The 142,668-nt window shown below is 45.6% G+C and overlaps 4 protein-coding genes across 9 annotated transcripts; 1 reads left to right on the forward strand and 3 right to left on the reverse strand.

The window, feature by feature from the left end:
* The first annotated feature begins 4,134 nt into the window (after positions 1–4,134).
* Positions 4,135–10,192, forward strand: GPR83 (G protein-coupled receptor 83). The gene is made up of 4 exons (XM_026703193.2): positions 4,135–4,560; positions 6,421–6,546; positions 8,078–8,211; positions 9,529–10,192. Exons 1-4 carry the CDS (start codon positions 4,189–4,191, stop codon positions 10,190–10,192), a joined length of 1,296 nt encoding a protein of 431 aa, XP_026558978.1. The 5' UTR covers positions 4,135–4,188.
* An 11,224-nt stretch (positions 10,193–21,416) lies between these two features.
* Positions 21,417–96,334, reverse strand: STARD8 (StAR related lipid transfer domain containing 8). 5 transcript variants are annotated; one of them, XM_087940863.1, is made up of 14 exons: positions 96,127–96,326; positions 63,214–63,284; positions 53,358–53,412; positions 51,670–52,126; positions 50,802–51,624; positions 42,250–42,423; positions 40,737–40,896; positions 37,805–38,003; positions 36,189–36,399; positions 34,262–34,376; positions 31,762–31,986; positions 28,042–28,259; positions 27,198–27,374; positions 21,417–26,135 (listed from the first exon to the last, which is right to left on the reverse strand). In XM_087940863.1, the coding sequence occupies exons 3-14, from the start codon at positions 53,403–53,405 to the stop codon at positions 26,018–26,020; spliced, it is 2,925 nt and encodes a 974-aa protein (XP_087796989.1). In that variant the 5' UTR covers positions 53,406–53,412; positions 63,214–63,284; positions 96,127–96,326; the 3' UTR covers positions 21,417–26,017. The 5 variants fall into 5 exon arrangements, with proteins under 5 accessions (XP_087796989.1, XP_026558910.1, XP_026558911.1 ...); XM_026703125.2 differs by having other exon boundaries at positions 50,802–52,126; positions 96,127–96,334; XM_026703126.2 differs by lacking the exon at positions 63,214–63,284 and having other exon boundaries at positions 50,802–52,126; positions 96,127–96,322.
* Positions 96,335–109,497: 13,163 nt separating this feature from the next.
* Positions 109,498–119,330, reverse strand: YIPF6 (Yip1 domain family member 6). 2 transcript variants are annotated; one of them, XR_015745029.1, is made up of 7 exons: positions 119,258–119,330; positions 116,612–116,740; positions 115,895–115,973; positions 115,681–115,723; positions 114,881–115,006; positions 111,811–113,853; positions 109,498–111,758 (listed from the first exon to the last, which is right to left on the reverse strand). XR_015745029.1 is itself a non-coding variant. In XM_026703124.2 (7 exons), exons 1-7 carry the CDS (start codon positions 119,312–119,314, stop codon positions 111,215–111,217), a joined length of 708 nt encoding a protein of 235 aa, XP_026558909.1. In that variant the 5' UTR covers positions 119,315–119,330; the 3' UTR covers positions 109,498–111,214. The 2 variants fall into 2 exon arrangements, 1 of the variants encoding a protein (XP_026558909.1); XM_026703124.2 differs by having other exon boundaries at positions 109,498–111,330; positions 113,696–113,853.
* Positions 119,331–119,920: 590 nt separating this feature from the next.
* Positions 119,921–138,054, reverse strand: EDA2R (ectodysplasin A2 receptor). The gene is made up of 8 exons (XM_026703192.2): positions 137,941–138,054; positions 134,694–134,778; positions 132,598–132,714; positions 131,723–131,901; positions 130,062–130,147; positions 128,482–128,640; positions 126,744–126,884; positions 119,921–124,796 (listed from the first exon to the last, which is right to left on the reverse strand). Exons 2-8 carry the CDS (start codon positions 134,739–134,741, stop codon positions 124,249–124,251), a joined length of 1,278 nt encoding a protein of 425 aa, XP_026558977.2. The 5' UTR covers positions 134,742–134,778; positions 137,941–138,054; the 3' UTR covers positions 119,921–124,248.
* Positions 138,055–142,668: the final 4,614 nt, after the last annotated feature.

A 142,668-nucleotide genomic window follows, 5' to 3' on the forward strand; every position in this document is an offset into this window, starting at 1 on the left:
TCCTGTAATGAGACCCAAGACGATAGCATGTAACATCTGCAAACTTAATGATGACAGTGGATGGATCATAACATATGAATGTTAGGAATCCATATAATCTCTTTCCTGGTTGAACAGCGTAGGAAGATTCAGTTGAGGGGAAATCTCTGGCAGAGAAAGAGGCAAGGGCCACCTCCTTCCTACCTCTCTTCTCCTTTGTGGCCTTCAAGGATTCTTCCCCACCAGTAAGGAAGAACCCGAAGAACCCAAGGTCCCATCGCAGAGCCATGACTCACCGCCTTGTGATGTTCCAGGATTTATCTATTTATATCTAGCAGTTGTTCAGCAACCTCCTAGTACTCTGTGGTGATTATTCCAAGCAACTTGATAATGGCCATCCTTGACTGCGGAGAGCAGAACAAATCTGGCAATCACCACATATGGACAACATTTTTCTAGCCCTCCTGCTTACCTAACCTTGCAAGGCAACCCATCTTCTCATTTAACAGTTGGAGAGTTATGCTGAATCTCTGCACACTTTTATTTTTGCACCATGTTTTGTACCCCTCGATAAGGAAACATGATTCACCGAACAAGGTTCAAGCGAAAGACATTTCTGGCAAAGAGGTGTTGAAAAGGAAGAACAGGACATTACCTGCCTGGCTTTTCCCACTTCTACTTTATGGTTGACATTTGAGGGTTTGTTCCGGGGTTGTTCTGACACAAAAGACCAGTGGGTGAGGACTGCAGATGTGGCACTGACTGTTCTGCTTCAGGTCTTAAACTCACACACAGTTGCTAGGTGAAGAAAGCCATTTACTCAAGGCTGAGTAAAGAACTGCAGGCAAAGGAAAGAACGTAACTCAAAACAGAGCCTATGAGAAAGCAACTTGCCTGGGTAGCTTCATTGTGAGCAGGAGTGCAGAGAAGAGAAGTCGAATCCAATCTGAACAAAGGCCAGACTAACAAAGCTTCAGTCCAGAATTCATGAGAACTACATGCCAGCACTGGAGATCAGATGGTTGTTTCCAACAGAGACGTGGATCACGGCTGCCTCTTAAAACAGGCTGCAGGCAGCCAACTTGAATTAGGATTTCCCTTCTTGGAAAAGTGCCTCTTGCCTGTCTTTGTCCTAGTACCAATTTATAAAACCTTAGGAAAACCACACCTAGAATGCTGCATCCAGTTTTGGTTACCATATTATAAAAAAGATGCAGAGACTCCAAAAAGAGTGCAGAGAAGAGCAACAAAGATGATTAGTGGGTTGGAGGCTAAAACATACGAAGAACAGTTGCAGGAACTGGGATTGTCTAGTCTAGTGAAAAGAAGGACTGGGGGTGACATGATAGCAGCATTCCAGTATTTGAGGGTCTGTCACAAAGAAGAGGGGAGGGTCAACCTATTTTCCAAAGCAACAGAAGGCAAGATAAGAAGCAATGGATGGAAACTAATCAAGGAGAAAAGCAACCTAGAACTAAGGAGACATTTCCTAATTGTGAAAACAATAAACCAGCGGAACTGCTTGCCACCAGAAATTGTGGGTGTTTCATCACTGGAGCCTTTTAAGAAGAGACTGGACAGCCACTTGTCTGGAACGGTATAGGTTCTCCTGCTGGATCAGAGGATTGGACTATAAAGCCTCTAAAGTCCCTTCCGCCTCTGTTCTTCTGCTGTCATCACCAAACCTGAGGATCTGGGGACTTCGTCATCTGTCACTCACTTAAAGCTACAAAGGACAGCATGGATCAGGAAAGTTGTTGGGACTATAACTACCAAAATTCCCAGCTATCTTAGGAATTTGGGCAATGCAGTCCCAGCACCTCTGGAATACGTCGGGCTGGGGAAGGTTTAGAGGACAGACAATGAGAGTCTACCTGAGAGGAAGATGCAGCCTCCCGATGAAAGTTTCTTCAAGAAAGATCTTCAACTCATTCCCGGTGTGGAAAAAAGTAATACTTCTTTTGTACTCATCTGATAAATAAGGCTCCAATTTTCTCCAGCAGCTTTCTGTCCTGGTTCCATACAACACCAGTAAGCTATTTCAGGAAACTAACCTTTATGCTGGAGATCAAAGGTGGCATTCAGCCAATTCTGACCAGTTCTGGAGAACCAGGAGCGGAAATTTTGTGTAGTTTGGAGAACCAGCCAATCCCGCCTCTGACTGGCCCTGCCAACCCCAACTATTCTCTGCCTCCCATTGAGTCCCAGCTGATTGGCTGGGTCTTCTTTGGTTGCCCTGCACAGGAGAACGGAGCTGGAAAGCAGGTTAGTGGGTGGGGAGGGAAGGGGGATTTTGCAGTATCCTTCCCCTGCCACGCCCACCAAGCCACACCCCACCCACTAAGCCATGGCCACAGAACCGGTAGTAAAATCATGTTGAACACCACCGCTGGAGATGCGAATGAGAGGTGGAATTGCTTTTCTTTTACACTGAATTTCTATTTGAAGGCAAAGAACTCTTTCAATACTTCAAAAGCAGATTAAAACATCTAGAAATGACTATGAGAGGATAGCTGAGGAACCTGCAATATTTCATTTTTATTTTTCATTTTGTAAATTGATCTGAGATTTGCTGGTTCTGAATTATTGATGATCTCCCTCCCTCTCCCCTCCCTCTCTCCTTCTCTCTCTCTCCCTCCCTCTCCCCCTTCCTCCTTCTGTCTCTCTCTCTCTCCCTCTCCCCTCCCTCTCTCCTTCTGTCTCTCTCTCTCCCCCTCTCCCCCTCGTTCTGTCTCTCTCCCTCTCCCCTCCCTCTCTCCTTCTCTCTCTCTCTCCCACTCCCCTCCCTCTCTCCTTCTCTCTCTCTCTCCCTCTCCCCCTACCTCCTTCTCTCTCTCTCCCCTCTCCCCTCCCTCTCTCCTTCTCTCTCTCTCCCTCTCCCACCTCCATCCTTCTGTCTCTCTCTCTCCCTCCCTCCCTCTCCCCACCCCCTCTCCTTCTGTCTCTCTCTCTCTCCCTCTCCCCTCCCTCCTTCTTTCTCTCTCCCTCTCCCTCCCTCTCTCCTCTCTCTCTCTCTCCCTCGCTCTCTCCTTCTGTCTCTCTCTCTCTCCCTCCCTCTCCCCCTCTCCCCCTCCCTCCTTGTCTCTCTCTCTCCCCTCCCTCTCTCCTTCTGTCTTTCTCTCTCCCTCCCTATCCCCCCTCCCTCCTTCTGTCTCTCTCTCTCCCCCCCCCCCTCCTTCTCTCTCTCTCTCTCTCTCTCTCTCTCTCTCTCTCCCTAGGGGTAGATTCTGGCTTTTGAAAAATCTGGACCAAAGCTATGACCCAGCAGTAGACTGTTGGGATTTATGGTGGTCTTGGATTAAGTTCTTCCTGATTCCCAAATTGTTTGTAGGAAGGGAGGGGGGCCCTTTCTGGTGGACCACAAGGGGACCTGCAAGATCTTTGCCAACGGAAGGCTTAGGAGCAGCAGCCCCCCCCGGCTCCCCCCTTAGATCCAACATTCTTTCTCAGGCATCTCTGTTGACCTCACCTGTTTCTGAGCCGAGCGTTCGTGCTGGTGTGACTTGCTGCATGTTGTGCACAAAGACCGCAAACAATTCCTCACCAGGGCTTGCATGCAAATGCTGGAAAGAGAGGAGGGGAAGCCAAGCCCTGAAGGAACTTTGCCTGCCAGATTGATGGAGAAGCAGCTCCCAGCAATAGCTCTGGAACGGCTTCCTTGCAACTAACTCTCGCTTCCTCTCTCTCTCTCTCTCTCTCTCCCTCTCCCTCCCCTTTGTATGCTGGGATTGGAAAGAAGTAGCAAATTATCCTGCTCCTGTTGCTCAGCGTCACATCCACACAGCTTCAAGTACACCTAAGGCAGAGTAGCCGTCCATCGTCCGGAGCAGCCTGGGGTCCCAGCTTGGGGACGTGGAAGGAGAAAACCAAGGACTTGCTTGCCTCTGAAGCCTCTTCTTCTTTCGTGGCTTTGATTGCTGGGAAAACTGACCAGACTGGAGAAACTGAAAGCAAACTCCACACTTTTGAAGACCTCTGGGGAGACAAGCAGCAGGCAAACCCAGTGGAAATAAAAAAACAGACAGTAACTCTAGGAACTTAAGAGGAAGGAAACAATCACCATTTCAGGATCTGAAAAATCTGGAGGAACGTTCAGATCAGGAGAGACACTAAAGGGAGGAGTTGGAAGACGGGGGCATCCCTCCAGGTGCCCTCGATTCTGGCGAGAAGAAAACTTCTCCTTTTCTGCTGCCTTCTCTTCTCCCAGCCATGAACAGGCACATGTGGTTCACTCCTCCCCACGTCTCCAAAGCTCTCCGTTGGGTGGGGAGATCCAACCGCACCAAGTCCACCCTCTTTCCCTTCCACAATCAATCCTCCTTCCACGAGGACCTGGAGGTGAAGCCCACAGGAGAGTTTGAGAGGGACACCAGTTACGAAGAGGAATCGCTGAGCCAAATGATGAAAGCTCTCCTGATTGTGGCTTATTCGGCCATTATTTGCATCTCGCTTTTTGGCAATGTTGCGGTGTGCCATGTGTTGATTAAGAACAAGAGGATGCACTCGGCCACCAGTCTTTTTATTATCAACGTGGCTGCAGCCGACATCCTGATCACCCTCCTGAACGTGCCTTTCACCCTGGTAAGCAACCCTGGTCCCATCGCTTTCTTAAAGAGGGCCCCCCCCATGCAGATTCCTCCCTTGTAAGGCTGGTCGATTGGGCCAGTTTGCTGGGGCTCAGTTCTAGAGAAAAGTTCTAGAGAAGTCCAATGGGTTTGGGGGTCCGTCCTTCCTTTTTGTCCAAGGATTTAAAGCCTGGGAAAAGTACACCAGCTCTGAAAAAATGTTTCGCTTGCCAAACTTCTTGCTAGAACAGGAGATTGTGAGAGCTGAAAAGATGTAACCTTGAGAAATTATTGAAGGGCCACCTTTTGGATTTGTCTTGTTTGGCTTTTTTCAATTCCGTGATTCAGCCCATCTTATTATACTCCCAAGCATACCGTTCAAAGAACAGAGGGGAGGAGAGTTTTTGAAGGTAAGTGTTCCTTCAAAGTTGAAGCTGTGATGCGGTTTCTTGAGGAGAATGATGGGGCTTAAGGTCCTTAAGGCGCTTGGAAGTCATTAGGCTGTGTGAGGCTGCTCCAGACATGTTCTTTGCAGACATTGTGCTATGCTGAAGCCATTCCAGAAACATTCCCCCCACCCCCCATGGAATTATCCTTCCAAACCCCACCATTAGAAACTCCCCATCAGCTTTGGATGCCAACTTGCTCCTTCCTTTGAGGGGTTTCTAGGGGTGGGATTCAACTGGTGTAATAGCCAGTACAGTGAGCGCACATTTTTGGTGAGCGCACACGTTTGGTGAGTGCACCCGAGCACTGCAAGTTGATGTGGCATCCTAAAGATGTGATGAGCCTTTTCTTCTAGATGTTTGAGTTTATTACTTGAATAGCTGTAACAACAGCCTTTGAAGTCTGGGTGGTTGAGTTCGCACCCAGCACCCAGGTGCACAAAACAACTTGCTCTGCTCACAGGCAATGCATTCTTCCCCAAGGTCTGAGCCACGCCACCTGTGATCAATCAGTGTTCAATAGTTCAATCAATTGATGAGTGGGTGGGTTTCTTTGAATCTGTTGCATTACAAGCTACCCATTTTAACAGAGTCCAGTTAATTCAGTGAGCAGTTGAGTTGAGATGTTCAGCTGCTCTCTCCCAGAGAGAGACCTCGGGGAGGCCAAACGGCTGACAGGGAGTGGGATTGTGGCTCTGTTGGCTGTGGAGGAAACTGGGGAAGGGCAAAGTCCGGCTGGGCTGAGCAGGGAGAGATAGAGCAAGAGAGAAGGAATTCAGAGGAAGACCCAGGCCCACCCCCTCTTCATCCTAGGGCATGCAGGGAGGAAAGGAGAAGGGAGCAATGTGAGTTGCATGGCTTACAGGGGAGGAAAGGGCCCTGAATCCCTTCATTAGCTGCAGCTGGGAACACAGTGTATAAAAACAGGCAAGCTGCATGCAGCGAGCTGTTGGGAGTAAATCGTGAATTTATTTGGTATCATCGAGGCTTATCTGTGTTCCTGGTTTTGTGTGGATTTTTATTTACAGTTTATATGTACTTTGTTTTCGGGCTGAATTTCCTCCACTTAAAGACTGTTCTTGGGAGAGTTTTTTCTCCAGCCGAAGGTAACCTGGACATTGGGGGCAAAGTTGGAAATATTAAAGGGGCTCTTCTTGCTTATCTGTGTTGTCTTTGTGCCACGCCCCTTTGGGTCATCACACTGCCACTTGCACAAATGGAGCTTCATCCGCGTCTGCTGCTTGCGCAGAACCATCCCCTCTCCTCCCCCCTACCACCGCCGTGCGCAAAACCGGGAAGGTTCTAGGGAATGGTGCTGTACCGTCAAGGGGAAGTGTGTTCACAGCCTGGCTTCTGCTGGAGGAGAGACATGGAACAAGCCCGAGTGGAGCCTGCCTTAGGCCTGATTCTAGCCCAACTTTCTCTTCCAGGTGCGATTTGTCAGCAGCACCTGGGTTTTTGGGAAACCGATGTGCCACATAAGTCACTTTGTCCAGCATTGCTCCATCCAGGCGTCTGCGCTGACCTTTGCCGCCATTGCTCTGCACCGCCGCCAGGTAAGGGCCTCTCTAGATTCTCTTCTGGGCACTATTTCAAAAACCTCTATTCTGTTTGATTCAATTCTCAAAATGCCTCACAATACAGGTAATCCTTGACTTACAACCATTCGTTCAGTGACCTTTCAAAGTTACAACAGCACTGAAAAAAAGTAACTGATGATCATTTGTCATACTTATGACCATGGCAGCCACCCTCTGGTCACGAGATCAAAGTTTGGACACTTGGCCATTGGCTCGTATTTATGACTATTGCCGTGTCCACGGGATCGATCCCCCTTTGCAACCTTCTGACAAGCAAAGTCAACGGAGAAGCCAGATTCATTTAACAAGCCTGCTACTAACTGAACAACTGCAGTGACTCACTTAACAACGGTGGCAAGAAAGGTCATAAAATGGGGCAAAATCCACTTAACACTTGCCTCATTTAGCAAAAGAAATCTGGGGCTCAATTATGATCATTAAGTTGAGGACTATCCTTTAAAAAAAATTTAAAGGGAAAATTTTTACTTCTCTGACTCATTGTAAGAAAAGAGGAGTGGTCTTGTACATTAAAGAAACCGTTCCAGCAAAACTGATTTATACTGATGAAGAGTATTAATGGTTGAAATAGTGGATAACAATACAAAAACACTTCTGGTTTCAATTTATGCCCCGAATGATAAACAAGAAGAATTTTATAAAAAGTTACATATGAAAACAATGGGACTGGACTATATTAACATGGTTATGATGGGAGACTTTAATGGAATTGTAGATAATAAACTGGACTATACAGCGACAGCATTAAGACAAAATAGAAAGACTCTCCCTAAAAAATATCTATAATGTAAAAACTAAGCAGTGGTGTAATACTGTACCTATATTACTATTGTATAATTAAAAATGTAATTTAGAGTAGGTGCACACTGCCTCTATTTTTCACATGTGTGTGTATTTATATATGAGAAAAAAAAAAAAGAAATGACTCAGACTACCTATGAAAAGAACCAGAATGGAAATTAAAAACAAAAACAAAACCCTCTCGCAAATGTTAAAAAAATGTTCTATGCTAGAACTAAAAATTAAAACATTTGAATTTCAAAGCCATCATGATATATAAATATAAAAGGAGGGAGGGAGGGAGGGAGGGAGGAGAGATCTTGAATGACTGTCTTCATGTTTTTGGTGATCCACTTTTAAACTCTTTTTGAAGCGAGGCCAAGCAGAATCTCATTTGCTGATCTTGCCTGGTCCCAAACTCAGACTCAGTTTTGCGCTAAGAGAATATCTCCTCCTGCAGCTGGAATGAATGACACAGCTGGGGAAAGGGAGGCATCCCACGTGAGATACCAGGAGATGCTGATTATTAGTGGAAGTGGATCCACCAAGATTGAAATGAACTTGCCCTGGAGTGTTGACCTTCACGGTTCACAGGGGCATCCCAAAAGCCACCCAAAAGGTCAAGCTCATACACACAACTGTGAACCGTAGACACCCTGGTGGGGTGCTTGAGGAGGTTTCAGCCTGCTTAATTCTGACCCTTTTTCAGGTTATAATGCATCCCTTCAAACCCCGAATGTCCCTCGTGAAAGGAGGGCTGTGCATCGTGGTGATTTGGCTGATTGCCAGTTGCTTCTCTGTGCCCTACGCCTTCTACCAGAAGCTCGAGAGGCTGCGTTACGGGTAAGATTGATCAAGATCACCAGAGAGAAAAAAGGAAGGCCTCTCATCCTCCATCCCTCAGAAACCGTGAACCAGAAACGCCACAGGGACTGCGGAGGGATCGAAACCTCATTCATGATCGAAACCCTCTCCCTTCTGGATGCACCTGGACACTCCATGGGGGCATCCATGGGGGAGAGGCTTGTGCTGGGACACCGTATTGGCCCTTGTGCAGATTTTGATACACACCCTTCTGACATGCCTGCCATGCACATGATTCTGGGTTGGGTTTGGCATTTCCAAGAATGCATGTACCATGTGTGTAGACAAGAACCGTTTTGGTATAAAACACCAGGCTAGAAACCAGGAGACCTTTGAGTTTCTGGTCCTGCTTTAGGCACAGATGCCAGCTGGATGACCCTGGGCCGGTCACTTTCTCTCAGTCCCAAGAAGAACGCATGGGCAAACCGCTTGTGAAAATCTTGCGAAGGAAACTTCAGAGTCAAGACTGACCCAAAGGCGCATGCACACACAGAGAGAGAGAGAGAGAGAGAGAGAGAGAGTATGTGTATTTAAATTTCCATAAAATATCTTGAATGGTTTAATAGTCAAAATTAGCCAATAATGTTTTAAAAATTAACATATGAATGGATGGAAAAATACAAGTAAAGCCTGCATTTCTATCGCGGCTTCATTTTTCGTAAGTGCCTATTTCAAAATAATTTGGAAGTGAACACAAATGCCTCTCCTTTGCTTCTAATGAGGTAACACAATGTCCTCTCTCCTTTTTTTTCAAGCTTGTGCATAAACCTGAAAGAAAGATGATCCTGCTTTAAGGAATTCAGTCATAAAAGATACTTTCAGAGTAGCTTTTTCTCCCACGCTTCTGCTGTGTTCATGCAAGATCAAAAATCATTTCTTCCAAATAAACTGCAAAGCATGGACGGCTCTCCTTTATCCTGTTCCAAGCTGAGATCCAATCAGTAAAAAATGATAACACTCAATACAATTAACTGTTTGACTCATTAACTGTAACAAGGTATTAGTGACAATTTAAAAATAATTTCCCTAAGTACTAATATTTTTGTTGCTGTTGTTTAATTGTTCGTGTCTCTATTAACTTCATCCACCAATTAATTTTGGCCAAAATCCTTATCAAACAATACCTTTTCAGTGTCGCCAGTTGCATCTGAAGTTACTCTCATTGTCTGATTAGTCTGAACTGGTGAGCTGACGAGATAGAAAGGAGGTTTGATCTGCTCCACTTTGTGCAGAGATGAACCTTTCAAAACACAACACGTTCCACTAAAAATGGTTTTCTCTTCTTCTGTGTTCTAGAAATAAGACCATCCGAATAGCGTGCCTTTCCAGCTTCCCTCCTCCGACAGATCTCTACTGGAAGTACCTGGACTTGTCCACTTTTGTGCTTCTGTATCTCCTGCCTTTTTCAGTGATCTCCATCACTTACATATCAGTGGCCAAGAAACTCTGGATGAGGAATGCCATTGGGGATGTGACCATGAACCAATACTACGCCCAGCAGCGGAAAAAGAAAACGACCTTGAAGATGCTGATGGTGGTCGTGATGGTATTTGGGGTCTGCTGGTTCCCCCTGAATTGCTACTTGATCCTCATGTCCACCCAAGCCATCGATCGCAACAATGGCCTTTACTTCGCTTTCCACTGGTTTGCCATGAGTAGCGCCTGCTACAACCCCTTCGTTTACTGCTGGCTCAATGAAGGTTTCCGCACAGAACTCAGGGCCCTGCTGGGAATGTGCTCTAAGAAGCAGCCCCTGCGGTCTGTCTCTGCTGATTTTAGGTTCAGCTGGGGCGGCAATTATTGCTGCAAACAAGGGGCCACCACTCAGCAGGCAAGGGAGTCATCTCACAAGAACTCTGTACAAACGGGCATCTCTATTGTCGAGCTGATCACAACAGCTGGGAGGAGGCTTGAATGTGGAATGAAGCAGCCTCACTCGGGTTTAGTAACAGCTCTGTAGTTGGGTCATCTATTGACCAGCCCTTTGCAACATCCACATCTCGTGCTTTCTGACAAGAACTTATATCACATCAGCATTACACGAGGGGACATCCCTTTAGGTTGCTGCTTTCCATGAGCGATGGGGAAAATTGCAGCCCCAAAGCCTTGATACCTTCATTGTTTGAAGCTAGAGCCCAGCCCGAGTGTTTGATCCAGGATTTCTGGAGCTTGGACTTCAACTCCCAGAATTTCTCCAGCCAGCATGGAGAAGTCCACGTATTTTAAAGTGGCCAAAATTGAGAAACACTGGTTTGATCAAGTCATTATTTGGAAAGAAAATAATTTGCAGAACAAAACAGTGTAGAAGAAGAGGCGGGCTTTCTCTATGCTTTGCTTAAAAGAAAGGTACAGATTTGAACACTGAAATAAATCAGGCTGAGGAGCTTCAGAGGCTTTCAGCAGGGACAGAATTCGCTTTCAGGTGAGAAGGTCTGGAAATTCACGTAATTATTTTTAGAAAACTCTCAGTGGCAGGAGCAGGAGGTAAAAGAAGCAGCACCCAGGGGTGGGATTCAAATTTTTTAACAACCGGTTCTGTGGGCGTGGCTTAGTTGGTGGGTGTGGCTTGGTCATGTTATTGGCTGGGTGTGGCCAACTCAACATCACTCACACCGAGGCACGCATCTCCTCTCCTAGCCTCTGGTGACTGTGGGGATGCTGCAACAGTCGTAAGTGTGAAAAATGGTCATAAGTCACTTTTTCCAGTGCCATTGTAACTTTGAATGGTCACTCCATTCAAAGGGGAAAAAAAAAACTCCAGAGAAGTTCCAGAGACAGGAAGTCTAGTCCTGCCAAGAATGGAATAAGGGTTAACGGAGAGGCAGTTTCTGTGAGCAACACCAGAATGTTTCCTTCCTGCCTTCCTGACAGGATTAGGCCAGTAATTTCTTCTAACAACCGGTTCTCCGAACTGCTTAGAAGGTTAACAGCCGGTTCTAGAGAATAGGTGTGAACTGGAAGAATCCCACCCCTGACTGCACCTCATAGTTCCTGGGACAAGTCTGGAATTTTCACCCACTTGGGTTTTGTTTTGAGCAGTGATTTCAGCCTTGAAATGAAAACAATTATGATGTGATACTTAAATTCGGTGGTGCCTTTGGAAAAGAAAAGGAGCCACAGGAAAGGGGTCTTGTGGAATCAAATGCAGGCCCCCACAACCAATAATCCAGGCTCACTGCAGATTTTTTTTGCTCAAGGAACCCTGAAGGAATTCCCTGGGAAAAACCATGGGAAGGACTGCCGCAGACAAAAAGACGCACTCACATTTATACATTTCAGGAACAGAGGAGAAAATGATGCGGTCATACATATGCATAGGCAATAGGTAATGTAAGCATCACTATTCATAATTAGCTTTAACAACACTCATGTTACTTCTCCAACCTTTTACTATTACAATCCTCAAGAAAGAGTGATTATCTCAATAAAAAGAAACATAGCTGTTATGTCCTGAGGACTCAAGGAGTTCTCACTCAGGTCCACTCACTTGTGTGGGCGTTATTTCCCCCATTCCCATTGGTCAGTTCTCCCCAGCAGCCAGCTATAAAAGCAGGCTGCGGGGTCCAACTGGCTGCTGATTGCTGCGAGCCAGTTCCAGGCTTGGCAAGCACGGTCAGCCCTTTATTTGTAAATAAAGTACTGTTGCACTCATACTCTGGTTCAGCCTCTCATTGCTCAAACTTAACACTGGCGACGAAGGTGGGATGGCTACCAGAAGCACCTTGCAACCGCTGAGTCACTAGCCACCGATCTACAGCCCAGAGAGAGCGATCGGTTGGCAACAGGGGAAACGCTGATCCGCAGCCAGAGAGAGCGGTCAGCTAGCGAAACGAGCGATCAAAAAGAGCAAACGCAGATCCGCAGCCAGAGAAAGCGGTCTGAGTCAAATAGTTAGAAGCGTCTGTAGCCGCTTGTTAGCCTCGCCACGGGAAAGTGAAGCGCTGCGAGCCGCAGCCGCTCTGCATTTGGCGCGAAATTCAAACGGGTGTCATTTGAATTTCGGGCCAGTAGGAATCACAGCACAGCGCTGTAGAGAGTCACTAACGCCCACTTTTTTTTGGCGCGAATCAAGACACCTCCAACGGCTAGCAGCCAACGTGGTAACCCAGAGAGAGAGAAAGAGAGGGTAGCAAAAAACCTCTCCAGAGCTGATATCACTTGTAACTCACGAGCGTTCGTAGTCCCAGAGAGATTTCTCCGCAGGTAGCCCAGCCGTTCCAGCACCATGAGTTCCAATCCAGTATTCCCGCGTTTAAACCAGACGAAGAGAAGTGGGAATCGTATAAGAACCGTTTCAATCATTACATCGATGCGGTCGGCCTGTCGGATGCGGGAGAGCATCGGAAAAATCCTATTTCCTAATCTACGCGGAGCCACCGTTTACGATACCGCTGCAGCACTCGTGGCGCCGAGAGAATTAAAAACGTTCCGTGGTCCGAGTTGCTTGAGATCCTCACAAACCACTACGCTCCCAGACCTTCAAAAATCGCCAGGAGGTTCATGTTCCGAATGAGGAAGCAATCAAGTAAGGAGACCATCAACCAATATATGGCCGCCCTCAGAACAGCAGCCCTGCACTGCGGGTTTGGAACATACCTAGAGGACATGCTCCTCGATCAATTGGTTTGTGGGGCCAAGGATCTCAACCTACAGAGGCGACTGCTAGCTAAGAAAGACCTCAACCTCGCGCAAGCGGTAGAGGAGGCCCTAGCAGCCGAGCTAGCTACGAACTCAGCCACCGAAATTCAGGGCCCAAGCGCCAAGCTAGCAGCGTTCCCAGTCCATTCCGAAGAGGTGGAAGCGGAGGAAGGCCACAACGATGAGAACGATGTCCATCGCCTCACCAATGACAGACGGTCGCAGGTAGGGGCCAAACAAAAATACACCGGTCCACCCAAGCACATCACCCTGTGCCTAGCCTGTGGGGGATCACATCAAAGAGCCACCTGCAAGTTTAAAGGAGCCGCTTGCAACAACTGCCATAAGAGGGGCACATTGCGCAGAGTCTGCCAAGCCCCGCAGCACTGCACAAAGACCCCCGTCCTCGCACTCGGGACCACAGAGGCAAGTATTAAACTGTCGCACGCACCGCCTTGCCAGGCGTACTTGCCACTCTGTTAGTAAAATTTCTCTCTCCGTTTCCCTAGAAGGTAAACCGTGCCACATGGAGGTTGACACAGGGTCAGCGCTCTCAATAATCTCGTGGAACACCCTCAAGAGACTCCACCCCAGCCTATCTACTACCCGGCTTCAGAGATGCCAGTTCGGTCTGAAGGACTACCAGGGGAAGGCCATTCCCGTGATCGGCAGAGGCAAGTTCTTTGTCAGTTTTAGAGCTTTTAAAGGCCACCTACCTCTAGTGGTAGTTAACGGCAACCTACCCACCTTATTGGGGCTCGATTGGTTTCCCCACCTCGGCCTAGGGTTAACAGGAGTCCATGCTGTCTCAACCTCAGACACTGACTCCTTATTCGCTGACTACGCAGACGTGTTCAGTGAGGAGCTGGGGTGTTATAATGGAACCCCCATCTCGCTCACCGTTGACCCCAGGCAGTCCCAATCAGATTAAAACCACGTAGAGTTCCATTTGCTATTCGACCAAAACTAGACGCTGAATTGGATAAACTACTAAAACAAGGGGTCATTGAGCCAACAGATTTCGCCAAGTGGGAGACGCCCATTGTCACACCCCTAAAAAGATGGTAGCCTGAGAATTTGCTCGGACTACAAGACAACAATCAATAAATATTTACAAGTTAGCGCCTATCCCGTGCCCGCCATTCAGCATTTATTGCATACATTCGAACCGGGCAGTATTTTTGCTAAATTGGACATGTCTCAAGCATATCAACAGTTCCCTGTTGATAACCAAACAGCGGAACTTCAGACCATCGTCACTCACAGGGGTGCCTTCCGATGCAAGCGTCTCCAATTTGGCGTAAGTGTTGCCCTCGGCATTTTTCAATCCCTCATGGAGCGGATTTTACAGGGCCTCCCTGGTGTAGTACCCTACTTCGATGACATCTTGGTCTCGGCCAGGGACAGACCCCAACTCTTCCAGAGAGTGCGAGCAGTGTTAGAGAGGTTCAGACAGCATGGCCTCAAGAAAAAAAAGAAAAATGCGCCATTGCCACTAGACAGGTGGACTTTCTGGGTTATAAAATTGACGCTCTGGCATTCACCCCTGGAGTCCAAGGTCAGGGCGATCCACGAAGCTCCCACACCAACCTCCAAAACGGAGCTACAAGCTTTCTTGGGACTCCTAAACTTTTATGCATCCTTCTTGCCCCATAAAGCCTCAGTAGCCGAACCCCTACACAGATTACTAGACAAAAAGTCACCGTGGCACTGGGGGCACAAAGAAGACCAGGTGTTTAACGCCGTCAAATCACTACTTACGTCAGAGACAGTGCTCATCCAATTCGACCCCAACCTTCCTTTAGTACTGGCAGCAGACGCATCCCCTTTTGGAATTGGGGCGGTCCTTAGTCACCGACTCGCCAATGGCGCCGAGGCCCCCATCGCCTTTTCTCCAGGACGCTCTCGGCCACGGAGCGAAATTACAGCCAAATAGACAAGGAAGCCCTAGCAGCTGTTGCAGCCGTGAAAAAGTTTCACGAATTCCTTTTTGGCCACTTCTTCGAACTGGTCACCGACCATAAACCCCTCCTGGGCCTACTGGCCGGCGACAAACAGACACCTCAAGTCCTCTCCCCTCGGATGACACGGTGGACGCTTTTTCTAGCGGCCTACTCATACAAACTTATCCACCGCCCGGGCAAAACTCTATCCCACGCTGACGCACTCAGTCGCTGCCCCTTACCCGCTCCGGCTGAAGACCCAGCTCCTGTCAATGCCATTTTTGAAATCACCCAGTTGGACCTGCCCATCACCGCCCTTGACATCGCCGCCAAAACCAAGGCAGACCAAACGCTTGCCCAGGTGCTCGACTGGGTGAGGAGGGGTGGCCGGGAGGCAATGTTGATAACAAATTCGCACCCTTTAAGACTCGCATGCAGGAGCTGTCCAGTTTGCAGGGTTGTCTACTGTGGGGCACTCGAGTGATCATTCCGACCTCGCTGCGCACTCCGAGTCCTGGAGGCGCTGCACGAGGGACACCCCGGCATTGTGAGAATGAAGGCGTTGGCACGCAGCTACGTATGGTGGCCGGGTCTAGACGAGGACATTGTCAATTGGGTAAGTTCCTGCAGCATTTGCCAGGAATCCCGTCCTGCTCCCCCCATCGCCACCCCTACCAGATGGGAGCGCCAGCGCCCCTTGGTCTAGAATCCATATCGATCTGGCCGGCCCCGTGCATGGAAAGATGTTCCTAGTGGTCGTGGACGCTTATTCCAAGTGGATAGACGTGGCGCAGCTATCCACGACAACCACACTAGCAATCACCAACGTGTTAACGCGCCTGTTCGTTACCCATGGACTACCCGACTCCTTGGTCTCCGATAATGGCCCACAGTTCGCATCAGTAGAATTCAGCCGTTTTGCAGCCAACCTAGGCATTCGCCACATTTTAACAGCCCCATTCCACCCTGCGAGTAATGGGTTGGCTGAAAGGGCCGTCAGGACCACCAAAGAGGCCCTCGCTAGGTTTGGCAGAGATGACTGGCACCACAAACTCTCACGGTTCCTGATGAGCCAGCACTCAACCCCCTGTGCAGTCACCAATAAGTCCCCAGCGGAACTTCTGATGGGCCGACGCCTGAGGACTGTATTGGATAGACTGCACCCACAATACTGCCCTGACTCTCCCCTCGCTTCCACTTCGGGGGTTAGACATTTTATGTTACAGGAGCCGATATTCGCCAGGAATTTCGCTGGGGACCCACTTTGGATTCCGGGCGAAGTCATCGCCGTCACCGGGCCGAGATCATATAGAGTCAGGCTGGAGGACGGTCGCGTCTGGAGGAGACACATAGACCAACTCAGAAGGCGCCTCAGCAACCTCGCAAACAAGGATCCAGAGTCTCCAGTCGAAGGGGAACCGTCCCATCCGCCACCCAGCCACATCGCACCCAGTGACCAGTCTGCGCCAGCGGTCGTTCCGGTCAGCCCAAACCCGGACAACAGCGCCCAGAGAGTTGATCAACCGGATCCAACCCACAAGAGTTTGACTCCAGAAACCAACCCGGTTTTTTCCGAGGATGCCCAGTCCAGAGAGAGTGTTGGTGACACTATGCCAGCTCAACCGTCACAGACTGATGCCGAACAGTCAGACAATGTTCCCGAGTTGCGCCGCTCCGGGCGCCAACACAACCCCCCCATCTACCTCAAGGACTATGCGTGTTCGCATCTGGGGGGAAGGGGTGTTATGTCCTGAGGACTCAAGGAGTTCTCACTCAGGTCCACTCACTTGTGTGGGCGTTATTTCCCCCATTCCCATTGGTCAGTTCTCCCCAGCAGCCAGCTATAAAAGCAGGCTGCGGGGTCCAACTGGCTGCTGATTGCTGCGAGCCAGTTCCAGGCTTGGCAAGCACGGTCAGCCCTTTATTTGTAAATAAAGTACTGTTGCACTCATGCTCTGGTTCAGCCTCTCATTGCTCAAACTTAACAATAGCCATTAAGTTGCCGTAGCAATTTTGATAATGCATCCTGAGAACCAAGCACTACTTCAACGTTGCCTCAATCAGCACACATTCCTTGTGTGTTTTCCTCTTAGTAACATGTTCTGACTCCTCCAAAAACCATTTTTTGTTCAGTGTCAGGGGGTGGAGTGGTTTAGTCAAAAATTCAAGATGGTAACTACAATGGTACAATCAAAACTCCACCTGGTTTTTAAGTGCAACACCCATAAAAACATGGGTAGAGCATTGATCTCACCATCATGGTCGCCATCTTGAATATTTTTACCCTCCCCAGCGGATGGACTTAGTTCAGAGGATCTTGTTCTGGAGTGGGTCCCCATGCTCGCCAATCATAATTTTAGCTGTAGCAAAGGAAACCCCCACGCTTTGCCTTCTGCCGTTTCTTGCATGGCTGAAGACACGAGTTCCCCAAATCCTCGGAGCTGAGACTTAATCAGAGCAAAAGATTGCAGAAGAAGTTGGCACTGCGGAATTCCGAGAGCTAAAATCCAGATGTGTTAAGGTTGCCAAGGTCAAGCAGCACTTCCCTGTGGGATTGCTTTCTTGGGCCAGCCTGTCCTGAGTGGCCAAGAAGAAGTCACCAGTTGCTTGGAGTTGCAATCCAGAACCAAACCTTCTCCAGCCATGTTCACATCTTGTATGCTGTTTAGCAGGAGCCTTACAGGAAAGAAGGCCAAACATCCATTGGCTCCTGCTGGCCAACCTATTTCTAAGAAGAACGTAGAGTTAGTTCCGTACTGTTTACAATTCCCTGGTTTGAAGTCACCTGGAGATTCAGAAGTATGCCAGGAAGCATACCAGGGGTGGGATACAAATTTTTCTACAACCGGTTCTGGGCATGGCTAGGTGGGCGTGGCCATGTGATTGGGTGGGCATGGCTTTTTTGCAACACCACCCCCACCCTCCTGGCCTCAGTGGAGCCTCGGGGGGGGGGGGGTAGGTGTTGTTGCTCCTAGAAGGGTCCCCGGGGCTCAGGAAGAAAAAAAACGGAGCACAGGAGGGGCGCACAGCACCCCTCCATGCTACATGCTGCGCTTTGGGGCCTTCTAGGCGTCAGGGGAGCCTCGGGGGGGGGTTGTTTTTGCTCCCAGAAAGCTTCCCTGGAGCCCAGGAAGGCAAAAAGTAGAGGGGGTGCTGTGCCCCCTCCCTCCATGTTTTTTGCCCTCCTGGGCCTCAGGGAAGCCTCCTGGGTGAAGCAATAAGAAGCGAGGGGAATCCCGGCACAGCTGTTCACAGGAAGTGACTGGGCGGGCGAGCATCGGGCGGACGGATGAGCAAGCGCGTGGTAACCGGGCGACCAGGTTGGGGGCGTGGCCAGGCAGAAGTCACTACCGGTTCAGTGACCCACGCCAAATCCTTGCTACCAGTTTGGCTGAAGTGGTGCGAACCGGCTGAATATCACCACTGATGCATACGCTTCAAACTCCTGCCTCTGGCTGCAGACCTGAGAGAGAAATGCAAGCATATTGCAATGAGAAGCAGGTTTAATGACCACAATGTTTTCTAGGAAATGGATGCTGAAGAAAGAGACACGGAAAGATTAGCCCAGAGCCAAATGTCCTTGATATAAATGCACTCTAGACTGGATTCATAATGTAGGGCGAGACACACTTTCTACGAACTAATTAATGATGGGCAGAAAAACAGGCTGCTTTGTGGCTGAAGGTGCACAATACGTTTAACTTGTTTACTAACCAAACCAATTCTCTGGGTTTCCACAGTGCCATGAATCACAAACCAATTAAATACCTTGCCTTCATATCACTAAAACTAACCAGCGAAAACTGCTCTTGAAGTGACCTGGCTTACCCTGCATTATGGGCGCCGTCACTGCCAAACGTGGAATTTTCATCATGCTGCCCCTCTTAAGCTGTTTAAGCAGACCTGAGGACACCCTGGCTGCTGCCTTTCCTAAATACAAGCTTTCTCCATATTGACTGGCCCCCTTTAAAGAGCCCTGCCAGCATTCCAGCTGCTTGGACACTTGAGTGCCAGAGAGCTACATACATAACAATAGACAAATTAGGAATAATTTAAGAATAGTATTAAATGTTTTGGAATACTACAAAGCCCATCCAGAAAAACAAATAGCCCTTGTGTTCTTAGATGCACAGAAGGCCTTTGACAACATAAATTGGCAATTCCTAATCCAACAAATTTACCATATGAATTTAGACACTAAATTTGAAAACATCGTGACTACAATTTATGATTCACAAAAGGCAAATATTATAATTAATGGAGAGTACACGCGCTCAATAAAAATAGAAAGGAGTCAGGCAGGGATGTCCATTGTCTCTCCTGCTCTTCTGTGGAAACATTGCTTACATGAATTAGACAGAACCCAGGAATAAAAGGACTAAAAATTAAAAAAGAAGAATATAAACTCCAGTCATTTGCGGATGATATGGTATTTTTCATAGAGGAACCAATTGAAACAGGTCAAGAACTATTGAAAGAGTTAGATCAATTTGGGGAAGTTGCAGGACTTAATAGGGAAAAAACAAAATTAATAACTAATAATTTAACAGAAAAACAAAAACTAAAATTGGAAAGGATGATGGGGTTACAAATAGTAAAAAAAAGTTAAAAACTTAGGAACTTGGTTGACGGCTCAATGCAAAACTCTAATGGAAAGTAATTGTAATAAATTATTACAGCAAGTCAAAAAAGATTTAGAGATATGGGTTAAATTGCAAATCTCCTTATTAGGGAGGATTGCCACTATAAAAATAAACATTCTGCCCAAATTTATTTATTTATTCCAAACAATACCAATAAAAATACATAAAAATTACTTCGTGGCTGCATCATCAGATAGTGTCAGTCCTGCAGACTCTTGACTCCAATTGACTAAAGTGAAAAGAACTTTTACTAAAGCTGTTGGTTGCAGGAAGGTGAGACGGGATCTGAAGTTCCCACTTACCAATACAAAGAGTTCCCCATCCCTCCCCACAATATCCAGTCTGTTGCTACCCAATCCAGGATCACCATGATGTTGTGGGAACCTCTTGGTTGTTTAGGCTGCTAGAATTTCACTCCCAGGGTAAGGGGCCTTGAAGATGCCAGGTGTAACCACTACAAAGAGCTCTGGTCTTATTCACACATCAACTCCCCATCCCAATTCCCACCATTAGTATCCATACAGTATGTGGATTGCCACAAATGCCTCTCCTGTCCCTTCCCCGTCGATGGCAGGATACCAGCAAGGTGCCAGGCCGACGATGGAGATCCTGACTGATAGCATCAAGATCACATGAAGTCACAATGCCACTGCATTGGGGAGACCACATATGAAATACTGCATCCAGTTCCGGTCACCATGATACGAAAAAGATATTGAGATTCTAGAAAGTATGCAGAAGAGCAACAAAGTTGATTAGGAGACAGGAGGCTAAAATAATGAATGGTGGCTGGAACTAGGTATGTCTATAACGAAGAGTAGGATGAGGGGTGACCTTATAGTAGTCTTCCAATATTTGAGGCCTATCATAGAGAAGAGAGGTTTACAGTATTCTTCAAAGTACATCTGGACAGGTCAAGAAATAATGGGTGGAAGCGATCCATCCTAGAATTAAGGAGAAATTTCCTGACAATGAAAACAATTGATCAATGGAACGCCTTGCCTCCAGAAATTGTGGGTGCTCCATGGCTGGAGGTTTTCAAGAAGAGATTAAACAGTCATTTGTCTGGAATGGTGTAAGTCTCCTGCTTGAGGAGGACGTTGGGCCAAAAGGCTTCCGAGGCTCTGTTACTCTGAAATTCTACTCAGCCCTGGTCGTTTTGTTGCTCTATTTAGATAAGGAAATATCTCTGAAATGATGAGCCAATGGGACACAGGTTGTCTGTTGTTGTATAAAGGTAAAAAAGGAGTCCCTGCAAATTTTACTGCACTAGTCATTGCCAATTCTAGGGGTGATCCTCCATCTTGTTCCAAGGCCACTGAGCCGGTGCTGTCCAAAGACATTTCTACGGTCATATGGCCAGCATGATGTCATGGAGCACTGTTACCTTCCCACTGAAGTGGTACCTATTTACCTACTGGCGTTTGCCTGCTTTCGATTTGTTAGGTGGGCAGGAGCTGGGGTAAGGATGGGAGCCCACCCCATCACGCATGGAGCTCAAGTCTCGAACCTGGGCTTCTGGCTTTCCACCCGGCAAGCCCATTCCCTTACCTGCCCCTATTATCATATAAAAACTATTTTAAAATTGAAGTGCTATGTGCAATCACCCCAAGACATTTAACTGATAAATCCAGTTCAAATTGGTCTTTCAAATACAGGCATTTCTTTAGGCACAGAAAGAGATCTAAGATCTCTGTACCTTAAGAGTAACTTTAATAGACTCAAAAGCATTTTGGTCTGCACTTTGGTCAATTTTGTTGACTCTGCTGTCATGACCTTCAAGAATTATTCTGAATTTGTCTTGATGAATTTAATAATAATTAGCAAATTTTGAAAAAAAATGAACTTTTTGGTTTTCATTGTTTGGATGCGGAAGAACTCAACCCCAAATATAATTAAAATCCAAAGTGTCCCTCTATTGTCAGATGAAAAACAAAATCACAGGCGTCACACTTCAGGATTTGTTAGATGGTCTCTGAACCAATTGTTGGGAATTGTTAGTCTTTATTTGTCATACAAACAGAGGAGGAACTTGTCTCCAGTCAACAGTCTGCAGAATTGTACAAAATGTTCATTAAATAGAAAACAGCTTTTACTGAGAGTACATTCATTTCACATGCTCTCACACTCTTTATATATTAAATTAATATTTCAACTATACAATATTTACAGTTAGTTAGGAAAATATCATTTATGATTAAAAAATAATAGTCCCGTAAATAATCAACCATATAAACCATAAGGAAACTGGCAAGAATAACTGAATCAGCTGTAAAATACCCGTCTACATTTCTAACAGGTTAGGTTTTCTTGCTTCCAGTTGGAAGGCCGTCTGATCAACTGGCTCCCTGGTTAAAGAACAAACCGGCATGCTTACAGACCAGTATTAACCAAGGTCAAAATGTACATTTGGAACGATTGAAGGATCAAAATGGCGATGGAGAATTCTGGATCTCAAATCAGCCCTCTATGTAACTGAGGACAGCTTGGAGATAGGAGATACAAGGGGAGGTTCCTGGCTCTCTGTGGCCTTTCTGGTATGGTGTGCTGACTTTGAGAGATCTTAGCCATCCGCTTCTATCTTCTCGTGTAGCTTTTAGAGGTTGAAGGCTCTTCCTTCCTCTTCCATACCACCTAACGGCAGCTTCTGAGTGTTTTGGGATTCATCCTCCCGACTTCAAGATTGGCAGCTTCATCCAATTCTAAGGATGACCTTGGATGGATTAAGAAGGCCAGATGGTTGTCAGCCTTTTATTTGACTGGTTTGCTTCTGAGAATTGGGACCCCAAGCTGCCATTTCACTCAGGTGACCAGAGGGGATCTAAGATGGATTAATTGGTGTGGTCAGTGTTCTCTGCTGAATTCTTTGCAGATTACTGTTAAAAGTAATAGTATTTCATCGCTTTGTGTGTGTCCCCTCCAATGGGCCTTGGCAGCATCTAAGAGGAAGTATGGAAAAGGAGGTCCTAGCAGGTCAGAAGAATGGCTAAGTGGAGAAAGAGGGGACAAATGATATGGTGCTCTTCTTCAAGAGGACACCCCTCCCCACCAAATACAGAGCAACCTCCTCTCTTCAACAGAGCGATAGCATCAAGTTCACACAAGAAGGGTCAGTGCGCTTTGTACTGCCTTGGTAAGGCCACATCCTGCCTCTAGTTCAGGTTAGCATGCTATAAAAAGGGTACTGAATGCAGAGAAGAGCTACGAAGATAATAAGGAGTCTGAACGCTAAATCATACAATGAACAGCTAAGGGAACTAGGCGTGTTTAGCCTAATGAAGAGAAAGCACAGGCGAGGCATGATACCTGTCTTCCAATACTTAAAGGGCTTTGACAGGGAAGAGGGTGTCAATATATTCTCCATCACACCTTGAGGTCAAGGCAAAAAGCAACGGATGGAGGCCTGACAGAGGGAGATTCAACCTGGAAATTAGGAGGAATTTCCCGACGGTGAGACTGATTAATCAATGGAACAACTTCTCACTCAGAGTTGTGGGTTCTCCGTTGCTGGGGGTGTTCAAGAAAAGATTGGACAACCATTTTTCAGGGATGGTATCAGGATCCTGCCTTGGGCAGGGAGTTGGACTAGAAGATCTTTAAGCTCCCTTCCAGCCCTATGATTCTATGAATCCAGAGCAAAATCTGAGAAGTGAGCTAGCAACTTCCCTCCAGAGAAGTGAGCAAATGCTTATTTGTCAGGATCCAAATCAGAGTCAATGTCAGAGGAGGGGATTGCACCACTGAATCAAGGGCTGGACTGGAGTGTCCTTTCTGGAAGGGAAAACACTATTTTGGCCAGAGTTTCTGCCACCCTAAAGGTTAATACACCTAGTGAAAGATAAGACATGATTTGTTTAAGCCTTAGTGAAGTAGGCCTGATGCCTATGTTTGGGATGACTGGTTGGAAGCTTGCTTAGCAGCTTTATGACTGCTTCCCAGTGTGTCAGATTCCAAGCACCCTGGGTAGTGAAAGGGATGGAGGCAAGGCCTGGCTCTTTTGAAGCTGGAGCCTCAGCTTGATTTTCACCAGAGGACCATGCATCTCGAGATGTTGTGGCCTGGCAACCACCAGCACCAGGTTTGTTGAAGCTTGAATCAGCTTATCGGGTTTAGAACGGAGGTTGTTTAGGGATACAAAAATGGCCACAACTGTGGAAGCTACAAGTAGACAAAGCTCTCTGAGAGCCTTTGGGAGGGTCTCCAGTGGGCGATGATCCTTTCTATTCCCTCCAATATTTTGTGGCAATTAGGACTAGAACAAATGTTGTGGGCTAATATAGAAGGGGCAAGTGTTGTCTTTCTTCAACCTCCTTTGGACAGAAGTCGACTCTTCCTTTCTTCAGGTGGCAAGTTCGGTCTTATGTAAAGGAATACTTTTCTACTTTTCTAGGAATACTACAAGAATCAGGCTGTGACAGGAAGGGGAGGATGCTGTTTTGCTGTTTCCCTGCCTTGGCTTCTTGTTTCCACACCTTTTCCACCTTTTCCAGAGAGCTACAGAATGCTCTCTGGCTACAGTATTTCTCAGGGACTTCCTTCTTGGGGGGTCAATTCCAAAATAATTGCTTTAATACTTGGCTTTCAATCCCTTCATGGTCAGATTCTCCAAGTTCAGGCTTGTATCTGTGCTCCTACTTGTGGGGAGTTTAACATGACACCCATGCTGAGTCTGGAAGCCGAGCCTGAAGGAAGCTCCCCATCTCCCCGTTGCCTCAGCAGCCCGGAGAATCCTGCGGTTCCTGTGCCATCCTTTTCCTTTCTCCTACTTCCCGGAGGTCCTAAAACACTCAAGATGAACAAGATCGTAGACCGACCGGTTAATCTTGCCTAATCCTTCTCTTTGCCAATCGCAGCATGAAAGGCTGACTTCCATCTCTCCCAAATAGTTAGCATCAAATGAACTGTGAGCCACAAAACAAGTAGAGATTTCCCTCAATTCCCTGGGACGATTTTAAGACTCAAAGATTTCACGTGGTTTAACAACCCGCAAGCCTCGATTCAGGTACCTGGACGGAACCTTAAATTATGCTGAAGGAAAAAGAAACGGGAAGTCTGAATATTCCAAACTTTTCCTCCATTCTCTTGATTTTCAGCCCTTATAATTACTGGAGAATACTTACTGGCTGGCAGAATAGACTCCTGGACAAAAAGGGGGTCCCCTCCACTTGAACAAAAGAGGACAAAGGTCTGGAATAATTGCAATCCCTTTTGGCCTTAAACCGCTGGAGAGACGGAAGTCAGGCTGAAAAGAGAGCAGCACCATGACCAAGACGAAACCTCTGGCTCTATCCCTGTTTCTATGTCAAGTGCAGCATTAAAAACCTCCCACCCCCGAAGTCCCCTCTGATACACACAGCTCTCTTTTCCTTTCCCCTTTGTGCTTAAACGTGAAAAACACCTTGCCACATTCGACTTCCTTCCGCCTCCACCCTCTGCCACTCCCCTGGTTCTTCCCAGGCGTTGCACTGCACAGGTGCATCTACCTGCTAAGGAAACAGGGACTGCAATTCACAACCCGCCAGGAGGTACAGGTAGTCCTCAACTTACGACCACAAGGGAGCCCCCAAGATTTTTGTTGCCAAGTGAGAAATGTGTTAGGTGAGTTTTGCCCCAGTTCGGGACTTTTCTCGCCACATTTGTTCAGCAAATCAACGCAGTTCTTAAATTAGTCCCACGGCTGTTAGTGGAATACGGTTTTTCCGCTCGACTTTGCTTGTCAGATGCAGAAAGGGGGGAATCATGTGACCCTGAGACACAGCAGCCGTCATAACTGGGAGTCAGTTGCCAGGCCTCCAAAAGTAAATCACGTGACCATGGGGATGCTGCCATGGTCATAGGTGAGAATAAAATGGTCATCATACATCACTTTTTTCAGTGCCATTGTAACTTTGGACAGTCACCAAATGAAGTGCTGCAAGTTGAGGACTAAGCTGTATTTTGTGCTGAAATGGGCCCTAAGGCTGATTCCCCAATTCCCAACCCTCTCAAACCAGAGTGGGATATTTTTCAAAGGTTGCAGGGAAATCCAGTCCTTAGTCTTGATTTGGGGCGGCAGTTCCTGAGCCCCCAATCTGGCTCAATAAACAAACACCATGCCTGCTCCTGAACAAAGCAGGCGAACCCTTGAAAGGGGTTTCAGAGTTGGCTGTCCCTGACTTAGGTGGATTGGTAGATTTCCCAGAAGACCACGGTGAATTTTGCAGGATCAGACCAGATTATCTGACGTCTTGTCCTCCCGATAACCAGAGGCAAATGGAGAGCCCCAGGGAAGGCAGGAGCTCGGGAGCCTCTTCACAAGTGTGTCCTTTGGTAAATGGTGCTGGAAGGATTCTTCTAACCCTGGAGGTCATTTATGGAGAAGCAACCCCCAGCACAAAGCTTCCCAACCTCTGGATCATGTCGCTGAATCATTACACAGGAACATGCTTGTTAGGAGGAACCGGATCTCGTGTTCCTTAAAACAAAGAAGCACAAAGGGAAATTAAAAGGTGGAAGGTGCATCCCATGAAGCAAAGGCTCAATTCCAACATTCTGCTCCAACTTCAAGTCTCGTGGCATCCTTCAGATCTTGGTTTCTGGTCCACACAGATTGAACACGGGGAAAGAATCGCGAATCCTGACCAGCTCCATAGCACAGAGATGACCAAAGACCTTGTTGTACCAGTCTGGAGACCTCCCTCTAGAAGTGCAAAAAGCAGGGGATTAGCAACAGAATCAGAGAGGTGGAAAGGACCTTGGAGACCTTCTCGTCCAATCCCACGCTCAAGCAGGAGACACTGACTATCCCATTTCAGACACATGCCTGTCCAATCTCTTCTTAAAAGCCTCCAGTGATGGAGTAGCCACAACTTCTGAAAGCAAGCCATTCCACCCATTAATATTTTTTTTGTCAGGAAATTTCTCCTTATTTCTAGGTTGCTTCCCTCTTTGATTAGCTTCCTTCCATTGCTTCTTTTTCTGCCTTCTGGTGCTTTGGAGAATAGCTTGTCGCCTCCTCTTTGTGGCAGCCCCTTAAATATTGGAAGACTGCTACCCCATCTCTCCTCGTCATTTTTTTCGCTAAACTAGACATATCCAAATCCCTGCATCCATTCTTCATGTTTTAGCCTCTAGCCCTCTAATCTTTTTTGTTGATTTTCCCTGCACGCTTTCTAGAGTCTCAACACTCAAGCCAAAACCTCCCTTTGTGCAAACATAAATGGAACCCAGCACCCAAACAGACACAATCTGGGGCAGGGGGCAGGGAGACTGGGTTTTATCCTTTACTGCACAAGCAGAAACCAAATACTGAAAGAGGAAATCCAAGTTTACCACAATTAAATCAAGATGCAAAATTCTGGTCTTGCTTTGAATTGGTTATCTTGGGGAAATATTTGTGCACAGCAAGATTTTCACAGGTTTCCAGATTTGACTGAAAAGCAATAGGTTAAGCTGAAGGTATTTTCTGTCTCTCTGGTGGAAACAATATTCCCCAGTCTGTGGCTCTCCACGTTCAACTTCAATAATAGCTAGCCAGTGTAGGAATTGTGGCACTGAAACCAGCATGTCTGGATAGCAGCAACTTGGAGAACTCCCGTTAGACCTACAAGGATATTGCCACTCTATGGACTGAGAAATTCTCTTGTCATGGCTAAGCAAATTGGATCGGGCTTGGCTTGCTGAAGGCCAAACCCTTTTACGGGGATAGAGGTCAAAGGGATACCCATCTCCCTGCCAATAAACAGCTGGCTTGAATTCTTACCGGAAATCAGTTTGACAGATGTGTGTCACTCTGGAGTGTCCCGTTCCGCAAGGCTCCATCAGGTACTGGGAGGTGAGCACCGTGGCCCTGACTCCAGCTTCCAGTGGCAACTTCGGATGCTCCAATGAGAAGGCGACCAGGAGACAACTCCCATGGGGTAGGCCTGTCCGCCACGACCTAGAAAAGGTGATCTTGGCTCAGGTATGACTAAAACTGCCTGCTCCCTCCAGTCTCATGAGGCTACCCAATGAAGCAACTGATGGGAGAGCTACTGGGATCCTCAGGCAAGAACAGATCTCAGGTAGAAGCCAGGCGGCTTGCTTTGGGCTCAGAGGACAAATGGAACCCAAGAAAGGCCAGAATTATTGCCAGCACAAAATTTGTTCAAAAGTCAAGTACAATGTTAGGAGGCTTTGCTCCAGTTGGGATTTTAAAGAGTCGTCTTTTCAACTAATACCAAAGACCCGATTTTAACTTTTAATGAACCTAGGCTGACTATCCGTCTGACTAGAAGCCATCACTTATCACTGGGCACAGAAGCTCTGAAAAACGAGGTGGCAACTCTGAACTGATGGGAAAAAAAGAGAGAAACGGGCTTAAGTAGCAAGTTAAAAAACTAAGCAGGCAGATGGGAGCTGGGACGCTATGTGATGGGCCCAAACGATGTGGAGAGCCTGGAAGTGTTGCAGACAAGACGAAGCCCAGGAATTCTCAGCTGCTCCCCAAAGGCCGTGGGCTTCCTCAACTCCAGCTCAAAAGATCTAGGCAAAGGATTAGTGCGGGAAGCAATGGGATCAGAGACCTGGAGATGGGAGACGGTGCCTGTTTACGGAGATTTCCTCACCTGAGAACCACAAAGTCCCGCCGTGGGTGTGGAGCCATGCTGTCGGTCACATAATGGTAGACTTCGGTGTTCTTGTCCAGGGCCTCCACCACGTGGCCCTGCAGGAGGTCCTCATCCCAAAAGTGCCGCTCCCTGAGAATCCGCTTGAGCACCACCTGAGGCGGGGCTGCCACTTCGGTGGAGACCATCCAGAGCCGCAGGGGATGCCCGTCCTCCACCTGGATATCACGAAGACGTGGTTATTGCTCAGGGCCAGGAGGTGCCCCTAACCTAATCCTTGAATGCTGCCTAGACATCCCTTCGAAGGAGGGCCCTCCCTCCCGTTGCCCCTCCCTTTGCAACATCTGGCCCCAGAGGTGAGGCAGCCCCCACCTTCTGCCTCCTGGGAGTGGGTTTATATGGCTCTGCCAACTAGCAGGGGGACAGCTGGGGGCTTGAAGGGGCTCCTCGGCCTTGTCACCCCTTCAGCATTCTAAACTCTGAATTTCAGTTTTACCTTGTACGTGTTAACTTTTTGTCTTAATTTCATTTTGTATTTTTATGATGTTGTTGTAAACCATTGAGAGTCACTTAGATGAAGTGGGCAAAATAAACAAATAAATGTATGTCCCCGCAAAGGTTTCGAGAATCAAAACTATGTTCACTCCTGATTAGAAAGAGGGAACTTTCTTTTTCTTTTTTTCTATATTTCTCTACCATTCCAGAAACAAGCTATCTTTTGGTCCATCTTTTCCTGTTACTGTTGTGGTTGCCGGCGGCAGGGGATGGTGGAGGAGAGCGAGGATTCGGAGGAGGGGCCGGGACCGTCAGGGGGTGGACTGCTGCCTTCAGAGATGGCGGGGGCTGGCAGCACTGATGAGGAGGTTCCCGAGGAGCCTGTGCCAAGGGCACGTGATCGGAGGATGCTTCGTAGGAGGGAACAGCTGAAGCTGCATAGACGACTCGGGAGTAAGGAGGCAATGGAAGGACCCCTCCCTCTAGGGGATACAAGCCTGGTTGCAAACGGTTTTTGCCTTTGCAGAAGTCAAAAAGCGTTCGAAGGGTTAAGTGTGATGATAACAGACTTTGATTTATTTGAAGGTTTTTCTAATTGGATTACTTGGCTGCAAGCCATCTGGTAAGTACAAAGAGGTATTTGTGGAATAAAGCCTAGAACGTTTCAGTTTTTGAGTTTATCTTTGTTTTTGCTCTCGGGGACTTCGCCTGGGTTGGAACAGTTACACATTGAGGGTCTGTTAGATAGGATATCAAGTTTGGAAATAAATGATAAAAGATAATAGATAATCAGAGTTGGAAGGGACCTTCTAGGTCATCTAGTCCAACCCCCGCCCAAGCAGGAGACCCTACGCCATTTCTGACAAATGGCAGTCCAATCTCTTCTTGAAAGTCTCAAGTTATGACACTCCCACAACTTCCGAGGGCAACTTCTGTTCCATTGGTTGATTGTTCTCACTGTCAGAAGGTTGAATCTCTCCTTGTTCAGTTTCCATCCATTGTTCCTTATCTGGTCTACAGGCACTTTAGAAAATAGCTTGACCCCCTCCTCCTCTCTATGGCGGCCCCTCAAATATTAGAAGACTGCTTTCCTGTCTCCCCTGGTCCTTCTCTTCACTAGACTAGCCATGCACAGTTCCTGCAACCATTTTTCACGTGTTTTACTCTCCAGTCCCCTAATCATCCTGGTTGCTTTTCTCTGTACTTTTTCTAGAGTCTCAACATCTTTTTTACAGTATGGTGACCAAAACTGGGATGCCGTACTTTAGGTGTGGTCTTACTAAGGCTTTACAGGGTGGTATGAAAACCTCACTTGAACTCGACTGTATCCCTCTGTATCCCAATTTAGGATTGCGTTAGCTTTTTTGGCTGCTGCTGCACACGGCTGGCTCCTATTTAGCTGGTTTGTCCACTAAGACTCCAAGATCCCTCTCATGAAGTGAACACACACACATACACAAATGGTCCCTCAGGCACCCACCCAGCCAACCTCTGCATTTACGTCCTCCAAGAATTGGATTCCTCTTAATTTGGAACTAGAAACACAATGCCCCTGCCTATTGGCTTCACAAAGCCCCCACCGTCCCACCGAGGGCCTGCATGTGCCCCAGGAGTCATTCCTACAGGTTCTAGGCAGCTGGAGCCCAGAGGGCCTCCCGGCTCACGTTATTTCACCCTCTTGACTCCACCTGGACTGGGACGGAGCACCTGTGGGTGAAGGTGGAGCATCTTGATTTACTGTGCCTCCACCATACAGCCATTCAAATCCACCAGGTTGAGCTCAGCTGGTGGATGGAGGCATCTGGCTCCAGAGTTAGTTTAGTTTAGTTTACTTTATTGTCATTGCACTTCATACAACGAAATCAAACACCATCTTCAGTGCACATCATGACCATGAAAATAAACACAAACACGCATCCTTCACACTCCACTAACTCTGCACAAACACTGCACTATACGGTTACTGGATGAATCATCACCTGAGGTCAGTTGGGGCCTGTCATAGAAATAGCAATAGCCTTTAGACTTATATACTGCTTTACAGTGCTTTACAACCTTGTCTAAGTGGTTTACAGAGTCAGCCTCTCGCCCCCAACAATCTGGGTCCTCATTTTACCCATCTCGGAAGGACGGAAGGCTGAGTCAACCTGGAGCTTGGTAGGATCTGAATTGCCAAATTGCAGTCAGCCGGCAGTCAGCAGAAGTAGCCTGCAGTACTGCACTCTAACCACTGTGCCACCACAGCTCATACATGGTGGTGCATGTGTCACCCAGAGGAAGAGCTGCCGTCGGCCTCAGGAGATGAGAAGTCCAAGCTGCCGCTTCCCTCGGCACAAGGGCACAGAGGAGAGAGTAAAGCCAAGGACTCTGCCAGGTTCCTCGTGAGAAAGGAGCCCTCCTCTCCTTAAGGAGAGTGGCCAACCTAAGCTTCCCTGCTGGAAACAGCCATGCGCTAACCCAGACTTTGCCTGCCTCGAATCTTCACCTCCAAGTCCTCCGCTTTCAAGCCCAGAAGCTTCTGGGGTGTGTTGACCCTCAGACCTCACCCGGGTCCCTCTTTGCTTGCTGCTTTGGACTTGGAGATCTTGCTTGACTTTGAGTACCTGCTTCCCACTTGGGTATCTTGTAGGTTGTGCTGATGCTCTCTGAGAACTTGCTTCCAAAAGACCAGCAGTGAAGGTTTCATTCACCTCTTGTGTGTGTTGAAGGGTATTTGCTCTGAGACAGGACAAAGGTGGGTTCAGCCTAACTATGGGAATACTCAAGAGAAAACCTATCAAGAGAAGGCCCTGGACAGACTGTTCGATGGTGCCACTTCCTGCAATGTGAAGATTGGCATTTTTAGAAGGATTTGGAAGGAGAGGCAGCACTGGCACCCATAAGCTTTGGCACCCCAGGCCAGCTGCTGCTGAGAGCACCTTCCCTTTTAGTCAGGCTTGCTCTTTTGGCCGTCCCCCAGCCCCACTTCAGTTGGGGTGCAGAGAAACCCACCTTTTCTTCTCTTTTGCAATGGCAGTGAGGAAGGGGTGGGGAAAAAGGAATTACTAAAAGGTGCATTTTTGCCAACCAACCGATGATGAAAGAACAGGAAAATCACCTTAAGACAGATGCACAACTACCATGGATGGCTACCTAGAAAAACAGTCTAATGGTTGCCGGGGGTGGCGGTGGGGGTTACATCAATAGCTCGAAAAGACTTCCTTTGCCCCCCCCCTCCCCCCTTACCTTCTTGCACGAGAGCTCTGTGTTTTTGGGGCCAAGTGTGCCGATCCAGCCTTTGAAGCGTTCGGATGACTCCTTCAGCAAGCTTTGGATGCTGGCTTCCAAGGCTGGGTGGGAATCCTGGATCTCTCCTTGCAGGTTTGGCTCCATCAGCTCAGGTAAAGAGAGCGGTTGAGCCTCAGCCAACAGGTAGGAGCTGCTGAGCTGCAGTATCATATCGTGGGGGATCTGGAGAAAAGAAGAGGATCCTTGGAGTGACTCTACAAGTGAGGAGAAACACCTGCTTACACCAGATGGCAAAGCTCTCCCTGTCCCGACAGATTCTTCTGGTCCTTGCTAGATTTGGCTAGAGCAGGGGTCGCCAACCTTTTGGACCTCAGGGACCACCCAACTCATAATTTTAAATTCCATGGACCAGAGACCCTGGGAAAAGAAAAAAAGAAAAATTCCCGACCCCGTTTTCCTACTGATCAATCATTCTAATTTTGGGATCGCTGGATACCGTCTCCAGCTCCGTTCTCAGGGGGAGAGAGAGAGAGAGAGAGACTTTTGGCTGCATGCAAGGAAAGCAGCAGAAGCCGCAGAAGTCTTTCTTTCTCTCCCCCAAACTCTGCCAGAAATGAGTCTTTGTGAGCCTCTTGGAGCAGGAGGCCTTGCAGGGTCCCAAAGACTCATTTGTGGCAGAGTTTGGGGGAGAGAAAGAAAGACTTTGGCTGCTTTCCTTGCGTGCAGTCAAAAGCAGAAGAAGAAAGAAGCGGAAAGAAGCAGCCCGGTGGCCAGGCCAGGCACGTGGGGTGCATGGGGCAAGTTCCCCCACCGCCCTTTCCCCCCCTCCCCTCACTACCTCATGTTGTTCACAATGCATGTGACACAAACCTTGTGTTCCTGCAGGCCATGTGGGCGGTGCAGCCTTATGTTCCCACGCAGCCTGGATTAATTGCTTTGGGGGGGGGGCATTTCTCTGCAGACCACCAAAACATTCTTGCGGACCACCAGTGGTCCCCAGCCCATCGGTTAGCAACCACTAGGCTAGAGGATGGGGATGGTCGATGGGAGTGGTGCAGAGGCCGAGAGGTGGAGCGCTCGCCTCATGATTAGGAGACTGTGAGTTCGATCCTAGGTAGCACCAGATATTTCTTTCCCTGGGCACAATGAGTAATTATCTGCTGCGAAATCTGCACTGGTGACAGGAAGGGCATCCGGCAAGTAAACACTCTGTTTCATTCAGTTGCCCTGACTCCACCCCAATGTAAGGGATTATGGGGTCATTAAAAGACACAAAAAAATGGAGACGGTCGGTGCTGGGAAAAGTGAAAGGAAAGAGAAGAGGGGGGTAGCAGCAAGAAGGAAGGATTCTGTTACATTGGCACCAGGGCACTATTGGAAGAATAGAATGAATGAGCTGGAAGGGACCTTGGATGTCTTCTAGTCCAGCCCCTGCTCAAGCAGGAGAACCTATACGATTTCAGATGACTGTCCAATCTCTTCTTGAAAGCCTCCAGTGATGGAGCTCCCATGATTTCTGGAGGCCAGCTGTTCCACTGGCTACGTGTCTAACTGACAGGAAGTTTCTCTTCCACCCCAGGCGGCTCCTCTCTTTGATGAGTTTCCAACCATTGTTTCCTGTCCTGCCCTCAGATGCTTTGGAGAATAATTTGCTCCCTTTTCTTTGGGGCAGCCCCTCAAATATTGGAAGACTGCTGTGTCACCCCTAATTCTTCTTTTCTTTAGGCTTGAAAGATCAGACTAGGGATAGATCATGTTGGAGAAAATATTTGCGATTGCTAAAAGTATTGGCAACAACTTGATAGAATGTGTTTGATTACATGAAGCTTTTCATGTTGATTTGCTATCCTAAGTATACTCTTATTTTGCATGGTTTTGGTTGTTGTTGCTTTATTTTACTGTAAACCATTCTACAGGCTGAAGTTGGAAGCAGTAGAAAAAGCATATTTAAAATAATAATAATTTAACGATCATCTGAGTCAGTCTGAACCCCTCTAGGTTTGCAACACCCAGAACTCCTCTTGTCGGCCCTTTTAAGGTGGATCAGACATCTATATGATCAATATTACCTTTATTGCATAGCAATAGCAAAAGCCCTTAGACTTATATACCGCTTCACAGGGTTTTATAGCCCTAAGCGGTTTACAGAGTCAGCCTCTTGCCCCCAACAATCTGGGTCCTCATTTTATCAACCTCGGGAGGAGGGAAGGCTGAGTCAACCTGGAGCTTGGTGGGATTTGAACTGCCAAATTGCAGGCAGCCAGAAAGAGCCACCTCTTTAATATTGTATAGCTTGAATAATAGAATTTTTCAGGTGTGAAAGGACTCAACCCCTCCCTCCCTCCCTCCCTCCCTCTTTGTGAGAACTTGGGGCAAGCTCAGCCTTCTTTATCCGCCAACTCGCTCCTTCCGCCCCTCAAGGTCATGCCCTCCGACTACAATTCTGAGAGCTCCAGGCCTCCTGAGCTAAAGAACAAGGCGAGAAAGCAAGTGGCACCTGGAACAGCTTCTTGCAGTTGGCAATCATGTGGGAGAGGCCTTGGGTGGCAGCCATGTTTTCATTCAGGTCTTTCTGGGCTGGTTTCCCCACAGTGCCCCTCCGGTGAATCAACCTGCCATGAGTGGACAAAGAGAAGTCAGCATCATCTGTGCTTCTGGTCGAGCCTTTCCAGCCACGGTCAACAATGAGGGGGGCTCAGGGGAAGTTATCTTCTTCCAGGTTTGGCCCCGAGGCCGGACAAGCCAACGATGAAACCTCCACCAGTGTCACAAGCAGACGGCACCTGCGTCAATGCCTACTGCCACTTTTTTACATTTATTTTTCCAGGATTCTAAGCGTTTTGCCTAAGAAAAACTCTGATAACCCCCATTAACTTATAACCATGATCAATGTCAGTTTGGCCTCATTAAGGTTGTACCACTATGGATTTCTGATTTTAATTCGTTGTCAAAAATTATTAATACACATTCAGGGAGCCTTTCAACATAAGACTCTGAAATGATATACCTTTTCTTTGTCTCTCTCTTTTAGAAAAACATAACAGAAACTGTACAAATGGAGCATGAAAACTCTGGTAGTCAGCATAAAATCACACTTGTTTCCAAACAGAAAGGGGCTCTGCAACAGTGGAGAATGGGGGTCCAGGACAACTCACCACAGCCATCTTGCTGCGGCCATCTTGGCGTGGTCAACGCACCTCAGGATAATTTGCTGTGGGAAATCCACATGGGATAACTCAACATGATAATGTTATCCACCACTGTTCCTTCAATGTTATTGTTGTGATTCGCCAGCAGCAGGTGCAGAGGGCAGGGGTCTCGGACAGTGAGGACAAAAGGGAACCAGTCAGGGAGTCTGGCAAGGACTTGGACAAGGGGCCTGCGTGTGATGCAGGGATGGGCCCAGGCCTATCAGAGAGTGGGGTGCTGCCTTCGGAGCTTGTGGGGGCTGGCAGCAGTGATGCAGAGGACCCCGAGGAGCTTGTACCCAGTGTGCATGTGCGCAAAACTGCTCGAAGGAGAGAGCAGCTGAAGCAGCAAGGGCAACTTGGGAGTAAGGCTTGGAGGGTGATGGCCCCTCCCATATGGGATAAAACCAACCTTCGCGGGTGTGCTCTTTGCAGGAAGCAAAGAAGTTCTTTAGACTCTGAGTCCTTGTTGAAGCCCTGCAAACTCCAGTTTGTTTTTGAAACTTCTGTCGGTTGATATTCATCAGTAATTAGACTTCTGTTCTTGGCAGCCTTTTACAACCTTGAAAAGGCTTGCTTTTATCTCGGACAATTAGGTTTAAATAACTCTTGGCTGGGAATGCAAAGAATTCCCAGCACAGCATTAAAAAAAGTTTGTTTTTATACACTGTGTTTGTTTAATTTGAACAAGGCTTGGGTCAGAACAATTATTTCCATTTTTGTCAATGGGAATAACATAGAAGAAACAGTGGTGTACAATATTTATCACACCGATTTATCCTGCATGGAATTGTCCCATGGTGAGTTGGCTGTGACAATATGGCTGTGCCAGGTTGGCCACAGCAAGATGGCCCTGGTGAGTTGGCCACATTATGATGAGTTATTCCATTCTTTGGAAAATGGTATGCATGAATTTTAGTCTTATTCACTTTATAAACTGTTTCTTCTGATCGCACAGCCTCCAAAGACTGGCGCTGGGTGGGTAATAGTAGACAGCGAGGTTGTTTTTTTAAGTCATAGAGTAAGAAAAAATATGAGTCATATTTGCTGCAAAGGAAATGGAAAGTTTCCTTCCTTCCTTCCTTCCTTCCTGTTTATGTAAAACTTGGATAAAAAATCTGTTGCAGTTCTGAAGTAGTGACTCTGCACTCTCTAAAGCACCATCAACCTGAGCTTTGAGCATCAGGCAACAAAGAGCAAAGTGACCTGAGCTGCAGCTGGGAGAGATCACCTGACCTTGGAGAAGTGCTCTCTTTCTTGGAGACATTGAGGTGAAAAATGGAGGGGGCTAAGCACACGGCCAGGTTTCCCACTGTCATCTGGTTCTCCTCGGAAGAGGCAACATCGCTGAGAAAATAGAGGAGCGTCTGCAAAACCTCCCGGTTCTCATCCGGCATCAACATGATGGCGGCCTGGACAGCTTGCAGCCTCTGATCTTTGGGCACGACTGGAAAGTTCAAGAAACAAACATCAGTATCTGTGCCGTGGAAGACCAAATACTAACAGCAGCAGGAACCCACTAGCATCATACTGGACTCTGCTCTTTGAGTAAGCTCTGCAGGGGAAAGGGACAGGCCTCGCCCTGCTCAATCCTGCTCTGCTCTGCAGATCAGGACAGAGGACTTCCCATCTCCCACCCCACCCCAGGAGAAGAAGTTCCATTTCTGCTTCTGTCTCTGGTTTCTGACATTGTGCCCAGTTTATTGGCAGATCTTTCACCCGACTGAGTATATCCTGAAAATTAAAAATAAAAAAGCCGTTTCCAATTCTTAATACATTTGGATATTCAACCAACAGGGGGGTTCTAGTGAGATGGGAAAAACTCACCCACTGAAGCCACCTGTGGGATGACCTGCTTTCCCCAGGTGCTGGTGCAGAAAACGAGCAGCACCAGAGCTGCAAAACGGGGCTCTCTGGAGGAAAGAGGTGAGATACAAGCCAGAGCCCAGCCTGCCTTCTGGCTCTATGATCAACGACAGGGGTCCAGTTGCCTATATCTAGATGTAAGGTATGTGTGTCCATAGAAGTATGCCCACTCCCCCTTCATAATATGAAACACACATATTGAAGTCCCAAACACACATAGGAAGTTCCTGCAAATGGAATGAGCTTGCAGTGATAAAAAGCCAAAGCAACGTCAATGGGGCTGAGTCTGATTGACAAAGGTGGAAGAAACCACCAGTTATCTAGAACAGGGGTCTCCAACCCTACTGCCTTAACTGGTGCTGGTCAACAGCCTATTGGGAACTGGGCTGCACAAGCAGCAGGCAAGTGCACAAAACTTCATTTGCACATGCATGGGTTTTAGGTTGTGCGCTCAAAACCATCCCCCGCCAGCCACCACTGTCCTCGCCTCCCATGGCTGCCAGTGGTCCATGGAGCCAGAAAGGTGGGGGACCACTGATCTAGAAGCTTCCTAGAAAGTGGAGACATCCTTGTCTGTGTAGGAGAAGAGCTGGGGTGGCGGAGTTAAATCATCATCAGTTCAAAGTCCTTGTGTTCCCACTCCAAGTCCAACTCCCTCCTGAATTCCATTGATCCTTATCTAGCATTGAACTTTAGTTGAATTAGTTGTATGTAGGCTTGAAGAAATCTTTTGCAACCTTACAAATGGTCCCGATTCTTTGCGCCAGACAGCCTGCTCCCACCCAACCACTAAAATACATAGGACAAGCCATTGCAGTGGTCAGTCCCTACAAGGTATGGAATAACCTTTTAGCCAAGCTTATTTGTTCATAGACAATACTACCTCCAGCCCAATAGGTGGTCAGCTAAAGTTCCAAATCATGGGTCTCCTCCTCCTCCTCCTCCTCCTCCTCCCCCTAACTTCCCCTCCCCATCACACTACTCACACTGGTATATCTGCAGAAATGTGTCTGTTAGCTTGCAGGTGAAGATTGGCTCTGGAAGATCACGGAAGTACTGCTTCAACAGGTCAGCCACATCATAGGCTGATTGCCCTTCATAATTCACATATTCAGGAGAGGCTTCACTCATCTGCCTGAGGTTCTGGATCCGGGACTTTACACCAGATTTGCGAAAAATGCCAACCTGTGCAGGAAAGAGATATCAGGTAGGTGTAGAACTCTGGACTTAACAGCTTCTTTGCACAGGATGCTACCACAGACTGGAACCACAGAATATGTGCAACTCAACCAATGTGCTCCAAGTCAGAAGCCTCAGCTGATTAAATGGCACCTTCACATCAGAAGGGAACTCGGGTGAGTCGAAAGCTCTGCCAACTAGTGGCAGGAGTAGCCAAAACCCCAGAAGAGAGGCTCAAGATCCAGAAGGATCTCAAAAGAGTTGAACACTCAGTCCTATGGAATAAAATGAAATTCAATGGGAGGGAAAATGGAAAGGACCCCCTCCTCAAAGCAGGAGACCCATTTCAGACAAGGGGCTGTCCAATCTCCTCTCAAAAGCCTGCAGGGATGGAGTTCCTGCCACACACTGTTGGCTCATGTTTAAGGGATGGTCCACAAAAAAACAAATGTACAGGTACAGAATAGCTGAACCAGGCTCAATAGCCAGAACTGCTAGGGGGAGTCAATCACTAGCCGTGTGCTTCAATTGCAAAAAAGGCCAATGCAATCCTAGTTGCATTAACAGAGGGATAGAATCAAGATCACGTGAAGTGTTAATACCACTTTAGAATGCCTTGGTAAGGCCACACTTGGAACATGTGTCCAGTTTTCGTCACAATATGAAAAAGATGTTGAGATTCTGGAAAGAGTGCAGTGAAGACCAAGATAGATGATTAGTGGGCTGGAGGCTAAAACAAATGACGAACAGTTGCAGGAATTGGGTCTGTTTCTAAGTGAAGAGAACAAGTAGGGTGACATGATAGCCCTGTTCCAATATTTGAGGAGCTGTCACAAAGAAGAGGTGATCAACCATTTTCCAAGCCTTAGAAGGCCAGACAAGAAGCAATGGAAGAAAATTAATCAAGGAGAGAAGCAACCTAAAACAAGTCATTCCACTGATTAATTGTTCTAACTGTCAGAAAATGTATCCTTAGTTCTAAGTTGGGTCTCTCCTATCAGCCTTGAATCTATTTCCTTGTAATTTTAACGCAGGGATTCTAGTCCTAAACCCAGGTTAGAGAATCCAGCATTGGTATGAAGAGAACCAATTTTCATAGCGGGGAAGCGCCAATACATTTACATCAGCAGCGTGTTACAGATAATCCTTGACTTACAACAGTTTGTTTAGTGAGTGTTCCAAGCCACAATGACACCAAAAAAAGTGACTCATGACCAGTTCTCATGCCCACAACCACCGCAGCATCCCTGTGGTCAAGCAATCCAAACCTGGATGCCTGGCAACTGGTTCACATCCATGACAATTGCAGTGTCCCAGGGTCACACAATCCTCCCTGGTGACCCTCTGACAAGTCAAAGGTGAGATTCACTCAACCACCACATCACCAATCCACCACCGGCAGCAACCCAGGCAACACCTGTGGCAAGAAAGGTTGCAAAATGGGGCAAAAGCCACCTTACAACTGTCTCACTTTGCAACAAAAATCTCGGGCTCAGCTGTGGCCATAGGTCAAGGACTATTTAGCACTGTCTGCAGGCCTCCAGAAAGAAGAAAGGCCAAGGAAATTAGAAGGAAGTGGGGGAGGAAATTGCATGTATATCCACCACTTCAGAGAGCCGTATGTTTTCAGCCTCCAGCTCTCTTTCCATCTTCCCATTTAATAAAGCTTCAGCCTTTTCTGCACAAAATTAGCTTTCAGGCAGGATCATCAATACGTCTCACTTGATCCAGACGATGCGTGAGCAAGTCTCGGCTGTTCTCCCATCCACCTCTGCTCCTCTAAGGTATGGGACCCTGTGCCCCATTATCACAGGATAGGCCTTCCTCTGTCTCCTTGTTAGGTTGTTGGTTTGAGTTCTGAGCTTGGCAATCTGATTGTAAATGTTTCATCACCATTCGAGGAGACATTGTCCGTGCTCCTTGAATTGTGTTCAGACATGACCCACTATCCCTCATGTCCATCCACAAAGATTCAGAAGGACACAAGTTCAACCTAATTGGGATGACAGTTGTAACCCAGGGAAAGTCAAGGAGAGAAAAGAATTCCTTGAAACCTGGTTTTCCACCAACAAGTCAATAAACAGAGATATTGACATCGATCTCATCTACCAATCACTGAGAATGAAAGAATTGCACCAACTGCAAAGCTGATGACAGCATTTAAACAAAAAAAGGAATCCACTACTCAGGCCATAACTCAAAAGTAGCTGAACAAACAACAACAAACAACAACAATGTACACCACACAGACGGTACTTAAAACCAAAGACCATGCCCCGGCAACAACAGCCAGCCAATCAAACGCTCTGAAGTCAGACTATGACTCAGAAGCAGTCAAACAAACAACATCCACACCAATTTTGCATCACGCACACAAAAAAAAGGTATTTAAAGATCTGTATTCTGACAGACGAGCACAATTCAAAGCACACTGACAACGTCTCCTTGAATGGTGACAAATTATTTGCAATCAAATCGCCAAGCTCGGAGCTCAAACCAGCAACCAACCTGAGCTAATAATATTCAAATACATTTCATCTCTCTCCTCGTGTCTTCTGTCCCACCTGGGTTGTCTTGGGCCAGTGGTGGGATTCAATTTTTTTTACTACCAGTTTTGTGGGCGTGGCTCCGATCTACTCAAAATTTCCGCTACTGGTTCTCCAGAACTGGTCAGAACCTGCTGAATTCATCACCTCTGATTAGGCCCAGCAAGAAATGAGAGGGCGTGTGTGAACTTACCTGGTCCAGGCACTGGCTTCGGATGTAGCGCATGGCCTGTTGGATGCTCTGGGGCAAAGGCTGTCCCGTCCTTTGGACACTGACAATCAAGGGGACTCCAAAGACCATCTTGCCCCTGTAGTTTGGGAGCTTGCTCCTCCTCATGAACTTGGGAACAGTCCTGTCAGAGAAGAGGGTGCGACTTAGGAGGCAAGATCTGGCTGGGGAATTCTGAGAGTTGAAGTTCAGGTTGCCACGGTTGGACACCTCAGCTGTAGTCCTTAAAACATTTTCAGTGTTATTTTTTTTAAAAAATTATTGCCCACCCAACTTCAGTGGAGCCCCATTTCTGCATAAATATGACCTCCAAATGGGATCTGTTTTTCACATAACCCTTAAAATGAAATATATACAACCCAATTAAATAAATTGGTCAAAAATAAAATGCGTTCATTTCTTTATTGAACAGTATCCAAAGCTACGTATAGTATTTGTGTGTGGCAAAAGTGTGTGAACCTTTGCTTTCAGTAACTAAACATTTCTGATAAATGTTAATCAGTCCTGCACGTTGGCTTGGAGAAATTTTAGCTCATTCCTCCTTTATTTATTTTATTTATTTATCAAACTTCTACACCACCCATCTCACTTAAGGAAATGAGCCCTGGGGAGGTCTTATTCTGACAGGGCCACACAAGGTTCTCCGTGTCCAGCTGGTGGAATAGAAAAATGATTGTCTCTAACCAAAAGAGTGCAATTAGCCCTCAAACAATTCTTGTGTGTGTGTGTGTGTGTGTGTGTGTGTGTGTGCGCCCTTTGTTGTTAGAGTTTTCTTGCCCGTGTGACAGACTAGCCCCTCCATTTGGTGCATCATGAGATGAGAGTTTAGTAATTCTCTGGGTCAAGATCTGAAAGAGTCAAATGACTTCTGTTGCAACAACTGGACTATTGTGTGCTCTGCTCTAAAAAGGACCCTGGCCAACTGGAGCCAGTTCAGAGAAGGGCTGCCAAAGGGGAAACCGCATTTTACAAGGAGTTGTTAAAAGATCTGGGTCTGTTTAGTCTACAAAAAGATAACTGAAAGGAGAGTTTGTAGCAAATCTTTAGAATAAGGAATGGATTTAGTATATTGGCCCAGAGAATCAATAGCTGACATTATGGAGAAGTAGATTTACATATTATGAAGAATATGGTGACAATAAAAATCGATGGAATAGGTTGTCTTGTGAGATGGAGGGCTTCAAACCAAAGCTGGATCTGTGTAAAATTGTTCAGCTAATCCTGTTTCAAGGAAGGAGTCAGACCAGGAGACCTCTGAGGTGCCTTCTAACCTGGCAATTCTATGAGCTGCCTTGAACCTCATACAAAAAAGTGAGGCCAAAATGTATGGAACAGAAGTACCCCTAGAAGGAGGACATGTAATTGCCACCGAGGTCCTGTTTTTCTTCAACCCCCTACCCTTCTGTTGCCCCCTCAGGCAACTGGTTGCTGACCCATCCACTGTGATCTGAAGACCCTCCTGTCCTCATTGACTTACCAGGCCCAGGACTGCTTGTGGGGAACGGAGAACTTCTCCATGATGGCTGTGAGGCGGAGAAGGGAGCACTTCTGGAGAAGGCTGAGCTGAGCTGCTGACTGACGGTTGATCTCCAAGGAGGCCGAATTTAAGCTGGGCCTGTGGGAGTTCTGGAAACTATGCCAGCGGAGTTTCCTGAGGTGGGACAAGGGGGAGGAAAGCAGTTGTTTGTTTATTTAATGAGCAGATATATTTGCTTTGCAATTGCACTTAGTCTTATATACCAATTTACAGTGCTTTACAGCCCTCTCTAAGCAATTTACAGAATCAGCCTCTTGCCCCCAACAATTTGGGTCCTCATTTTACCGACTTTGGAAGGATGACTCAACCTTGAGCCTGGTGGGATTTGAACTGCTGAACTGCTGGCAGCCGGCAGTCAGTAGAATTAGCCTGCAATACTGCATTCTGGGTGATACAATAGAGGAAAAAATAAAGGTGGTACAATAAAGGAAATTGAAAAGCGTGTTGAATGTAGTTGGAAGGAATTCGACTAGCTAAGCATAATTTTCAAGGACAACATGAAGAAAAAAGTTTTCGATCAGTGTGTGTACTACCTGCTCATTTGCCAGTGAAACATGGAAACTAACCTCACAATCACTACAAAAGCTACGCATGGCGCAAATAGCTATGGAAAGATACACGCTCAAGACAGGATAGAAAGACCCGCACATGGATTAGAGAACAAACCAAAGTATACAATGCCATCAAGAGAATCAAAGGTTTGAAATGGAAATGGGCTGGTCCCATAGCAAGAAGAACTGACGGCAGATGGACCAAGGCAATCATAGAATGGATCCCACTTGATCAAAAGCATCCACGAAAGAGATCTAAAACAAGATGGAGTGATGACATCAGCAAGTATGGCGGGCCCAAAAGAAAATTCAGGACCGTATTGATTGGAAACATGAGGAAGGACCCTAACCCTAACCTTACATCTACATGGAAGGAAGCATGCAGTGAGGTACCCCGAAGCTCTGTACTCTTCAACGTCTTTATATAGGACAGTGGTGGCTAACCTTTTGGGGCTCCTGTGGACCTTTGCAGACTTGAGCATTGGGCCCTATCCAACAATATGGAGGTCAGTAGTGAGAAAAGTAAGGCCCTACACATAGGCAGGAAAAACCAAATGCACAGATATAAAATAGATGGTACCTGACCCAACAGATGTAACAGTGAGAGGAATCTATGAGTTCTAGTGGACAACCCCTTAAATATGAGCCAGCAGCCTTGCTTTTGCTTCAGCAAGGCGTTGGACTAGAAGACCTCTAAGGTCCCTGTTATTCTATGAGATTCTATGAGAGAAAAACATAATAAAGGAGCTTGAACGCCGGTTACTAGAAGCAACCAGAAATCATTAAAGTTTAGAATAGAATAGAATAGAATAGAATAGAATAGAATAGAATAGAATAGAATTCTTTTATTGGACAAATGTGATTGGACAAACAAGGAATTTGTCTTGGTGCAAATATTTTAATTCTGGAAGAATTCAAGGGTCTCCAGAACCTACTCTTTAGATTTTCTGATGCAATAAAACGGGGCTTCCAAGAAGAGGTAGAAGGGGATATTATTAGATGTGTGGATTAAATGTTTGTGTTTGTCTTAATGAAGGAAGAAGTTGTTTGTTTCTGTATTTCTTTCCTTTCCTTTGGTTTTTTTTTCCTTTTTTTCATTTCTTTTTCCCCCTCTCCCAACCTATCACCCACCAACATGGAGGTGTCTCCTTCCTTGGACCAGGAAACCTTTGTGTGGAGCGGAATGGGAGGGCTGGACTTGACCTCCAAACGGCTCTTCCCACCCTCTGATTCAAGGAAGGCCCAGATGGACGCCCCCTTTCGTCACTATTGTAATGCTCTTTCCTATGGTAATTGCAACTCACTAGAGGGCACCAAATACCGGACCTGAATTTTAATACTTCACCTGAAGGACGCATTTCTCCTTAGGATTCTTCCTCATACAGAGATCACTTTCAAGAACCCACAAGGGCACTAAATAAATCAAGAAGCCTATAATTGGTGTGTGATACTGGAGTAGTTATCACTGAAAAAAGAGTGTGTTGCTCCAGGACGGGAAAAAGAATAGAATACAGAATAACAGAGTTGGAAGGGACCTTGGAGGTCTTCTAGTCCAACCCCCTGCTCAAGAAGGAGACCCTATCTCTTCTTGAAAACCTCCAGTGACGGAGCACCCACAACTTCTGAAGGCAAGCCCTTCCACGGATTAATTGTTCTCACTGTCAGGAAATTTCTCCTTAGTTCCAGGTTGAAGCTTCCATCGGTCAGTTCTTGTCCTGCCCTCAGGAGCTTTGGGGAATAAACTGACCCTCCCCTCTTCTCTGTGACAGCCCCTCAAGTACTGTCACCCCTAAACCTTCTCTTCATTAGGCTAGACACCCCTAGTTCCCCTACCTATCCATCACACGGGTTAGCCATCACCTTATCATCCTTGTTGCTCTTTTCTGCACACTTTCTACAGTTTCAGTATCTTTTTTGTGTATCATGGTGACCAGAACTGGACTCAGTGTTCCAAGTGTAGTCTTACTACGGAAGTATAAAACACTGCTAGTATTATCACTTCCTGTGATCTTGATGCAATCTAGGACTTTATTGCCTTTTTCGTAGCTGCAATACGCTGCTGGCTCAAATGGTGGTCTACTAGGACACCTAGATCCTTCTCAGTTACTGCTCTTGAGCCAGGTACCACCTATTCTGTACCTGTCTATTTGGCTTTTCTTACCTAAGTATCAATCCTCTCTTTTCTCAGCACTGAACTGCATTTTGTTGGATAGGATCCAATGCTCAAGTCTCTCAAGATCCTTCTGGATCTTCTTCTAAAGTGTTGGCTATTCTCCACTAGCTTGATGTCATCTGCAAGTTTGATGAGTATTCCTTCTATCATCATGATCTTTTAGCGATCCCATAATCCCTTGCAGGCTGGAGTCTGGGCAGCTGAATGGAGCTAGCAGAGTGTTTAATGGCCAGATGTCCTTCCTGTCACCATGAGTCTTCCTTCTATCTCCCACTTAAATCATGGATGAAGGCGTTGAGGACTGTTGAGGACCTCAGAGAGAACCTTGAGGAACCCACTCCCCGCTTCCCTCCATGCAAATGCAGCTCCATGTCGTTCAGATCATGTCTTTCTGTGGAGCCAGAGCCAGAGTGGATATAAGAGCAGAAGGTCTTCCGTGAGAACTCTGTGTAATTTGTGGCTAGCCATAAGGAAGTGCTTGCCCAATACCACATGCGAGGCTGGGTGGGGCTGGGAACTCATGTTCTCTTGTCCACGGGGAGAGCGACATCACAAGTCAATTCGGTAATTCACAGATCGGTGGGATGACTTGTCATTGTCAGCTGGAATGGAAGCAAGTGATTCTGCCCTTGAGGAAGAATTTCCATCCTATAATGTCCTGGAGCAGAAGCCAGGAGAGAGAGATGGAGGGCGCCTTACCTGTCTTGCTCAGGAAAGCAGCCTCTGATTCACTGCTCTCTGGGATCTCTGATTCGAGAGTCTAACTTCCTGTCCCAGGCAGGAAGCAGGGCCTAAGGTCTCTTCCTGCACATCTGGTCCTGCCTGAGTACAATTTTAAGACCAGAACTTTTTGTTTTAAAATTAAATGCGGTTAAAAATTAACCAGAATGGAATAAAGGTGATGTGGCCAAGATTTCAAATCAGAAAGCCTGTGGCTCCAGTCTGGCTTCCTTGTGGGCTAGGGGTGCAAGAGGCAAGAACCCTCCTAGATGTCTTCTGCTGTCATTCAACTTGAATGATACGTCACAAGAAAAAAATAATACTACAAATAAGGATGCACATGGTCTCATAACATGTACCTTTGCTATGAACTATAGATTAATTAAGCATTTGTTAAATTGCCAGATTTTTCCAGCTTGGTTTAGAAAACAAGTTAGGAAAATATTATTTTTATAGTTGGAAAACAGTTGTGAAATGCTTTAAATATTCTTCTTGGTTTTTTTTGTCAAACTCAAATGAAAGATGAATTATTTTGCCTCTAAGAGACTGGTAAGTGTTCATTGTCCATTGCTCAACAGGTCCATTCCTGAGAAGAATCAGAGGGAGAATTCCTGGGTTATATGACAGACTGACCCTCTCTGAAAGCATTGAAAGCCACTGCAGCTGAGAATACACAACCTCCCTTGATCCAAGGGAGATCACGAGATCAACCACGTGCACTCTGGGTGGCAGTTCCTTGTGAGTAAACTGCAGGAATGGAGTGCCTTAGTTGTAGGTGAAGAGGAGATAAATCAGGATCCAGTGGCGAGTACAAATCAGCCATGGTTCTTGATTCCCTCCTCCTTCAACAACTGTAATGTGACTTCTGCATTTCAAAAGAAGAAACCTGGGCCACCGCCTTCTTCTTTACTTCTGAATGCCTGGGTGTCTCTTGCATATGAAAAGGTTCGCAGAAATTGCAGTCCCCAACACAACCTGATGTCTGGAGCCGCAAGCTTCCTCACCCCTAAGTGGCAAAGCCTCCACAGCCAGCCCAAAGCTGATTTTGAGCTGTATTTTTAAAGTGAAAAAAGAGTAAGTTTTAAGTCAATATTTGAGGAATAGTCATATCCCTATTTTCATTTGGTTTTAATTGAATTAAAATGGGATCATACCCAGGGGTCTTTTCTCCTTGGGCCAGCCTTCGGCAGTCCATCCAAAGTCCATCCAAAGTCCACTCCCAGTCTTGGATCCAGAAATGCCTCATTTTTCCTAGTCTTAGGTCTCCACAAGTATCCCAACTCCAGCCTGAAATGCTGCGAGGCCAGGCATTGTACAGTGGGTGAAGGTTGACCTTAGGCTGGGAAGTGCCTTTGCTGCCCATGGCAGCGATCCCTCTCTCTCAGCACAGCCTACCTCACAGAGATGTTTCTGGGATAAAACTAGAAGGGGAATTTACTCAAGCTGCCTTCAGATTGGGACCAAACTCCAATCCATCAATAAACAATTAAAGCACCATTGTAAATAAGTTTTGTAAAATGATCTAAATCTCACAAAATTCTTAAAGTCTAATTATTGATCTTCCTTGACACTGAACTGTAGATAGTAGTTTTCTTTTTATTTATTTTATTTTATTTTTATTTATTTGATTTGTCAATCACTTACAAGATAATAGGTATAAGTATAAACATAGTTATGAATACATGAAATGGATACATATAAGAGAAATAAAAAGGAACAATAGGGCAGGGACGATGGGCACGTTGGTGCACTTATGCACGCCCCCTACAGACACCTCTTAGGAAAGGGGTGAGGTCAATAGTAGACAGTCTAAAGTTTTTGGGGTTTGGGGAAGAAACCACAGAGTCAGGTAGAGTATTCCAGACATTGACCACTCTGTTGCTGAAGTCGTATTTCCTGCAATCAAGTTTGGTGCGATTAACCTTGAGTTTGTATCTATTCTGTGCTCTTGTGTTGTTATGGTTGAAGCTGAAGTATTCATTGACAGGTAGGACATTGCCTTTTACAACTTCTTTTCCTTGCCTTCTTCCCCGTCTTCTTCTCCCTCCCCTTTTTACCCCCTTGTCTCTCTACTTCTAACTCTCTCATCTGTAATCCCCTCTGCTGTTGCTTTCTAATATTATACTTATCTTTCAAATTGTTCTTCTTTTTGGTTGTTTTTTCTAATCTTAAACCTTTCACTCTCTTTCCCCCCTTTTCTTCCCGCCCCCACTTAAAATTATTTGATCATTAAAGATGGCTTCTTCTTTGTCCCAATCTTCTTGTTCTGCAAGCGTTTCTTGTTGCTTCTCATAGTTCCAGATCTCCGTTTCTAAGAATTTAAACACAAAGCCAAAAGAACTTCTCCCTTCTTGTGCGTCTTCTTTCCATTTTTAAAGTTCCGTTTTCAGTTCTTCTAAGAGTGATACCATTTTAAAAAAATTTAAACAACCACCCTTAGTTAATTTTAGTCATCTAGATGCAAAAACCAAAAATCACCAAGTAATCCAAATAATCCAAGGCTGTTTCTACTTGCTTCTTTTTTCCACTTTCTCTTCCTGGGGTTCTATTATTTTGTTACCAAGTTTCCATTAAAATGTATCTTTGAGGAATCTTGTTAAAATTTCACTGTAAGTTCCTTTTAGTTACAGTTCCATTCCTTAGTTCCAGGCAGCCTCCTCCGTTTTTCCAGACCCTGCCCTTCTATTCTTTACTTTTCCTCCTTTCCAGCTTTTAAAAACTTTTAAATGTCCAGAAATCTTTATTTATCCCTTTGACTTTTATTTTCAGCTTAGTTGCCTATTAATGTCAAAGTGGATTTTTTTTCAGTTTCTTGCTTAAGTCTCTTAGCTGTCAGTATAAAGAAGGGAAGAAAAAAAACCTAATCCTTTCCCTTCTCTCTCTCCTTCGCAACTTCAAAATCTTTGGGAACAATGTTGTTAAGTTTAAATTTCAGGGTACCTAATTTGTTGCTTTTACTGTTTGACCTGGTCAACCAAAACTTTCTCTTCTTATCTTCCTCCTGCACATTCTTTTCCGGTCGAGTTCTTCTTTGTGGTGGCCATTTCTGACCACCTCTACAACCCCCTTCGGGAAAGGGAGTAATGGCCAGCTGGGGAGGAGAGATGCGGCTCTCCTCAACCCTGCAGGCAGTCTGCCCCCTCTTCACCAACTCTACGGGGTGGCTTAGCCCCGAAACCAGCCGGCTCAGGGTGCTCTAGTGGCGAGCACAGATCGAAGCCTCGGAGAGATGAGGTTTCAGTCTGTCGCCGAAGAAACTCAAACCGGAAGTCAAAACTCAAGAAAAACAACAAAATGGAGAAACACGGAAAAGATATAAGGATTGTAACCATAAGTTTGTTTAGAGATAATGAGTGAAAATTTAATTGTAAAAGGGATTCTGCAAAGTTACATAAGATAGCTTTGTTATATTACAAATAGAAATAACTTTAGAAAATATGATGATGGATAAAATATTTATTGTAATGCAGTGGGATGTTTGTTAATAAATAAATGAATTAAAATGATTGAGAGAACTAAAAGGGAACAGTTTTAATTATTAGTAATGATTTATAAAAATATAAGTGAGAAATATGGGAAAAAAAGAATTAACTATGGAAAGTTTATAAGTGTTCCCAAGGAAGTATGATATTCAATTGAAAAGAAATGTTAAAGATGTTAAGATTTTAATGCATATTAATGATAGAATTGAATTGGAATGGAATGTGTTTTGTTTACATATATATATATAATTTTTTCTTTTTAAGAATATAGTGTCTACTTTAAGAATGTACCAAGCAGAATTCGATTGGAAGTTATGTATTATATTGAAAGCTATAATCTTAAAGCTATACATTGAACCTTAAATAAGAGCTTGAATGGATAAAATTAAAGGATATAAAGGTGTCATACTCTAATTGGTAACTACAGGGAAAAATTTGTTTAATAAGAAAAGATAATGTGAAATTGTAACAGGACAGACAAAAGTATAAATATAATGATTTGAATTGAGATAATCAAAACAAAGTTGAGAAAATTAGAAGAGGGGAAAAACTACGTAGAAAATATAAAATGGTAATAAGATATGGAATAGAATATAAAAATGAGCATGAAATTGAGTTTTGTGTCTGTATGAAGAAGTGATAACCTGGGACCATGCTATTTTCAAAAAGAATGTTTTATTTGTATTTTGTTTTTGTGAAAACCCAAATAAAATTTTCAAAACAACAACAACAACAGGTAGGATATTGCAATATATAATTTTATGTACTATACTTAGATCGGACTGAAGGCGGCACAGTTCTAGGTTTTCTAGGTCTAGAATTTCAAGTCTGGTGACATAAGGTATTCTGCTACAAGTAGAGGAGTGGAGAACTCTTCTTGTGAAATATTTCTGGACTTTCTCAACTGTGTTAATGTCAGATACGTAATGTGGGTTCCAGACTGATGAGCTGTATTCAAGTATTGGTCTAGCAAATGTTTTTTATGCTCTAGTTAGTAGCGTGATATTACCTGAGAAAAAGCTATGCAGGATTAGGTTAACAACTCTTAATGCCTTTTTGGCTATATAGTTACAATGGGCTCTTGCACTTAGATCATTAGAGATGAGTACTCCAAGGTCCTTGACAGAGTTTGGGTCATCAACATAGCATTACATGCAATGCTAAACATATTGCCAAATTTCAACTTCACCCTGAAGAAATATGTGGGATTTCTTATAGTATCCAAAACCCCAATTTCTGTCCTGAGAACAAACAGTGTAACCTGTGAGTATCTGCAGAACAAACCGGAGAGAAGAATCCCCAAAAAGATAGCACTGGAGCATCATCATCAATGGCCACTGAACAAGACTGAGGGGCTTTGATCCCAGTTCTGAACAGGGACCAGGTAGACTTATCTTTTGGTGGGGGGCCTGGAAGCGCAAAAATCTGAAATTATTATTGCTCTTTATTAAACGCATAGGCTACTACAACTCTATCAGAACCCTGAGCAGCATTCAGACAGATTTTCCTAGGGAGAGAAGAGGATCAGGAGATTCCTAATTACCCTGAAAAAGTTGCCAGACTTACCTGCACGGTCTTGTAAGCGATGCCCCCACGCCAGAGTCTCTGCGCTCCCTCATTTCGGGCTCCTCCGTCTCATTCAGAGAGTTGGCAGTGCTCTCAAAGTCGCTGGTGGAAATACCAACGTCAGACATGGAATGGTTCTCCAAGTTGAGATGGGTGGGCTCCTCTCCAGAATCTGTTTCCTCCACCCCAACAGTTTCATCCTCCATGTCCAACTTAACCGCCTTTGACCAGAGCTCTATTTTTTGCTGGAGACCCCAAACGTGCTGCAGGATGTCATCTAGGTTTTCATAGATCATTTCCTGGTCCAGGTCAAAGAGATCATCTCCACTGCCAAAGTCAGGGACATTGTCGTAGAGGCTGGTGCGGCTACCCGTGGAAGTGCTTGAAGGCCTCCTTGGTCGGTGCTCCAGGGCATGAGAAGAGTTGCCCGCATGGACACCACTGCTGATGCCAGTGTCCCCTGCCAAAGTACTTGAGGCTTTGGGGGTCGATCTCCAGTCTGCCAAACAGCCGCTCTCCAAAGGACACAAGCTTTCGATGGAGAGAGATTTAGGGAAAGTGCCTGGCTTGTAATCCCCTGGGACATGGAATAAATAATCTCTTTTAAATGCAATTTGGTGATCCCACATTCTGGCATCCTGTTTCTTGTTCAGACTTGTTTCATAATCCTCTAAATAAATACTACCATATTTGGACTCACATAGCAGCTTGCTTTTAACTGAGGCCAGAGCCTGGTTACTCTGACCACCTGTTGGAAGGGTCTTAGTGCTGTAGAAAGGACGTGGCTTTTCATTTCCTACTACAACCTGCGTCCCAGAGACAGGTTCCTTGGCATCCTTTGAGGACTTCCAACCAGACATGAGGCGAGTTCTATCCTCACCTGGAGCTTTAGCGGAGTCCAATTTCTCCTTGTCTTTTCTTCTCAGAGATTCGATTCTTTTGCGGAAACTCCGTGTCTGACGTTTCTTGGGTTTTTCCTTGCTGTTTTCATTTGAAGACTGGGCTGCTGGAGAATGGTTACTCAAGCTGTCAGTAGGGTTGGTTAAGGTCGGGGAGTTCTGAGTGGACGACGAATGGGGTGCCACGGCCACAGGAGCCAAGGTCCCACCAGAGCTGCTTGTGCTGTGGAGTGAAATGGCCTCCAAGTCAGCACTGAGGTCTGTGAGGACACTTTCCTGGCTGGAAAACTTCCTCATCGTGGAGTCTCTCTGCAAGCTCTTTCCAAGATGTTCCTTTGAGTCAGTTTGGGACCATCTTCTGCAGGGTCTTTGGGAGGTCCATCGTGCACCAAGAGTACAGAAGCCTTCATCATCCAAGTCTTCATTCTAGATCAAGCACAGAAATCAGAGTCATTGGACAGCTGGGTGGGAAGAAGCTGGCTCTAAAGGAACTGCAGTCTTTTTGCATTGTCAGAAGCATCGTTTTATGACCTCCACTAGATGAGTGACAATTGATTCAAAGAACTAATCCAGAAAAATTGTACCTTGGATAACCCAGTCCATCACTTACCATTGAGTCAAAACCTAAGTGTGAAAGAATCTTCAGAGTAATTACTAAAAGTTTAACTAAATTGATGATGCTTTTGAAAAGGCAAAACATATATATTTCAATTATTTATATCCATTTTAGTTTTCTTTCCATAAAAGTGATCTTCTTGATCATGATTTAGAACAAAAACAGATGTTGGCTGTTTATGTACTTTTCTGACAACATGGAAGATTAAATTTTAAAAACTATAAATTAATAATACAGGAATTTTGTGAGAATTTGCCAATCCTTGAATTGGGAGAGGTGTCTAGAAAGATGGCTGATCTCCAAATTATGCTTCAAACCCACGAGGTTCCTTCTAATCCTGTTATTCTGCACTCTATTCCCTTCTGTCTCTGGCTTTCATGTTTTTGTCCCCGCTGGTTGCTCCTTTTTCTAAATAAATTTTAGGCTGACTGAACTGGCTTCTTTTGAGAATTTTATGAATTGTTTGCCACACTTGCTGTATTTACATATCGGTAACTTGCTTAACCTGGATAGTTAAAGACTAGCTAAATCATTCAGTAGAATATTAAACTTGGTTAGCACTAACCATAATTAGAGGGGATTCGAGTCATGGTCCCCAGCATGTTTGTTTCAATGTCCTGTAGTATGCAATCTCAGGAAATGGATTGATTCAGGTGAAATTAGGTACAAAATGTGCACAGGGAACTATATTGGTTAGTGCAAAGGCATGATGTAAGTTATCTAAGTAACAACAGGTTTGATTTCTGCGTCGGAGGCCCATCGCTCCCCCCAGGGCCTCTCCCAGCCTCCACTCCAGGACTTCTCTTGCCGGGCTCTCGGCCCAGGACTCTCCAGCTCAGCCCCGCAGGGGTTGCTCTAGGAAAGCATTCGTGTCAGCTCCAAGGGCATCTGGACAGCACCCGGGAAGGGGGCAGCCAAGAGGTGGTGGCAAGAGTCACCCAACGTGCTCCCCTCTGGACTAAACCTGTGCCCAACTCTTCCCAGGATGTGGGCTGCGTTCTCTGCCCCGTCCCAACCCTTGCACCCCATGCTGCCACTTACCTGTTTCTGCTGAAAGTGGACTTCCAGCTTCATCGAGTTCAGAGTCATGAGCCTCCTGCAAGCAAAACAGAGATCCGTTTCACTCGGCTGTTCAGCCCCGGCGGCATTTGTGAGGTTGGTCATGCTATTTAAAAACAAGCAGCTCTTGTTTTAGGCCATTGTCACTTGACACGCAAACAGCTGGTGATCAAGGAAGCACGCAAGGCTCTACACACACAAACACACAATAACACAGACACACACACACTCGAGGAAAGCAGGCTCGTCCCCATGGGGTGGGCTGGATTCCTGTCTCCCCTCCCTCCCCCAAGGAGATGCCAGCTCATGGGGCCTCTCACCCTCCAGAGCCAGAAGCTTCAAGCCACTCCTTCGCGTCACTGCCAGTCTTTTCATCTGGTGCCAGCAAAGGCTTTCTCAGGCCCAGATGCAGAGAGGCTGCTGTCCTTCTCAGCCACTCGACTCAGCTGAAAGGATCCCCTTTGGACAGCAGTCCACCTGTTTTCATGAGCAAAAGCCCAAGGACTTGGTAAAACCCTCTGCATCCAGGTCCACTGACCTGACTTTTATCATTTATATTTTAAGTTATGGCCTTGCTTTTTGTTCTAATCAAATCCAATCAAAGTCAATATTTATCTAGAATAAGGAAAAAAGGACAACAAAGGAGCATAACAGGCAGAAAACAAACACCAGGAAAAGCAACCACCATTACAAATAATTTCCTCAACACTGTCCAACTATTTACAAAGTCTGCATTACTATTACTATTAATCTTCTCATTACTCCTTATCACCCATCCCCTTCCACTTGTGACTGTATGACTGTAACCTTTGTCGCTTGTATCCTTACGATTTATATTGACTGTTTCCTAGTATGATTTGATTGCTTATTTGTACTCTATGACTATCATTAAGTGTTGTACCTTATGATTCTTGACTCTTGACAAATGTATCTATTCTTTTTATGTACACTGAGAACTTTTGTATCAAGACCAATTCCTGGTGTGTCCAATCACACTTGGCCTATAAAAAAGAATTCTATTCTATTCTATTATCATCATTTTCCTCAAGGGTCAAAACTGATCCAAACTTTTCTGGCCAGCTTGCAAAAGGAAGGAGAGGCTCAACAGTGGAGAGAGCACTAAGGCTGGGCCAGAATTCAGATACTTCGCTCTAACTACCTTGGGAGGACAAAGCCATTTTTGAAGTGAGCAGATTTTAGGCATGTCAATTCAAAATTTGTGGCGATATAATATACCGCTTGGGCTAACTTGAGAGTATAAACAAACAGATAAACCTAATGAAAGTTTTAGTAGCACATAAATGAAACCATTTATTCTACAAAATCAATAGTATTTTTGTGAACTTGCCACGAGAATCTCCACAACTCTGGAAAAATAGAGCAATGACATGAGCCCTCTGGTACCAAAATGTCTGGCGCATGGCCAGAGCTGAGAATCTGACCTCACTGCATTCTGGTCAAGGAAAAGTTAAAGCCTTCTCAGATTTACGATCTGAGTTTGTATCTAACACCACCCAGGGGAACTATAATTGTTTTATGCCAGAATTAATACATTAATGTGAGGAAAGAATACACGTCCATTCATTGGTGTTGTCTTCGTTCTTAAATAGCTTGCTGTACTATTCATGGTTACTGTATTTTTATTTAGAATTTTTCTTTAAAGAAACCATCAGCAAATCTGCAACGTATCACCACTGAACCCCACCCTATGAATAATGAAATCCAGCAGACACCAATCTTTATCACCAGAAATTTGATAACATATTCCAAAGGGAGTCCCACCCAAGAGTATAATTTGGTGTGGCACCAATTTATAGAGAAGATGAGAGAAGGCCGACTCCACTGGTATGGACATAACCAGGGAGCAGCACCTTCCACCGTTGCCAAGACTGCCTCCCAACCGAAAGTCATTGGCCGGCGACCTTGCGGGCGTCCAAAACAGAGATGGCAAGACACCATCAACAAAGATATGCAAGCCTTGGGCCTGCACCCTGGAGACGCAGCTGACTGTGCAAAGTAGCGCTCAATGATCCAAAAAGCGGATCCGACACTTGTGGGAATACGCTAGGAAAAAGGAGGAGGGGGAGAAGGAGACGTAGTCCCACCCAGAGTGCGATTGGAAAGGATGGGACCAAGCCATCTTTTCCCAGGAAAAAGGAGCAGGTGGTCTGATCTTCACACAGGGCACTCTTTTTCATCAGATGGATGCTAAGTGGCTGAGGAATCTCTCAGTCCTGAGCATATCCACCCAGGAACGTATTTCTACGTTTCAGGGAAAGCCAGGAGCCCCATGGGTGACTTCCCCATTCCTTTTTCTTTGCAAATCTTTCAACAGGGCTTCCACCGACCTCTGCTCAGTGCACGAGTCCAAATTAAATTACCCCAGATAAATTGATGCCCTGCTCCCACACCCCCACAAGGGAATCCCACCACTCTTTCTGAAGTCATTATGCTGCCTGCACTTTGGAAGATGGAGAACCGGAGCTGGCCTTAATCTCTGGAGAGCTTCCCCAAGTATTGAAAGAGGACTCTCACAGCCTCAAGGTGCACATATACACAGGTCCCTCAATCTTTCGTTGCAAGACTTCGTTACTAGTTTGCTCACCACCCTTGCAAACTTTTGTTGCACCCGTTCCAGTTTCTGAATCTTGTTAGTCTGGTGCCCCTAATAGGCCTCAGCCCTTGAAAGGGAGCCTAGCTAGACCAGAATAAAGGGGAACAATTACATCCTGTATCGGGGGCAGCCTTCAACTGCCGTGGTCTCGTCTGCAGCCCCACGGATCAACTACAATTACGGATCCTTTCCGGAAATAGGCGTGCCAGAGAGGGAATCCAGGATTCTACACCTGTGTACATTTGACCATTCACATTTGTCTTTGACAAACTTCATTGCTACTTTCACTCAAATGCTCTGCACTCTCAAAAGCACTTTGAACTTTTTGATTCAATCTTTGAAACAAACTTTATTACTTTATTGAAGTTTTTATTTTATTTATTTTTTTACTTTTAAAACCACCCCAACATCCCCCAGAAAACAAGTCTGCCTATGCACAAACCTTTTGCCAAATGATCAGCGAAAGAAAGGTTTTCCTCGCCTGTCCCTAAATAGCCGAGACTATAACTATTAGCGTATCTTGGCAAAGTAGAGCGTTGTTCATTTGTCTTTCAAAGCAACAATCCAGAGAAAGCAAAAGCAACATGCCAAAGCAGCGGGAACAGAAGAGGGAAACTCAAGAAGAGAGATATTAGTTGTGTCCCTAGAACAGGATCTACCTTCGAAGTGGTAAAATTCTGTGATCAGACGGTGTGGTTTCTTTGTGTTGAAATTTGCTCCTTGGCTGTGGGACTGTCTGGCTCAGAGCAAGGAGTGAAGTTCCTCCAACATCAGCCAAGGCCTTCTTCGCTTTCTCTCTTGGCTGCAATGTGGGGCAGGGTGATAGAATTTCTTGGGGAAGACAATAATCCAAATGGAAGCAGGAGAAAAACAAGAGGGTAGCAGGAAGTCTTGCTGTGGATGCTATGCGACAGTGAAGCTAACGGAACACAGAACATAGAATACAGAACGTAGAATAATAGGGTTGGAAGGGACCTTGGAGATCTTCTAGTCCAACCCCCTGCCCAGGCCGGGAGTTCCTATACCATTCCAGACTTTCTTTGGGTTTGATGGGATGGATACACACGATCAGAAATAGAAAGAAGAACGGAATAGCAGAGCAGAATAACAGAGTTGGAAGGAACCCCTGAGGTTCTCTAATGCAACCTCCCACCCAAGCAGGAGATTCTATACCATTTTAGACAACGGGAGGTCCAGACGCTTTCAATGGGCCACTAGTGGAGTCACTTTGTCAAAGAAGGAAATAAGATTTGTTTGACATAATTTGCTTTTGACAAACCCATGTTGGCTTTTGGTTATGACTTTGTTGGCTTGTAGGTGTTCGCAGATCTGTTGCTTGATCATTTTTTCCAGGATTCTCCAGGTATTGATGTAAGGTTGATTGCCTGTAGTTTCCTGAATCGATTTTACTTATTTTATTTATTTATTTATTGAATTTATATTGCTGCCTATTTGCCCGTGGGGACTCGAGGTGGCTTACAGAATATAAAACCTCATTTAAAACAATAAAACTAATAAAAAGAATCAAATAAATTAATATAATAAAACCACCCCTCACCCACCGCCCCAGCGACAGCAGATCACACGAGCCATTTCATGGGCTCCATCCCACTCCAGGGTCCCCAGGCCTGCTGGCAGAACCAGGTCTTCTTCGGGGCCTTCCAGAACAGTGGCAAAGTGGGGTCTGTTCTAATCTCATGGGGCGGGGGGCGGGTGATGTTCCAGAGAGAGGGAGCCACCACAGAGAAGGTCCTTCTTCTGGGTCCCACCAGGTGAATCTTCTTTGGGGATGGGACCCACCATATTCCCTGCCTCCCCGATCTGATGGGTCAGGTAGATGTGACCGGCAAGAGACGGTCCCTCAGATCACCTGGTCCCAAGCCATGAAGGGCTTCAAAGGGGACAGCCAGCACCTTGAATTGCGTCCTGAAGCAAATTGGCAACCAATGCAGCTCCCACAGGAGTGGCGATACATGTGCACATTGGGGTCTGCACAAAACCATGCAGGCGGCTGCATTTTGCCCCAACTGGAGCTTCCAGATGCTCTTCAAGGGCAGTCCCATGTAAGAGTGCATTGCAATAGTCAAGATGGGAAGTGACGAAGGCATGAGTGACTGTGAGTAGGTACTGTTGGTCCAGGAAAGGGTGTAACTGGTGCACAACCCGCAGTTGCACAAAGGCCCTCCTGGCCATGCCCGCCACCTGCTCTTTGAACAGGAGTCATAAGTCCAGGAAAACTCCCAGATTACGCACAGGGTCTGTTTAGGGTAGTGCCACCCCATCCAAGACCAAAGGTATCATCTAGAAGACATCTAATTGAAGTGCCCCCTGAATGCTATGATAAATGATTGAATTTACAAAGTTGAGTTAAAGAGGCTTTGGGTAACTCCCTGGATTTTTTAAAATGGAACTGATTGATTAATTATGGCACACAAAGAATTGTGATCAGTGTACTTTCTAAGGAGCAACTTTAAGCTTGAATATAGCATTCTTGGACTATTGGATAAGAATTGGATTTACTAACACAGGACAAGGTGCTCCATAAGAGGGAAATGAGTGGAACTTTGAAAGGGATGGCATTGATGTTTCAAAGCATAAAGGACAAAGCATTATGGAAACGAGCCACAAGGAGATTATGGAACTAATGTAGGGCATAGAGGGGAAAAATGAAAATATTACACAAGGGACAATGAGCAAAGATCAAGATGCCCAGGAAAGGGAGGAGCTAACAGGATGAATGGAGGGAAAAATAGAAGTGAGGATCAGCAATCAAAAGAAGAAAATAAGGCCACAACAATAAAAATAACAATGACTGATGAATTAAACCAGGGGGAAATACTCTAAGAGAGTTAAAAAGAGAACTGGAGATGCAGGAAGATACTTTAGAAAGAGAGATGGGGGCTTGGGCAGATATTATGAGACCTAGGCAGTGGATGAGAGTAGAGATGGGAGAAGTACCTAGATTGAATAGTCAGGATACAGACACAGATAGAGGTAAAGATCTGACAGAGGAATATGGGAGGCAAGTTAAAAAAAGAATAAGAATCGAAGTACTGAAGCGAAAAAGAGACAATGGATAGAAAGGGAAGGGTTTTTTTTAAAAAAAGTATAAAGGTGGCATGATTAAAAACTAGAATAGAGGTAGAAATAAGAGAATAGGAGGATATTAATATATACATTTTTATATAATAAAATAAAAGCAATAATAAAAGGGAAAAACTAGAGATTGAATGATGGTATTATTAGGTATGTTCAAATAAGTGTTCATATAGGCTTGATAAATGTACAAATACAATTAGTATTAGTTTACTTTACTTTATTGTCATTGCACTTCATACATATTATCTCTGTTTAAAGAATATTATGACTGGCATTAGAATTGTATATTGAAACACTGAATAATTAAATAATGAAGAATTGCATCTCAATACAAATAAATGTAAGAGAGAAATATGGGAGGTAAGTTAAAAAGCGAACAAGAATTAAAGTATTAAAATGGATAAGAGACAGTGGATAGAAAGGAAATGTCTTTTCATATAATGCTGGCATGAATAAAAATCAGAAGAGAGACAGAAAAAAGAGAAAAGGGGGAATATTAGTATAAACATTTCTATGTAACAAGATAAAAGTAACAACAAGACGGAAGCTTAGAAATTAAATGATGGTATTAATAGCTATGTTTAAATAACATTGTGATTGGCATGAGAATAATATACTGAAATATGGAATAATTAAACAGTGTAACACTATAGCTTAATATAAACTTGTGTATTACCATTAGTACCATATAAGCTTGACGAATGTAACAAATATGATTAATATTACTATTTCTATTTGTACTAAAATGTATGATACCCAGGTGCCACACTGTTGACACACTGATATGCATATGTAAGATAAAAAAATTGAAAAAGAAAAAAGACTGCAGCTTCTTTCTCTGAACGGAGACGTACTGGGAGCAGAAGCTGAATTGGAACCAGCCTTGAAAACATCAGTCTTGGAGTTCCAGTTTGCAAGGCTTCGGCGGCGGCAGGAATCTGCGACTGTGCGCGGTTCCTGCTGCACTTGCTGCTGGAGTGCTCCCGATCCAGTTGGATTTGGAGGCTATAGTTACCCCGTAAACTGAAGATAAGGGAGATCCAGGCAGGGGTCCGGAGGTATCGCAACCCCCCTCCTCAGACGGCTTAACTCCGTTTTCCAAAGGCGGTGGAGCGGCGGTCAGCAATGGCCGCCACAAAGAAGCTTTCAGCCAGACAAGAATGTGCAGGAGGAAGTTGAGAAAGTGAAAGTTTTTGGCTGAACCGGGACAACAAGTAACATCTAAATACCCTGGAAATTCAGCTTTTTAAATGATACATTGTTTCCTAAGAAGATCGTAAAAAGCGGCGGATGAAAGTGAAAAGGGAAAGTTTTTTCTCACTCTCCATTCCCATGGAGATAGCAGATGTAAATCAGAAAAACCCACTTTGGCAACAGAAGGTAACTAAATTTGAAAATTAAAGCCAAGGGGACATTAAAGATTTCTGAACACTGGAATTAAAAAATTAAAATCTTTTTGCTATAAGTGGGAAGGGAGAGGTAAAGAACTTATATTAAGATTTTGCTGGAAGAGACTGCTTGGAGCTTATAAGATCAGAGACAAACTGCAATAAGACTTCTAAAAAATCACTTTGGAACTGTGTAATTGAATTCTACCCCAGGAAGAGAAAGTATAAAAAGAAGAAAGTGCTAAATGAAACAGTTTGTGTTGATTTGGATTGCTTGGTGACTTTGGGACTTTTGGAAACTATTTTTTGAAAGACTAAAAACATTTGGGTTGCTTAAAAAAATCTCACAATGGCATTATCTGTTCAAGAATTGAAAATGGAATTCAAAAAGCTAAAAGAAGAGGAACAAGAAGGCAAGGGCTCTTCTGGATCTGTTTTTCACTTCTTAGAAATGGCGATTTCTACCTACCAGGAATTACAGCAACAAGAAAGCTGGGATGATGAAGAAGAAGCCATCTTTAATGGACAAACAATTTTAGTTGAGGAAGAAAAGGGAAAGTGGAGAAAGAAAATGGAGAATTCAGGACTTAAAAAAAACAACCAAGAAAGGGAAAAATAAGGTGAAAAATCGATACAATGTCAGAAAGAAACAGAAAAGAGGAATACAACAGAGAGGGGAGACCAAGAGGGCGGAGATTGAGAGATGGGGGGGTAAAAAGGCTAGATTCAACAAGAAAGGAAGGGAAAAAGAGAAGAGAAGGCATAAAGGCTTAAAACAAGATGTTAAAAAACAGGTCTTTTTTTTAGAGACAAAGGGTAAAATACCATTAAAAAAGAGATTCTGCAAAAGTACATAAGATTGTATTGTAGTATTTGTATTTGAAATAGAGTTAGAAAATTGGAATATTATATGAGTTAATAAAATATTAAAGGGAATGTGTAAAATGTTTAGGATTTAATAATAGAGTTTAATTTGCTATGGAACATTGTTTTTACTATATTATAAGCTTATTTTTTTATTATTTTAAAATGTAGAATGTACTAAGCAGAATCAGAATGGAAATTATATATTATTTTAAGTGTTAAATTTAGGGAAAAGATAGAAAGGCGTCACACTTCAACCAGTGATTACAGGAGAAATTTTGTATTAAAGAGAAAAGATAAATAGATAATTGAAAAAGAATGGACAAAAGATACAAATATAATGATTCAAATTGAGATGAAATAAATCAAATAGAATTAAGAGAGTGAAAAGAGGGGAGAAGACATATAGAAAATCTAGAATGTTAAACAACATATGAAATAGTATATAAGGTGAGCATGAATTTGATTTATGTCTGTACAAAAAGATGTAACCCGTGGTTAAACCGCTTTCCAAAAAGAAGTTTTATGTTTTGTGTTTTGTTTGTCTATGTTTGTTTATTGAGAATTAATAAAATTTTGGAAGAATGTTGGAAGAGAACATATGAAATTGTAAATAAGACAGATGAAAGTATAAGCACAATGAATAAAAAGATATAGAAATTTGGGTAAAAGAAATATAATTGAATAGAAGTAAAGGGAGAAATAGTGAGAAGTTGGAAAAAGAGTAATAAGATATGAAGTTGAATACATAAGATGAATATGCATATCAAATTATGTTTGTATGGAAATGTGATAATCTGGAACTATGCTGTACTCAAATAAGATGTTTTATTTGTTTTGTTAAAACTCAATAAGCAGCTTTCAGCTTTCAGAAAAGATGTTTTATGTTCTTATATTTTATGTTTTGTTTGTTCGTGTATTGTCTTTGAAAATTAATAAAAATTTGTTTAAAAAAAAAGAAAAGAAAACATCAGTCTTGGTCCCCAGATTTTTTCTTCTGAAGTGCAGCCTAATGATGGCAGTGACTGAGCCTGCTGATACTTTGCACACACAAGTCACAGCCTAGTAGAGCGGGACAATACGGGCTTTCCCTATCCAAGTCCAGCCAGCTAAACTGCTTATTCCTGCGCCAGCCAGGAGCCCCCTCCCCTCAACCCTCAGAGACAGGATATGCCGGCATTCCTTAAACATCCTGTAAAATCTCAGGCCAGAGGATTGCCTGAAGGGAAAACTTCAGGAATGCAAAAGAGCTGATAGCAAAAGTCGTGGAAGTTTTGCAGAGCAGGCTGACCTCTCTGCAGTTTAGCAAGGGTGCCTGAGTTATGTCCCCAAGACGCAGAGCAAGTACAGAACAGACAACGCCTTAGAATCATCGCAACGCATTTCTTGGAATACATAATTTATCAACAAAGCAGTGGCGACGTAGATAAAAATAACTGAAGCAGGAATAGCAATTAGAAGCAGTTATTAAATGTATTGGGAGTTCCAAAACTTTAAAGAATTGTTCTGAGACCTGAATGGATTTCATATATAAACACTATTTCCTTTTTCATTCCAGTCTCGGACTCCTACAATTAATAGAAGTTTTGGAAGTAAAAGGACATGCGTTTTTATCCGGACTGTGCGGAAGAGAAAGGATCCTATGCTGGCTGAGGACTTCCGGGAGTTGAAGTCCACAAGTCTTAAAGTTGCCAAGTTCGGAGACCCGTGATCTAAGGGGCAAAGAAAGGTCATCTGGCTACTTCAAGGATGGATGTGGCTGTTTATTTGCAAAGTGGCCAGCCTGGCATGCCAACCGTGTGAAGGGTGCTGACTCTCCCAAGGGACCCACTATCCCTATTGGCCCCGCAGAGACTCCAGAGGGGCTTCCTACCTTCACGGAGTTGTGCAGAGCGAGAGAATCCAGCGGCTGCAGCCATGCAGGATCTTCCGGAGCCTCGGCGTCTGAAAGAAAGCCAAGGAAGGGTGAGGGGGCGATGCAGCAAAAGCCCTGAACTCTTTACAATTCTTTGCACTTGCCAAGGGCACCTCGCAGAAAAAAAGGAAAGGAGGGCAGGGCAAAAATAACGGCGTTAATTGCAGGTTAGCGAGGAAAGATTCAGGTGAATATCCTCTGGACTACAGGCAGTCCTCAACTTAGAAGTTGCCACACACCTCCCCCCCAAAGTTACTTATGACGCAGTTTCAATGTGATGGCCACCGAGAGCCCATGCGGTTGTTTACCTGTATGCCTGACTGCAGGGACACACACACCCAGGGGTGGGATTCTCCCAGTTCGCACCTATTTGCTAGACCCGGTTGTTAACATTTTAAGCAGTTTGGAGAACCGGTTGTTAGAAGAAATTACTGGCCTAATCCTGTCAGGAAGGCAGGAAGGAAACATTCTGGTGTTGCTTACAGAAACTGACTCTCCGTTAACCCTTACATTCTTGCCACGACTAGACTTCCTGTCACTGGAACATCTCTGGAGTCCCCCCCACCCTTTGCTGGTACTTTGCTTGTGTGGAGGGACCATTCAAAGTTACAATGGCACTAGAAAAAGTGACTTATGACCATTTTTCACACTTGTGACTGTTGCAGCTTCCCCACATTCATGAGAGCCCCAGGCAAGGAGATGCATGCCTCGATGTGAGTGATATTGAGTTGGCCACGCCCAGCCAGTCACATGACCATCAAGCCATGCCCACCAACTAAGTCACGCCCACAGAACCAGTTGTTAAAAAATTTGAATCCCACCCCTGCACACATCCCGGCCATCTCCCCGCTCTTCCTCCACTGGATGCCCCCAGGTCAGATTTCCACCCCTCGGTTCCCTCCTCACATCTTTGGAAGAGCTCTGAATTCTAGGAGCTGGGAACATGGTGGCCATTTCCGCAATTGCGCTATGTGGCTGCAGAACAAAGAGATGCGGGATCCTTCCCCGGAGCTCTTTGGAAGTAAGTCAGGAGGAGGGAGTGGGGCCATGTGTGTGTGTATGTGGGTGTCACACTCAGGACTAAGGCTTGGGGGTGCCTGGTTGGGGGGCAAATTGAGGCCCAAGGGCTGTGGGGACCCTGAGGGGCAGGAAGTGGACCACGGAGCGTCTCTGGGGGTGGGGAGGTTAGGGCAGGCCGGCCTAGGTCTGCGCTAGTCTTCCCTCACCCTCGAGGCACCCAGTGCTTCATTTAATGACCCATGCTTTTGTTTAACAGCTGCATCAGGGACAGCAAGTTGTGGGGGTTACTTAACAGCCATCGCAACCAGAGGTGGTTATTCAGCAGGTTCTGTCCAGTTCTGGAGAACCGGTAGAGGAAATTTTGAGTTGTCTGGAGACCCGGCCAATCCCGCCTCTGACTGGCCCCGCCAACCCCATCTATTCTCTGCCTCCCATCGAGTCCCAGCTGATCGGCTGGGTCTCCTTTGGTTGCCCTGCACAGGAGAACGGAGCTGGAAAGCAGGTTAGTGGGGTGGGGAGGGAATGGAGATTTTGCAGGATCCTTCCCCTGCCAGGCCCACCAAGCCAAACTCAACAAGCCACGCCCACAGAACCAGTATTTAAAAAAAAGTTGAATCCCACCACTGGTCATAACATGACTGCTTCGTTAAAGTCATATGTTGAGGACTACCTACATAAAGCAGAGCATCCGCAAAGCAGCTTTGGATCAGATTAACCCTTCACCATCTTTTCAGCAAATGCAAGACCACTTTAGGACTACCTAATATGAAAACAGCAGTTCTTCTTTTTTTCCTTTGAGTAAAACCCGCACTCATTTGGGCCTTATTCCTATGCCCAGGATCCACGATGCCCTTTGCTATGCCTGTTAATTAATAAAACGCCAATGCCTATCAAATGCAGTTTACCCATTAGAATACAATTTATCTTAGGACTTATCTTGGTATAAGTGATCCTCTCTGAGTTCAATGTGACTTAATTTCAGTGAAGCTGCCCCTCTCCAATATTGCAACATTAGCAGGATCACCCTTGGGGATCTAGACCAGGGTTCTCCAACCTTGGCAACTTTAAGACTTAATTCCTACAATTAATAGAAGTTTTGGAAGTAAAAGGAGATGCGTTTTTATCAGGATTGTGCGGAAGAGAAAGGATACTATGCTGGCTGGAGAATTCTGGGAGTTGAAGTCCACAAGTCTTAAAGTTGCCAAGTTTGGAGACCCCTGCCCTAAGACAATATGTGGCTCTGCAGAATGCAACTCAACCCAAGGCAAACTCACCGCAAACTCACTGGCCAAAGTTCAGCAGTAGAGAAACCTGGGGCAAGACGGAGCAAAACCTGACCTTCAACTCTGCCTTGTTTAAAGTGGTTCTGGAAGACCCAAAGTGTTTTGCCAGCCTCTGTTCTGCTGTGAGTCTCAGGCCAACTGGACCTGTGGCAGAAACAGCCTCTGCAGATGGTTCAAAATCTGAACTCTGAGGAATAGCATCTCCCGGCAACTCCGCGTGATTGCTGCATGGCAGCCCAGAGCCATTTCTGAAGGACAACTATCTCACAACTATTCCCCCCACCACCACACACACACAGTTTGCTTGGAGTCAGAAATACTAATGTTAAGTTTCTCGTTGATTCTTCGGAAGGAATACCTGATCTGGGATGAGGAGCTAACCTGTAGGATGGAGTCTGACCTCAGCCCTCTTCCCAGCCCCGAATGCAAAAGCATCTTCTGGCTGGAAAACTGGCTGTTCCCGTCCCTGTGTGGTCTTGGGGTAAATAAAAACCACTGAACACACACACACATACTCCCTTCCAAAAAGCCTGGTCCAGAGAACCCCACTGCTCTGAGACCCTCCAGCTCCCCGCAAGTGAAAGTCCAGTTTCCCAGAGGGAAGAAAATCAACGCCCACAAAGGTGGCCTTGTGTCCTCCCCTGCAGAGCAGAGGGGAAAACTCAGGCTCGCCCCTCCGAAGGCAAAAAGCGGCTGCTGACAGAAGCCCCTTGAGGTGGGTCAGAGAGCCACCATTCCCTCCAGGAAAGAGCTGGCCTGCTGCTCCACAGGGCAAAAGCAGGCAAATCAAAGCCGCTCTGCAGAGCAGCCAGAGGAGCCGGGCAGCTTAGCTGGGCAGGCCTGGGATCCTGCTGAACTCTCCTTCACATCAGCCCTGGGAATGTGAACTCCAGCGGGGCATTTCCTTCCTTCCTTCCTTTCTTCCAAAGGGCCCTGCATGAGGAGAGCAGGGGTGGGTGGGTGGGAGTCCGGAAAAGGAGAGGGAGCCGGCCTTCGCCCGAGACTCTATCGGAAGAGCGTTTGTTTTTGTAATGGCACAAGCTGAAAACAAAGAAATTTGGGGCAGGGCAAATTGGGGGCGGGAGGGGGGGAGGAAGTATGTCTTTTTGGACACCAGCATCCAAAGCTGTCCAAGCCACTCCCTCAGGCCCAGGGATCTGAGCCCTGCCCGCATTGCACAGTCCGTTGTGGAGGGCTAACGTTACCCCTTTTCACGGTAAAAAGGTCGGTCTGCACGCACATACAAATGTACACACATCCCTGAACAAATACACGAAGTCCTCGACTTATGACCACTATTTAACTATTGTTCAGTTACAACAGCCTCAGAAAGGGTATTTTACAGCATGTAAAGCACAAGGCGGCTCCAAACCCATTTGCACCACTCAGGTGACCCTGAGGACACAGATAAACCTCCAGGTGGCCTCAATGACTCTAGAAAAGGATGCAAAGGCCCAGCTGTATGCAAGGAATATCAATCCTTCCATTCTCCACCATCCAGTCCGAGCTGAAGAAGCTTCTGGGATAAGATAGTGAAACAGAAAGTCCAGTTGCCCCCTGAGAAAGCACCTTTGGGACAACCAGGACCTGGATGACGGAGAAGGTCCACAGACATGGCCCTTGGGGAAAGAAAGACACGGTGGACTGCCAAGCACAACCCTTGATTTTACATGAATTGCTTTCATTAACTTGGCCTTCTAGTTGTGAGGCCCCAGTAAAAGCACCGGCAATCTTACGCCCAACCTCTCGTTCAGAAGCTCACTTACAATGCGCCCCCAAAGCAAACAGGCTCTCCCTCCCTCCACCCCAAGACAGGCTGCTGAGGTCTGTGGAAGAAGCACTCTTGGAAGACCAGCACACCCACAACATCTGGTCAAGTCAGCATCTCCTCCAGTTCAAACGAAGCGCTTGCTGACTGCATGAACACGGCTGGGTCCCTTCCTTGCCAAGGATACCAAGGAATTGGGCGCTGCTGTTTCCAGGGGGGTGGCTTTTTTCTTTTTAAAACGTCCCAGTCTAGCCTCCAGTCCAGGTCAGGTGATCATCAAGAATCGCTGAATCAAGAATCCATTCAAGTCTTGGGAAACTCGTTTTGCTGCATCTGAACCTGCTTCAGGGGAACTTTAGCTCAATGTTCCTGTTTTGTTTATTTATTTTACTTTTTGTTCAAAGTATTTGCATATCAGGCCATTTTGCATATGTGAATGGGTTTCCTGAGCCACACGCAGAATACAGGGAATCCCAGAACAGGAGTTTCAATTCAGGGTTTCTGGCATGTGCTGGTCTGCAGCTTGGGGGCTACAGGTCACCCCCCACCCTCGGAGCCCTGCTGACTAATCGGCCCCCAACTGGAAGCCTCCCGGCCTGCAGGTCTTTTGGCTAGCCCTCCATCAAAGGCTAACCGGGGTGGTCTCCTTGCTTCAGTGAAGCAAATCAGATCACTTTCACTGTTTGAATTGCTTAGAAGAAAATGTATTTATTTCAAAGTGGCCCAGGAAAGTTAATGGACTTAATTTATCTTTTCCTGCAACAAATGCATATTAGATATGAACACATATTACATAGCTTGTAGAATCTGACCTTTAGTTTCGGGCTCAAATTTGTCAATTATATACTTTTAAGCATTCTGTTTCTTCATTCCAACTTTCTTTACCTCAACCCCAATTGTTTTGTACTTCACCTATCCTCAAAGAAACAGAGAAAAGAATCAATCTAGCCAGCCTCACTCTGTCTCCTCCTTTCTAAGAGCATCAAAGCCCCCAGGCTTCCGAATTTTATCTGAAAGATCCTAAATTCCTCCTTTAAAATCACTGCACAGTCAAGTCATGTGTTGATTTTTTTTTTTAAAAAAGCCTATATCTGACATCATGGAAAGCTGTGAAAGAGGAGAGTGGGCAGATGTGGGCAGACTTTTCTAAGGACCAGCTGTTGCTTTCACGTGGCCTAAAATAAATGGCTTTTCCAAAGTTTAATGTGAGCTATTTTATAGCTCCCGAATATAAACGCTCTTCTGTTTGGTGCAAAGAATGCACGCATACGAGGAAAGGCTGACGTATGGCCCCAACTTGGGCACGGGGAAATCCTGTCCCAGAGGCCGACTGCAGGCAGACAGATGAGAGCAGCCTACAGAGCCGCCTCTTCACCACTTCAAGGTGGCTTAAGAAAAAAATGCTGTCTGGTTGAACTGGGGAAGAGCTATTTCGGTGGGATGCAGCTCCCGGGAGGGCTAATTTGCTACAAGGCAAAAGTCTATGATTTCTTCAGATATTTAATCACTTTCTACTTGCTCAAGGTCTAGGGGTCGTGTGGTGATGTTTAATATCCTGAAAATACAGAGATGGGCTGGTATATTAAGATTTAAAGTTGTAATAACAACCTTTTGGAAACTGGAGATATTCCGAAATATTTGCTGAATTGTCAAGGGTCTAGTAGAAACGTCTTTCCCTTTTACTAAGGTAAACTGGCCCTAAATAACATCGATATTATAGTTTCTATAGAGTAGTTCATGTTATATAGTTAGCCAAATTTTGCCGGATCTTTGGGAAGCTGGCAGTGGAGAAAAAAAAGCATTCCCACAGGACAAAGCAGAGTTGAGGGTGACAAGAACTGGAAGACCAAAACTGGGTTAGGATTAGGGTGAAACTTGCAGTTTGAAAGCAAGAGCGGAAGGCATCCACCCTTTCTCTCTTCTCCTTCCACTGGACCGGCTTCAGAGGTGGTCTTCAGCAGGTTCGGACCAGCTCTGGAGAACCGGTAGAGGAAATTTTGAGTAGTTCAGAGAACCGGCAAACACCCCTCTGGCTGGGCCCGCCACGCTCTATTCTCTGCCTCCCATCGAGTCCCAGCTGATCGGCTGGGTCTCCTTTGGTGCCCCTGCACAGGAGAACGGAGCTGGAAAGCAGGTTAGTGGGGTGGGGAGGGAATGGGATTTTGCAGTAAGCTTCCCCTGCCACACCCACCAAGCCACGTCCACATGAGTAAAAAAATTTGAATCCCACCACTGATCTGCCTGGATTTTACATCCCAGGCAGCTGGGCCAAAAAGTTCACTAGGGACTCCAAAACTGGCTCTAAAATCAGATCCACAAATCCCAGGCCGATAGCTAAAGATAAAAATCAAACCATTAAAAACAGGTGGAAGCTGCCAGTGGTGTAAATTCTCAAAGACCCACGTGGCCTCTTTTCAGGCCTGCTCTCCGTGGAAGGATGGCCTAGGAGAATGAATCACAGACCCTGAACTGCTGGCGACACAATTACAGATAAAGCAGATAAGCACTGTGTCTGTTTTCAGATTCGGCTTGCTCGTGACAAGTACCGTCTTACCTACATTTTCCCTTGGGGACGGTTGCGATCCAAATTCTACAAAAGGTCGGGTTTGCAGGAATGAGACCAAAAAAAAGGCAAGAAGATGATGTCCCCATCATCACAATGAAGCCCCTTGGCTGGAATAGCCCCACCCTATTCTGAACTTCCTCCAGCAACAAGACCGCCTGGCCTGGCATCTGAGGGCCCGTTTCAAGATCCTCACCCATACGAGGAAATCGAAAAAAGGTGCCCCAAAGATGATCTGACATAACTAAAATACAAAGTCTCAGAACATGGAATAATGGGGTTGGAAGGGACCTTGGAAGCCTTCTAGTCCGGTGTCTTGACTGGTTTTATACATCTGAGCGGACTCTTCCTCTCTTTAGACATATATATTTATCCCATGATGGGGGACTGAATCAACGAGACTCAAAGGCTGCTCTTCTTGACTGAAGAGTTGTGGGAACATGCTTTTTGCTGCTCGACCTGAGAAGAAGAGGATCTTTAAACAAGTCTAGAAAGGTAATGCTGCTTTATATCACACTAGTGAGGTCACACATGGAATACTACATCCAGTTTTGGTCACCCCAATTTTAAAATAAGGATATTGAGATGCTAGAAAGAGTATGGAGAAGAGCAACAAAGATGATAAGGGGTCTGGAGGTTAAACCATAAGATGAATGGTTAAGGGAACCACGTATGCCTAGACTAATGAAGAGAGCCATCTTCCCATAGTTGAAAGACTGGGGTCAACTGATTCTCCAAAGCACCAGAAACCAGGACAAAAAATAATGGGTAAAATCTTGTTAAAGAGAGATCCAACCCAGAACTAAACAGAAATTTCCTGACAGTGAGAACCATTAATCAGTGGAAGAGCTTTCCTTCCTGAAGCCATGGGGGCTTTATCACTGGAGGTTTTCAAGAAGAGATTGAACATTCATTTGTCCGGAATGGTATAAGGACTCTTGCTTGGGCAGGGGTTGGAGTAGAAGGCCTCCAACCCCAGTAAATTTCCTTCCAGCCCTTGGATTCTATGTTCTGTGATTTCTGCCATCAGCTTTTCTTCTAGCACTCCAGGGCTAGGCTCCAAACGTAGGGGGAAAACATTGTAATAAAGTGCGTGTTTTCAAATGAATGGGCGTAAACAGTTTTTACAGAATCAACACACAAGCAGAATGAGATCTTCTTCCCATGGAGCACAGGATGGGGACACAATCTGCCTTTTGCCCCACCAAAACAGGGAGCCCCGGTCCCCGAGCTGGTCTCTTTTTCTTAACCAGGGAGTTATGCTGCCAAGACGGCCCCTTCGGATCAGAAGCGGTGACAGTGCAAGGTTTGGAGCAGGGCATCCCTTTGAGCTCCTTCCATGACCCCCAAATGAAAAGCCGCCTCCCTCTGTGACGAGGCTTTTTCGGTTTGAAACATAACATAGGGTGTCAAAAGAGAAGACTGCCTTAGCAAGAGTGCATGCAAGGAGTCTTGCCAAACAGGATGCAAGATGGCTAAAGTGACATCCTGAAGGCAGGCTGATGCATCCGGGCTAGCCCGACTTACTGGCATCCATCGGTCCATGGCTCACAAAATGTACTGTGAGCTGTAGAAGAGAAGAGCAACTGGAGCTCGGCTGAGGAACCCCCTGCACTGCTCCAGATGTGTGAGATTGCTCCAGGAACTGGCTGGGTGAAAGTGGCGCAGGAGCCAATCTCCTTCTTTATCTGACCTCTGTATGGGCCACTCTGCTCTCAGCAGGGCCAGCCCACCAAACAGCATGCAAACAGTTCACTGCCCCCCCCCTCCCCCCCGCTTTCCTTCTGCAGGCAGGAGCGGGGCCGGGTCCTTGCAGAATCAGCCAGGAAGGACTTTCTGGATCCCTTCCTGGGATGGGCCCTTTTCAGTTCTGGAATTTTCTTTGAGTTTTACTTGGCTGCCTTGCTGTTGCCTTTTAGGAAACTGCTGAAGCCTTTAAAGAAGAGATCTGTGAAGGACAGATTCCTCCACTGACTTTAAAGATTTTAAAAACCATGCATGTGATATTTTTAGCAATTATTTCCTGTTTATAAGCAGCTTTTTTTAAAAAAAATAAAATCCTTTAAAACAGTTCCAAGGTAAGTCCAGGAGAGAAAGCTATTTTTTTTTTTGCCAGTTCCTGTTTTAATGCCATGGATGGCCGAGGGGGCAGAGAGCATCTTCCACCCCAAGAGCACACCAGGAGCGGCCAATAAATATCTCGAAGGGGGCATTCCTCTGATGCCTGACACGCCAGGGGTCTTCAAATGGGAGCCGTTGTAACCAGACAAGAAGCCAGGTAGGAGGAGCCCAGGTGGCATTCCTGAGCAGGCCGTAGCTAATGGTCTTCAGGCTGAGTTGAGGCATTGCAGAAAAATGTTGGTTCCCCCAGGTAAAAGCCTGCAGGGGAGCAGAGAAGGAGAAGCTTCAAACTTGAGGGTGCAACCAGAATTCAAAAAGTACTTTTTACATACAAGAAAACCCCCAAAGATCCTGGGAAAACCTTTCGTTTCCTGGAGCAAAGCTTGTCTCAGTGAGATGGTCGCTGGATGGAGTATTCCAAACGTGGTCTCATCTGTGCAGTACAGAGCGGTACTATTCACATAATCTTCATGCTGTTCTTCTGTTGATGCAGCCCAGGGATTGGGTCGGCTTCTTTGGCAGCTGTAGTATTCTGCTGTCTCATACTTCAGTGATGAACCACTAGGAAACCTAGATCCCTCTCACCGTTGCTACTACGGAGCTAGGTGCCATCTATTCTGTACCTGAACATTTGGGCTTTCTCGTCTTAGGGTAAACTCTTACTTTTCTCACCACTGATTTGCATTTGGTTAGATTAAGGCCCAGGGTTCAAGTCTGTTAAGATCCTTCTGTCTCTTGAGTTCCTCTTCTGGGGTGTTGGCAATTCCTCTCAATGTGGTGTTGTCTGCAAATTTGATGAGCCCCCCTTCTACCCTGTCATCCTAAACCATTTATAAAGATGTTGAAGAGTGCTGGACCCAAGGCAGAACCTCGGGATATCCCACTGCATGCTTCCCTCCACATAGATGTAGCTCCACTAAGCATTGCACATTGAATGTGGTTGGTCAGACAATTGTGAATCCATCTGGTAGTGGTACTGTCTATCCTACATTGTTCTACCTTATCGAGAAGAAGGCTGTGGTCTACTTTGTCAAATGCTTTACTAAAGTCCATGCATACTAAAAGTATGGGAGTGATGCTCATCTCCATTTCTTGGCTGAGGGAACATGTAACACACAATTTCATGCTCTGCCCAAAACAATAAACTTGCAGGACTTCAAGACACAAGATACTAAGAGAATAGTTGGGTTCCCACAACCCACTCAATCCAGTTTAGTGCAGCCTGGCACATTATACTATCCTGCCATTCAAGGCACAAGAAGTAGCCACTGTCTTGCCACCTGCGTACATTCTAGCAGAAATTCTCCAACTCTTTGCTTCTGCGATCCCCAGATGTGATAAGGAACAAACTGGCTTCCCTCCTGGAAGGGTGGCGAGTCTATCTGGGTTCATTTTGACCCATTCAGGCCAGAGACACCCAGGATCCCTCCTGGGTTGAAGGCAGTTGAAGGGTGCCAAATGTAGGAAATGGATGTACGAATGTAGGAAACGGGGTACCTGAAAAATGTGACAACCAGGACGGATAAGAGGAGACTATGAGTGGGATCCATGAGAAACATATTGTTGAGTCGTATCTGTAACATCAGGAGTCATCGGTGAGGAAGGGCAGGGCAGGGGACTGCGTGTTGTGGTTCGCTGGCAGCAGGTGCAGACGGCTGAGGTCTCGGAGAGCGAGGACTCAGATGAGGGGCCTGCATGTGAGGCAGGGGTGGGGCTAGGACCATCAGGGAGTGGAGTGCTGCCTTAGGAGATTGTGGTGGCTGGCAGCAGTGATGAAGAGATCCCCGAGGAGTCTGTGCCCAGGGCTGCTTGAAGGAAAGAGCAGCTGCAGCAGCACGGGTGACTCAAGAGTAAGGCTGCAAGGTGATGGTCCCTCCCTTAAGAGATAAAAGCCAGCTGAGAAACCAGAGATCTTTGCAGGAAGCAAAGAAGTTCTTCCACTTCAAGCCTTGTGGAAGTTCAGACTATCTTGGCTTGTGTTTGAAGACTTTTTTTAAAAAATATTTCTTGGAAACTTAATCTAGTGCTTTTGTCAGATTTGCACAACCTTGGCAAGGCTCGTTCTTATCAGAGACAATTAGTTTTAATAGCCCAATTACAACTGTGAATGAACGGGATTTGCAGAGAAGCATTAAAAGGTTTTGCTTTTATCTCTGGTTGGTGTTTGTTTATTTGGAACAAGGTTTGGGTCAGAACACCGCGAGATGAAATCAAGCGGGAGAGACTTGCTGAAGGACCAGGGAATGATCACAACCCAAACGATGGCTAGGCACACCCTTTTGGTCCACAAGGGCCATAAAGCTCACACTGGCCAGGTGCGGGACTCTGACAAAGAGTCGGTCCATTTGGTTGGCCGAATATTTTTCAGTACTCTTGGAACATTTTCATTCATTTACATGTCACTTAGTTTAGTTTAATTTACTTTATTGTCACTGCACCTTGTACAATGAAATTAAATACCACCTTCAGTGTACATCGTGCATAAGAAAACTATAAAAATAAAACAAAAACACACATCCTTCACAATATTCTATACAATTCGATATAACTTTAATGTATGAGCTAGTTGCACTGAGGTTTGGAAGGCATCACAAAGTTTCTTTTTCGCCTCCTGCCCTGTCATTCCTCAATGTTCAAAAAGAAACTATCACATGGAACATATTCCTTGTAAAAACACATTAGAAGCAGATGTTCTTCTCCAGGAAATAAGGCTTCTGCAGCTGCTGGCAGCCACCAAGGGCTTCTCTTGCCCCAATGCAGTCCCAACCATTACATCCCTCTCTCCCTCCTTCTCCCGTTTTTCAGAACTACACATTTCTACAGTAGCACAAAACACGGGAGAGATGGAAATGTAAGTCAGAAGTTCAGCCTGAGAGGAAAATGGCTGTTGCCATGGAAGACCAGTCAAAAGGGGGGAAGGGGGAAATCCACCCTTACTTAGGTGTTCTCCAGACGATGCAGTGACGCAGTGCCCCTTTTTGCCTGGCAATTCTGCCCATCATTCATGTGCTGCCAAGAGGAATTTGCCAGAACAAACCTCTGCTTGCAACGCAACAGGAAGGAAGATTGAAAGGACAATCATAATTCCCTTTAATGAACTTTCTGGGCAAGCAAAAAACAACCTAAAACGGCCACCAGATACCTATTAGCATTCTGGGTTAAATGGTAGACTTTGGATTCACGTTGGTTCAGAGAAAACTTTGCTATAAAATGTCTCCAAATACATCTTATTTTGCAACTGTCCTCACATATCTAATGATTCTGCCTAGCATAATGTCTCTTTCTACATAACCTTCAGGTATATGTTTTGTGCAGTTTTTTGATGGAGAGGAAGAGCTTTTTAAAAATCAAAGGGCAGGCTTTGAAGGATAATTGGATTACATATTGTGCATTAGTTCACTTAAAAACAGAACTAGTTAAGTTTACTTTCAAATTTCTTCCTGTTAACTAATGAGATTTGTTTCCGTGTTTGTGTTTAAGCCCTGAGTAAATTAAACCACAGAACCATAAATTTGGGAAGGATCTCAGAGATCTCCTACTCCAACCTTCTGCTCGAGGCAGGAGACCTTATACCATCCCGGACAAAAGATCGTTCAATTTGTTATTGTGGTTTCATGAAGACTCTTTAACTTCTGCCTATTTTTAACCGCTCTGGATTTCTTCAGAAACAAAAGAGCAACTCAGAAATAAAATAAAAGCGTTGGCTTTTATGCCCTGGAGGGAGAGGCCACCTAAGACCACATGTGCTAATCAACCAGATCATTTTTATTCCACAAAATAGTCATACTGCTAACTACACTAAAAAACAACAACCCAGAGGCCCTTCAGGAATCCACTTCGAATCAACTGCCCACATCCTTGCAGAACTGAGAGGTCAACAAAAGTTTAAAACTAACCAGACAGTCATTTGTTCACAATAAAGGGGGAAGATCTCTCTCTCTATCTCTCTGTCGACATCTTTTCCTTGCTCAGAATGATCAGGTTATTATTTAGTGTATGGCATACAATGTCAGGGAAATGTACACACGCTGGACACAATGCAGTCCCGACAGCCCAAATTGCTAGCTCATTCTGTTCAGCATTTGCGTGCCTATCCTTGGTGCACTGAGGGGGCAAGCAAGCTTACATCAGCCAACCAGCAGCACTCAGGTTGCCGCCTCTTCCGGGCTCCTCCGCTGGTCTCGCGTTGCCTCAGGTCCAGCCAGGCCCAGCACCAGCTTCCACATCGTGCACACACAAATGCAGCTAGGTTTCCCCCACACACAAAGTGATACCCCTTTATCTACTTGCAATATTGCAAGATTTCAAACTGCGGGGTGGGCAGGCTCCATGGAACAAGCGGCGGGAGCTCACCCAGTCTCATGGAATTGGACTCAAACTGCTGGAGTGCAGACCATTTCTGGCTGGCAGTGCCAGAATCATTAAGCCGCTGTGCCTCTGTGGTCAGATAATCCAGACTCTGGTTGCACATGTTGAGGGCAACTCTATAATGTCTACCTAGGAAGCAAAACGAACGGAGCTTTTGCCTGGCCCCGAGCCATGCCCTTTGTCGGGGTGTCTCTGCAAGAAAGCCAAACTCTCCATACTCCCCCCCGAAATCTAAACAACCCCTGCCAAATGCTCACCTTCAACACAACCTCCATTCTTGCATCTCCCTCTGGACCCTTTTCTCTCTTGCTCTCTCTCTCTGTGGCGCTGATGTGCCTTAAAACAGGGTAGATCTGAGAAATCCTAAACTCCATCCTAATTGGAAGAGCAGAAAGCCACCCATTTTTGCCACACCACCTTCTAGAAAAGCCAGAGAAGGAAACGGGCTCGCTGCTCCCAGCAGCTGAGATTCCCTGGATTGGCCCCGAGAACAAGTAACCTGTTCAAGTCACATTATTCCCGATGACCGTTTTGTACAAAGAACCATTTGTTGCTGGAGTGCAGCTGGCACCTGCAGGAGAGGAAAGCAGCACAATCAGCTTAAAGCCTTCTGCTAATCAAGTGTTGGACAATCGTCCTGGCAGGCAGGGCGGCCCAGTTCCAGCTCTTGAGCTAATGAACTGAGTTGCTGGCACTGCTGGCGGCCAATCTGCTCAATGTCAACCGCAGAGCTGCTGATGTGCCTTTCGAGGACAAAGTAGGCAGCCAACCACAGCAATGGTGGAAGAACAGTGGGAGATGGAGGAAGCCTATGCAAGATGGGGGGGGCATTGTCCAACCATGCACCGCTGTCCTCTTTCCTCAGGGACGGGAGTCGGTTCGGTTGTTCCAGGCAGCCCTGGGAGAAACAGGGCTTTTGCACTTCTACAGGAAGGGAGACGGACGAGGAACCTCAGAAGAAAATTAATGGTGGCTCAGTAATAAATCATCGGTTTATATTTAGTCAGGAAGTGAAAGGAAGTTGTGCAATCTCCTTCCTCAAGAGCTTTGCATTTCTTTCTTTCTTACTCGCATTCAGGGATGCTTCGGGGATGTAAAATCTAGGCTTGCCAATGATTCTCTTCCAGAATTTTGGCCCAGGCAAGGACGCTTCTGAGCAGCCCCACAATATTAAAAATAGGACTTCCGTGTTCCAATGTACCCCTAGGACAGTTCCGTCTTCTGAGCCAAGAAGATTGGCTAGGAGGGTCAGGGAACCAGAGCTAGCTTCGAATGAGGTGGCCTTTCACCAGCTTGGAAGGAGTAGGGAGGATTGGAAACACATCAAAATTCTTAACTATATAGGCATCTAACGATCAGGACTTATTTCCTACCGTGATTTACATTTTTTCCTTCTGAGATAATGAACATACAGATTGTAACAAGAGCTTTTCAGGGTTTTTTGCCAGGGACTGAAAAATTGTCTCTGGTCAGGCTGCAGTTACTACCAACTGCCACTGTTACAATCTATTATAGTCAACTTTGCTAAACTGCTTTCCAAAAGAAGACCACAGTAAACTCTGCACCAATCAATGAATGGAGAAGATCTTGCTTCATAAAGGAAACCAGCACATTTAGGTGCAAAATGGCTGGAAAGGTTGTGAGAGCCCAACTGGACAAAGGTCACACCAGGAGGTGATCCAGCTTCTCTCCGCCCCATCTTCCTTTTAGGAAAAAACAGGAATAACTGCCAAGTTTATCTTTCTGGCTGAGAAACTGCCTTTAAAGAATGGTTGCTGGAATTGGATATGTCTAGTTTAATGAAAAGAAGGAGCTAGGGATGACAGGATAGCAGTTTTCCAATACTTGAGGGGCTGCCACAACAAAGGGGTGGGTGGGTGTCGAACTATTTTCCAAAGGACCTGAAAACAAGAGAAGCAGCAATGGATGGAAACGAAATCAAGAGGAGAAGCAACAAAGAACTAAGGAGAAATTTCCTGACAGTGAGAACAATTAGCGGGTAGAACAGCTTCTCTCCAGATCTTGTGGATGCTCCATCACTGGAGCTTTTTAAGAAAATTGATTTGTCTGGAATGGTATAGGGCTTGCTGCTTGGACAGGGAGTTGGACTAGAAGACCTCCAAGGTCCTTTCCAACTCTGTTATTCTGTTCTGTTCTGTCCAGGTCTGGGAAATGCAACGGGAAATCTCTTCTTTCAATCTGTATTCGGTAAGAGTACAGTTAAAAGAGTTGCACAACCATAAATAGTGTTATGCAAACACTGGCAGAATTGTACTGGTATGCACAAAATTCCTTACTGATTCCAGACCTGTCTGTGCATTTCATCATCCTATTTCCAGATCTCAGGTCTGTTTCTTCCACCCTGCAGATTACTAAGACACATACTCCAGGGGTGGGATTCTACCAGTATGCACCTATTCACTAGAATCGGTTGTTAACCTTCTAAGCAGTTCGGAGAACCGGTTGTTAGAAGAAATTACTGGCCTAATCCTGGAAGGAAGGCAGGAAGGAAACATTCTGGTGTTGCTTACAGAAACTGCCTCTCCGTTAACCCTTATTACGTTCTTGGCAGGACTAGACTTCCTGTCTCTGGAACGTCTCTGGAGTTTTTCCCCCGCTCTTTTGCTGGTACTTTGCTTGTGTGGAGTGACCATTCAAAGTTACAATGGCACTGAAAAAAGTGGCTTATTACAATTTTTCACACTTACGACTATTGCAACATCCCCACAGTCATGAAAGGCCAGGTGAGGAGATGCGTGCCTCGATGTGAGTGATGTTGAGTTGGCCACACCCAGCCAGTCACATGGCTACCAAGCCATGCCCACCAATGAAGCCACGCCCACAGAACCAGTTGTTAAAAAATTTGAATCCCACCCCTGACATACTCTTAACTACTATCAAATTTATGAACAGTTACCAAATCAGAATAATCAGCAATACACTCTATTTTTTCCTCCTCTATTTTACCGTACCTTCCTATGTAAACAGCAGAGGTTTTCTTAACGGTTTAAAGCAAGTATTAAAACATTTATAAATTGACTTGGGCCGCGAGAAGCACAGAAAATGTACATGAACTGCTACACCAGATCAAAAGTCACTCATTCACCAATCATCCCCAATCATCCCTCATTCTGAAGTCTCAAAACCTTGTCTTTCAGACACACTCTTTTCTCATCACAATCTGAAGGGACAATAAAGCTGACTCCACAAGGCAGGATGTGGATCCTCAACCTTTTCAATGATATTTATTACGTTAAGGGGAATTGGCATACTCTAATCCCGACAGGCTCTACAGCACGTGAATATCTGGGAAGTAAAGCAGGTTGGAGTTGCATATATGAATCCTAAACTCTGAAGAAGTCCTTCTATCATCATAAATCAACAAACAGAGGATATTAACACATTTTATATTTACAAATACAACTCTAGAAGAATGGCTTTCATTGCAGATTAATCAAGATTGACAATCTTTAGCACTTACAAAATGACCTTAAGTTAGGTAGTCTGATTGTTCTGGTAGTTAAGAACTCCACTGCCTTCTGGCAAACCATGGCAGGCCATCAGAGGAATGATGTCTTCTCTGTAATTAGTAAAGTGCCCATGAAATCATGGGAAACCTACTTTACAGCTTTCTACAACCCTTACAACAGAAACTTACAGATTTAAAAACTGAAATTAATGAGGAACCCTTTCTGAATGGCTCCCAGTTTCAGTTATCACAATAAGAAATTGTAGAGTCTCTAAAACCAGGACAGCCCCCCTCCTCCCCGAGGGGTGATGCTATCCCACCAGAGCTGCTGAAGGATAATGGCAACTGTTGGGCAACAGCGTTGGCGTTTTTCCTCTATATGTCACTCAGGCACATTCCTCAGGGTTTGCACACAGCCATTATATTGCTTGTATTCCAAGAGAGAGACAGGGAAGCTCAGCTAACTATCAATCAACACGTTTGCTAAGTGTTGTTAGCAAACTTAATGCCTGCCACCTGAAGAACAAACTGTACCTTTGTGCACAAGCAGAATCAATTCCGGGTAATAAACAGCCCAATTTTCATCCCAGTCACTCCAGTTTAGTGCAGGTCTTGCTTCTACAACACTAATTGTAAAACTGCAAAATGGACAACCAATTAAATATGAGGCAGCAGTGTGCAGTGGGTGCTAAAAGAGCCAATGCAATCCTAAATTGCATTAATAGAGGGATACAATCAAGATCAAGTGAGGTACTAATACCAGATCTAAAGTACTGCACCTAGTTTTGGTCACCACACTATAAAAAAGATGTTGAGACCCTAGAAAGGGTGCAGAGAAGAGCAACCAAGATTATTAGGGGATTGGAGAGTAAAACATATGAAGAATGGTTACAGGGACTGGGCCTGCTAGTCTAGTGAAGGACCAGGGGAGACAGGAGAGCAGTGCTCCAATATTTAAGGGGCTGCCACAGAGAGGATGAAGGGGTCAAGCTATTTTCTAAAGCACCTGAAAGCCAGACAAGAAATAATGGATGGAAACTGATCAAGGAGAGATTCAATCTGGAAATAAGGATAAATTTCCTGACAGTGAGAACAATCAACCCATGGAACAGAAGTTGCCTTCAGAAGTTGAGGGAGCTTCGTCCCTTCAAGAAGAGACTGGACTGCCATCAGCCAGAAATGGTATAGGATCTCCTGGTTGGGCAGGGGGTTGGACTAGATGACCTACAAGGTCCCTTCCAACTCTATCTGTTAAAGACCTTGTTGAAAAATTTAGCTGCAAAGTAGGCCTGCTCTCTATACCTCACAGCCTCACCAAGCCACAAACCAGCCTTCAACCTGATATTGAGAGCAGCTCTTTGACCAGAGTGGAGTAACCCAAATTTGGGCAGGCAGTCTCCTTCCTAATTTGACAGCTGTAACATCCCCACAGTGAGATGCAACCCTGAAGACATCTTGCCTAACCCAGCCTCCGTCCGAAAGGGAGCTAGACAGGCCTGTATCTCAGGTCCTACTTTATTCAACCTCTGCTTGAACTCTACCAGGTAGATTATCCAGGCCAAATGACCATCCTCCCAAGGCAGCTGGGGTGGACATCCCTCCTTGGACACCTGCGGGACTTAGGCGAACACTCTGGACTGTCCCCCACTTTTTTCTAGGATCACTTATAGATAGTTCATGACCAGAAAACGCCAAGGGGTGGGTTTTTCCTTAAAGTTGTCAAGTTTGGAGACCCCTGGTCTAGGTGAACAGGCTCTCTCAGATGGCTGAGGATTTGGGGTTCTGTAGTCTCAGGAACTCTGCGAGAACCAAGATGGAGAAGCGGAATGAGACTTGCCATTCTTTTATTCCAATGATCACTGCCAAAATAACAGATACAAGAACCATGTCAGTGGCTGCTAAAAAGATAGAGGTTCCCAGAAAAGGCTTTTAAAGGTATTTGGTAAAATCCTAATAAAAGAAAGTCTGTTTAGTAGCCTCTTTGGATGCACTTGATGGAGCTGCTCTAGAAAATGTGAGCATCAACTATTTTTAAAGAAATATGCGACCCCTTTTCTGGAAGAGTCTAGTAGAATCATAATTTAAGATGGGACCCGCACTTTTATACTTAAAATTCCTGTTGCTTTTTTACTGTTATGCTCTCACCAAAAGGTTTAGAGAGGATTTAAAGATTTATGCCACATCTGAGGAACATCACCTTTTGCGGGGTGGGGGATGGGGGGGGGGATTGCTCTGAATCTTCCTGTTTTCAGAAACCCCAGGTATCTAGGCATGTCCAGGCTCCCAAATCCAGGTGATGGGAATCAGAAGCCCGTGAAATGTTTAAACAGAAACCGCATTGAAGAGCCTCCTAAATATAATCAAGACATTTCTCTATTTAAAGACTTGATCAACCCAAAGTTCAATCAATCAATCAATCAGAATATAGCTGGAAGGGACCTTGGAGGTCTTCTAGTCCAGCCCTCTACTCAGACAGGAACCCCTACATCATTTTACACAAATCATTTGTCCAATCTCTTCTTAAAAACCTCGGGTGACGGAGCACCCACGACTTCTGGTGGCAAGCTGTTCCACTGGTTAATTGTCCTGTCAGGAAGTTTCTCCTTAGTTCTAGGTTGACGGTCTCTTTGATTAGTTGAGCAGAGACTTTTGATCAAAAGCCGGAGTCTCCAAACTTGGCCATTTTATGACTTGTGGATGTCAACTCCCAGAAATCCATGCTGGTCGGGGAATTCTGGGAGTTGATGTCCACAAGTCTTAAAGTTGCCAAGTTTGGAGATTCCTGATCGAAAGCCTCAGTTGCTGTGGCTGATCAGTCTCCTCTCTGTGGTTGAGGAATTTGGTCTTGTTCACACCCAATCTACTGGGGCTGCCCATCCCTGAAAATATATGAACTACAGGAAGAGAGTGGGGAGAGAAAAGGGCTTCTCAAGAATGAATGAGTGATTTCATTCCAGTTGATGAAGCGGAACTCAAAAGAGCAAGAAATGTCTTTTCTCGACTGGGCTCTTCCAAAATTATACACAGATCCTGTCCTTTGCTTCCCTTAAGACTAGGATCATCTTCCAGATTATCTCAACTATTTCTTAAAATCCCTTTTCAAAGTCTTGTTTTTCCAAGGAAATTCCGATATGCACACGTGTGCATATACACACTTCCTGCATCAAAATGATTCAAAACGAGATGGTGAAAGTGCACGAACAGAATTAAAATAAGCTAAACATTTAAACAGTAGCAAATAAATTATGTTTTTAAAATGCTCCAACTAATGTACAGATTACCCTACATGTTAATGAGTTAGAGTAACTTAGAGCTCAAAGCATTGTTAGAGACTCCACACACCTAGTTTACGGTCTGTTTCTGTCGCTCCCCTCTGGGAGGAGGTTTCGAAGTGGGACTTCCAGCAAGACTTCCAAATTCTGGAACAGCTTTGTTCCTTATGCCATCCCCCTGGTAAACTTGCAAGATTGGTTTTTCTCGCCATGTACATGTGCACATCTGGATTAGATTGTGTTGTTGTTTCTCTGTGTCATATAATATATGTGGGTACATTCATATTTATTTATTGTCATATTTATGTAGTGTATATTGAAGATGGTGACCCTTTGAGAGCTGTATGCAACAAAATTTCATCTTAATGTATGCCACTTAGCATACATTCAAAGTGGCAATGAAGTTATTCTAGATAGATAGATAGATAGATAGATAGATAGATAGATAGATAGATAGATAGATAGATAGATAGAAAGAAAGAAAGAAAGAAAGAAAGAAAGAAAGAAAGAAAGAAAGAAAGAAAGAAAGAAAGAAAGAAAGAATTCTTTATTGGCCAAGTGTGATTGGACACACAAGTTTTGGTGCAAATTCTAAGTTGAGCATCATTTACTGTACGGTGCTCCTAAAGCTCTTCCTGCAGAATGGATTTCTTTTTTAACCCCAGATCTCTCCCAAAGTTCAAGGGTCCAAAGAAGAAGGGAAGAAACACCACTGAAACTTGGGAGACAAAAGGCTGGGAGAAGTCACAGAGAAGCAGCCACCAAGTTCTAGGCAGAAGGGCAGCCAAGTCATCTCAGAAAACGCAGGCCAGACTCGGGGTCCTTTGGGTTGGAGCTGCCTAAAGAAACCCACCCTTAAATGAGGTGCACGAATCACAAACCACTCCCCAAGTTGAACCTGGGCCCAAGTGGGGAACGGATGGGCCGAACGGAAGGGTCAGCTCTGCCTCTCCCCGGGCCCGGAGGCAAAGCCGCCTCAAGCAGGCCCTGAGTGTCCCAGGGCCATCCTTGCAACCCCCGTCATCTACAAAGCAAAAGCAAAACGAGTTTTTCTCTGCTGCTGCTATGTGTCAACTCCCTGCCCAGGCGCCACACTCGTTCCACACCCGGGAAAGTTCTCGGGGCCCCAACGTCATCCATGCTCTGCTAAGGGGGGAAGAAGATGGTGGTGCGGTTTTCCTCCCTCCCTCCTCTTCCTCTTCTCTGAAAATTCTGCAGCTTCAGCTTATTATTTGCAGTCACACTTCCTAAAAAAGAAGAGGACCACAGACCAGCATGATTCTGGGGAAAAGGCCATGCAAACCACACACGCAGAGCCAGGCCTCTGGCAGCTGGTCAACCCGTTGCTTATTGGAAAGGGGGAGGTGACACACACACACACATTCTCCCTGCCAAAGGCTCAAAGGCCCAGAGATACACATCGTCCCCACCCTGTCATGGTTCCATAACTATATGAAAGTTTGGTTTTACTGCCAGGCCTCTCAGGGTAGGCTGTTTGTGGAGCCCCAGATAGCACCCTGTGAGGCAGTGGGTTCTTTGGATGAATACTGCAGATGCAGTTTTGGTCACCACATTATAAAAAGATGTAGAGATTCTGGAAAGAATGCAGCAAAGAGAAACAAAACGAAAAGAGGGTAAAACATAGGAAGGGACAGTTGTGGGAATTGGGTATGTTTGGTTTAATGAAAGGAAGGATCGGGGAACAGGATAGCAGTGTTCCACTATCTCAGAGGCTGCCACAAAGAAGAGGCAGTCAAGCTATTCTCCAAAGCCCCAAAAGGCAGGACAAGAAGCCACGGGTGGAAACTAATCAAGGAGAGAAGCAACCTGGAACTAAGGAGAAATTCCCTGACAGTCAGAACAATTAAGCAGTGGAACAACTTCAGAAGTTGTGGGTCTTCCAACACTGAACGTTTTTCAGAAGAAATTGGACAACCATTTGTCTGGAATGGTATAAGGCAGAGTTCCCCAAAGTTTCCACCTTTGCAGACCGAAGGCGATGTGGGAGGGGGAGATGGTTTCGCATGAGCTGCTGGCAAGCATTCACATGCACACGCTCTATTTGCGCAAGCAGTGTGCCCGCCACATGCACAAGTCATGGGCGTGTGTGCGTGCTCACTGGCCATTTCCACAGCCCAGTTGCAATCCCCCCATGGCCCAGAAGTGGCATTCAGCAGGTTCTGACCAGTTCTGGAGAAACTGTAGCGGAAATTTTGAGTAGTTTGGAGAACTGGCAAATCCCACCTCTGACTGGAGGTTTTACAGTCTCCTTCCCCCGCCACGCCCACCAAGCCACGCCCACAGAACCGGTAGTAAAAAATTTTTAAATCCCACCACTGTGCACGGGCCATTAGTGGGCTGTGGCCCACAGGTTGGGGTCTCCTGCTTGTGCAGGGGGTTGAACTAGAAGACCTTTAAGGTCCCTTCCAAATCTGTTATTCTGTCATTCTGCTTACATTTCTTTTCTCTTAGGCAAAAGAGAGAATGAGACATGCACCCAGGGGTGGGATTCTACCAGTATGCACCTATTCACTAGACCCGGCTGTTAACATTCTAAGCAATTCAGAGAACCGGTTGTTAGAAGAAATTACTGGCCTAATCCTGTAAGGAAGGCAGGAAGGAAACATTCTGGTCTTGCTTACAGAAACTGCCTCTCCGTTAACCCTTATTACATTCTTGGCAGGACTAGACTTCCTGTCTCTGGAACTTCTCTGGAGTTTTCCCCCCCTCTTTTGCTGGTACTTTGCTTGTGTGGAGTGACCATTCAAAGTTACAATGGCACTGAAAAAAGTGACTTATGACCATTTCTCACACTTACGACTGTTGCAGCATCCCCACAGTCATGAGAGGCCAGGCGAGGAGATGCGTGTCTCAATGTGAGTGATGTTGAGTTGGCCACACCCAGCCAGTCACATGACCATCAAGTCACGTCCACCCAGTCACATGACCACCAAGCCACGCCCACCAACTAAGCCACACCCACAGAACTGGTTGTTAAAAAAATTGCATCCCACCCCTGCATACACCTGGACAAAAATCATTTGAGAGTCAGGTTTTCCAAACTGAATCAATCAAGGTGAAAACGTTTTTCTGCTGCAATTATCAAAGATGGGCAAACAGCAGCTTGTGATCATAGAAATAAAGGAGAAGTCGGCGGCTTCCGCTGCAGCCATTTTGTCTTCTGCTAGGAGGGAAGCACGTAAAGATCCTGTCCAGGTTAGACAGCAGCCTCTGCCCCTCTGCGTCCCCACAACATGGGAGAGCTGATCTCCCACACAGCCGATGTTCCTGTTCTTGTCTTTGTTTTGTGAGGCATTCTGCTCCTCTTCACCACAAGCTGAGAGGAACAATGCTCAAGCTACTTCTGGGGAGAAAAGAGTCCAACGTGGGAACAGAAGAGGACAGGAAAGCTTTTGGTGTGGCATATGACTCACCGGAGAAGAGCCTAATGCTGGGAACCGTTAAGGGCAAAAGAAGAAGAAGGCGGTGACTGGATGGAGTCCCATGAGCTTAAATGGACTCTGGGGGGTGAGGGTGGTGGAGGACAGGAAGGCCTGGAGGAACCTTGTCCATGGGGTTGTGATGGGTCGGACACGATTTCACAACTAATAACAACAACAGTGATCGGGTGTATGCTTGGTAGGGAGACAGGGGGCAGACAGGTTTAATAAGTACCGGTTGCTCATTTAGGAGGGAAAAGGGACTGCACAAACAACCACTGCCCTTGGGAAGCCAAGGCTGCTCCCAGCCTTCTGGAAAGGCTGCCTGGCCGTTGGGATGGAGGTTTCTTTGGGCAGAAGGTTCAAGGTTGGCTGGCTGTTCTCCTCAGCGCAACCTGTGAATGCCTGCATGCAATATTTTAAATCGAACCTTTCATCTTCATTTAATGTATTGGAGAGATAAGCTCCCTCTGGCCATGGAGGGGCCACTCTTAACCTATTCAACCAATTGAGTCCTCAAGGGGGAAAGAACTGGGCTCTTTTCTCTGCCACTTTGACTGGCCCAAAGCTGGAGGACAGAAGGTGTGAAACATGCACACCTTGGGTAGTTTCAACTGACGATGGATTCGAAAAGGTCAGACCACCCATTGTTGGCTTAGGCAAGGCAGCCTCCAGTGTTGGCCAGTTGCAATCCTTCTCCCTTTGTTCAGATGCCAAGCACAGGGCCCTGATAAGCAGCTGATAAAATGGATAAACGGTGCCAGGAAACGTCCTGACCGGCTGGGAGAATAATGCATCATTATTAAGTGGCAGCGAAGATAAAACTCTGCCAGTCGCACGGAGGGGGCGGCATAAACTTCCCCCAAATCCAGTACAGAACTCCTTCATTCATATCTCGGGGTAACGTCCAGATTCCTCCAAACCAACAGGAAATACAGATTTGCCATCCAAGGAAAACAAAAGAGGCAGACGGCCTTGCCCTGTGCCAGCCAACCAGAAGCTGACACGGCAGCCACCACAGGAAACCCAGCGAAGTGACAAGGAGATGACTCGGAGGAGGGGGGTGGGGGCGAAACCTCCAGCCCCTTTTGACAGCTTCCTCCTTGTTCCCCATTCTGTGCAACCTTCTTCCAAGCCCAGGGACAGAAATGTCGAAACAAGGACGACAGGATTAGTGAAGGGAACATTTATGCCAAGTTAAGTCTTGCGTGGCTGATGCCCATTATAAAAGCCGAACCTTGGTGTTCTTGGCACGACCCAGGACAAACATCCTCCTGGTTCAAAGCCGCAGAGAGCTTTGGATGTGGCCCAGCCAGTTTCACATGGATCATCCAAAGAGGCTGACGGTAGCTGGGTGAGAATATTGAACACCAATTGTTTTGGATTTTAATTTTACAGTCTTGGAAGAAGCAGGATGGAAAGGGGAGGATTTTACAGGGCTGACAGAAGAAGGGAAACTTAGCTTCTGAGAAGCAGGCAGCAAAAGAAGAAGAAGAAGAAGAAGAAGAAGAAGAAGAAGAAGAAGAAGAAGAAGAAGAAGAAGAAGAAGAAGAAGAAGAAGAAGAAGAAGAAGAAGAAGAAGAAGAAGAAGAAGAAGAAGAAGAAGAAGAAGAAGAAGAAGAAGAAGAAGAAGAAGAAGAAGAAGAAGAAGAAGGGGGAGGGGGAGGAGAAAGAGAGAGACGGAGAGGGAGAGAGGGAGAGAGAGAGTGTTTTTGGTCTAGCGGTTAAGGCACCAGGCTTGAAGGAAAGAGACCTGAATTCAAGTTCCACCTTAGCCACCAAAGCCCGCTGGATGCCTTTGGGGCAGTCCTTCTCTCTCAGCCTAACCCACCTCTCAGGATTGTTGTTGTGGGGGAAATGGGAGGAGGAAAGTGTGTGAAGTATGTTCACTGCCTTAAACTCAAGTTGTGAAAATAATAAAAGAGGGATAAAAGCATGAGCCATGGTGGCGCACAGTGGTTAGAATGCAGCATGGCAGGCAAACTCTGCCCATAGCCAGGAGTTCGATCCTGACCCACTCAAGGTTGACTCAGCCTCCCATCCTTCCGAGGTCAGTAAAATGAGGGTCCGGATTGTTGGGGGCAAGAGGCTGACACTTGCAAACCACTCACAGAGCTCTTTAAAGCACCATGGGGAGGTATATAAGTCTAAGTGCTACTGCTAAATAAGCAATTTTAAAAAGATAGATGGCACGACCCAAAAAGAATGACAAGAGCAAAAAGGCCCTGGCTATGGAAGATGGCCAAGACCTTGCAGAAGCTCCAGACTGAGGGACACTTTGGGCAGCTGCTATTACGCCCCTCTTGCGAGATAGGCAACAGGGAAAGAAGCATCAAAACAGACCTTTTCAGAAAAAGACTGAGAGGAAGAAGGTTTTCCCAGCATTACAGCGATATCTTATGTCATCTGGAAATCCCTGAATCATTTTCTTGAACATTCAAGAGTGGAATTCCCCAATTTCAGTGAACAGTTGATCACATGGCTGAATTTCCATCACGGTCAACCTAAAATCACCATGACTTTCACTTCAGTCTGCTCTTCCTTGCTCCGCCCAAACTCCGGCCCTTGCCAGCTGTTCTGTATAAGCGCACCCTAGAAATCTTTTACGAGCATCACGGGGAAGTTTGGAAGCCTGCCTCTGATTTCTAATACCCAGAACCCGGATAGCTTTAGGAGGAGTATTTGCTGCCCCCAATTAAAAGGGAACCTATCTCTTTAAAGCTCTGCGTCCCAAACGCCTGCAGAAGTTAATATAACTATGTGCTGTGACTTTGACGGAGACGCAGCACAAGGAGGGTCATTGTCGCTCAATGATTAACTTGGCTGGGGGAGGGAAGACCCTTGACTTGATCGGAATGTGGTCTAACTCAGTAGCGAGGCTTTGGCTGCTGCAGAAGGCAGCCAGACCGGGCATAAAGGTTAATGCATTCCTTCTCCGTGCTGGCCTTGGTCCTCCGGCCATGTCATTCCCAAAGAGGTCCTTGCTCTCTGGAACCATTAAATCCCGCTGGCTAGCCTCTGCCTGCACTTCCTCCAGGGAGGAGGAAGCAGGTTTTAAAGAGGCAGGATGCTTCTCCAGAAGAAATAAGAATGAGACAAGGGTAGCCTGGGCCGGGACCCCCTTTTCAAATGTATGAGGACTTGTAGAGCTCCTTACCAACAAGGGAAGGCAACTCTGCATGTAAAGATTATCCCCCAAGGAATCCTTGAAAACCAAATTTGGGCTTCATTTTTCAGGGGCACATATGGGGACCCCTCCCCTCTATCTTCATCCCCCTACAACCTGAGCAAAGCCTGACCTATACTCCTCTTTGAGTATGCCGGTAGTTAGATGCTCAGAAACGGAGAGGCTGAGTGGTTCCCTCCCTTCAAACTCCAGAACTGAATGTTCAACCTTGGCAGGGAAGCCTCCGCTGCAAAAGCAGCCTGGAACAGGTTAACAGAAAGAAGAGGGAAAGGGAGGATACGAGAAAGGTTTTTTTTAAAAAAATATTTCTTCCTTTTAATGTTTCATTTCTGGGACTGTTTTTATTTCTCGGCTAATGTCAGTATAACTGAAGGAGTTTCTATTCGAACGCAACACCCACTGACCCTTCTACAATCGCTCTGAAACGAATGCAATGATCATTCGTAAAGCATCTGCAGACAAAATAAAAGTTGAAATCACCCACCCCATCAGGAAAATCCCACTCAAGCTCCAACCGGCCCACCAGGCCCACTAAGCAGCACAAACACAAGGCGGTGTGCAGCCAGCCGGAGCTCAAGGCCCTCAGGAGCCTGGCTGGGATCTGAATGGAGTTCAGCCTAGGAAGGAGCCTGACCCACTGCCCAAGGGTGGGGCTCTTTTCCTCCCACCAGCAGGGCTGCCCCCACCCCCATCCCAGCAGCGGCAGCCTCTTCTTTCCCTTCTCCACCTGAGGGTTTTAAGGAATCAAGGGACACGTTAAGGATCGATGAATCTTCCTCCTTTGCCTCCGCTCTTCCTCCTCCTCGCCTGCAAACAAAGTGAATTCTATCCCCGGTTGGAGCTGCAAAGGGGATCCTGGCTGGCCATTCTTTCCACAATTCTTTTATCAAGGAGGAAGGAGAATAAGATTAGCTGGTACACCCACGTAAGGCCAACCCTGGCCCCCAGGATGGTCCAGGCACGATGCAAAGTGCCGGTTGAAACCCTTCATGCCAAGAGGCTGGATTGCCCTTCCTGGGGGCTTCTGTTCCTCCCACTAGACCTGGCAGAGTAGGCAGATGTCATGCGGAGGAGGGTCCAGAAAGTGGGACTTCTCTGCCCTATGGAACACCCCAGTGGGGCTATTCATTTTTTTTTTACTACTGGTTCTGTGGGCATGGCTTGGTGGGTGTGGTTTTGGTGGGCGTGGCAGGGGAAGGATACCGCAAAATCCCCCTTCCCTCCCCGCCCCACTAACCTGCTTTCCAGCTCTGTTCTCCTGTGCAGGGCAACCAAAGGAGACCCAGCCAATCAGCTGGGACTCAATGGAAGGCAGAGAATAGATGGGGTTGGCGGGCCAGTCACAGGTGGTATTGACCAATTCTTCAAACTAAAATTTCCGCTACCGGTTCTCCAGAATTGGTCAGAACCTGCTGAACACCACCCCAGGAGCACCCTCCTTGGAGACATGGACAGCGTCATCCCTACTGGCCTTTTGGGAGATTCGACTCTTCCCCCAGGCATTGGGGCCAGACTCTTGGTCGAGGATTATTAAGTGCTTTTTTTCCCTTTTCCCATTCCTCCTGCAATGCTAGGAGCCTTTGGAAAACCACCACTTCCATGGACGAGGAGCTCCCAGAGAGTCAGTGTGAAAGGCCAAGCCTGGTCTTTCTCTATCCTTGAAACAGGGCTGCTGCTCCCCATAACTGGCCAGGCCGGACAAAGGCAGGTTTGCAAAAGCCTCCCCTCTCCCCAGAAAACTGACTTACAAGATCATCCAAAATGAGTTGGAACAAGCTGATCCAATTCCAGCAGCAAACGCGAAAGCCATCCCGGCTCCACCAAAATCTAGAAAAGCTTAGGGAGAGGTCAACAGATGGTTTTAGTTATTGGGGGAAATTAAAATATGTTTTGAAAATGTGACCGGGGCTGAACAAGAATACTCCAACACATTAAAAATTAAAGTGATTAAACTATTTGGCATAAAATGAAGAAATACTCAAAGGAGTCAGAATTTTGCAGAGCAGATATATGAGGCAAACACTATAAATGTCAGCGTTCAAAAAAAATTAATAGAAAGGAAACCATAAATCCATTGAGAATGTTGAAAAATGGCAGGCTGCAGGTATAGATGGTATAGACAATTATACGCTAAAACACGCTTGTGGTTTGCTTGGGGAATAACTGTGCCATTTGCCAAAAGGGTCTGATGAGGATCGTGTTGGTGTGGGACGACGGTTGCCCTGTGCAAAGCGAAAGTGAATGCTAAACTGAAGGGAGGTGGATTGTTAAGTGTGCCTGGGGGGCACTGGAAGAATCTTGACCGAAAAGGAATGAGAAAGAAAGAAAGAGAAGCAACACCGAAGCAGTGCAACTTTTCCTTCTTTGGAAGGTCCCTGAGAAATGTGTGAATGTGATAAAGTTTACACATGTTGATTGACACAAACCAAATGATAAAGCAAATGCACTTGGATCACCAAATGGTTGATATAATTGTGAGGTTGAAAGTTGGTGGCTTGAATGCAGTAAGAGGGATTTATGATGAAAATAAAGCATGTGTGGAAGTAAATGGATTACTTAGCATATGATTCAACTCTGAACACAGAGGATGTGTAATATTCCCTTGATGGATACATTTATGGTTAATGTATAAAGAACACTTTCACTGTTGCTAGGGATCTTAGCTGGCGACATAAAAATACACATATTTTTGTATACAAAGACACTGTGTTGTTGGTTAAAAAGCCAAAAGTTGGAATACCACAACAAAGAAGGTACCTTTTACCTATGTGGTGGTTATGCAAAAAGATTTAAAAGCGCTAGAAAGAAAAAATACACCAAAACATTCAGAAAGTTCTGAAACTCAAATGCAAATTAAAATCAAAAATATTTGTTTTTAGGTATGATCCCAAAGAAGATAAATGAAAGGTATCACAATGTTCTAAGATGTATGCCAAGTGGGGCAATAAACAATCTTCGTACAATTATAAACATATAAGTAAATTCCTATTACATGGAAAAAAGAAAGCAGATTTTATGTACCTTAAATGCTACAAGTTGGATGATCTCTATGAAAGACACATGTTGAGGTAGTGACATGAATGGTGACAAACTGAAGAAGGTAGATAAATTGAGGTATCTTTACAGAATGTTTACTACAGATAAGGAAATACATGGAGAAATGTTAAGATGATCATACAAAGCTAGCGGCTACCATGTAGTCTCTTGCAAGAAATCAATGTTTGTTTTAAAAATGCAAAATGGCTATCAGTAAAAATGTTCTTCTGCCCTCTGGGTTATAAGGAAATAAGGTTTATATCAGGAGCAGCATGAAATATAAGCTGGGTGCAATGGGAGGGAATGAGCTAGATAGGAAAGGTGAGTGGTAAAACTAGAAGAGGCAGGATCAAGTATGAATGGAATTGAACAACTGCGAATCAAATACAGGATTGGATGATCTCTATGTTGAGGTAGTGAGGATCAACTATGAAAACAAATGTATGAAGGAATTGTGAAGGAGAAGACAGACAATATCACGGTTGTGCAGAGTTAGGAAGAGTAAACTTCTGGTCTCAGTGATCGACCCAGATTGGATCTTGCAACATTATCCTGGGACACAAATATTTGTCTTCATTCATTCGTGAGAGTTAGACATCCTTAAAAACGGTGCCAAAGTTAAAGGAAGAAATTGTGTTTGATGAGAGCAAGCATGGAAAGCTAAGGAGACGCAGTGGTCACTGGTCGCCATGTTTCCTGCCCTGAAACGGTCCCCCGTGTGGCTGGCTTTTGGGGATCCTTCCACCCCAGACACCCCGGGCCCAGCAAATGCTCCAGCTGGCAAAGACCCTCCTAATATTATGACAAAAACTGACCCCTCCCCCCCTAGGGTTGGCTGAGGTTGTGCTAACAGTCTGGTCTCTTGGCAGCTGGCAACTGGTCATAGAACATAGAATAACAGAGTTGGAAGGGGCCTTGGAGGTCATCCAGTCCAACCCCCTGCTCAAGCAGTCGGAACAAAGACCTGAGCTCAGCCCTGCCATGCTTCTGCCACTTCCCCCCCCAATAGCCCCCGTAGGAGCGTCTCACCTGCCCAACTAACTGCCAGTGCCAGCTCTGAAGGTAGCCAGAATCCACAAGGCTTCTCCTTCCCTTTCTTTTCTTTTAACTTCACTTTTGTCCAGGCTGCTTGGCCAACCATGAGCCTCAGTTGTTCTGAAGGACCATTTGGGGGGGTGACTCAGTCTCCCTTGTCAAGCTCTATGAAGACGATGAAAAGCCCGAATGCAACCCCTCCATTTTAGGAACCCAGGAAGACACCCCCAAACACCGAAGAAGCTTCTCATAGACTTACCTCCTTAAAACAGTCCTTATATGAGGACCTCTCATGGACTATGAATGCTAACATGCTTGTAAAGAAGGCACAGAAGAGTTTGTTCTTCCGGAGAATGCTCAGGAAGATAAATCTATCTCAGCCTCTACTTCTGTCGTACTACCACAGCACCATTGACAGCGTCCTGACATACAGCATTCTTGCAAGGAGCAGCTCTGTAGCAGACAAAAAAGCTCTGTAGAGAATCATTAAAACTGCCCAGAATATCATCGGGCTCCAGCTACCAGCCCTGGACGACATCTTTGCATCTCGCTGTTTGAGGAAGTTGCACAACATTCTCAGAGACTCTTCCCATCCTGCTCACAATCTTTGTGAACTGTTGCCTTCTGGCAGGAGGTACAGAACTATTCAAACTTGGGCCACATGTTTTCTGAATAGTTTTTATCCCAGAGCTATAATTGCACTTCACAGTGAACTTAAGGATGCTTGTGTGTTTTTAGGGGGCGGGGAATTTTGGCGGGTGGGGAGGTATTTGAGGATTGTCATGTGTGTGTCCATGTTGAGTCTGTCTCTGGGTGTCATGTGAATCTCACTGTATGTGTATATTGTGTATATACGTACGATGACAATAAAGAATTCAATTCAATATTTCCCCATGCTCTCTCTCAGCCACTATTGTAGCACATGCAGTCTTAATCCCACAGATACACCAGCAAATCAAAATGTTAAATATAAAAGGAAAAATTAGTCAGGCAGCAGCCCAACAGGAGGTAATAAAAAGACCGACATTCCACTTTGAAGTAAATACCAGAAAGGAGGAGAAGCACAGATAAAGTTGGAGGTTATGGATTAAATAAAAGTGAGGAGATCTGTGAACAGGACATTGGTGGGTGGTTTGATGTCCTGTGACCAAGTCAGTTAGTTAGGCGGAATCAGCAAGAGCTCACTCTCCGAAGATGCCATGGAGACTTGATCCAACACTCGCAAAAGCAACAACAACCACCAAAAGCAACAACAACAACAACCAAAAGCAACAACAACAACCACCGCCACCCCGATCTCCCTTCATCTGCCTTCCCACTTTGGAGACCTTTCGGCCAGCCCACCAGAGGCTCTAAGTCTGGGGTCCCCAAACTTGGCCACTTGAAGATTGGTGGACTTCAACTCCAGGCTGGAGAATTCTGGAAGTTGAAGTCCACCCGTCTTAAAGTGGCCAAGTTTGGGGACCCAACTCGAAGGCCACCAAAGGGCCCAGCGGGCTCTTCAGCCGCACCAGCAGAGCAGCAGACAAAATTCCGGCCAGGCCATTCCAAGCCTTTGGCCTGAAGGCTGCCGGGGAGGGGGGTGGGTGGGTGGGAGTCCCGTTCAAGGGCCCCCCACGGGCTTCTGCCTGCCCAGGGCGAGGAACGAGGTCCAGGCCCCCCGAGCCCCCTGGAGAGCCCGAGTGCTCGCGGCGTTCCTCGGGGCGCCTCACTTCAGCCAGCCCGACCTCAGCTGGAGAGGGCTGGGCAAGCGCTGCGCCCGGAGGGCTCCCGCCTGGCTCTTCTCCGGGACGGCCGCTCCTTCCCCGGGGCAGCTCCGGGCCCCCGCCAAGGCAGCAGCTGGCCGGGCGGGAAGAAGGGAGGCTCCGGGCCGGTCAGCTTCGGCACCCACCCGAGCAGCGGACAGCCCCGCTCCCCGCTGCCCCGTCCGCCCGGCCGGCCGCCTCCCAGCGCGAGGCAACGGGGGAGCCGCGCGCTGCAGCCCAGCCGCCGGGGCGTCCAAGCGGGGCTGCGCGGCCAGAGCTTCAGCCTTCCAGTCCTCGCGGGCGGCGGCGGCGGCGCGTCGCCCGAGCTCCGTCCCGGGAGCAGCTGCAGCCGAGCCGTCCCGCCGGTGCCCTCCCTCGGCAGCCGCTGTCGGCGCCTGGGGGGGGCAGCCGGGACCCCGCCGCCCAAGCGCCCGAAGCCGCGGGAAGCGAGCCCCGGCAGGGCGGCCGAGGAGCGCGGTCGGCTGCCCCGAAGGGAAACACCCGCGCCCGGCCGCTCCAGCCGCTGGAGCCCCGAAACGCCGCCCCGCCGCCGCCCCCTCTTACCCCGAGGCTGCGTCTGGGTCCCCGGAGCTCCTTGCTCGGCGCGTCCCGCTCCCGCCGTCGTCCCTGGTGCCGGTCTGGGCCGCCAGCCGCGGGGCCCTTTCCGGCGAGCCCGAGCAGAGGAGCCGCGCGGGTGCCGCTCCCGGCCCTTGTCCGAGCGGGCGCTGGCTCTGCGCGCAGGTGGCCGGCCGGATGCGGCCGCCTCTTGCCCGCCCCTCCCGCTCCGCTCCGCCCGCCCGGGCCCCTCAGCCCGCCGGCCTCTCCACAGCGACCCTGCGCGGTTGGCCCGGCTGAGAGCCGCGCGGAGCTCCCGAGGCGCAGGGCGGACTGGGACGTCGCAGACGGATCCCTCCCTCGCTCCCCGGTCCGCTTTCAGGGGGATTGGGAGCGTCTTCAGTCTCCGTTGAGGATCGGAGAGCCTGGATCCAAGGAGCCGGCCAGTTGTGCAACTCTCCCCCTCGGGAAGAGAGTCGCAAGGGACCTTGGAGGTCTTCTAGTCCAGCCCCCTGCTCAAGCAGGAGACCCTGTATCAAAAAGGAGGGTCTTAAGCGCCTCCAGTGCCAGAGCCTCCACAGCTTCCGAAGGCAACTATCCCAAAGGGGCTTTTTCAAGAGGCAACTGGACTTTCTGGTTCGTCTCTGAAGACGTTTGGCTTCTCATGCAAGAAGCATCTGTGAGTGGGCGAACAGGGGCAGCCAGTGCATGCCCCCATCCCCCCAGCTCCTTGCTTGGCGCATCCCTCTCCCGCCTTTGTCCCTCGTCCCAGCATTCCTTTCTTTGAAGGCGTTTCACTTCCCACCCAAGAAGCTTCTTCAGCTCTCTCTACTGCCCCAAGGTTCCTGCTGCCACCCAGGCAAGGAAGGTGGCCTCCCCAACTCCAGTGCTGCTGCTTTGGTTGGCAACTCTTGGAGAGATGGCGGAACCTGCAGGCTCCAGGCGGATTCTGTCCAGCGGGAAGAGCAGGAGGCCCAGGAGGCACGGCCCAACCTGGCTGCCTTCTGCTGCTGGACCGTCTATCCCCCCTCCTGCCAGCTGGGCTTCCACACTTGGTTGGGGTTTATTTATTTATTTGTCAAACATGTACAAGATAACAAGTGTAGGTATGAACGTAAACAAGAACAAAGGGAGCAAATACAGATAAATGAGGACAGTGAGACAGGGACGGTAGGCACGCTGGTGCACTTATGCCTGCCCCCTTTCAGGACCTCTTAGGAATGCGGTGAGATCCACAGTAGACAGTTTGAGGTTGAAGCTGTGAGGGGTTGAGGCTGTAAACATGGAGTCCGGCAGGGCGTTCCAGGCATTGTCCACTCTGTGGCTGAAGTCGTATTTTCTGCAATCGAGTTTGGAACGGTTTACCTTGAGTTTGTATCGGTTGTTTGCCTGTGTATTATTGTGGTTGAAGCTGAAGAAGTCATTGACAAGCAAGATGTTGTAGCTGACAATTTTGTGTAGTGTGCTTAGATCGGACCACAGGCAATGCGGTTCCAGATTGTCCAGGCCCAAAGATTTGAGCCTGGAGGCATAGGGAAATCTACTGTGAGTGAAGGAGCGGAGTACTTTTCTCAAGAAATACTTCTGGACCCGCTCAATTGTGTTAGTGTCCGATATACAGTGTGGGTTCCAGGCGGACGAGCTGCATTCGAGAATTGGTCTGGCAAAGGTTTTGTATGCCCTAGTTAGCAATTCAACCTTCCCGATAAGGTTAACAACTCTTAATGCCTTTTTGGCAATGCTGTCACAGGGAGCTCTGGGGCTTTGATCGTTTGAGATGAGGACCCCGTGATTCTTGACAGAGTGAGGGTCGTGAGTTAGGTCCGCCTAAGCTTGTATTTGGTGCTCTGATATTTTTTTGGCCAATGTGTAGGACAGAGCATTTGTTAGTTGAAATTTGGAGTTGCCAATTGTGCTTCTATTCTTTAGTGGATTTAGTGGCTCCTGCCTCCCCCCTTCCCCATCCTAAGGAAAGGGACACTTCTTTTACCCCAGATCAGCCAAGGATGACTTCAGCTTGACTCGGGTGCAGGAGGTTGGAAGGGGATGAAGATGCACGTGGCAGAAAGAAGGTTGCCAGGAGGGATCTATATCATGGGCACAAGAAGGGCCCCCGTGCTTCTTCCTTCTAAACTGACACATGGGGTGCCAAGCGGATCTTGCCTTAAGATCACTTTAGGGCCCTCCCTCATTATTTTCCACAGCTGCTTCGTTTATCAAATGTATGTCCTGCATTGGTGAGTCTCCTCTTTTTCACGCCCCTTTCTTCACCTGAGGTTCCCTGCAAGGAGGAAAGCAGATCACATTTCCCACTTCTGAAACAAGCTGGGCTACCAACGGTTTGTTTCTCCTGTTCCCCAATCTGCAGGAAGACGCTCGGTCCTAAGGCTGCTCCCATCCTGGACCAGATCCATCTGGGGGGCTGCAGGATCCCACACGCAGCACCTAAGATTTGACCAGCCACCTTTGCTTTCCCTTTTTCTTGCTCCGAGATTCAGATCAATTATTCTGAAAAACTTAACCCGTCTTCAAAAGGAATTCGGAGTAGTCCCCCTTGTGGTCAATGCAAGTGCTTTGACTTTTGACACTAAATACTGGATACTATTCATCAAGTTCATCAACTTGAATACAGCTCATCTGTCTGGAACCCGCATTGCATATTGGACATTAATACAATTGAGAGAGTCCAGAAATATTTCACAAGAAGAGTTCTTTACTCCTCTACTCATAACAGAATCCCTTATGCCTCCAGACTTGAAATTTTAGGCTTAGAAAACTTAAAACTATGCCACCTTTGGTCCGACCTAAGTATAGTATATAAAATCATGCATTGCAATGTCCTACCTGTCAATGAATACTTCAATCTCAACAATACACAAGCACACAATAGATACAAACTCAAGGTTAATTGTACCAAACTTGATTGCAGGAAATACGACTTCAGCAACAAAGTGGTCAATGTCTGGAATACTCTACCTGACTCTGTGGTTTCCCCAAACCCCCAAAACTTTAACCTTAGACTGTCTACTATTGACCTCACCCCTTTCCTAAGAGGTCTGTAATGGGGCGTGCATAAGCGCACCAATCGTGCCTACCATCCCTGTCCTATTGTTTCCTTTTATTTGTATTTATTTCATGTATTAATAATTATGTTTATACTTATATATATATATATATTATCAAATGCATGCCTGACAAAATAAATAAATAAATAAACAATTTTAAAAGATACACTTCGGAAGTCGTGCTGTAGCCACCTATGCATGCATCCCCTATGGTATTATGAGGGTGTCCTGGGTGCCCTCTGAACAGGGCATTTATTTGTATTTCATGTATTAATAATTATGTTTATACTTATATATATATATATATTATCAAATGCATGCCTGACAAAATAGCTGTAGCCACTGATGATGTTACCTAGTTTGGGTAATGCAATAAAACAACCAAGCTCAGAGAGCACCAAGGGCCCCTCATTGCAACTCTTGAGTTACAAATATTCTCCTTTATTGAAACCTCTATTATTTCCTGGGCCAGTGGTCCCCAACCTTTCTGGCTTGGTGGCCTGGGGCGGGTGGGGGGGGAGGAGAGGGGATGGTTCCTAGGTGAGGGGCAGTCAAGTGCTCACACGCGCACAGCTCCATTTGGGTATAGCAGCCCGCACACCGCTTACGCGGCCTGGTTCCAAATGGGCTGGATGTTGGAGACCCTTATGCTGGACTGAGGTGGCTTCATGTTCTTCACTTATCCGTACTCTAGGGAGGCATCTCCACAGATTCGTGCTTGGGACATGTCCTAGGCCTCTGCTCTAAACCTATGATAACCAAGAAAGTCAAAAGCCACACACTGAAATGATAAGAATCTAATTTGCCTACCAACATTTAGCCATGTCTAAAAATCCGGCCTTCTATCACTTTCCTGGGAGTAAGTCCCAGTGAACTGAGTAAACCTGTAAGGCAGGGGTGTCAACGGTGGTGGGGTTCAAATTTTTTTACTACTGGTTCTGTGGGTGTGGCTTGGTGGGTGGGTGTGGCTTGGTGTGGGCGTGTCAGCGGAAGGATACTGTAAAATCTCCATTCCTTCCCCACCCCACTAACCTGCTTTCCAGCTCCTTTCTCCTCTGCAGGGCAGACCTAGCGGATCAGCTGGGACTCAGGAGGCAGAGAATAGATGGGGGCGAGGCCAGTCAGAGGTGGGATTGGCCGGTTCTCCAAGTTATTCAAAATTTCTGCTACTGGTTCTCCAGAACTGGTCAGAACCTGCTGAATACCACCTCTGGGTGTCAAACTCATGGCCCAGGGGACGGATCCAGCCTGCGGGGTGCTTAGATCAGGCCCATGGGCAGTGGTGGGATTCAGACAGTTCTCACCAGTTTGGGAGAACCGGTTGTTAACTTGCTGAGCAGTTTGGTGAACTGGTTGTTGGAAGAAATCATTAAGGCAGAGAACCGGTTGTTCAATTATTTGAATCCCACCACTGCCCATGGGGCCACCCCGGAAACTTAGGGACTGCCCCGCAGTGCCTCTGCCAGCGAAAAGAGGCTCCCAAACTCTGTTTCCAGCTGCAACATCCTCCTGCAACCCTCTGCCAGTGAAAATGCAGCTCGGAGGACTGTGTGCCCAGGGCCTGTTTTCACTGGCAAAACTTAGATTTTAGAAGGTTTTGGAATCTCCGAGACTGATTTCCAGAATGAGGTTGTCGCTCTCTTATCAAGGGAGCTGCAGCCGAAAAACATGTGTGGAAGCCCCCCCCGCAATCCCTTCACCATAATGGCCTGGGTGGGAGGAGCCGTTAAAAGATGTTGGCACCATGGACACACGGCCAATTCAGCAGGCTGCTTCTGTGCCAAGAACGGGATGCTAAGCCACGTAAAAAGCTTTACATGAGAAAACCAGCTCTCTGAACGATACTCTGAACCCAACTAGTAACCAATGCAGCAACAGGAATATTCCACCGCTGCAGTGGCCCTGATTTGTCAATACACAACCGTGGTCATTCTGCATCAATTACAACTTTCAAGTAGACTTCAAAGGCAACATCTCCTACAGCAGCAATCCAGATGAGTAGTGATAAGTTTATGAATCACACTTATGTGGCTGTTTAAAACGAAAGAAAATGTAGTTCTTGCCCAGAGCAGAAGGGAGAAGTTGGGGGGGAGGCGACAAGGAATTCCCCTAGAGAGGCCGGTAGGACATCCCTTCCCTTCCCTACTCCCTGTGCCCCATTCCTGGAACAGGAGTGAACAGGAAAGCACCTCTGGGTCAGTCCCCTTCCTTCTGCTTTTCCTTTGCACCAAATGGTGCCTCATGTTCCACTGCCAAATAGGAAGGAACGGGGAATATTCTTTGGAGTAGGATCTCCCACCAGAAACTGATCTTAACCGATCAGCCCCTGAGAAATGAAAGCGACAAGAACATGGCTGCAAGGCGGATGGAAGGGAAAGAGGGCAGCAAATGGGTCTGTGCACAACCCTCTTTGCACAAACACATGGGTCTTGGAGATGCAGGTCTTCCAGTCTGACCTCCATTTCTGACCTCATTAACTCTGTGCCTCCACTTTTTATGGAGCGTATAAGAGATACCACCAGGGCATCCTGATGTTGACTACAGAAAAGCCAGAGGTGGATCAGATCACTTTTAACTGCACATTTTTATTGGGGAATCCTTTACCATCCTTATTTTCTGTTAATAAAGTCCAACTGATTTAGAACATCAACAAGAGGCTTTGCACATATGACAAGTTTTACCCAGAAGGCAACGCTGGCTAGGTCAGTAGTGCTACCAATTTAATGGACTGCCTGTTGCTCAGCAAGCCCTTCCTGTAGAGGTCAACCCTTTTTTGTGTCGGGGCAAAAGGTACGAATCAAGCCATCCCAACCGCAGGCCTCCACAACTCCTGAGAAAACCGCCTCTCAGTCACAGGAACTGGCGTCTCATGGCACCGGTTTCCATGAGTGAAAGATGGAGGCAGAGCTTTTGTCATAACTATTGTTCTTACATGTTGGACTCCATAACAGTTTAAATATGGTTCTGGACCCAGGTGGTTCACTCACGCCTCTGCAGCAGTGAAGTTGTGTTTTGTTTGCCAAGATTGAACTTGTAAGCGGCCTTGTTCTTGCACTGGTTGAAACTGGCCTCACTCTGCCTACCGGTTCCTGAGCTTAAAGCCTCACTATGGCTTCTACCCCAAGAACCTTGATTAAGGAGGCCTCTTCTGGGGATTCATCTGAAAAACAGGCAAGCAACACCCTGCTAATTGTAGCCCAAAGGAGAGAAGGACCACAGAGGCAGAACATCTGACCGGGGGTTAGAACTATTGTGAAAAAGATCCAATATCAAAACGGGGACATTGTATCACAGATTTTAAACCAATCTAGGAAGGAATGACGCTTTTGCCTCTGAATAGATTCCCCTCTGAGCAAATGACCAGATTTCTATTTATGCATATCCTTCTTCTTTTTTTTTTTTTCCAAAAGGCAGAATATGCTGAAAATTAGGAAGGGGAGGCTGAAAGAATGTGAGTGGGTTGGTGGGAATTTTGGTTATTTCAGGAATTTAAATGGGATGGGGCACTGTTGGGATGCCAATTTCTGGACTCCTCTTAGGGGGAAGACGACTGAAGGACAACTTGAAACCACTTTTTAAAAGAAAGATTGATATGAGTTTTATTGTAGCTGGTCTTAAAGACTGTAATAAACTGATCTCAGCTGTTTTTTAAGAATGTGGGTACAAAAAGATGCCCAGTGGTGGTGTTCAAATGTCTACCCAACGACACAGACATCTCATCCGCCCTTCTCTGTGTGGCAGGGTGGCAATTTACACTCCAGTCCAAAGCACACACATACCCCTTAAATTAGGCACCTGTCATTGTCATCTGTACAATCAATAATCCCCAAATATTTCCCCAAAGGCAAGAGCACAAATGTCAGGCTAGGGTTGGCAGTAAATCTTAGCTTTATGACTCTTTAATCTTTTATTCCACAGGAGCCTTGACTTGACTGATGATTCTAAAGGCAATTCAGCTACATTGTCACTTTTATTGCAATTAAGAATGGAAGTTTATATACAACAGAACATTTGTACACTGAGGTGCAAATATAGCATACATAGTCCAGACAGCCTAAAGTTTCTGAATGAACAGATGCTTGACTGTTCCGTTAACAGCCCCAAGAGCAGGTGAACTGATAATACAATCAGCCGCACAATGGTTCTCTCTCATCTGGAAATCTCCCGTTGCCCATTTCAGCTCTCACACAAGAGAGGACGGAGACCCAAAGGTGCTTTTTCCAAGAGGCAGCTGGACTGTCTGGTTTTTCTTAGAAGAGGCTTTGCTTCTCATCCAAGAAGCTTCTTCACTGTGGATGCTTTGGTTACAAAGCTGCGTTTCCTCGCAGGGAAGAGTGAGTCTCCCTCTGACCCGAACACTTTGCCCTCACACACACACACCATGAGCCTCGAGGAGGGAAGGGCCGTGGGCGGCCCTTGGGGGAAGGCTGAGTTGGGCTGGGCACTTGCCCTGCACTGCCCAGGGCTCCAGGAAGCCTGTGCCATTGTCCAGGGCTCCTCTGCATGGCCTGAGAGGAATGGCGAGGCTCCTCTAGTGGACAAGGGTTTGGTGCTCATCCTGGTCTTGCCTTCCCCTACTGGAGATAACGGATTCCCCTAGCCCCACCTGGGCCACTAGATGCCCTGGGCCGTAAGTGACGTCAAGCTGGCCACGCCCATACCCACACCCACCTCAGCCACGATGACCATACCCACCCTGGCCCCCTCAGGTCAGTCATAAGCCTGACGTGGCCCTCAATGAAATAAGAGTTTGACACCCTTGTTCTAGATAGTCACTTATCTGAAATAGTATAGGTCTCCTGCTTGAGCAGGGGGCTGGACTAGAAGACCTCCAAGGTCCCGTCCAACTCATTCATTCTAATCAAATACTGGCACTACTTTACAAAGCCTTAGCAAGACCACACTTGGAATATTGCATCCAGTTGGTCTAAAACTGCTGAGACTTTGGGAAGAGTGCAGACAAGAGCAACAAAGGTGATTAGGGGCCTGGAGGCTAAAACATACAAAGAATGGTTGCAGGAATTGGGCTTGGCTAGTCTAGTGAGAAGGAGGATAGGGGCGATATGACAGCAGTGTCCCAATAACTGTTACAAGGAAGAGAAAGTCAACCTATTCTCCAAAGCAACTGAAAGCAAGACAAGAAGCAACGGATGGAAACTCATCAAGGAGAAAAGCAAAGTAGAACTAAGGAGAAATTTCCTGTTGGTGAGAACAATTAACCAGTGGAACTGCTTGCCTCCAGAAGTTGTGGGTGCTTAAGACTGGACAGCCACTTCTCCGAAATTGTACAGGCTCTCCTGCTTGAGCAGGGGGTTGGACTAGAAGACCTCCAAGGTCCCATTCAGATAATTCTGTTACCTGAAAGAACATACCCATATAAATCAAGGATAGGATAAAGGAGAAGAGCCTGAATGAAAAGCTACATAGCCACGACTGAGTTGGGCGAGTGGTGGCCGGGAAGCTAATGAGGCTAATGCAATTGCAAAGCAACTCTACAGTCTGACTATCTGACCATTTATATATTCCACAAACTGATTTTCATCTGGAATAATAACTCCCTGCTTCCATTGATCAAGCCTGGCTACCTGTTAATGTAATTAAAAGGTCTTGCCTTTTTTTTAAAAAAAAAAATGTAAGATGTATTTCTATTAACAGCATAACAAAAAAAAAAAAAAATCAAACCAGTCATTTCACAGCATGTACGAAAGAAAAAAATAAATGATGTGACAAATGGAAGTTTTTTAAAAATCCAAGATAGGGCAATTCAATGCTTTTTCAGACAGAAGGAACTACATCCAAAGGCCCATATTATGTGATGGGTAAACCTCTACAGTTAATGGAAGTTTAGCATGGACTTGTAGAATCTGCACAAAGCCCGTGCTTCCTCATGATTTCAGATAAAAAGTGTTTTATGCAACTTGCCTGAAGGGCTTTCAAAATATTTTACTGTACATGTATGATTAGTTTTTGAAAAATAATTTATTCATACTAAGTACACTGCTCAAAAAAATAAAGGGAACACAAAAATAAGACATCCTAGATCTGAATGAATGAAATATTCTTATTAAATACTTCATTCATTATATAGTTGAATGTGCTGACAACAAAATCCCACAAAAATTATCAATGGAAATCAAATTGAGTAACCCATGGAGGTCTGGATTTGGAGTTACACTCAAAATTAAAGTGGAAAAAACACTACAGGCTGATCCAACTTTGATGTAATGTTCTTAAAACAAGTCAAAATGAGGCTCAGTAGTGTGTGTGGCCTCCATGTGCCTGTATGACCTCCCTACAACACCTGGGCATGCTCCTGATGAGGTGGTGGATGGTCTCCTGAGGGATCTCCTCCCACACCTGGACTAAAGCATCCCCCAATTCCTGGACAGTCTGTAGTGCAACAGACTGGTGGATGGTGGATGGAGCGAGACATGATGTCCCAGATGTGCTCAATTGGATTCAGGTCTGGGGAACGGGCGGGCCAGTCCATAGCATCAATGCCTTCGTCTTGCAGGAACTGCTGACACACTCCAGCCACACAAGGTCCAGCATTGTCTTGCATTAGGAGGAACCCAGGGCCAACCGCACCAGCATATGGTCTCACAAGGGGTCTGAGGATCTCATCTCGGTACCTAATGGCAGTCAGGCTACCTCTGGCGAGCATATGGAGGGCTGTGCGGCCCCCTAAAGAAATGCCACCCCACATCATTACTGACCCACTGCCAAACCAGTCATGCTGGTGGATGTTGCAGGCATCAGAACGTTCTCCACGGTGTCTCCAGACCCTGTCACATCTGTCACATGTGCTCAGTGTGAACCTGCTTTCAACTGTGAAGAGCACAGGGGGCCAGTGGCGAATTTCCCAATCTTGGTGTTCTCTGGCAAATGCCAAACGGCCTGCACAGTGTTGGGCTGTAAGCACAACCCCCACCTGTGGACGTTGGGCCCTCATACCACCTCATGGAGTCTGTTTCTGACTGTTTGAGCAGCCACATGCATGTTTGTGGCCCACTGGAGGTCATTTTGCAGGGCTCTGGCAGTGCTCCTCCTGTCCCTCCTTGCACAAAGGTGGAGGTAGCGGTCCTGATGCTGGGTTGTTGCCCTCCTACAGCCTCCTCCAGGTGTCCTGATGTACTGGCCTGTCTCCTGGTAGCGTCTCCATCCTCTGGACACTACACTGACAGACACAGCAAACCTTCTTGCCGCAGCTCGCACTGATGTGCCATCCTGGATGAGCTGCACTACCTGAACCACTTGTGTGGGTTGTAGACTCCATCTCATGCTACCACTAGAGTGAAAGCACCGCCAGCATTGAAAAGCGACCAAACCATCAGCCAGAAAGCAAAGGAACTGAGAAGTGGTCGGTGGTCACCACCTGCAGAACCACTCCTTTATTGGGGATGTCTTGCTACCTGCCTCTGCTTTCCACCTGTTGTCTATTCCATTTGCATAACAGCATGTGAAATTGATTGTCAATCAGTGTTGCTACCTAATTGGACAGTTTGATTTCACAGAAGTGTGATTGACTTGGAGTTACATTTCGTTGTTTAAGTGTTCCCTTTACTTTTTTGAGCAGTGTATATAAATATTCCTCTAGTATATAATATAGAAATCTTGAAAATGATGCACTTTATATTGAAACAATGAAAGGCTAGGCTTGACAATTTATTAAATATATGTCAGTTTCATCCAAAACCTGTCCTTCCATCTCGGATAAAATATAGCATCCTGCAATTTCAAAATTTCTTAGAAATGCATCATTCCTACCTGTAGTTTACAGGTAGTCCTTGACTTACAACAGTTCATTTAGAGACTGTACAAAGTTACAACAATGAAAAAAGTGACTTGTGACCATTTTTCACTTATGACAGATGCAGCGTTCCCATGGGTCACGTGATCAAAGTCCATATTTATGACGGTTGCAGTGATCCCCCTTTGCAACCTTCTGACAAGCAAAGTCAACGGGGAAGCCAGATTCATGTATTCCTAATTTAACACCTGCAGTGATTCACTTAACAACAAACATTTTGGGCTCAATTGTGGCCGTAAGTTGAGGACTATCTGTATTTTATTAAAAAGCAGTCTGCAAATATCAGCAAAACTTTTCAATTCCAAAGCTGTGAGCCAATCAAAGGCCCTATTCATATCACAGGTTTAGATATTTACATAACATTTTAAAATTTGGTACAAGAATTGGAAATGACAGTTGGAAGTTTTTGTGAGCTACATAATATAGATGTACACCACATATTCCTGTCAGCATGTTAATTTATAAAACAATGAAACAATTAATATGTATTATGCCCTGCCCCAATGCAAACATCGGCAATTATATTGTCTACAACTCCAATATTAACTGTATTAATCGGCCTCTTTTGTGTGCAGCACAAGATGGTGAGCAATTTGTAGATATGACAGATTGTTAAGAACACCCCTAAAAAGTATGAAACCCCCAAATGTTGCCCTTCTTCCAAACCAATCGACATCAGTGATAGCTAACCTTTTCATCGTTGCGTGACGAGTCCCTATACTCATAATGCAATGCATGTGCTCCCCTGCGCCCCTGTGCATGCGTGCATGCCCCCCATGCTCCCTGCCCGTGCATGTGTGTGCCTCTCCCACATGCGCCCTGTCCATGCACAGCAGATACCCAACAATCAGCTTGCTGGAGGGAGGCGTGTGCACATGCGCAGTGAAACTGTCTGGGCGATGTCTCATGTGGTGGCAGAAATCATGCCATTTCCAGCACACGTGTCATAGGTTCTCCATCACAAGCATAACGTTTACTGCTGCTTTTTTGAACCTCAATATTGCGGGTGGGTGGGGGGACTTATTACAAAAATCAGTCACCAGAGCAGAGAATTTGCTATGTGTAAAGAAGCATCTGTGTTATTGGAGAAAAGACAGACTGCTATCTAGCCAGGAAAAGGTAAATTAAAAAAAGAAAACTCTGTAAGTCTCATCAGAGTAACTGAAACATATTGCAAATACGAACTAGTTAACATCATACCTCACATTTCTTAGCGAAATGTTAGAAGAAAAATAAGAAAAAAAGGTACAAACTGGTGCAGAGGTGGCGTTCAAGCAGATTCTGACCAGTTCTGGAGAACCGGTAGAGGAAATTTTGAGTAGTTCAGAGAACCGGCCAGTCCCGCCTCTAATTGGAGATTTTACAGTCTCCTTCCCCTGCCACGCCGACCAACTCATGCCCACAGAATCGGTAGGAAAAAAAATTGGAATCCCACCACTGAACCAGTGTAATAAGCATGTAAAACACCACACCTCATTACATGACGCATGTTATCAAAAGGGGTGGGACTAATTACATCCAATAACTTATTTTGTTTCCGGTTAATTGGCTGCTTTTAGAGATAGCATATTGTCTCACCTCTAAATGATCACCTATAAACGTCTCTCTCATCCAGAGCCTACAGAACAATATTCTTCGGCCAGGCAACTCCCTTTAAAAGCTGGGGTTCAAGTCAGAAGAGTGACACCAGCTCCCCTTTCTACAACCGGTTGTCCTAATGTTGGGGACTGGAGATATTGTCAAGCAACCAAACGGGCCGTCAGGTTTCCAAGTAATCGCCCACAGTAAGCAGAACTCTGAGGCAAGTAGGTTCCTCCAGGAACAGGTTCATTGGACGGATCATATTGGCACAGACACGTGAAAACTGACTCTAAAGGTTCCCACGGTTTTCACCTAATTAAAAGTTATTCCCCCTTTCCCAGTCAGTCACATGGTCCAATCACGGTACGGTCCAGTTGCTTAGAAACTTCACTCCTCTCTTTAGCCACCTGTGGGAATGTCCTTGGTTCTCAGGGAAAACTATTTTGTTTTGGCTACAAAACCGCAGCTATGAGCCTCTGTGGCGCAGAGGTTAGAGTGCTATACCGCAGGCCACCTCTACTTACTGTAGCTGTTCAAATCCCACCAAGCTCAAGGTTGACTCAGCCTTCCCTCCTTCCAAGGTGGGTAAAATGAGGACCCAGATTATTGGGGACAAGAGGCCGACTCTGTAAACTGCTTAGAGAGGGCTGTAAAGCACTATAAAGCGGTATATAAGTCTAAGTACTATTGCTATTGCTATCTCTATTCCCCGCTCCCTATCTCTTAGCACCATTGTGGCAACACTGAAGCTTCCAAGATGACCTCAGTCAGGCCAGCTTTAGGGCTGACACCGGCTTAAGATGCTGCTGTCAAAAAAATAAATGAAAGCAGGATCCTTACCTCTGGTTTTGACCAAGATATTTCCTTTTCAGCAAACTTATTCAATTACCTTGTAGTTGACACACACAAAATGAGTGAATTAAGTCTGATTCAAAAGAAAACTTTATTTGTTAAATGTTTATCCTGCCCATCTCACCTCTAAATTACCATGTAAAGTTTTATTTCCAGGCCAAACCTGGAATAATTATTGGTCAAGAGAAAGTTGACATTTGCGTCCAGTTAGAATGATATGTGAAATAAAATTTCACAAGGAAGATTAATTTTAAAGGATCCTTTTCTTAAATTCCTCTGGAAAACAGCAAGTATTTTAAAATGAACTTTCCTTACACGGAGATTATTTAAGTTCAGGTTGTTATAAGTAGACCTTAAGCATAACCTTAAAAGAGGTCTCCCCATAGACACATTTGAATAGAAATATTCCATATCAGCTTGCTCTTTTCTACATTTGATGCCAAACAGAGCAAGAACAAAGCCATTTATCCCAGACTTTATTTAATCGACAGAAACAAAAGCCCAATAACTGGAATTTTAGGAGAAAATAAAAAGGGGCATGTAAAGCCCATAATAAAGAAAAAAAAACTCCAGATATTCAGTAAGAAGCACAAAGAAGCAATTTATATATTATATAGAACAGTTTTCACTCTTCAAAACCCCAACAAGTATGCAACAAAATAAACTTAATTTAACAACTAATATAATAATATAAAATAAGGTATTACACCGTGTAAATTAAACTGTGTATCACTAAGCTGTCAGCTACTGCCCACTTCTCACTAGACAAGAACAAAGAATTCGGTTTCAAGAGCAGCTTCTTCCAGAGGCTTCACAATGGATGTAAATGTGCAGAACCCAGAAAGTACAGAATGCTACTTAAATACGTTTCCTCATTTTATAATTAAAAAGCCAGAACTCAGAAAGCCCGTAGCCCCTTTCACAAGTCATTCTACAGGACCAACCATCCCTGCAAGACACGGAGCTGGGTGCCAGGTCTGATACAGCTGAAATCCTTTCTGATGACCAGGCTCCAGAGGGACGGAAGTTGAACTTTGTGTTTCATGTTTCCAGAATCAAGATCTCCCGTGTCAGAATCGCTCGGCATTTCTACACTTAACTGCTGATTACTCTAGTGCAACTTTTTTTCCCTCCTGCATTAGAGAGAGATCCAAGATCTCTTGTGGCTGATGTGGGCCAAATGGCTTTATTCTTGCCTTTCTTCCTCAAGACCTTTTGAACCCATGCACAGGGAACGAAGAGAGTGCGCTAATTTGAACAATTAAAAATGGATGAAAACACTAAAAAAAGAAAAGAAAAAGACAATGCCCCTTTCTTGCACCCTTTCCTTTTAGTTTTTGGACAGTAAGTGGAATTGGATGGCATTTCCCATCCCAAGAAAGCAAATGTTTTGAAACTGTAAGACAGTATTCTCCTAAAGAACTGCGGCCTTCTGATAAATCCAATCAAGAGTACATAGTCAGTATTTTATTTTGTCAACTATCTTGATGGCCCAAGATACGACTACACCCAGCCTTTCTCCTTACTGAAGGCTCACACAGAATCTGTAGAAAACAGAACTCAGTAGGGAGAGACATCAGTGGTGCTCTTCAAAGAAACAGGAGTGAGAGAGTTTGAGGCCTTCTGTGGTTTCAGACGAGGAGCCTGCCAGCCTTTTCACAACATTCATTATAAATATCGGAAGAAACAGAGCAAGAGGCAGGCAGGTGAACCACAGAGGGAGGTTTTCATTGGAAAGCAACAAAAACACCTTCATTCGGTTTTGTCGTCTTTGCGGACAGCGCCTTCACTACGGCGTAAAGGTGAGAATCATCCAACTGATGACGAAGTAGAAAAGGAAAATGGGGTAGACGACCAGAGCTTTGCGGTTTGGGGGTTGGCTGTCTGCCAGGAAGGCTGTAGAGGCTGGGAAAAGAAACAAGGAAGATCAAATGTTGGAAAAATAGGCACCAGGAATATAACCCATCCAAAAATATCAGCCTCACATCTGTATCCAAAAAGAGACATGGCTCCTTGCCAGCCCCCACCTCTTCCCTCCCCAAGGGACAGTACAAACTAATGCTTGGATCGGGCCCAGAACAGCTTAATCAGCTTGGCCAAGGGGGTGGGGGGTGGGGTGGGGGGCAAGCAGAAAGGCACCCCCCCCAATGGCTACGGCAGCACGGATGAAAGGCTGGTCTCCACACTCCAGGAAGGAAAGCCGGGCCCACTTGGAGCGCAGCCTCACCATGAGGATTCCTGACTTCTCAAATTTAAGCTACTCTACACCTCACGGAAATGGCAAGAGCCAACTTGGGAAACAATAATTGTTTTATTTTTTTATTTATTTGCATCTTGCCTTTATTATTTTTACAAATAAATCAAGGCAGCAAACATACCTAACACATCTTCCTCCTCCTATCTTCCCCACAAAAGCAACCCTGTGAGGTGAGTTGAGCTGAGAGGGAGGGACTGGCTCAAGGCCACCCAGCCGGCTTTCGTGGCCAAGGCAGGACCTGAGCTCAAAACCCGCTTTCTAGCTGATGCCTAGACTAACTGAGATCATCATTACAAAAGCCAAATAAAAAGGCTGTAAATAAATCAAGTGTTCAGCTTTCTACTGGAATACTGATTCTTGTGCAATTTTAATTAATTTTGAAAACCGATGTGATGTACTGACTAAAGGTGGGTCAGTGCTGAAGTGGCCCCTCAGCCTTAGAAAGCTGAAGGGTGACCCTCTTGGCCCAGCCTGCCTCCCAAAGTGGCTGCAGGAATAAAATAAGGCTCCTGTAGAAGCCACCCAGAGATCCCCCAGAAACGGCAGGGTTATTACGTACAGTAGACACCTTGGTTTCCTTCATAAATTTAACAACTAGGGAAAGCTTCCAAAAGCAAAAACAGAAAAAATGTTTTTAGAATAAGATACTGTATGTAAAACAATCTGGATTATTCTTACACCGCTGAGGGTGCCGGTCCATTAAAATAAAAATCTATTTAAACAAAAAACAGGTACACGTATTCCAATTGCAGTCGGAAGCAGCTATTTGCAAGGGATTGTTGGGAAAAAACCTGAACTCGGCTGTTTTTCTCCTTGCAATCCTGCTTGAAAATAGAAGAGCAAAGAGAAGAGATGACAAGATGGAAACGCCGGAGGAAAATGGCTCTGTGCCTCCGTCCAGCCCAGCTTGGCCATCCAGGTAGACCTCAAGTGAAAAAGCGGTTCATCCCTGATCTATAGCGCCCCTCCTCTTTTAGACTGAAAAACTCCCCCAAAGGAATTGTGCTTCTAAAATTTCAGCAAGTCAAATAGGATGGAAATATGAATACAAAATCATAATCCGGATAATCTAATTAATACTAATAGAAAGCAAGTAAGGTATAAATTTCCTTTTATTATTGAATTAACATTATTTACTCATATCAGGAAATATAAATAAGACCCCAAGTCCATAGAATACTTGATCCCAAAGATTAATTCTGCCCAAGACAAGGGCAGACTTTTTGGAAACAAAGCCTCAAGACGTCCCAAGGGCAATAGCGTTAAAAATTAGAAGACTGATAGCACCTCTTTTTTTCCCACCCCAAAAAGATGCTCTGAGACCTTCAAGACTATCTTGGGAGGCAGAAATGCTCAGATGTTACTTTAGTTTGAATCCTCATGTCAAACTTTTTTCATTACTTCTCTTGTCCAAAGTTCGTCCAGAAGTCTTTGGTGTTCTCCAAGCTTGGCTGTCTCCTTGCAGACATTTTATTTCCCAGCTAAGTAACATCATCAGTATGAACAAATGTGGGATTTTCTGACTGGTTATATAAAGTAGCTTGCCTGGCCAGTTTTTGTGGGGATATGGTTTCCTTCTTGGTGTTCTGTGATTGTTGTTTGCTCCTTCACTGCTTGTCTGTAATCTGCATAACCATCCGCCTTCCCCTCCTTTCTGCACCTCCACCAGACCCCAATCTAAGTCATCCATTTCATGCATTTGGTGAAGTGAGTTATAGCTCCCAAAACTTTGTGCCTTTTAATAACATTAGTCAGGAAAGGGGCTATTGGACTCTTTCCAATTTCTAGCTACTATAAACCAACACAGCTCTCCTGCACTGCATATGCTCCAGTGTTGGTGAATTCATTTCCGGCTGCTCCTGTTTTTTTAAACAAAACTTGTAACGCAACCCGCAAAATTCTGATCAACGTAAGTGCTGGGATTATGACATGCGGATGGAACCCAGGAATGACCCAATGATCCTCGTTCCCATGCGCTGAGATAGTTCTGACTGTTTCCCATTCCCAACTTACCTAGAGTTGACCAGCCAAACATTGTTATTACGACTAAAAGACGCACAATGAAGCCAACAGTCCCACTGTTTGCTATCAGTACAAGCCTGCAGACCAAAAGAGCCACGGTGAGGGGCAGGATGCAGTAGCCCAGGACACAAAGGCTCTGAAAGAAAGAACTGGGTGGAAAAGAGAGAAGTCTTGGTAAATGCTGGCAACGTGAAGAGATGGGAGAGAAAAACAGAACTATAGAACTACAGCCAGACCAAATGGGCCCTAAGCGGTCTGCTATCCGCCCGCCTGGCATTAGAAGATTTTAGAAAGTTTTCACAAAGCCAACTGTTTCAGCTTTCTCCTTGATGAGCAAGCTAGTAGCAAGAAAGTAAAATTTTTAAGATTAAAATGTTTGAAGGCTGTTTTAAAAATTAAGATGTTTAAATTAGCATAACATAGGCTATCTAAAGCAGTCTGCACTCTTGGTTTAAAAGGGCAGCATCCTAAGGTCATAGGGATGCCCCAATTTGTATCTCTTGGGCCTCCAGAGCCCCCAAAGAGCATGCTACGGGTCTATAGTGGCTTTTTAAACAACAAGGGTAACTTGCTTTCAATAACCCCCACAGTACCTTAAGAGCTTCAAGATAAAAACATTCTAAGTAAAAAAAAGAAAAGATAAGAAAAGAAAAGAAATTATCTTTATAAAACATTATCAAGGTAGATTTGGTATGATCTTATGATTTATTGCAAAATAAATTAAGCAAATTATAGTTATCTCGTTAAAATATGAATTAACAAAATTCTAAATGATTTTTTTTTAGTGATGATATTAGGTTATATAATTATTGATAATATGAGCTATTATGTAATATAATTATACTAGTGACTAGGAAATGGATGCACAAAAAAAAGTGGTAAACCAATCGATGCACTGTATGTAAATTTATGAAGAAGGATATTTTTATGTTTTTTGTGTTATGTTTATGTTTATTTTGTTATGTATGCTTATGCTTGTTATTAAAAAATAAAAAAAATATTTTTTAAAAAAACATTCTAAGTAAAAACAGCCTACTTCCCAAGACCTGAAATTGCCCCAGTCAGGTATGCCTCTATCACCCTAAGGCAAAAACTGTCTGTCCTTGAATTAAAGCGATTCACCAAGGAAGTCCAATTCTTCCCCCGCCTCAGAAGACAGCTCTAGCGGTCTCTTACATGGTTCCTCCCAGGAGCTTGGAATTTAGCGTTATGACAACTGCTCCAAACCAGATGATAACAAAGACTTCTGCAAACTGAGGGCCTCTGTCTTCTGTGCTATCTGCCGCTCCTCCCTGAAGCATTCTAGGGAAGAGAAATGGATTAGGACAAAGAAACAGATACCTCTTTTCTGATTTAATTATTAGGGTTTCTCTTTCCTGTTTCAAAATGTATTAGTGCCTGTAGGCTAGAATTGGGACAACCCACTGCAGCTGAGCTGGACTGTCCTGGAGTAAGTATCCAGACACCTGAGAATGTTTTAGCAATCTGATCAGACAATGGTATTATAATCTATTAAAGGAAATAATTTTTGTTTACTATTGTGGCACTCTTTTATTTCTCTCTGTGATGATCTAGGTCTTCTTCTCAGATAAGAAATGTGAGACAGAAGCACTGAATAAAAACTGTGGCAGAAGCAGCCTTGTTCCACTTGACTGTCCCATCCCTTGGCCTAAGGCCATTAGCACAGAAGAAACTTAAAAACTGGTGGGGTACATTTATAAAGGAAAGGTGGGTTGTAAGATCTGTGATTGTTCAGCACAGAAACAGTGAAGTGCAGGCTCTTACGCAATGTACAGATTTCAAGATTCATATGCATGTTTATTAAACCAAGCCCATACATTTGGTCCTTGAAATGATGCTCTGTTGGAATTTGTAATAGGTACAACTGCTGTGTTGCATTTATATTTTGCAAGTGAACAACACAATTTTAGAGCATTAAAGTGTGGGGAGGAGGGGGAAATAATATAAGTACTTACAGTGCAAGTAAAACACACAGGATTAATGGACCCCATAAATCCCCTGCAAAGAAATAAATCATACAGATGATTTCCACAAGGGAACACAAAACTGACAACCCCAAATGGCTATTTCAAAGTTCTCCCTCCCTCTTGTGTTACTCTCTATTCTGAGGCAAGTATGTTTTCACAGAATTTAGCACAGTTTAAGGTTTTCAACATTTCTGGCACCTACAGTCTCTGAGGAGGGCGCTGCTTTTTTTGGGATACATGACATGGACAAATTTCTTTCCAACTGCTTTTAAATCCCGCATCTGAAAAATTCAATGAAAATTCAGTCAAAAATAAGTTTAGGTAAGATACATTTACATAAGTCACACCAATGCTAATTGAAGTGATTGACTTTCTCTTTTCTTGTTTCTAGTGCTGGTAAAAATTTAAACCTACTAATTCCAATGTTGATCAAAGGGGATTTCACTACCCAGCTTCTTATTCAATCCTGCAAACTAAGTGGTTCATTACAAGGATTCATACCTCAAATGAATTACTTTTAAACTCTTAAATTACAGTAATTAATAATATCCAAATACATCTTCAAACTCAATACAATATTCCAGGAAATCCCAATTCCGAAAGCTGACTCAACAGACTTGCGATTTCTTGGAATACTGTACTGAATTTGAAAATGGTTTTAGTACTAAATAAACATTGCTTATGAGAGACCAATTAATGCAGATAGCAGAAAAAACATACAAAAAATAATTGTAACCAGAATCCGACACAAAGCAACTGAAGCTCTTTTGTAATGGCTTCATTAATATTATTCATTAATAAACTGATTAATCAAAATCATCCAATGTTGATATCCTCGGATGGCTTATTTTTGCAATTTATTGCCAAGAACACTAAGAGAAGTCTGACGGAAATCTCTTCTCTTCACCAAGGTACTTACAACGGTCTCTTTTACTGGTTCATCTAACGTGGAATAGTCTTCGTCTGGGGTATCAGAGCCCACAGGAACAGTAATTTCTCCTTCTACAGGAATGTCTTCTGATATTGACACATTTGCAAGACCTGCAAACTGTTTACACAAGGTTTGAAAACATATTTACTCAACATATCTACCAAGCAATTAATAAATAGCACAGCAGGAGCATTTGCATTTGAAAATATTTTTGTACCTGATCAATCCCAGATAATGTAATATATAACCAGAAACATGCAGAATATTCAGATGTTTAAGCATCCCAAACATGAACTGTCCTGAAGTGACCTTCATTTCACAGTTGGAATGGATCTAAAACAAGTCTGAATGCTGACGAAACAGCCATTCTGGTATCCGAATGCTTGGATTTCAGGATGGTTTTTGCACTCACTACTTTTCATATCTAAATTCAGGCATTCACTCTCGCCCACATAACACAGAGAGGGACACGAATAGGCCAAACCCACTTAAGGAGACTCTATATTAATATTCACCCTTCATGGAAGGGCAATGGGACTAGATGTACAGCTGCAACAAAATGATCAGAGATAACTGGATTTTGTACATGTACCTTGTAGCAATGGGCTGAGTTTAGTTCTATTATTAAATACAGGCAGTCCTTGACTTACAACACAATAGAGCCCAAAATTTCTGTTTGCTGGGAGACATTTGTTAAGTGAGTTTTGCCCCATTTTACGAATTTCTTGCCACAATTATTGAGTGAATCTCTGCAGTTGTTAAGTTCGTAACCTGGTTGTTAAGTGAATCCGGTTTCCCCATTGACTTTGCTTGTCAGGAAATTGTAAAAGGTGATCCCATGACCCTGGGACACATCAACTGTCATAAATATGAACTAGTTGCCAAGCATCTGAATTTTGACCATGTGACCATGGGGATGCTGCAAAAGTTGTAACTGTGAAAAACGGTCGTCACTATTTTCAGTGCTGTTGTAACTTTGAACAGTCACTAAATGAACGTAAGTCAAGGACTACCAGGGGCCTAAGCAATCATTTTATTGCACATTTTTAAATCCTATTTTGAGAACCATACTGGAAACAACTTCTTCCTTTCTAAATGTGTTGGAGAACAGCAAAACGTGTGCAACTTTACAAGCCAAACTTTACTCTTTCAATATGTCTATATTTGTGGCATATCTTTTTAACCAGGATCATCAGCAAAACTCAGCCAACTCAGAAAGCTCAAACTGCCCAAGGAGCTGCTGATCCAGTTCTACAGAGGAATTATTGGGTCTGTCATCTGCACCTGTATAACTGTCTGGTTTGGCTCTGCAACCCAACAGGAGAGACACAGACTTCAGAGAGTAATTAGGACTGCAGAAAAAACAATTACTACCAACCTCCCTTCCATAGAGGACCTGTATACTGCACTAGTCAAAAAGAGGGCTGTGAAAATATTTACAGATCCCTCACATTGTCTGTTTCAACTCCTTCCCTCAAAATGACGCTATAGAGCCCTGCACACCAGAACTACTAGACACAAGTTTTTTCTCTGCTAAACAACTAATTCCCTCTACACTGTCCAACTATTTACAAAGTCTGCACTACTATTGCTATTAATCTTCTCGTCACTCCTTATCACCCCCCTCCCACTTGTGACTGTATGACTGTACCTTTGTCGCTTGTATCCTTACAATTTGTACTGTTTCCTAGTATGATTTGATTGCTTATTGTAACCCATGACTATTATTATTAAGTGTTGTACCTGATGATTCTCGACTCTTGACAAATGTATCTTTTCTTTTATGGACACTGAGAGCTGATGCACCAAAGACAAATTCCTTGTGTGTCCAACCACCCTTGGCCAATAAGCTATTTTATTCTTATTCTATTCTATTCTAAAATAATTACAAGATTTTGGGGAGAGGACTGATTTGTCTCAGAATTAAAGATACATCAAATCTTAACATCCTATTTAGGAAGCTCTGTGCACTAGACTGTTCTCCAGCTATTTTCCAAAGATAGAAGGAAACTACTATAAGACATAAGACATAAGAATTTTATTTGTCATTACACTCGCAAGCGGGTGCAACGAAATGAGGTTGACTGTACAAATGACTGTACCTAAAACGAGGATCCAGATTGTTGGGGGCAACAGGCTGAATCTGTAAACCGCTCAGAGACCAGGAATGTAAAAGGTGTAGAAGTGTGAATGGAAGGAAGGAAGGAAGGATGGGGTTGTGCAGAATGCAGCATTGCAGACAAACTCTGCCCACTGCCAGCAGCTCGATCCTGACCGGGTCAAGGTTGACTCAGCCTTCCACCCTTCCGAGGTGGGGGAAATGAGGAGACCCAGAGTGTTGGGGGCGGGGGGGGGGAGAGAGACCAGGGCTGTAGAAAGGCTAAGGGCTACTGCTCTTCAACGCTATCCTGGGCAAACCTACAAGGTCGTAGAGGAAGGTAGGCGCTGACCGGAGGCTCAGCCTCCCACCGGCACAACCAGTCCCTTCGAGCCCCAACGCCTAATCAGCGGCGCTGCACCCGGAGCCTCGGGCGACGCTTCCTCCTCCTCCTCGGAGCTCTCTGCCTGGGTTCTCTGCCTCGCAGCCCTGGGGGTCCCGAGCTCGCCCTCGGAACAGCCCGCCGCCCCTCCTACCAGCGGCTTCGTGGCTCCGTCGCCCGCCGCCGGCTCTCCATCCGCCGCCGCCGCCATCTTGATCCGAGGCTGTGGACGGGCGACGTGGAGATGGCGTCATCGCCGCGCGACGGCGCCGCGATGACATCACTCGGCAGGGGTTCCTCCTGACGCAGGCCGATGGAGGCCCCCCGGGGGCGGGGTGTGACGTCATCACGCAAAGCCGAGGGAACTCCGGGGACTCCTCGCGCTTCGTCCCCTGAAAGGCTTCTCTCTCTTCGCTCCCCGGTCGGCCCGGCGAGAGAAGCGCTGCCCAGAGGCCTAGCTGCGGGTCGGCCAGCCGCTCAGCGGCCTTGCGCCACCCGGGCTGCTCGGGATCAGGCTAGAAAGCCACCAACCACCATCACCACTCTCTTCGCTGGTCCTCGACTTACGACCGCGATTGATAACAAGGCAGATGCGGAGTGAGATTCGCCCCACTTTACGACCTTTTTGTCCCAGTTGTTAAAAGAATCACGCTGCCATTAAGCGAATCTGGCTACTTCCATTGACTTTGCTTGTGGGCAGCCAGCTGGGAAGGTTTATAAATGGAGATGACACCTGAACTTCAAGTGGTCAATGGCTATAAACCGAGAACTAGCCATAAGGATGTTAATGTGATACTGAGGCACAGCATGGAGAGTATTTACAGGGAGGCATAATTTTTATTTCTTTTCACTACAAGTACAAAACGTTTCACATGGATAATTGTTCCCTTCAAAATAAAGGAACCTGAAATTGCTGTTAAAATAATAGTGGTATTTAGAATTACAGGAAAATTAATACATACAAAAAATACATGAGGTATTTCACCCTCGAAATAAATAAATGCAAAGAAGCAGGAACTCTTTGAATTCCCAAAGATGTCCCTACTTTTTTCCTGTTTTGGAAACAACTTTCTTTTACAAATAATAAAAGTTTCTATCATCAGTTGGGATTTATTACAAATGAAAACTAAAACTAAACACAAATAAATTTCAATTACTTTGAAATGCTTCTATTTCCAGTTTGTTAGTATTTCTGATAGTATGAAAATAAATAAAACTTTTAAAACCACAAATGAAAATCTTTGATATTGTTTGACAGCCGACAGTTTTCCAGTGCTGTTGACTGGGAAAAGCAAACACCAAATTTCTAAGCTGTGCTGTGACTGAATTTTCAAAAATCTATTGATTCCAAGCTTGTAAATCAACAATATTTTACCTTTGTGTTTACTTCGTTGAGAATAAGTATTATGAGTGAGGTAGACAAACGATGACCTCTTTACAGGAGATTTTGTGAAACAGGAAAAACAGATTTCATTCAGCGCTGTTTTTTCCACAGTACAGTTGCAAAACAAATTCTCATTGCTTAAAAAACATTCATTTCATAGAGAGTCTGTATCACTACAGTAGTCTTCTAAACACTAATCATTTACACTCAATATAAAATAAAGAACAGGAAGAAGTTTTGAAATGCAATTCTTCTTTTTCACATTATTCAGACAGGTAAAATCTTCACAACTTTGGACATTGCAGCAAGGCGATGCCAAAGGAAACCTAAAGGATAATAATATGTAATAATGTAGCAATAAGATTCCTGGGTCTGAGTGATCCATTTCAGTTTATGAGACCTAGTGCCTGAAACCCAATTCTGATATTTGTTTTTTATTCAAGAAAAGTCTTTAAGGTAGGTGAATCACTTGTACAAGATAAGAGGCTTCACATGGTATCTGATGGCAACTTTCTCACATCAGTCTCCTTGACTTACAATGAGTAAGTCTAGTTTAGAGGAATTATTCTACACTGTGGTTACGGTAGAGATAGTCTTCTTCTAAAGGAGCCAGCCACTCTACACCCTCAACATCTGGTTAGATCTTATATAAATCAATTTATCAAGTGACTATATTATTCTTTGAGGAGATCTCTATAACTCCTAAAAAGAATGACCTCTCCCCTGGATTAGCACATAATGAACATGTGATATGGGTCCTAAAATTAGAACAAGATACAAAATACAAATGTAGATATTAAGAGGTGTTAAGATATTAAGACCAATGAGATATTAAGAGCAATTAGAGATAATTAATAATTTGGTATTCTGATTAAAATAGGAGATAAATCTTTTCTAAGCTTGTTTTAGCCAACAAAATGTCATTCACAAAATAACCACAACAAAATTTTCCAAGGAAAATTCCTATTACATGATCATTAAAAATAACTGTATATCTTGGAAGATCAGTGAAGTAAATCACTATAAGGACTTCTAAACAATGGGCTTATATCAGGGGTGGGACATGACAGGGGTAAGTACCGGTTCGGGATTTACGAGCTTCCCTGCCTGCTGTGAGCAGAGCCTGTTAACTGTCATTAGCACGCTGCCTGGCCAGAAGCAGCCTTTGAAACAGCCCTCATTTCTTGTTTTTTTAACTGCAGCTGTGCCTCGCAAGGCAGCTGAAGTTGAAAAAATCAGGAAATAAAGATCAGGTAAGACCCCGGGTGGGCAGGTAGCCAAAAAAATCAGCAGACAAAGAACTGGTTCTATGCTGCTCTTCAGAGCTACCGGTTCTACAGAGGTGGACAGAACCGGTAGAAACCCACCCCTGGCTTATATTTGTGTTTACCCAAAGATTCCAGTGGCATTTGAACACACACATGCAATGACAACCACAGCTGAATTTGGACATCTATCTGCTGCATATCTGCTTAATGGCTTCAGAGAAGCGTGCGTTTTTAGTTACCAGCTGCAGTCTCATGTAATCCACGAGAACCCAGTCAACCAATTTATCAACTGTGTCTACATTTCAAACAAACCTGGCACTGATAATGTAAGAACGAGCAATTTAACTAATCAAAGTCATTTCAATCTATTAAAGGAGGTGATAAAAAAAGATAGCTCCATACTGAAGCTGTGTTACAAAAAAGTTTGTACCAGAGACTCTATAGTCCAGGGATCTCCAAACATGGCAATTTTGAGACTTGTGGACTTCAAGTCCCAGAATTCCCCAGCTGTTCATGCAAAGTTGCATTCACCAAAACGATTCCATGTGGCAACAGCCACAGCAGTATTAGGTGAAAGAAAAGCCACACAATTGGCTTAGTATTCAATGTGTTAGCATCCAGTTTCAAATACAATTATCTCAATTGCCATTCAAAACCCATCCTGATCCCTCCTGTCTGAAAACAGAGTTGTCATTGGCAAGCCAGGATGGTGAACTAATTAATTAATTACTAACTGAATTGATTAATTACTAACAATGTCAGAAAAAAATGTACAGATCCAATGAAGCCTGTTTAAGCCTGACTCAATAAAGCAGTCTTGGCCTTCCTTCCTTCCTTCAATTATTTGCCTAACTACTGGCAGTTCTCAGGGCTCCCAGCCCCCTCTCCTGCAACCCCCCTCCCCTACAGCACCATGGCTTTGCTTTTAATGTGTACAAGATTGGAAGAAGGAATTTATGAGTGTTCCAAAGGGGGCAGTGCCAGGAGGCAGTGCTTAGGAAGTATACAAAAATCAAAGGTGTGAAACTGAATAATTTTGTCCCTTCCCAGCCAGCCAGCAGTCCTGGTCACATGGTTTTCCATTTAGCAACTGCTTTGCTTAGCAGATTTGTAAGCCCAAATTAGGGTCATTAAGGGAAGACTACCTCTGTTTATACAGGGAATTGAATTCTGGAATTGACAACATGATGGTGGATTGTCAGATAGATCCCTGAGATGACAGAGCCATATCTGAGAAGGAAGCAAGGCATTTCAGAAGGACTGTTTACCATGCAAAGGCAGGGAATGAACACTGAATGAATGGCCTTGCTACCAGTGGAGATAAGCCAGGCAGGATCTGACTCCTCTAGAATCAATGAAAAATACATAATGAAAAAATACATAACATTCAGAGACTTTGGATTTTAAAAAATGGGCCTAATCTTCCAAGGCCTTCCTCTGCTAGCATTTTTGTGATTTAAAAAATCAATTTCATTTCTGCTACAATTCTGCTCAAAGAGGAAATAAAAAAGCACGGCCAGAGAGCTCTTTCCTGAAAATGTCCATTAAAGATGGAAGAGGCAGTATTTTACATTTGCTGGAGAGCTCAGAAGCTCAGACTGATCAAGGCATACTTTGAAAACAGCCATGTTGAAATTATTGTAAGTGTCCTGAGGAAAAAGGACATCTCAAAGCAATGTAAGATAATTTTTCAGGGATCATTGGAGTATTGTAACTTCCCGCCATGCCCTGAAAATAAACCACATTTTCAACAATCAACAAAGAAACCTACTTAAGCTCCAGGGTTTTCAAGTACTGTACGGTAGTAACTCCATCGTGAGGTGGAGAAACACACTTCAAGCAGCCAAATGGTGACAAATGGGAGAAACCAGGAGACAACCTTCTAGCACAGCCGATCAGAAGGCGAATTTCATGGAGAAATCAAGCAGGCATGTGATAGATAGTCTAGGTCTCTCTTGGACTTCCTTTCTCTCCCAATCTGCAAGTAAACTTTTTTTGCCCTCTCTTGAAGATTTTACTCTGACAAGGAGGCCAGGTAATGTCTCACTCAGTTGAAGTCACTCGACTCCCAGCAGACCTGGATGGGCTTGTTCGGCTGCTACAAGTTTTCTCATGGATGAGTAGAAAACATCCTAGAGTTGGACGTTATGGGCGGAAATCCCAATAAATTAGTCATAACGCAAAAAAAAAAAAAGCACCAAAATGCTAAACCTTCTGCAGAACTTTCTTCCAAAACTGGCCTGGAAGTCAATAAAACCTTCGTAACCTTGACGTCTGGCTTAGTGCCAGCTTTTGGGATCCATCACTAGAGATGGGCCAACCTCTTCTGTTTGCGGTGTGGCTGGATGGCACGAAAGAAAGACAACGCCACGGAATCCCCCCTGGAAGGCGGGAGGGGGGTCTCTTTAGCTCGACCAATGTTGCCAATAGCCACAACATCCAGGTGAAGAATGGCAATGGCTGAAGTGTACAAAACTGTGAAACTGTAAATATTCAAAATGGCAGCTTCTCCAGGGAAACATTGCTGGAGGAACTTTGCAGGGGCTCCCCGGTTTCAAGGGTCTGGTTTTGGAAGGAGGAGCACAGGACTGAAGCCACTTCCAGAGAGAGCCCAGCCTGGGCTGCTGGGCAGGCAGACCATGGAAGAAGCACTTCTGGTGGCGGCTTCTGCTTGCCTGGCGCTCCTGTCTTGGCTGCCCCCTTCCCGGCCCAGGTGGAGAAGGCCTGCAGATCCAGCTCAGTGCATTCCACTGGGGCGTGAGGCCAGCAATGCTGCGATTCCCTGGCGCAGGAGGCGGGCTGGGCCAGGCCGTCAGGACCTCTGCTGTGGTCCTCTCTGCTCTCGGAAAAGGCCCCATGGAAGGAGCAGCTGTGGAGCCCAGAAGTCCCCATCAGGGGCTGCGTCTCCAAGAGGCTCCTGGCTGTGGGGGTCGTGGAAGTGACAGTCACCAGCTTGGACCAATCTGTATCAGGCTGTGGATGCGGGAGGCGGGATCCAGAAACATCCGCTCCTGGGATAAACTGAAGAGCTCCAGCAGGGCCTGAAAGCAGGAAAAGCCAGTTAAGGTGAACATGGGAAGTCCTACAGCTGCTTGCCCAACTGAGCGACAGGGAAGACCAACAGCCACACAGGACAGCCAGGCAGCTCTCTGGATTTGAAAGCAAACAGGCAGCCGCATCTCTCCTGGAATGGTGCAGTTTTCCCCTCCCCCACCCCCAGCATCTCTTTTGCCTTCACCTTCCAAGTGCTGCACAGCTCTAAACCTTGCAAAAAAATTGTTTTGGAAAAGAACAATTTCAATTGAACATTGAAATTGATAAAAATATATGACGGAAAATCAAATCACAAATGTATTGGGCAGGCAGCCTGAAATCAACAACTTCTTCAGTTTTATTTCGCAGCCTTTGTCGTTGATATGGCAAGGCCCCCTGTGGCAAGCCACTCAGTGTCGCTGCATACGAGATGGGCGGCAAATAAATGTCATTATAAATAAATAAACTCCCCACAGGAGGAGGAAACCCCCCTTTTCCTCTGACCAAAATGTCACTGGGCCAGAAGCCCACCTGAACGCCCTCCTGCTGGGCACCTTCCTCTCTCGGGGCCAGAAGGACCCAGTTCCACCCAGGAGGCTCCCAAGAGGCCAGGCGAGAGTCGAAGGCAGATCTGAAACAGGGGGAGAAACCTCCAAAGATCTGAGGAGGCTGGAGAACCCTCAGGAGGCCCATCGTTCCCCACCAGCGTTGAACCCTTTGTTCGTCCTTAACAAGTAACATGTCAGCTTTGGAAGCCATATTGAGACCAGACGCTTCCACACCGCCACATTCTTGAGCCTGGGAAAATGGGAGGGGGGAATTTCTTGGAGTGTATGTGGTTAGACATAATAGCATTCTTCTTCTTCTAAGTCAAGGTCATGCTATTTCTGCACCTGGGTGAGGGGACGTCTCAAATGGGGATGGATAGTGATTGGGGCATGTGATGCAATGAAGGGTGCAGGGGGTGGATTTGTAGTCTTTACTTATTGCAAGGAAGCCCAGAACTTTCATATTCGGGATTCCCCAGATATGTCAGTTTACTATCCAAATAAAACAGAACTTTTGAGAAGATGCCTGTCTCGGAGTTATTTGTTAGAATGGAGGTTTCCTGGACCGCTGACATAATACAGGTAATCCTCGACTTACGACCACAATTGAGCCCAACATTTCTGTCATTAAATGAGACATTTGTTAACTACGTTTCGCTCCATTTTATGACCTTTCTTGCCACAGTTGTTGAGTGAACCACTGTAGCTGATAAGTTAGTCACCTAGCTGTGAAGTGAATTTGGCTTCCACATTGACTTTTCTTGTCAGAAGGTCACAAAATGCGCCCCCCCACCCCGGACTCTGCAACCATCATAAATACGAGTCAGTTGCCAAGCAACCAAATTATGATCCTGTGACCATGGAGATGCCACAAAGGTCATTTGAAAAATGGTCATACATCACTATTTTCAGTCAGTAAATGAACTGTTTTTAAGTTGAGGACTGCCTGTTACGTATAATTTTAAGAAGAGCGAATTATGTTTACACCTTAATTAAGCTGAATCATAAAAGACAAAATATTCTACACACGAAGTGTGAATATACTTGTCTAGTCTTCCATCCCAACTGGGCCAATGACTGTTTTGAACCTCTTTTGCTGATCAAAGCATTTAAACCGCCGCTACCACCCTGCGTTATGTAATTAATGTTTGAATACAAGCACGGGAAGTGCCTTCTGAACATGTGCATGTGCCTCTCTCCCAACACGGGAAGGAACATCGACCTTCTATGCAGAGCACCGGAGGACTCATTCTTGAGCCTCGCAGAACTTCTCTTCAGGGTTCACTGGGGCTATTTTGTACATCTCCAGGTCAGAGCACAGTAATCAGATAAGAAAGAGGCTCTAAATGGACACCTGGACACAGGCTCCATCTTGGTTACTCGATGAAACCCACGGGAGAAATTCACCTTCTGGGGGTCTGTAGAGAGACCTGAAGTTCCTGAGGTCCAAGGAGCATGCATCTGGCGGCAGGTCATGGAAACCAGCTGGCCCAGCAGATGTCTGAAATGTCACTCTCTGCCCAGAGACATTCTGACTTCTCAAAAACACTTTAGGAACATGCATAGAAAAAGAAGAAACAGGAGTTTACACACCTTGCAAGACAGCCTCCACAACGAGGGAAGGCTCATATGCTGGAGAGCTTTTGGGGATTGTTCCTAATTGAATCATGTTTTATGAATGTGCTCATAGTTTTAATCTGTCCACTGAATGCATATACTGTATATGTGTGTGTGTGTGTGTGTGTGTGTGTGTACGTGTGTGTATGTGTTTTCTTAAGTTTTCGTGGGTACTTACATGCATGGTTTTCAGCTTTGTTCAGGTATTTTCCCACATCATTATAGTTGTGCTTTTAAAGTTGTAGAAACGTTTCGGCAGAATCAATACAGTATCAATACAGAAGCCTGATGATGGCAGATGAGATTCTGCCGAAACGTTGCTACAACTTTAAAAGCACAACTATAATGACGTGAGAAAATACCTGAACAAAGCTGAATACTATATATATATAGTGTACAGGTATGTAGGTGTAGGTGTGTTCGGGTCTTTTCCCGTGTAAGATTAAAAGTATCTTGGTGACGTTTCGGCGAGGTCCCACTCGCCATCCTCAGGCTGGTGCTTTCGGCTTTGTGCCAGTGCACCAGCCTGAGGATGGAGAGTGGGACCTCGCCGAAACGTCGCCAAGATACTCTTAATCTTACATGGGAAAAGACCTGAACACACCTAACCTATATGTGTATCTGCGAATCTGCCAGTCTGTTTGATGTGGTATCTCCTACCCACTTTTTATATTCCAGTGAACCATTTGCCTGAACTGCTTCCGAATATTATCTCATTTCTCAGGATTTAAAAATGCATTTCTGCCCCTTTTGCCTTGGTAACATCTATGCATATTTCCCTCACATCATCTTCCTTACTCTTGTTGTGATTTGCCGGCAGCCTGTGTAGACAGCAGTGGAATCGGACAGTGGGGAAGAACAGGATCCAGTCTGGGAGTCTGGGGAGGACTCGGACGAGGGTCCTGCGTCCAATGCAGAGGCGGGGCCAGGACCATTGGGGAGTGGGGTGCTGACTCCGGAGCCTCCAGAGCCTGGCAGCAGCAAGACAGAGGACCCAGGGGAGCCTGTTCCCAGTGCGTGTGTGCGCAGAGCTGCTAGGAGGCAAGAGCACATGAAACAAAAGGGGCAACTCGGGAGTAAGGCTTGGAGGTGACTGCCCCTCCCATAAGGTATAAAGGACAGGCAAAGGTAGAGCAACCTTTGCAGGAAGCAAATTCATTTGCTCTGTTTGGATTAATCCTTGAAGCTCTGTGTGGACTTTGTACTTCAGTTGTTTTTTTATCATTCATTTGGCGCTCTAGTTGTTGGCAGCTATTCAAAGGAGAGAAAGGTGGGTGCTTATCTCGAGGGACTGTTTGGGACTCATTACAGGCTGGGAATGCACATACTTCCCAGCGCTGAAATGAAACAAGAGTTGTTTTAACTAAGCATGTGCTTAATTATGGTCTCGGGAAGTCTTGGTCAGAACAACTCTGTATGAGACTAAAAAGCATATTGCTGAGGCAGACAAAACCCTGGTGGAAGAGAAACCCACTTCCCTTAGGAAGAGTGGGGAAAGGAGGGGCAACCACATACAGGACCCACTCACCCTGTTGGCACTGGCTCTTCCAGAATTGCTGGCAGTAGAGAATGGCGACCGTCAGGAGGACCAGCGCCAGGAGTGCCAGGGCGCTGCTTGTGAGCACCACCAGAGCTGGGTCTTGGGCAGGATCCGTGGAACTTTCTTCTAAGCCAATTCTAGAAAGGCCTGCCAAGATCAGAAACATCATTCAAAGCAGGAAGGAACAGGGTCCCGTCTGATCTGTTTGGCAGGCAACAAATCCCACTTAGGAACCTGTCTGTGGCTGGACAGGACGTGTGTGTGTGTGTGTGTGTGTGTGTGTGTGTGTGTGCTCCGTAATGCAGAATGGAACATTTCCATCTCCCAAGTGCAAAATGGGTTTTGTTACAAGCCCAACTGGATGTTCCAATTCCCCAGTACTTAGCAACTCTTCCTATCTTGTTGATCAGGCAGGCCTGCTTTGCTCTTGTGAGTGCACAGCTGCTAAAAACCTTCCAGCCTTCCTACTTAAGACGACAGCATAAAGTGAGACCTAGCATGCCTTGCAGTTGAACTGGAATATATTGGAAATTAAAAATAAATAAATAAAAGCATTTTCAGCAGGGCAATGCAGATTCCGTTCAGACAGAAAATGTGTGCTTAGAACCTGAAATCACCATTGCAAAACCTCTTAAGCAACAGAGTTTCTAGTCCCCTTGACCGGAACAACATCTCAAAATGCCACCCAGTCTCAAGAGTTTTATAGGCCATGAAGTCAGGCAGATTTGGCTGGGTTTTCTTCCTATTGATCAGGAGTCAGCACTGATAGCTCTGCGGGGTTTCCACAATATCTCACAAGGCTAACAGGAGCAGGCCATTACTGAATATAAAGCAGAACATATATTTTACCCATCGTGCATCCAGAGGCACAACTAATAAAAGCCAGTGGTTATCAATTTGCTCTCCACCTCATATGCCAATGACTATTTGCAGAATCAAACTTCCCTGGCATGCAATTTCATATGTGGAGGCCAGGGGTGTGATAGCTCAGGACTTAAAGATGCTGAGCTTGTCAGCTAGAAAGCTGACAGTCTGGGTTTGAAACCCGAGTGCCATGTGATGGGGCAAGCTCCTATTCCTTGCTCCAGCTCCTGCCTATCTAGCAGTTTGAAAGCATGCAAATGTGAGTAGATAAATAGATACCACTATTTATCAATATTCTGAGAGCCTTGGGGTATACTCCTGCTGGTCACATGACCACAGAAGTGCCTTTGGACAACACTGGCTCCCTTGCATAAGAAATGGAGATGAGCACCACCCCTGAGCATCGGACACAACTGGGCAGGGGAAACCTTCACCTTTACCTCTATATGGGCAGGGAACCCAAATATTCAGCAAGCCTCAATCTTGCTGCAGTGTAGAACAGGGGTCTCCAAACTTGACAACTTAAAGACTTGTGGATTTCAACTCCCACAATTTCTCAGCCAGCCATGGAATTCGGGGAGTTGAAGTCCACAAGTCTTAAAGTTGCCAAGTTTGGGGACCCCATGGTGTAGAACTTTGTCAGGAGGATGAGGCCTGAAGCATAATGAGGAGAAGGAGCTCCTAGGAGCCTAGTTAGTACATACACTGTGGTTCGGAAGGTGGGGTCTGCTTTGTGCAGGGCACACATTCAAGGTCCTGGAATCCACCAATCTGAGTTTTACTGTAGAAGCTGTAAAAAGCAAGAAAAATGGACCGATGTTTAATATGGAGGAGCTGCAGAGGGCTACTTACCACCTGAACATGGGCAGAGGGCACCGGAGGCTTCCCAAAGGCTGCAAAACCCGTTACTCTTAGTAAACTGTTTCCTTGCTCCCCTGATGCGCTGAGGACTGATTCATACACCAAAATCATTTCCAGTGCACTTAATATGTAATCACAGTGCAAAGGAAATAAGTGAATAATTGGCTTCATCCCTGCTCCCATCTTCATCTGCTTTTCCTGAGCTCAACCAGTCCTCATCATGCCAATGTTACTCCTTGGTGCAAGGATATCTAGGCATGTGGAAAACCAGGGTTATGGGCAGCCCACCTAGTGAACTAACCACTTTCTGAACATGGCACGGATTCCCTGATTTGACGTTGCTGCCCCACAAACCTGACGATTTTGTTTATTCATTCTTCAAATCTACACCCCCCCCCCCAACTTTCTTTCAGGATGCAATAGTCCTTTCCTCTTGTTCCCCCCTCCCCCCCCCAAATACACATTTGGTTCTGGCCGCGAGAGAGTGACTGGCTCAATGTCGCTCAAGAAGTTGCTGAGGCTGAACTGGAACTTGAGTCCCCCTTAGCCAGTCTAGTCTCCCAGAAAGAAAGAAGAGTCATAAGGCTACACTTCTGAACCCCTCAATCCCTGCTGGGCAGCGGGGGTTCCTGTGAGGGACGAGGAAGGAACACCAGCAGGAGAGCCAAGAGTATCCATTCCTAGCAGGAGCTCCCAGTTGTGGAGATGATTCCAGCTGAGAGGCAAGAGACTGGGGGCAAAAGTGACGACTGCCAAGCATCCATTTTCAAGTGTAAAGGAGAAGAAAGACAATGGCAAACCACTCCAAGAAAAGTTTGCCAAGAAAACCATATGGTCAAATGATATAAAGCGATTGACAATATTGCGTCAGGCCCCTTGTATCAGAAGGCACTCAATGTGCTACTGAAAATGAGCTAAGGAGCCTTTGGAGCAATGATCATGCTGCTGCTGGTATTATTATTATTATTATTATTATTGTTGTTGTTGTTGTTGTTGTTGTTGTTGTTGTTGTTGTTATATTAAAGCAAGGGTCTTCAAACTTGGCAAGTTTAAGACTTGTGGACTTCAACTCCCAGAATTCCTGTGTTAACATGATTGGAGGAGGAATTCTGGGAGTTGAAGTCCACAAGTCTTACAGCTGTCAAGTTTGAAGACCCCTGAATTAAAGCCCCTGCTGGATGCTCATCAGGTTAAAAAAGTTTACCAAGGGATTTCCAAAGTTTGGACTCTCTTGGTCAACTGCAGGCAGATTGTATACAAATGGGAGCAATTCGACACCATCGTGAACAGCAACCATGATCACACCAAACACAAGGGGTGTAATACTCTGGGTGTCCTTTAACCCAATCCACCTCTCCCTCCTAGGATGTGATTTTCTTGATGATGCTCTTAAAACAGGAGAGCTTACTCAAGCACCCTGTCACAACTCCAAATGGACCCTCGAGAGCTGCCCAGTTCCTGTTTTGATCAAAGGCTCCCTGTGGAGCTGGACAGCCTTCCTTACCCGGGGAAGCAGCCTCCACAGGTGGCATCGGAGGTTGTGCTGCAGTTGGACTTCTGGGCCCGGTTGATCAGTGAGCAGGAGAGGCAGGACTTGCAGCCATGCGGCCCCCACCTGTCCTTGAACCTCCTGGGCTGGCATGGGGTGCACTCAGCCTCCCTCCCTTCCCCATAGCCACACTCCTGCAAGAGAGACGCATCCCGTAATTCTGCCTGTGCATGCAGAAAAGTCATGCCAGAAAGGGAGGGAGGGAGAGGGAGAGGGAGGGGGGGTGGGGGTGGGATTTCTGTTTTACAGAGGAAATGCTATGAATTACTTTGCAGGGGTGACGATCTTCCACCTATTCCAAGAAGGGTAATTTAGTACCCAAATCGTCACAAAATACGTTCATTACGACAATCCATCTAGCACACTCTTCACTGCTCTCTTTTGACTTGGCTAAAAGAAGCCCACCAACACCATCTGCCACTCTTACTATATTTTCAGCAAATACAACATCTACACCAGCTTTAAAGCTGAGGAATTTGGGGAGGGGGATAAATGGTCTTTTTCTGGGAAATACTATATATATATATACTATATATATATATATATTTCTGAAGGGAGAGATTATGGAAAGACCAGATTGTGGCTTATTCCACAGACTAAAAATGTAAGAGAAAAATGTTTGCATGCCAATTTTGCATGCCAATTTTCACACAAAAAAAGAACAAAGCAGAGCAACATTTTAATTTTTAAAATGCCTACCTGATTTAATTTGAAATAAAAGTTGAAGTCTACAGTCATCAACTGCTGTGCTAGACTCAAAGAGCTTCCTAGGCAGATTCCACAGGGGTGCAAACGTCTGAGAAGGCACAATAAGCCCATCTTCAGATTACCTTGGAGAGTTCAAATCCAGGGCCACACTCCTTGCAGGGGTTGCATTCGCCATGGTCATCCAGGTATTCGCCCTCTCGGCATTCCTCGGGGTTTGCAATGGAGGGGGACACAAGAGCCTGGTGGGAAAAACAATGCAAGAACCAGCATGACATGACTTCTCAATTCTCTCGGAAGAGAGTGAGAGCACCATCTCCCCAAGAACCCTTCCACAACGCAAGAGACTGAGTAAAGTCGAATTACTAAGGGTTTTTTTTTAAAGGCTTCCCTGGTGTTCATCTAGGATCCCTGATAAAATCTAGGAGGTGCACACAGAATTGGATCAGTAAATTCCTCTCAGACGTACTTTCCAATGGCTGCCTGCCACCAGACTTCAAAAAACAAGATATCACTCCTTGTCATGCCTTGTCGGAGGCTGAATCTGAGGAGGAAGCCGTACAGCTGATAGGGAGTGGCTTCGCTGGCTGTGGAGGAAACTGGGGAAGGGCAAAGTCCAGCTGGGCAGAGCAGGGAAGAGGTAGAACAAGGGAGAGGGAATTCAGAGGAAGACCCAGGTCCACCCCCTCTTCATCCTAGGACACGCAGGGAGGAACGGATAAGGGAGCAATGTGGGTTGGGTGGCTTACAGGGGAGGAAAGGGCCCTGATTCCCTTCATTAGGCATACCTGGGAAGAGAGTTTAAAAGAGATGCAAGCTGAGAGCGGTGACTTCTGGGAACAAACGTGACTTTATCTTATGTTGTTGTAGCTTATCTGTGTTTCTGGAGTCTTCCCAACCATGTGAGTTTTGCCATGCTTTCAAGTCTGAAATTCTTGCTCCTGCCCTGCTACACTAATTACTTCAGTTTGGCTTGTTTGGACTTTAAGTTACAGTTTGTGTTTACCCTGTTTTGGACTTAATTTTCTGCAGTCAAAGGCTGTTCCTGGGAGAGTTTTTCTCCAACCAGAAGGTAACCTGGACACTGGGGACAAAGTTGGGGATAATAAAGGGACTCTTATTGATTATCTGACTGTGTTGCCTTTGTGCCATGCCCCGGGTCATCACCCTTCTAAAACCTGGCAAACCACAAGACAGAGTTGAAAGCTACTACCCCAATTGCCCTTTTAAGCTCCTGCTTCAAATTCCTGGAAAAATTCATTATAAACAGGATAGGTCCCATAATAGATGAACATCTATCCGTGGAACAAGCTGCCTTCCAACAAGACTGGACCTCTGTAGATCAGGGGATAAGCCTAACTAATTGAAGCAGGATTCCAATGAGGCCTTAAAACCATGGCCATGTTCGTAGACCTAAGGGCAGGATACGACAGTTTGGAAGGATGGGTTGTTGTACAAACTGTGCCATATTATCCCCTGCAAAAATCTCTACCGACTAATTAATAACATGCTAAGTGATAAGTCCTTTCCGATAATAATGGGGAACAACATAGGTAAGATAATTCTACCTTCTGGGGGAAAAAAGTAGTTGCTCCTAAAAGCAGTTTTAAATAAAAGGCAGGTGATTCCTGGCGGTGGAAGGAGAACCCAAAGTCTCAACCAGCCAATGGAGACCCCAAGAGACCCTCACAGACAATGGAGGTTCCTTGTTCAGGGAGCAGCTGCAGAAACTGGCACCTGAACCCAAAAGATCCATTAGAACAGCCACTGGTTTCAGTACAGTGACCTCCTGAGGAAAAGCCAGATGGGCCTCAAGCCCCAGTTCTGCTTGCTGACCAACATCTGTGCGCTTTTCAACAGGATTTGCACTGAGTCTCTCTGAAGTTGAATGGAACAGCGAGGCTTCAGTCCCCTTGCAATGCTGCCGTGCTTCTGCCTTGCCTGGTGATGGCCAAAACGGGGCAAAGTAGGCTGAGGTGTTGCCAAGGTGCAGTGCTGAACCCTCACCCAGGCAGCTATGGACAAACCCAGGGCAACCCGGGTGTAACACATCATTACGCAATGGCCGCGGTTTCCTTGCCTGCATCAGACGGGGGGGGGGGACACAAGTCCCAACAGCGGCATTGGCAGGGAAACGTCGCTGGGAGCATCGCTTCCCACAGATCCCGCCTTTCCACAGCTTCTGTTGGGGACTTTTCTTATCCGCAGGGCGGACTCTTACCTGGGTGGCGATGATCAGCGTGAGACACAGTGCAGCTCCCTTCTCCATGCCAAACCCCTCCGTTCGCAGCTCCTTGGAAAGCAAACTGTGCAGAAAGGAGAACATGAGCCTCTCCTCAAAGCCCCATTTCTTCCCCTCCAATGAACCTCTTCTGTTTCAAGGCAGGGATCGACTTCCTCATAAGGGGTCAGAGAGACGGCCCCGAGCCCTGCTGAGGAATTGTGGGGGGGGGAGCAGAAATCCCCAGGCTTCAGGCTGAGCTGGGCAGAAGGCAGCAGCCACAGCAAAGCTCTTGGGCCACACAGACCAGGGAAGACTTGGTTGGTTGCCCAGAGTCAGGTGTCGTTCATAGGGGACCTTCCTGATCAAGACTGAAGCACACCTGAACAGCAAGGACAAAGTGAGCCACCCAGAGTCATGGGACGGCGAGTTGGGTGGCAAATAAATTTAATAAAGAAATTAGAAATAAAAAGACAACTAGCTCACCATTTATAGCAGACTTAAAAACAAAACTTAGATACAAAGGGGGGGCGTTATGTTAATTATCCTTCCTCAGGATTGAGTCACGGGTAATCCTTGACTTACAACAACTGAAATCAGAATTTGCATTATTAAGCAAGGCAGTTGTTAAGTGAGTCACGCCCAGTTTTATGACATCTTTCCCCATGGTTGTTAAAGCAAACGACTACAATTGTTCAGTGAGTCGTGCGGCTGTTGAATGAATCCGGCTTCCCCGCCTTCCCTCTGCTTGTTGGAAGCCACCAGGAAGGTTTCAAAGGGGGATCATTTGACCCCGGGAGCTGCAACCATTATAAATGCCTGACAGTGGCCAAGCACCCAAATTTTGACCACATGACAGGGAAATGATGTGATGGTTGTAAGTGTGAGGACTGGGTTGTAAGCCTTTTCTCCTTCCAGTGCCGTTGTAACTTTGAACAGTCACTAAAGGAAGGGTTGTAAGTTCAGGGCTACCTGCATTAAGCTCATTCAGGCAGATCCTGTCCTGTTGACCTTTACTAAATCTGAATGAGATGGTGCCTATTATACTAGATCGCTATTTCTCCCAAGAGCGATTCAAGGATCTTCAGCCAAGACCTCTCAGGAGCCCCTGAAACCGAAATGATTTGCCAGCCTAGGTTGAAAATAACATGCCATTAAAATCCCACCAAACCACCAGGTAAGCAGCAGAGGAACGAATGGTGAGCATGAATGGCCGATTCGGCCGCAGGTGGCAGACGGCAGCCTTCGGGCTCAGAAGGAGGGACTGGGGTGATGGCCTGGACGGGCTGGGTTTGGTGCTGGTGGCCGAGCCTGGCCAGTCTCTGGAGATGCAGCCAGGTGGCCAGCTGGAACTTGGCCACTCTGGAAACAGGGGGGGCTGCTGGCTGAGCCACCCATTTGTGGGAGACACGGCTGTGGGGAGAGGAGTCGTGGCTGATGGGAGGACTTGGGGGACGGCAGCATCAGGCGGGGGGAAAGAGAGCTGACCTGGTCCAGCAGCCACCTTCTTCATCTCTGCTACCCTCTTTGTGGGATGCAGGACTTGGCCACACTGCTTTGAACTGAGTGCCCGATGGCCGGAAGGGAAGGGCAGAAATGGCAAGGATTTTGTGGGTCTTCGATGGTTTTTGTGGCAGTGTGGCCTCCAAATTAGCCCCACATTTGGAAAATCTACAGTGAAACTCCATGAAACTTAATATTTTCCAAATAATCAAAGCATGCCTGGCAAAAGATCCATTTGGAGGGTCATTCATATGTCAGATTCCACATTGCAACAGGGAGAAACTACCACTTGCTGAGTTTTGGTGAGGTATGAAAAAAGACTATTCATAATTATCTGAGAAGGCTGTCAACATACATACTTATCCCTTCTTCCAAGGTCATATATAGGTGAAGCTGGATTTTCTTCATATAGTGCAACAAAAACTACACTTTGCAGTTGATTAAATGCAGAACCAGAGATGAGAATCCAATTGTCTTCTATTATTTGCAAAAATAATGCCACTCTTCTCATTAACCTTTTAAAAGTTAAAAACTTTTTCATGAAATTTTTATATTAATATCTTAGTTTGATATTGTTATTTTTGCTTTTCCATAAAGTTCTACAAATGGGTCCATTATAATTTTAATAAGGAAAATATTGATAAATATAAACAAAAGCTCTTGTGAGTCCTTTTTCAATTATGGTGACTTTATCCTCAAATCTTGAGTTGGAGTTGGAATTAGAAGGTTGAATTTTTCATTGGTTTACATATTTACCATTGAAAGAAAGATTTAAATTAGATTAAAAAAATATGGATTTTATTTTGTAAAAATGAATTGGAAATTCTATTGTGTGGTAATGAACATATTGCTGCTAAGGTTTATAAATTGCTATTGAAAATGAACTTGGAGAGTGAGTATGTAAACTTAGTATGATTCAGTGGGCAAAGAGTTTTGGATATAATATAATGTTTGAAATATAGGAAAACATGGAAGAAAAATTTAAAATTTACATTTAACTATAATTTAAAAGAAACTTTCTATACGATGATGTACCTGTTGGTAACAGTGGACAAATGGTCAAGAATGTATAAAAATACTTCAAATGAATATTGGAAATGTAAATGTATAAAGAAGGAACTTTTTACCATTTATGGCGGACTTCCGATAAAGCAAACAAATAATTGGAGTAGGATTCACATCTTAATAGAGAAGTTTCTTAAAGTGTATATAAAGCTAAAAAACCAGAGAGTTTTCTTTTGGATTTAATTGATAAACAACTTGGAAAAAAGCTAGAACTTTGATAATATATGCCGACAGCAGCAAGAATACTCTGTGCACAAAAACGGAAGGATACTTTGATTTCCAGTAGACAAAAGGCTGCAAAAGTCGGAATTAGCGGAGATGGCTAAATTGACTTTTAATTAAGGAAAAGAACACAAATAATTTTGTTTTTACTTGGAAACCACTTTTGGACTTCGTGCTTGAGGTGGGAAAAAAACGAAATTCTGATTTAGGGTTTTGCTGATTAGGTAGGCTTCATGTTACAGAAAAGGCTAATTACAGTATTACAGTATAAGTAAAAAACTGAGGTTGTTCTGTCTTATTCTACCGCGGCAAAAGGAGTCCGAAGTCCAGGCTGCCTTTCCCTTTTTCCTCCCCTATTTTCCCACTTCCATTTTCCTTTGTGTTTAATATTTGGATAAAGTTATTTTTAAAAAAAATTCCAAGCCCGGAAAAAAGGAAGGAAGAGCGATCCACTCACCGGCCGATCCCCGCCGCCTCCGGGTCCGGGAAGGCAACGCGCGGCGGCAGCTCCGCTTCTCGCCCCGCCAGCACCAGCCGACGCGGAGCCCGGGACGTGTCGGGACTTGCCCGCCGCCGCTCGCCCTGCCCAGCCGGGAGGGAAAGAAGGAGGGAGGGCCGGCTTACACGCCCCCTCCGCGGGCTCCTCGGGGGAGGCGGGGGTCGCCGGGGAAGGCCGGGGACTCGCGTCCGGGCTCGGCGGTGGCGAAGGGGCGCGCGGCCTCGCGGGACGGAGGATCGGCCGGCGGGCTGGACCGGCTCCGCCAGCGCAGGAGCCAGCCGGCCCGGTGGGTGGCCGAGTGCAGGCGGGCATCCCTGCGTGGAATCCCAGGCGGGCTCTGAGCGCCCTTCCAGCTCCGGCTCGGCCGCGGACTTCGCCGGGCGGAGGGTCCGGCCGTCCCCGGTGGAAGCCGTGCGGCTCCCGGGCCAGGCGCGTCTCCCAGAACGGGACTCGCCTTCCTCGCTCGGGGCTCCCGGAGAGACCGGGCCCGTTCAGGGACTCCTCGGACCGGCGCCTCCCCACGCAGGTCTCGCGGGGGGAAAGGAAAGAAGAACCAAGCGGGCGCCGCCGAATCCTCCGCGAAGCGTTTGCTTGGATACCGCCTAGCAAAAGGACGCAACGCAAAGCTCCGTAGTTGCAGGCAACGTTGCTTTCTAATTCAGCACCGAACTGCCCCGAACACTCTCTACACTCGTCCCAAAGGCGCTTTTTTCCCCTTTTTTTCCCGGAGAGGCGGCTGGACTTTCTGGTTTTTCTTTGAAGACGTTTCGCTTCTCATCCAAGAAGCTTCTTCAGCTCTGACTGGATGGTAGAGAATGGAAGGATTTATACTTTATATTACCCAGTCAGAGCTGAAGAAACATCTTGGATGAGAAGCGAAACGTCTTCAAAGAATAGAATAGAATAGAATAGAATAGAATAGAATAGAATAGAATAGAATAGAATAGAATAGAATTCTATTTTGGCCAAGTGTGATTGGATATAGAAGGAATTTGTCTTGGTGCAAATGCTCTCAGTCTACATAAAGGAAAAGCTACATTTGTCAAGAGTCAAGAATCATCAGGTACAACACTTAATAATAATAGTCACAGGGTACAATAAGAATAGAACAGAACAGAACAGAATAGAATAGAATAGAATTTTTATTGAGAATAGAACAGAACAGAACAGAATTCTTTATTGGCCAAGTGTGATTGGACACACAAAGAATTTGTCTTGATGCAAATGCTCTCAGTGTACATAAAAAAAAAAGAGACATTCATCAAGAGTCAAGAATCATCAGATACAACACTTAATGATAGTCACAGGGTACAATCAACAATCAAATCATACTAGGAAACAGTCGATATAAATCGTAAGGATACAAGCGACAAAGTTCCAGTCATATGGTCACAAGTGGGAGGAGATGGGTGATAAGGAGTGACGAGAAGATTAACAGTAATATTAGTGCAGACTTTGTAAATAGTTGGGCAGCGTTGAGGGAAAAACCAGAAAGCTCAGCTGCCTCTTGAAAAAAGCACCTTTGGAGCAACCATGGCCTGGACAATGGAGAATCTCCTTAGATATTCATGACAGTCTCTCTTTAAAAAAAAGCACCAACCACCCTAGCTGTACTGCTAACTTGGACAAGTATCTCAGATGCTATGTATGTATTTTGGATGTTTTTATTGTATTGCTGAATATCTCTCTCTCTGCTAATATCATAATTTTGGGCCTTTTTCATCTGTGGTAGTGGCCTCTCAAAATTAATTACCATAATTAAAATGCAAGAAAAGCATGAGAATTTCGGGAAACCAAATTTTAAAACCTTGAGCCACAAAACACAAAAGTCTCCACTTAAAATTTTCATTTGATGCACATCCTTCTTATCAGGAGAAAACCTTCAGTTGTTGCAGGTTTTCCAAATCCCTCTTTAAGTGTGGCCATTCCTCAGACTGATGGAAAGGAGAGAGACAGGCCACTTCCAAAACCAGCAATCAGATTTCCAAGTGCTGCAAATTACACAAGTACAAATTGGGAACTTTCTATTCCCTGTGCCCCACTTTGTAAAGAAGGGAATAAACTGTTGTGGCCATATGTGGTGCTCCAACACTGAATGTTTTTCAGAAGAGTCTAGACCAGTGGTCCCCAACCAGTGGGCTGGGGACCACTGGTGGCCCATGAGAAAATTTTGGTGGTCTGCAGAGAAATGTCATCCCCAAAACACCCCCCAAAGCAATTAATCCAAGCTGCGTGGGAACACAAGGCTTGCATCGCTTACATTGCAAACAACACGAGGTAGTGAGGGGAGGGGGGAAAGGGCCTGGGGGATGACATGCCCCACTTGCCTGGCCTGGCCACCGGGCTGCTTCTTTCCACTTCTTTCTTCTTCTGCTTTTGGTTGCATGCAAGGAAAGCAGCCAAAGTCTTTCTTTCTCTCCCCAAACTCTGCCAGAAATGAGTCTTTGGGACCCTGCAAAGCTTCCTGCTCCAAGAGGCTGCGCCGGCATGAAAAGTCTTACAAAGTCTCATTTCTGGCAGAGTTTGGGGGAAAGAAAGACTTCTGCTGCTTTCCTTGCATGAAGCCAAAAGTCTTTCTCTCTTTCTCCAGCTGAGAATGGAGCTGGAGCCGGTATCCTGCAATCCCAAGTAAAGAACGATCAATCGGTAGGAAAATGGGATGGGGAATTTTCCTGCAGACTTTTTGGGGGATTTTCCCAGGATCTCTGGTCACCGGGATTTAAAATTATGAGTCTGGTGGTCCCTGAGGGCCAAAAGGTTGGTGATCCCTGGACTAGATAGTCACTTATCTAATATGGTATATGTTCTCCCGCTTGAGCAAGGGGCTGGACTAGAGGACCTCCAAGATCCTTTCCAGCTCTGTTCTATTCTAATATTTATGCAAGAGATGGGCAAGAAACAAGTTAGCCCCCAAAAAGCCACTCAGTAAGTTAGTGTTAACAAACCAAGCAGAGGAAATAGACGAACTTTTTGCTAGTTAACTAAGTTATGCAGGAAGCCACCACAACAGCAATGGGGTACTTTTAACTACCCCTGACATCAACTGGGAGACAGACTCTACAGTAAGTGGGAGATTGAACAGGTTCCTGACAAGCCTAGCTGACAACTTTGTCATCCAAAGGGTAGCAGAGGGAACTAACGGGCCAGCTGTACTGGACCTAATTCTTACCAGCAGAGCATAAGTGATAGAGGGGGTTGAAGTTGTGGTAACTTTGGGGAAGAAACAATGTGATATAGAAATTCAATGCTTTATCAAGCAGTACTAATAGTTCACGTCCCAAAGGTGTTTTTTCAAGAAGCAGCTGGACTTTCTGGTTTTTCTTTGAAGTCCAGTTGCCTCTTGAAAAAACACCTTTGGGACAGCCATGACCTGGATGACTGAGAATCTCCATAGATGATAGTTCACATCAGGGGTGGGATTCTACCAGTATGCACCCATTCACTAGAACCGGTTGTTAACGTTCTAAGCAGTTCAGAGAACCGGTTGTTAGAAGAAATTACTGGCCTAATCCTGTCAGGAAGGCAGGAAGGAAACATTCTGGTGTCGCTTACAGAAACTGCCTCTCCATTAACCCTTATTACATTCTTGGCGGGACTAGATTTCTCTGGAGTTTTTTTTCCCCCTCCTTTGCTGATACTTTGCTTGTGTGGAGTGACCATTGAAAAAAGTGACTTACGACCATTTTTCTCAGTTACAACTGTTGCAGCATCCCCACAGTCACGAGAGGCCAGGTGAGGAGATGCGTGCCTCGATGTGAGTGATGTTCAGTTGGCCACTCCCAGCCAGTAACATGACCACCAAGCCATGTGCACCCAGTCATGACCACCAAGCTAAGCCCACTGACTAAGCCATGCCCACAGAACCGGTTGTTTAAAATTTTGAATCCCATTTCACGTGTTCTTGATTCTGTCCCTCTGTTAATGTAACCTAGGACTGTATTGGGTTTTTTGGCTGGTACTGCACACTATTGGCTCATATTGTCCATTTGGACTCCAAAATCCCTCTCTCAGCTATTGCTGTTGAGCCAGGTTTAATCTAATATTGTACCTGCACATTTGGTTTTTCTTGCCTAAGTATAAAACCTTATAAGTGCAAAGCCAGAACTGAGAATTGTGCACCAAAATCCCTAGATCTAGTCTTCCCTCCCTTAATTGTCTCTCATTCCCCACCACTCTCCAGTAACCAATCAGATTTAGGCAAGATGTTTTCATAATGTCCAATCCAAGGACAGTTTGGTATGAGGCTCCCTCCTTCTTCCAGCTGGGTGACCTTGAGGCAGCATTTCCAGGAGGTACAGTAACTACTTTCGTTTTACCCCGAGCCTTCTCCCCCTCCATTCATCCTCTCCACAGTTCACGGCAGCCTGTCACTGCATAGCCGTGAAGTCCAAGTGAGCATAAGGGGACAGCTGACAGATACGTTGCTGACACATACTACTGCTACTACTTCCCACAGTTATTGGATGGTGTTTTAATATTATTTTCTTTTTCGATATAGATTTTGAAATAATTTCACAAACTCCTAAGAGTGTCTTGGGGACCCCAAGGCATCCTGGGACCATATTTTAAGGAATGCTGCTCTGTGCCCCTCCCTTTGCACGGGCTCTTCCCAGGGTCCACCTTCTTCTGACAGACATTTGCAAGCGCACAAGTCAGAACTACTTTGCAACAGCTAGAAAATTGGGA

Source organism: Pseudonaja textilis, chromosome 12 (assembly GCF_049901715.1).
Source record: "Pseudonaja textilis isolate UNSWEBS1 chromosome 12, rPseTex1.2, whole genome shotgun sequence".
Taxonomy (NCBI): Eukaryota; Metazoa; Chordata; class Lepidosauria; order Squamata; family Elapidae; genus Pseudonaja; species Pseudonaja textilis.

Bases quoted from the DNA above. Each gene is read 5' to 3' on its own strand.
- GPR83 (XM_026703193.2), top strand. From the start codon at position 4,189: ATGAACAGGCACATGTGGTTCACTCCTCCCCACGTCTCCAAAGCTCTC. The intron at 6,547-8,077 runs GTAAGGGCCTCT...ACCCTTTTTCAG, and splicing joins TTGCTCTGCACCGCCGCCAG to GTTATAATGCATCCCTTCAA. The intron at 8,212-9,528 runs GTAAGATTGATC...TCTGTGTTCTAG, and splicing joins CTCGAGAGGCTGCGTTACGG to AAATAAGACCATCCGAATAG.
- STARD8 (XM_087940861.1), bottom strand. From the start codon at position 53,480: ATGACCAACCTCACAAATGCCGCCGGGGCTGAACAGCCGAGTGAAACG. The intron at 40,897-42,249 runs GTAAGTCAATGA...CTTCTCTGACAG, and splicing joins CACAAGCAGTCCTGGGCCTG to GACTGTTCCCAAGTTCATGA. The intron at 34,377-36,188 runs GTCAGGTGATCT...CACTCATGGCAG, and splicing joins AAAGAGAGCACTTCTCCAAG to GTTGATTCACCGGAGGGGCA.
- YIPF6 (XM_026703124.2), bottom strand. From the start codon at position 119,314: ATGGCGGCGGCGGCGGATGGAGAGCCGGCGGCGGGCGACGGAGCCACG. The intron at 115,724-115,894 runs GTAGGTGCCAGA...ATTTCTTTGCAG, and splicing joins CAGCGCCCTCCTCAGAGACT to GGGATTTATGGGGTCCATTA. The intron at 115,007-115,680 runs GTAAGTACTTAT...TCTCTTCCCTAG, and splicing joins CTGTGTGTTTTACTTGCACT to AATGCTTCAGGGAGGAGCGG.
- EDA2R (XM_026703192.2), bottom strand. From the start codon at position 134,741: ATGGAGAAGGGAGCTGCACTGTGTCTCACGCTGATCATCGCCACCCAG. The intron at 128,641-130,061 runs GTATGTACTAAC...TGATCTTGGCAG, and splicing joins CCCACCTTCCGAACCACAGT to GCCTTTCTAGAATTGGCTTA. The intron at 126,885-128,481 runs GTGAGTGGGTCC...ATGTTCCTAAAG, and splicing joins GAAGAGCCAGTGCCAACAGG to TGTTTTTGAGAAGTCAGAAT.